At 37.9% G+C, this 123351-nt stretch overlaps 2 protein-coding genes across 2 annotated transcripts; both read left to right on the forward strand.

Moving 5' to 3' along the window:
• The first annotated feature begins 57233 nt into the window (after positions 1–57233).
• On the forward strand, positions 57234–65357 carry ehf (ets homologous factor). The gene is made up of 9 exons (XM_060887087.1): positions 57234–57356; positions 59494–59602; positions 60212–60469; positions 61303–61362; positions 61472–61528; positions 61601–61669; positions 63947–63991; positions 64154–64349; positions 64452–65357. The coding sequence occupies exons 2-9, from the start codon at positions 59503–59505 to the stop codon at positions 64549–64551; spliced, it is 885 nt and encodes a 294-aa protein (XP_060743070.1). The 5' UTR covers positions 57234–57356; positions 59494–59502; the 3' UTR covers positions 64552–65357.
• A 7227-nt stretch (positions 65358–72584) lies between these two features.
• pdhx (pyruvate dehydrogenase complex component X) lies at positions 72585–110235 on the forward strand. The gene is made up of 11 exons (XM_060886972.1): positions 72585–72778; positions 77759–77842; positions 82887–82987; positions 91651–91847; positions 94961–95059; positions 100389–100563; positions 101696–101843; positions 103215–103273; positions 105108–105266; positions 106714–106778; positions 109319–110235. The coding sequence occupies exons 1-11, from the start codon at positions 72652–72654 to the stop codon at positions 109566–109568; spliced, it is 1464 nt and encodes a 487-aa protein (XP_060742955.1). The 5' UTR covers positions 72585–72651; the 3' UTR covers positions 109569–110235.
• Positions 110236–123351: the final 13116 nt, after the last annotated feature.

The following is a 123351-nucleotide window of genomic DNA, read 5'->3' on the forward strand; positions in this document are numbered from 1 at the left end:
TACCCTGTTAGAGGCATGGGGTACAAGATGACTGTGCTTCATAGCACAGAAGCTTCAATCAGTCTTATATTTAGTGTTGAAGAATTTTATCTTCTAATTGTGTTTGTGTGTGTGTTTGTGTGTCTGTGACCTAACCTGTGTCCTTTCTTGTCTGTGTATTCACATTTATTTTATCTTCTGCCCATAATGTGGATCTTCTTATAATGCAGAGGTCCGTGAGTGGGGGAAAAAGAGCACCAGGGGAACATCATCTAAAAATTAAACTGCATGATGACTCCATTACAGTGTGAATTGAAGCAGCAATATGACACCTTTATATCTTATGAAAATCATACTGAACAGACACACAGCTTGCTATGCACTTTTCAATTTACGTCTCAACATCGTGCACAGGAGAGAAGTTTGCAGCTCTGTCAACTCCCACCAGTGACATTAGATTTCTGAAATGAACTCCACAGTGTTTACTTTCCATCAGTATTACTCTAGGAGAAGAAACTAGGCAATATTTCTAACCCATTCCTCATGCTGTGCAATTATGGATCTTTGCCAAAAAAAATTAAATATTCATCACCTGGTGTTAACTTTGAATTTGAGTGAAAATTAAAATAAACATTAATCATATGCAATGATATTATTAATACTGAAGGCCAGGGTTGAGTCATAGAGACTAAAATGTTGCTGAAACTTTCTTTCTCTGTTTGTGTTTATCCTTATATATTTATAATTCTAGGAAATTCTTTTTTCCCTTTTCCATTAACTTGACCACTAAACATTATCCTCCTGTCTGCATATAACCCTTTCTGGTTATGAGGGATTTTAGTATGATAATGAAACTATTCAACAGACAGTACTTGTACTCAGCTGCGCAGCAGGACCCACACTCCGCATATAGCATGAGAGATGAAGGGCCACCATCATTGATTACATCAAGGTTTTATAGACAGAACGCAAGTAAACAAGATATGTAAAAGCAAAACTTCAAAACATCATCAATTATTGGCTCAAAATCACTGCATGCTCGTCTCATGATCAAGCTAATTTGGACCTGTCAAGGTCTGGTAGAAGGCCTACTAGAAGGTTTACTGGAAGCTGTTTATGCCTAATTCCGGACAACCCGTCTCCAGTCCCTACTGCCCTTGTCATAAACTTAAGAAAACAAGCGATGACAATGTCAGCCTCTAGTTACTACAGATACAAGGTAAAAGCATAGAAGGACAAAGCCTTATAAACATCTTTAGATTTGAAATTTCCACCACAATATATATACTTCTACAGAAAAACTGTACATTTACTTTTTCCATTAAGAGATTAGTAAAACTTTAATAGATAATTATCTGACAGGAATGCAACTTTAATCTAATTCCATTTGTGTAAATTCTTAATGTGATAGAGTGTGTGAGAGTGTGTGTGTGTGTGTGTGTGTGTGTGTTTGTAGGTGAACATTTACTTTACCTAAGTTGGGCAGGAATTTTGAGTTGATTTTAAGTCAACATATGTAATTAACGCTGCAATTCTTTTTGCCATGCTAAAAGTTAAACAGCTATGTGGGTGTGCTGGTCTGATCTACGCTGATCTGTTGAACAGTAAAATACTGGATTGTTTGATCTATTCAGAGTTCCGTTCTATTCCAAGTGTGTGTCGATAAATAGTTTGACTTGGTGTGAATGCAATTAGCTTTAATATGGATGATAGATTCAGCAACTAATATGTTTTACTTCTGTCAGATTATACTGACACAAAACGCAAATTGAAAATGTGAAGACTGTGAGTAAATAAGGGGACAAAATGGAAAAGATGGAATAGATCATGCGAGACGATTGAATTCTGAGAAAGAACAGAATGGCCCGCAGTAATAACATAAAGCTAATTTACATGTCTGTCATAGGGCTAGCAGGTCTGTTATATTAAACCCGGCTCCCTCTCTGCAGGTTGCAGTGTATTGATTTCTGCACTTTTTTTGAATAATCCTCTGTGATTTCATCCTCTCTTGCTTGGATTCCCCAACAATCTGTTTTTCGCTACGCATTGCATGCCTCACTGGTCCAGCAAGACTCCAGGCTCTTGGCAAACAGCATGACCCAAGCGAATCAGTGTCTTGGTTATAAATTTGTCTTTGTCTTTGTTGTTGTTTTTGTCTGATTCTCTTGCACATTCTCCCTGCTTGCAGATATGGATTTGGATAAAATAGTGGAGGGACAGACTGCTGGGCCCTGAAGAGACCCAGTTAAGCTTTACTCTTAGAGTTGTGTCAAAAGCAATTACCTCGCAGAGCTTTTCCTGAGCCACTGTGGCACATGCCTCTAACAGAAAATATCAGGCTTTGCTGTGATACAGTGTTGGTACATACAGTACATGAATTCCTTCAGATTCAGATTTCAGATGTGAAAATATAAAGAAATGTGGTGCGTCACATCCCCGCTGACTCTGCCTTGATTTGGGCAGAATGACCTCCCTGAACAGAGGTAAAAATGATTTAATGTTTGCAGCCTTTTCCAATAATCAAAGACATTTAAATACAACCAACTGAGCTTTAGTCAACAGCCGTAGTCAGAAATGCAAGGACAAAAGTATGGGTTGATCTGAAGAAGACATTCCATGTCTTCATGTTGGTTGTAAATGTATAATTAAAAAAACACACTTTGTATTAGTACCTGTGTATTAGTAGCACTGTTGGCAGGTCTACCTATGAACGCAATCCGTCCTCTGCAAATGATCCAAAATGCAGCTGCACGGCTTGTTTTCAATCTGCCTAAGTTCTCGCATACCACCCGCTGCTGCGATCCCTCCACTGGCTTCCGGTTGCTGCATGCATCAGATTCAAAACACTGAGCCAAAAATGGACCAGCTCCCTCTTACCTCAAAGCCCTCATCACTCCTCGCACTGCACCCCGCACCCTCCGATCTACACTACCAGCACTGCTCGACAGGTTCCACCATCTCTCAGGGTAAGAGGCAAGTATACTACAAGACTCTTCTCTGTTCTGGCACCAAGGTGGTGGAATGAAGTTCCCCTAGAGGTCCAGACAGCTGAGTCACTGGCTATTTTCAAACAAAGTTTGAAAAAAAAAACTGTACTTATTCATGAAACACTTCAACTAGCACTTCTTTCACTATCTTTTGCATTTATATATATAAAAAAAACTTTTAAACTTTTTCATTGTAACTTTGAACAATGTTTTAAACTCATGGTATCTTAAGTATGTAACAGTGAACCAGCATTAATGTATCCAATGATAGAGAATTAAACACTTATGTACGTCGCTCTGGATAAGGGAGTCTGCCAAATGCTGTGAGGGTAAAAAAAACACACTTTGACTTCTGGCATCTCCATGGGAACCACAGATCAATATTCTCAAACCTGTGTATTAGTAGCACAGCTACATCCATCAGCTAGCTTCTGGGCATAACATTCACCAATAATTAATCCCCAAACCAAAATAATAGAAATAATTAATGTTTATTACAGAAATGACCCATTGAATTGATTGTACCCTCAAATTTGTTTAGGAGCACCACAGAGCACATTTAAAATGTGTTAAACTAATCATTTACACATGGCCAATCTCATGCATCTTGTATCTGCATCATATCCTGATAAGATTCTAGCCAAAATTACACATCTGCTGTCAAACTGAAATCTGGTCACTGTTTTGTGCATTAATATGCAAATTTTATCATTTCATTATACTCCACTGCTGTTTCTCTTTTTTAGAGGCTTTGTGAATAACATCAGCATCAACAGAACATGTGTGTCACATATTGGAAGGGATTTTCCTTATCAACCGTTGCATGGAGAAGCCTACAATGTGTTTGCGATCATGCATAACTTGTGGCTCGAATGCATTTTAGACCATCTCCGGAATATACTTGGAGCAATCGGATTTACATCTGCTTTAAATAAATTCTGGCTGTATACAAACTTTTATTTTTATGTGATTAATCACAAGACACATGATACATTCGAGTGTAAATAGAAACTTTGTGTGGGCTGTTAATTATCTCCGTTGGTGTCCAGTATATCCTCTAGAAATTGTTAAGCATTACTAAATAAAAATTGGGGAAGCTCCAGAATTTTTTAATTTATTTTAAAAGTAAATGCAGTTAGACTCCTGAGGCCCTGGATTTGGTTTAGCTATAATAAACATCTATGGATTTACAGCTTCAAATGTTTCAGATCTACAATTAAAGAAAGTTTGTAGAAGGTATTAGGGGAAAAAATATCCACTCTGTTCAGTCCGCTGTTTTTCATTTTGAAATGGGGAACAGAAATAGCTAAAACATAAAAATTATTCCTCTTTTTGTCTTATTAATTTAAAAAAATGAAGTAATGACTAGCTGTTTCTTGCTTCATATGGTCTGGAAATCAAATACCCATGAATTCATATTCATTTTCACCCTCAAATAGAGAGATGTTTTTTTTTTTTTGACAAAAACTGTCTTGTTTATAGTTTTTTATTATTTCATAATGAAAATTAATGAACATGATTGTGTTCCTTTCCAGTTCTAATTTCATTTCCATATAATCTCAATTATGGCTTCTGCAATATTTTTTCTATTTATTATCCAAGTTGCTTGCTTTGCTTGGTTACTCTCTCTCTCTCTCTCTCTCTCTCTCTCTCTTACACTTTCTGTCCTCTTGTCCCTGGAAGTAGCCCGATGCGTGAAGCATGAGGCAATAAGCCTGATATGATGAGTGAGCATGAACAGAACGTGAAGGGACTGATTACCATCCAACTCAATAACCTCTATCTTAGCAGCCAGCATTGTGAAACTGATGAGCTATGTCCATAATCACTCATATGATTGGCCTAAAGTGGGTTGAGCTTGGGCAGTCCAGTGAAAACAGTTGGTGCTCTAATGCCTGTTTTCTTAGGGGAGTGGGGGTAGGGGTTAGAATAGGATGCTAGTACTGCTTCAAAGCTCATTATAATGCTCATTTTCTCATTTGCATTTTACTTCACATCCAGAGACAAATTCATTTGTGTTTGTGTGTGTGTGTATTGTGTTGTTGCCTTCCTTATGCTCATGCTGTGATTTTACATGCAATAGCTTGCTTCCACTGATGATCATCTCTTCCACTGCAATGAAATCCATTTTTATTAGATATCTTTTACATCACCTCAGTCAAATATTCAGGTATTTTATTTTCATGTTTTTTTTTCATGTAATGCCTGCCACACATAAAACCATGACCTCAATCTACAATCACCTCACCAGATTGCAATCATTATTACTATATTATTATTTGCACCTGGGACTATATATAAGTTGATCCTCAGTCAATATATATATATATATATATATATATATATATATATATATATATATATATATATATATATATATATATATATAATATATATATATATATATATATATATATATATATATATATATATATATATATATATATATATATACGGTATATATATTGTGACGGCGTGAACCACTGCTCGACGAAGGCAAAATATGGCTCCTCACCCCATAAGGCTAAAGCTGGAGAGAAAAGCACGGACAGCGCCGCTGACAGTGTCCCAAAAAGCTTCAGCACCAGATTCAGCACCACTCGTTTGGAGTGCAAGGTGGGGCGGCTGTATCAGCAGCGCCAATGTGGCACTCACCCTCAGGCTAGGAGATACAGCAGAGAGCCAGGCTCAGCAGCTAGAGGGAGGTAAGACAGATTAGGATGGGATTACTAATGTGCTGTCTTTGCCTCCCTTTTTCCCACAGATTTACCAGAAGAGGAAACGCTGCCTGAATGAGCCACGTTCCTGGGTCAAAATCCTTCTCTCCATCTACGCTTTGGAGATGCCTGCATCCCCAATCCACTTTCTGCTGTTCAAGTGGACATTTTTTGGGCTTTACTGTCTCCTTCACTCCCCCTCTCACACCCTACACCACAAAGTTTTGCAAATAAACCCTAAACACTGAGTTTTTCACCTAACTCTACACTATATAGTCCTATGACTAATATATACTGTATATGTGTGTGTGTATATTCAATATATAATTTTGAACAGTCATTATTGTAAGAACCAATTGATTGCACCTTGCTTAACATTAGGCTTTGGTTATCATTTTTAAATAAAACTGATCAAGTTGTAAATGTTTTTGTGGGTCAAATCAAACTTAAATTTGGCTTTAGATTTACAGATTTCAACAGCGCTGAATTACTTCAGAGTCAGGTGGCATGTTGAAAAATGCTAAACACACATAAACACATTCATAGTGCATGTGATTTGCATATAGTATATGCTTACAACCCTGTAAAATGCAAAGCTCCCAGAGAAATGATGAAAAAGCTGTATTGTAACTGTGATAAATCTTCTAATCATGCAGCTCATCTATTGTAACACATTTCAGCTACTACCACGCACACTCATTCTTTCTACTGATATGAAATGCCAATATTTCACAAACATTTAATTAAATTCATGTGTACCGTTGAAACAGATTAAGGCAATCTGTATATAAATTTGCGGTAACTCATTGTCAATTATACAATATGAAGGCTATTGATCATGGTTTACATTAGTGAGTCTTTTTATACATACGTATCTACATAATTCAGCAGCTCTCATTGGTCATTTTCTTGAAAGAAATAGATTTTTAGTAATCCCACATTTCTTGTGTAAATGCTTCTCTGAACAATTTACACATGAATTTGTTCATATGCAGCTTGATAAATGAGACCTATTCTTTGCCTTGATATAAAGAAATATGGCTTTGGCAGCCCGTGAATTTACCTATGACTGTATCTCAAGGTCGAGTACAAAACTCATTTACAACTTAACATTTTGCAAGAGTAGGTCTGAATTATATCTTGAGATAATAAATAGATGTATTGACATAGCAAGCTCTTTCATATGTAGTAGATTTTTCTCACTGCCACAGGTAACATTCTGTAGAGCATTTCTTTGTATTTGTTTTTGTAAGTATGAATATATAACAGACAGACATGGTGTTATGTCTGTCTGTTTATTATTAAAAAATATTCTGTAAATATTAAAGAATTCTTCAAAAGTGAATATGATTCTGCAAGAGTCAAATGTTGACTTTAGTTAAAAAAAATTATACTCAATTGAAATCCAAATGAATGTTTAGACTTCAGGAACAAAAGAGTTGGCCCTGTCCAATGGTTTCAGAGTGGACTGTATATAATAACACTCTATATATCTCCGTAGCACTGTGTTATTGCATCACATACCAAGCCTTTGAATGAGTATTTTTTCCTGATCTGTATTTTTTTTTCTTTTTGCCTGTTTGTTAATTGCCTGATTTTGACCAAGTTTAGGCCGAGTTTCTGAGCTTTGCTTCTTCTTTGCCAACTTTAATAAAAGCTGTACACATAACTGCCACAACAGTCATCTTTACCACATATACTACTATTTTTTTTAGCTATAGAGAAAACAAAAGCAAACTATTGTATGATTAATTATGTTTGGTGTATATCAACTGTATGTATATTAACATAACGTCATATGACGTAACTTGACCTAAGGTTAGCAAGTGGTTACTACTGTTAAGAATCTACGATACCTTGGAGTGAATGTCTTGGCAGTGAGTTGATATAAAACTGTATGATAAAGAACCCTATAGTATAATATACAGTATATTTTTTTCTTTTGCAAAAGCTAAGTAAAAAATCTAGCACAATATAGTTTGTCTATTGCCAAATGTTCCAGCATATTGACCAAGAAACCGAAATGACCCGAAATGACCTATAAATTGATGATGCTACATCCATGGTTTAGTTAATTGCAACAATCTAATGCACATGTCATATAATTGAAAAAAGTTTAAAGTACACAACTAAACTGAAGCTTAAGAGTACTGAGTCTCTGTATTCATGAAAATAAATATGTTCCCAGCAGCACAAGGACTAACCTTTTCTCTGGAGAATGAATGTAAAAGGATAAAAGTAAAAAAGCTGCATTTATTTATGGAGTGGCCTCGACATTGCTGAGCTATTAAAGCAAGAGTAAATAGTTCGGTAAAGATGAATAGTAGGGATAAGCCATTTCTCCTTACAGATCTCTTGAGAAATGCATCTCAGAGCTTGGGAAAAATGCCAGAGCTGGGATTTAATTCTCTATTTTTCTTGGGTGCATTGTTTTGTTGTTGTTGGGTTGTTTTTTGTGTATTTAGAACATCCAGTTCATAATCAAGCATAGCAGAGCTCATAGAGGGAACACTGCAATCACCAGTTCTGCTTAACATCATAATATCATCTACCAGATCACTGACTTGCCTGACTTTTCGTTTTGACTGACACATTCAGTGGGGAGTTATTACCTTCATTGTATTATGAAACATACTGTAGCTACACAGTCTAGACATGTTATTTTTTCTCAGACAGATGGCAAGGTATGACCTGTGTGCTATGCCAGTGCAAAGACTGGGCTAATTATCATTCCACTAAAGAAGCTATTTGTAATAGAGAACATGGTCAGTACAAACGTCCACCATTTTGGCTCAGTCAGCATGGCCCCGTAATTCCTCAACTCATCTCGGTAGTCAGAATATCCATCATCTAGAATCATAGCCTCTGCACTGCAAAGTCTTTAATTAAGCCTTGATCATCCTGTCCTCCTGTCCTGACATTAGTGTGTTTAATTTCCTGCCTTCCTATCTGGAACACTCTCAGATATATTATTAATCAGGTTTTGTCTCACAGCTATGTTTAAAATAAGGCTGTGCTTTTCTTCTATCATTATGAAAGAAATGAATAGCAACAAAGTTTCAGCCACCGATCTGGTCATTTAGCACAGCTAAGAACACACAGGATCAAATAGTAATACCTAGATACGGTATTATGGCAGATTTATTTGGCTTTAGAGCCAAATATAGCACTAGTGATAAATGGGCCTACATAATCAGTGTGCTTGAGGGATTTCAATGGGAATAGTTCCCTTGAATATTGAATAGTCTGATGATTTATGCATTATAGTTAGCAATGATGGATCGTGATATTAGCCTTAGTGGGTCATATACTTTATAACTAATTAGCGCAACCCTCTGCTCAGGGATTTTGCATTTTCTCTAATTCTCATTAAGTTTTATTGACACTGTGGGGAAAATAGCCACCATTATTTCTGCAGCACAGAAAGAATTATTTAGGAGGATTCTATTTGTCAAGCAGAAGAAGAAGAAGAAGAAGAAGAAGAAGAAGAAGAAGAAGAAGAAGAAGAAGAAGTCAGGATGGTAAGGTGCTCTAAGTGAGATTATTTGCACTGAAGGTGTCACTGTACTTTGTATATTATGTTTTGAGTGGTAGCAAACCACTTGTCAAATCCTACACTCAGCCTTACACAGCTCTGGGTGAAACGGAACCAGGCAAAGCTTCATGCAAAACCTGAACAGATTGTATAAGGTGGTCTTTCAAACAAGTTTGTTGTCTGCCAATGGTGAAAAAACACCTTCTACTGATAACTGAATTCAGGACAGTGTGAACGATGGCAGCTCTCTGGTTAGTGTGTCATTCCAATTTCACAGCTGAGCTGTCCTCTGTGACATCCCTCCCGCTGCTACCTTGATTTGCTGACTTGCTGTTTGACTGACACTGAAAAGCTGTGGACCAGGCAGCAATTCCATGGATGCATATTCATTTGTTTATGTATTTTGTATGACATTTTGTGTCTTACAGCAAGTTGTGTGTCTCTGCAATTTTCATTTTCTCTGAGACAACCTCATCCATCTTTTCAAAGTGACAAGACATACTATATTATGCTATGTTGTAGTTGGATATTCTATACTACTACTACTACTACTACTACTACTACTACTACTACTACTACTACTAATAATAATAATAATAATAATAATAATAATAATAATAATAATAATAATAAATAGATTATTGATGCTATCTTCTTACTATGTACTCATTAGTGGTTTGTAAATATTAAATCTTTAGTGTGTGGTAGTCTTTAGTGTGTGGTAGTTGTATGATGTTTGGGTCAGATCACAGCAGTAAAATGATTCTTGTGTTTATTGTTTCATATTTTTCTGGTGTTGTTGTTTTTTTCCAGCCCTCAAAATAGTTAAAACCAAACAGATGAACTGTAAGCTGTTCTAGCATGTTGGTGATTAATTAAAATTAATCGCAATAATAAACACGTGTAGCAGATTTTTGTGATTATTGATAGTGATTATTGTGTTTAACAGCCTGTTATATTCATCATGTTGTATTGGCTATGACAAAACAAATGCCAGCTATAAATAACAAATAAAAACATATTTACCTAATTTATTATCACACAACAATAAAAAAGTTTAAATGTCTATGGCATAGCCGTGCTCCACAGGTAGGATTCTCTGATTTTGTACATAAGGCTCAGTTGTAGCACTGGAAAATGTTTTATGCCACATTTTGCTTATCCTAATATTGTTATAGTATATCAGATGATGATAGTTGAATGATACTGAAAGAATGATATTGAATTTTAGAAAATTATTTAGACAGGCGATATGATCCATGGTGGTTCAGCAGAAGGATCTGGCAGTGTCACTGCTGCAGCCTGGGTTCGACTCCCAGGAAAGGGACCAGCCCAGTGAATGAGTGGTTTACTCTGAGTGCTGGGACCAAGCATGGATAAAATAGGAGAGATGAATCAGAAAGGACATTCAGTGTAAAACCTGTGCCAAATCAAAATATGTGGATCAGATGATCGACTATGGCAACCCAGAACAGGGAGCAGCCGAAAGACAAACAACATTTACACAGGTGATACAGTTGTGTGTATGTACACGTTTAACTTAATATACACTGTTATAAGGTAAAAACATTAATTATTTATTTTGCCAATTATGCTGGTAACACCACTAATAATAATGCACAATTCAGACCTTTTCTAAATTATAAGTAAACTACATATAAATACTTTTTTACTAAACTGAAGTTTGTTCTTTATATACTTTATATACTTTATATAATTTTATAGTGTTTAAAATTCTTAAATTACTCTTGTAGCATGATATATATGGGGTTTTTTTTTTTTGGTTTATTACATTAGTATAAAAGGCTCCTGGTGGTCTGAAAGAACAACATTACAGTAGTATAAAACTTGATTTCATATCAATTTGAAATAGGACAATGGCTAAAATGCAAACAAGCATATATAATGAATGTGTGACAAAACAACCTGACAATAAGTTCGGATCCATATCATAGCTGAGGTATGGTTTAATAAAATTTGAGTTGTAACTGTTTCCTGGCTGCCAAATTCAGAGGAGATGATGGGCATTATTTCACCCCAGTGTGAGCCAAGTGAAAGTGTGCATCTGCACTGGGCAATCAATCACTTGCTATCTGACTGAATGCAGGTGTGCTTTTTCCCCACACTTGAGGATGCTCAGTCATCCAGGCCTGTATTGTTTTCCAGCTTTTCTTTTTTGGTTGATGTTTTTTGTCTTTATCTGATCATTCACAGGTCATCTACCTCTGTTGTTGCAATTCAAGCTGTTGAAGAGGTGTCAATGTTGCCGATTAAGCAATTGCTAACTGTTGTTTTAGCCAACAGCTTAAAGCTATTTGTCATTTTTTGTTATTTTATCTGTTACATTGCAATTGAACTGTAACTGTTCATGAGTTTATTCTTGGATATGGAATACAATGTGGGTTTTGAAAGCAACTGCAGAATAACATCAGATTTAACCTACTGTAACAACATACAGTAAGTAAAATACACACTTACTTATACACACAGGCTATATATTACCTGTACTTAACAACATTTGTTCATGAATGAATTTAATACAGAACTTAATTCAATAATTCTAATCATTTCTTTTTTTTGTGTGTGTAAAAAAACAACTTATTTTGTCATATTTTGCTGCACCACTGAATAATCAGCGTATATCCTCTAAAGTTTTGGCTTACATGCACACCAGATCATGCCAGAGTCCTCACAATGTTTCACAGAAACATACAAACCACCATCTGCATACTTTTTGCCACGTTTGCCTCTGATGTACTGGTGGGTTTTTAAACCAACAGTTAAAATTTTGTATTTATCTCTCCATAAAGAGAGGTTTCTGAGCTGCTGCACATGGCAAAAAGCCCATTTCTCATTAGACATCTTCTCACAGGTTCTGCATTTGAGCAAGTATTAGACAGGATTTCTGTCCCTAAAGGGGATGACTATCTGTATTTGTGTGGATAATCATATGCGGAAAATTTTTAGCTCTTCCACTGCATGTTCAATATAGCCTACAAAATCTGTGCCAATGTCTTTTCAACTTCACATCTTGAAAATCCAGTTTACTGAACTGGCAAAATACTTGTTTAAATCCTTAAATAAATAAATAAATATATATATATATATATATATATATATATATATATATATATATATATATATATATATATATATATAATTAGTTTAAAAGTGGTAAGTTCGAACCAGTGCAATACACCATTCGAAAGCAAAAGTCAAAACCCAGGCAAAGGTCAGGCAATCAACAAACAACATAAACTAGAGTAGGTAAGAGCAAAGAAGCAAGAAACTAGACCGTAAACCAGACAGACAATCTAGACAGACTATCAGACTTCTCTACTGACTAAGAACAAATTGATGCTTTAAATCTGGTAGTTTCATTATAGTATGTTGCAGATTGTTGGTTGTCTATCATGCATCATAAGTACTACATCACTAATTTAAGATCAGCGAATTGTTAAGACTATAGATTAGGTGATATAATTGATGTGGATTACATATTATTGAATTCGAGGCAGAACAATTCACTGCATTTTCTGATCATCTCCAGTTTATATGTGAATGACTAATTTCAACTATTTGGGCTTATTAAGACACCAGCCTCCTTAGAGGTAAATTAACACTGCACACTACACAGAATGTTCATAATTCTACAGTTCAGAATGTGTTTCATAATCTATGCAAGCAAAGTATGCCTGGATCTGAAGGATGTGATCTACAGCCTTTAAGAACCAAAAATTCAACTATGATGATGGATATCACCATCTTCTCATTGCACTTGTTTTTCCCTTTATTCATTCTATCATATCACAAAGACAGTGGCGTTTTTCTTTGCAATGGCCAGGTCTCCTCTATTACTCCACACCCCTGAGGTGTACTGAGCCTAGCCACAGTTTGCAGGTATTTTTTTTTTTTGCTGAACCTTTGGTACTACCCGGACTCTCTGCAATTCTTCATATAGCAGCTGCTTTGACACCCTCATATATATAGGCAATGCATCATGGGCAGGAAAGGGCTGAGTTAAAAGGGCTGGAGTAAAAGAGAATGTGGGTAATGAGTCAGAATAAGAGAAAGCTCTGTAGACATTAGGGCAGCTACAAACTGTGCAGCAGTGCATTGTAATGGGAAGAAATTATAAATCATTTAGACACATCTTTGTGTAGGAATAAGCTGAGGCAAAAGTAATTTTACGTCATTGATCTGTCCCCTGTAGCACAAACCCAATGCTCCACCTCCCAGTTTACTGACGCTTACACCACATGATCACCCACATTCAGCACTGTATAAATAACCTTCACACCTTCCTCACATTTTCAATTATATTCTGATCATGTTACACCTAATCTTGGCATTGTAACGGTCAGGAGATGCCACCTAAAGCAGGGATCGAACCCAGATTTCCACAGTGGTGTCGATTGCTTGTATTACAGAGAATCATATCCATACGTGAGATGAAACCCAGGCACTGCTTTATTAACCTAAAACAAAATCTAACATGTGAACATAAACATGAAACAAATTAAACATGGTTACTGAAAACATGACTATTGCATAGATACCTGGATTATATAACAGGGTCACACCATACCATTCATTCATTCATTCATTTTCTACCGCTTATCCAAACTACCTCGGGTCACAGGGAGCCTGTGCCTATCTCAGGCGTCATTGGGCATCAAGGCAGGATACACCCTGGACGGAGTGCCAACCCATCGCAGGGCACACACACTCTCATTCACTCACGCAATCACACACTACGGACAATTTTCCAGAGATGCCAATCAACCTACCATGCATGTCTTTGGACCGGGGGAGGAAACCGGAGTACCTGGAGGAAACCCCCAAGGCACGGGGAGAACATGCAAACTCCACACACACAAGGTGGAGGCGGGAATCGAACCCCGACCCTGGAGGTGTGAGGCAAACGTGCTAACCACTAAGCCACCGTGCCCCCCCCACACCATACCACACAAAGACAAAACAATGACTGACAAAAACAAGCATGAAAGAGGCTGATGTATAAAGCAGCACATTAGGGTTAATGGGGAACAGGAGACAAGGCGGGAAAGCTGAACAATTGGAAAGGCATAGCACAAGAAACATGGGGCAAACACAACAAAAAATAGGCTATAGTGAAAAACTTGCCAGAACCCCCTCTAGTGGTATTGCAGGGAACTGTCCCAGTAGGTTCTGACAGTCATGTACTGTACAGTAATGCCTTTTAAATATCGAATATGTTTGACTATGTTACTAGACATCTATGTTTTAGTCATAAACTTGAACTTTGCTATTCTTGTTCATGTCAATGCCTTATTTTAATATTTATCAAGTTTGAATGTCATATTAGATAAACTGCCTGGCCAAAACAAAATGCTCCCTGCATTTACAGTAGCTTTGATTTAGGCACACATTCATCATGGTATTGTTTTGACAAACCTTATGAATTAATATATTTCCAATCAGAATTGTGTTCATTTTTGCCTAAGCTCTTGTATTGACCTCATAAAGCCTTCTCCAGAACATCCCAAAGACTTTCAATGGAGTTAAGGTCAGGACACTGTGGTGGCCAATTCATGTGTGAAAATGAATCCTCATGCTCCCTGAACCACTCTTTCACAATTTGTGCCCGATGAATCCTGGCATTGTCATCTTGGAATATGCCTTGCTGTCAGCGAACAAAAAAAAATCGATTGATGGGGTAACCTGGTCATTCAGTACATTCAGGTACTCAGATGACTTCATTTTATTGCTGCATAATGTTGCTGAGCCTAGACAAGGCCAATTGAAGCAACCACGGATCATAACACTGCCTCCGAACGCTTGTACAATAGGCACAATGCATGACGGGTGCTTTGCTTCATGTGCTTCCCATCTCACCCTGATGCCCCCAAGCACTATGGAATACGGTAAATATGGGCTCATCCAACCACATAACCTTTTTCCATTTCTCCACAGTCCAGTCTTATCTGAGTATTAGCTAAGCATTAGTCCCGAATACTTTCAATATTGAACACAGTCATGAGCCTACTGTCGATTTTTTATGAAACAACTTCACCAATTGTTCAAAAGATCTCTGCTACCAATTATTCAAGATTCTTTTCCAAGCACAATTTTTAATAGTGCATTGTATGGTTCTGTTTTCTTTGCTTTGTGCATGTCAACAATTTGCCTCTTTTGAAATACTCTAATGTCAATATGTTAAAAAATGTTAATACCAAGAATGCAGTAAAGACAAAAAATAAAAAGTCATAAGGCGAGCACGGAAAAAAAGAAAGGAAAAAAAAACACAAAAAAGGTCATGTAAAAAAAAAATAAATAATGCACACAAATATCAGAATATGTAATAGTGTAGAAGCACATACACAAGCACAGTGTGTCCAAATAGACATCCAAAGCACAGGTCAATCAAGCAAAACAGCAATATCCAATGTTCACATGTTCAAAACTTAAAAAAACACATATAAATGACGGAAAACCAAACACACATAATATTGAACATGTGAGCTAAATTAAATGTCCTGTGATTGAGAAGGTACAGTAGGAGTGCTGTAGCTTGCTGGGAACTGGAGTCCATGACAGCCATGTTTGTCATTCATTCATCCATTTTTACCACTTATCCGAACTCCCTCGGGTCACGGGGAGCCTGTGCCTATCTCAGGCGTCATCGGGCATCAAGGCAGGATACACCCTGGATGGAGTGCCAACCCATCGCAGGGCACACACACACACACACTCTAATTCACTCACGCAATCACACACTACGGACAATCAACCTACGATGCATGTCTTTGGACCGGGGGAGGAAACCGGAGTACCCGGAGGAAACCCCCGAGGCACGGGGAGAACATGCAAACTCCACACTCACAAGGCGGAGGCAGGAATCGAACCCCCAATCCTGGAGGTGTGAGGCGAACGTCCTAACCACTAAGCCACCGTGCCTCCCCCATGTTTGTCAACTCATTGAAATTGATCGCTAACCTTCAGCACTGTGACAACTGCTGTTTTCCAAGACTTCTGACATAGTTGTTTAAGAAACAAGAAGCTACTGTACATCCTGCAGCAGATAGGATTAAAGGAATTGTTGCCATCTGAAACATACTGTATAAATCATTGCAATAATGATACAGTTGTAGGTTCTTAAGTATGTGCTTATTCAAATACAAATAATTTCTTTTTTACATGTTACATACAAGATATTTGTTGTTTATTAATTGAACTCACTATTTCTCTGCAAACAGAGACATTCCAGCACTGCCAGCATGGAACAGTGAGCCTTCTATATTTGCATTTTTAACTGTTTGTAACATATCAAACTTTTTTTAAAAACAATTTTTTTAATCTAAATAATGTCTTCATATTGCATTAGATTCCTATTGTACATTAAATTAGTTTTTTACTGTTAGATGTAATTGTCTTAACAGTATTAATTAATTAATATTAACTGTTAATGTAATCTATCCTAACCACCGAGGCACAACTTTGGGACTATTATCATATGGCTTGTCAACCACTTACCTCTCTCCAAAATTACTACCTGCATCCAAACTGCTGCAGCCACTTGTGGCGAACTTGGAAACGGCAGCACCATGGCGGATTGGTTTACACGCCACATTTGGTAATTTGCACACCCACCTGCACTTCAGAGCAGCACAATTACAGGATGTCTCAGGGGCCAGTAGCATCTTCACTCCTTACTGGCAGACTGACACGCTGTTCTTCAGCCCATCCAGTCTCGACAGCCAGGCCATGAAATGGATGTTAATTCTCACGACTATCAGTCTCATGCAGACTGTTCTAAAATCTCTCTCTCTCTCTCTCTCTCTCTCTCTCTCTCTCTCTCTCTCTCTCTCTCTCTCTCTCCCACACACACACACACTGATGTACATATACACACTTTGGCCAAAAAAGAGAAGAGAAGAAAAATAAGGGATACATAAAAACATCAAACAACCCTGTGAAATGCAAAGTAGCAAGAAAGATTTCAGGCTTCATCAATGTGACTTCATAAGAATTCCTCATTCCAGATTAAAGTGAAAAAATAGTGAAGTTGAGATCTCTATAATATATAAAACAGCATGCATTATGTATGTATGATGGACATTAACAGTTCTAAAAATCCAGAAATCATAAAAGGTGTATATCACTACTCTCAGTCCCACAGTACAGATGTAAACACCTAGCTGAGACTTGCGGTATGCATAAGAACTGAGTTCCCATAAAATTTAATGAAAAAGGGGGAAAAAAACATTCAGGCAGGAGCTTTTCAGCCATGTAAGTGCTCAGATATGAAGCAAACCTTAGGACAAACAAAGACAAACAAAAAAAAGTTTTGGCAAAAACTGAAAAATGAAATAAATAAATAAATAAATAAATATGGGGAGGGTACGGTGGCTTAGTGGTTAGCACGTTCGCCTCACACCTCCAGGGTCGGGGTTCGATTCCCACCTCCACCTTGTGTGTGTGTGGAGTTTGCATGTTCTCCTCGTGCCTCGGGGGTTTCCTCCGGGTGCTCCGGTTTCCTCCACCGGTCCAAAGACATGCATGGTAGGTTGATTGGCATCTCTCAAAAATTGTCCCTAGTGTGTGATTGCGTGAGTGAATGAGAGTGTGTGTGTGCCCTGCGATGTGTTGGCACTCCGTCCAGGGTGTATCCTACCTTGATGACCAATGACGCCTGAGATAGGCACAGGCTCCCCGTGACCCGAGTAGTCCGGATAAGCGGTATAAGATTAATGAATGAATGAATGAATATATATTTATATATAATGTCTCTTTTTGGAATCAAATTTGTACTCCACCTGAAAATGATATCCATATCATATTTTAAAGCTATTTTGGATTTTTTTGGATTATGAGGATCTATAAAAAATTCCACAAACACTAAGATTTTTTTATAAATTTGCACATTAAAGAACATTATTTGAACATTATTGCACAAGCTGACATCATATTCAGGTTCAATTCAACTGAGCTAATAATGATAACAGCTCAAAAATCGATATTTCATATAATTTGCAGTTCCTTTGGCTATGCCATATGGACTACACTTTGAGAACCATGGTGCTAGATGTATAGACCATTCGTATAAAAGTGACTACATTTTTGGAATATAAGCATGCAGTTTTTATTGAACAGTTCATTGTTCATTATAAATTCAATACTTAGAATTCAAAAATATTAATTAAATAAAACTTACCAGGAACGCTGCAAAGTCCAATAAACGTATCCATCTATTATGGCTCAGTTTGTACAAGTTCATTCACAGCAGAACTGATGTACAATTTAGTCAAACCATTTTTTTTTTGGTTTGAAAAGAATGTTCTTCTTCGTGAAAGTATGTGAAAAAAACTTTCACTAAAACATAGTATCATTGGCTTCAGATATTTTAACTGGGCACATTTGGTACATATTTATTCCAAAGGTGAAAATTATACCACAGGGTATTAGTACAGGTTATACTACCAAGGATTACTGTGCAAGAGACTGTTAGCACTTTCACGGATTACTTTATTACTATTTGGTTATTTTCTAGATTACAATTTATGTTATAAATATATGTTATAATATATGTTATAATTTATTCTGTGTGTCAGAAAATAATTGGATTATAAAGAGAGTTCTACTTTCTAAAGCTATTGCTCCTGAAAAATACGTACATACTCATTATTTAACACCAACACACACAAACTCCAACTGTACTAATGTCTATTATTATTTTCAATACACATTGCTAAGAATGAAATGAATGAAAGATGTTGTTTGGGTTTCCTTTGCAAAATTGCCACATTATATTTCATAGCTTGTTGTTTGTTCAAGTGGGTGGCTTGTGTGAAAGGCCAAGGAAATGACATATTAGTTCACAGCAGAACCGTGCATACAGTATAACCATGCTGATATGATGGCCATTGGCATCTGTTTTAACATGTTAGCCAACTCAAGATGGTGACCAGGCTCACTTCCAAGCAGGTCTTCAGGAGTATTTAAGTATAAAACAGCATGACAGTGCCTGGAAAGCTGATAAGAATTGTCTCTCTCCTACACATGCACCCACACACACACACACACACACACACCATTTCTGTTACTGCCAGATGGGACTCTCTTCCAGCTGCATGGCAGGCACATCAGCGTGTAATAGTTTGTAAGTACTCCCTTGTCACACAGAGCACTGGTGCATATTCAATGTAAATGTGCAAGAATGAGGTGTGCTGTGGCAGAGAAGGAAATGGCAAAGCCCTGCTGCTACTCAAGAAGGATGATACAGCACAGACTTTGACAGCAAGTCTGGGAATTATGATCTCATGGGTATGATTATATACAATTTCCTTTGTGAATCACATTGTCTCCTGTGATTCAAGAGATGAAAACGACTCCACTGACCTTCCTGTCCCCAACTAATCTAGTTTCATCTTTACATGCACCTCACCTACATATCTTAACAAACATATTCAAAAGCCAGACAGTAATAGAAAGAAGCCAGTTGACTGGGATGGGGTATTTGAATTGATTTTTTACATGTAAAGTGATGTTTTTCATCCAGTTCCACTGGTTCTTGAACAATTAAGGTCTGTTTCCTTGTTTATAAATATACAGTTTATAAATATACAAAGTAGGTATATTGTGACAAAGCCTTGGGGTAAATAAAAAAAATCATTCTTTCTTCAGTTGACTCATCATGCAATGTCTTATTGACTCACATTCACACATAAAGGCATGCACTTGGTAACAAAAGCATGACTATTTTAATGCACAACACACGCACACACACACACACACACACACACACACACACACACACACACACACACACACACACACACATTATAGCAGTTTGTTTAAGTTTGTGTTGTTAATGTATTAATTAATTTAATAGTGAGGCAAAATACCAAACTGGGAACAAGTGAGCCTGGTTTGGTGTTTTGGATAACTGCGCATTTAACATCGATTTCCAAAACCACAGACATTAATATTGAATTGTTTCACATTTTTGGTATATCAGCCTGCACTCTTCTAAGAAGGCTTTCACTAGATTTTGGAAAGTGAAATAATTTGTGCTCATTCGACCCCCAAAATGTGCAGTTATCCAAAACACCAAACCAGGCTCACTTGCTCGCAGTTGGGTATTTTGCCTCACTATTAAATTAATTAATAAATTAACAACACTTAAACAACTTAAACAAACAACTATAATGTGTGTGTGATGTTAAGCAAGAGTCTCATACTCACTGTCTCACAGCCATCATTCCAGTTCATTTCAATTCAAGTCAGGGGTCTGTGCAGATCACTCAAGTTTGTCCACACCCAACCTTGGCAAACCATGTCTTCATGGAGCTCGAGAAGAAGACATTTGAGACATTCGAGAAAATTGTGTCAATCCAACTTTGTGGTAGCAGTTTGGGGAAGAAGCACATATGGGTGCAAGTGTCAGGTGTTCACTAATTCAATAAGTGACTTCAACACTTTTCCAGTTGTTAAAAAATGAAAAACTACACCAAGACAGCATTCTCTTTATTCTCATCTCTCTACCACACTCTCTCTCTCTCTCTCTACCTGCCCAAAGAATGAGATATAACGACAGCTTTGAACATGTGTACTGTGCTCCAGAGTGCTAGTGCTACATATAATGTAATCTTAATTGATCAGCTGACAGAGACAGAAAGAGTACATAAAATAGGACCCCTCACAGAGCAGAGAGAGAACTGAGCATCACTCTTCCTCCCACTCCATGTCACAATAATTCTCTGGTGTTCCACCAACATATTATTTCTCCTGAGCTGTCTTCTAACATTGGTTAAAGAGCTACCATTAAACATGCCTGAACGTCTAATTGTACATGTTTGCACAAATCCCCCATTCCAATTGGCTGCTACTGCTTGCTTTGTGTTCTTTTTCCTTCTGCTTATATTGTTTGTGTTCACCTCTTTTAGTTTTTCCATTTTAACCCTACTGTCTCTGCATTTTATTTATGTCTAACCCATGCTTTTCTTAAATTCTTGCTTCTTATTTTCATGTTTCCTTCTTCGGTGTGTCACTTGATCTTTGGTTAATGAATATGTATTTTCCTAGATTGCTGCTTTCTGGTGTTTCTGCTTCGACTGGAACTAAAGTAAAACATATACTAAGTTTACATGATTGCATTCTCTCCTCAATCACCCCAGATCACTGTTTTAGACTAGAATGCTGTTTGTTTTTCCAGCAGACAGCTGATATGTCTGAGGGGGGACTTAAAGCTGTTTATGCAGGTTCAGTGAGAAATGTATATATGTGTGAACTTCTTAACCGTTGATTACTTTATGGACACCACTTTTAGCTCTGTGACTGGATCTATAACCCCGCTGGTGATTCCTGAACTGCATTCCTCTGTGAGGGCCTAAAAGGTCAGCCAGGTTGCCACCTTGTTCTTCCACACTCCAGTGCCAGTGAGAGCCCGGCTGCTAAAAGCTGTAACTCTGTCTCTGGCGTCATGTTACACCTTTTATTTTGACTACAACCATTTCTTCTATTCAATTTGCAAAGTTCACTAACATAACCCTTCTCCATCACTGAACACAGCTCAGTGTGAAAATAACACAGTAATGTCAGCAGTCACGATTGCGCTTGTGTTACTCTCTTAATGCAGCCCTTTAATTCATTTAATTAAAATCATTGGCTACTCCCAAAGACAGATGGAGGAAGAAAAATAATAGCAGAACAAATGCAGGGTTGTTTTTTTTTTTTTTTAGTATATTTATATTTCGTGTGTTAATAGGAAAGTAGAATTTATGCTTTAATCTCTTGAACTTTTTGGGTGGTACATTTTCAATGAAGATGTCAACAATACTTACAGCAACACCACTGAAGTTCTGTATTTCTTAAGAATAGGTGCTTGCTAGAGGTTAGATTGCTCTATGTAGACATTAATAAGATAATAGAGGGATGAAATGTAAACACAGACTAGCTTTCAAAGGGATTTGAAATGAAAGCTTCTCCTTTTTGCCACCCATTTAGTCTCTCTCATCTTCTGAAAAATCTGTTGTGCACTATTAATGATCAATGTTCCCATGCTTGTAAAAAAGAGTACAGTGGAGCAAGATAAGGAATAATCACCAGTATTTCCTCAAGATTGAAATGAATCTAAGATATTTTTTTAAATTATAATTTAAGATGTGGGGCTGTTTTTTTTTTTTTTTTTTTTTTTTAAATTATAATTTAAGATGTGGGGCTGGTGCAATGTGGATTGGGTGGCAGTCGAAGGTGGGGGCCTCGGCGACCCAATCCCCGGACACAGAATCTGGCTTTAGGGACATGGAATGTCACCTCGCTGAGGGGGAAGGAGCCTGAGCTGGTGCAGGAGGTTCAGAGATACCGACTACAGATAGTTGGGCTTGCCTCCACGCACAGCTTGGGCTCTGAAACCCAACTCCTTGAGAAAGGCTGGACTCTCTACTACTCTGGAGTTGCCCACAGTGAGAGGCGGCGGGCTGGTGTGGGCTTGCTCATAGCCCCCCAGCTCAGCAACCATGTGATGGAGTTCACCCCGGTCTCTCACTGTTATTTGTGCTTATGGGCCAAATGGCAGTGTAGAGTACCCGACCTTCTTGGCGTCTCTGGAAGGGGTGCTGGAAAGTGCTCCGACCGGGGACTCCATCGTTCTACTGGGGGACTTCAAAGCTCACGTGGGCCGCAACAGTGACACCTGGAGGGGCGTGATTGGGAGGAACGGCCCCCCTGACCTGAACCCGAGTGGTGTTCTGTTATTGGACTTCTGTGCTAGTCACAGTTTGTCCATAACGAACACCATGTTCAAGCATAAGGGTGTATATCAGTACACATGGCACCAGGACACCCTAGGTCGGAGGTCGATGATCGACTTTGTGGTTGTTTCATCTGACCTCCGGCCGTATGTCTTTGACACTCGGGTAAAGAGAGGGGCGGAGCTGTCAACTGATCACCACCTGGTGGTGAGTTGGATCCGAAGGCGGGGGAGGAAGTTGGACAGACTTGGCAGACCCAAATGTACTGTGAGGGTCTGCTGGGAAGGTTTGACAGCGTCTCTGGTCAGAGAGATCTTCAATTCCCACCTCCGGCAGAGCTTCAACCAGATCCCGAGGGAGGTTGAAGACATTGAGTCCGAGTGGACCATGTTCTCCACCTCCATGGCCGCTCGGAGCTGTGGCCGTAAGGTCTCCGGTGCCTGTCGTGGCGGCAATCCCCGAACCCGGTGGTGGACCCCGGAAGTAAGGGATTCCGTCAAGCTGAAGAAGGAGTCCTATAGAGCCTGGTTGGCTCAGGGGACTCCGGAGGCAGCTGATAGGTACCGGAGGGTCAAGCGAGCTTCAGCCCGGGTGGTTGCGGAGGCAAAAACTCGGGTCTGGGAGGAGTTCGGTGAGGCCATGGAGAAGGACTATCGGTTGGCCTCGAAGAAATTCTGGCAAACCGTCCGGCGCCTCAGGAGCGGGAAGCAGTGCCCTGCGCACACTGTTTACAGTGGGAGTGGGAATCTGTTGACTTCGACTGGGGACATCCTCGGACGGTGGAAGGAGTACTTCGAGGTTCTCCTCAACCCCACCGACATGTCTTCCATTGAGGAAGCAGAGGCCGAGGGCTCAGTTGTGGACTCGTCGATCCCCCAAGCTGAGGTCACTGAGGTAGTTGAGAAGCTCCTCAGTGGCAAGGCACCGGGGGTGGATGAGATCCGCCCTGAGTACCTCAAATCTCTGGATGTTGTGGGGCTGTCTTGGTTGACACGCCTCTGCAACGTCGCGTGGCGGCTGGGGACAGTGACTCTGGACTGGGAGTTTGCCCAACCAGTCCACATTTGCTTTGTGGATCTGGAGAAGGCATTTGACTGTGTCCCTCATGGTGACCTGTGGGGGGTGCTGTGGGAGTATGGGGTCCGGGGCTCTCTGCTAAGGGCTGTCCGGTCCCTATATGACCGGAGCAGGAGTTTGGTTCGCATTGCCAGCAGTAAGTCAGACTTGTTCCTGGTGCATGTTGGACTCTGGCAGGGCTGCCCTTTGTCACCGGTCCTGTTCATTATATATATGGACAGGATTTCTAAGCGCAGTCGGGGGCCGGAGGGAGTCTGGTTTGGGGACCACAGGATTTTGTCTCTGCTTTTTGCAGATGATGTTGTCCTGTTGGCTTCCTCAAATCAGGACCTTCAGCATGCACTGGGACAGTTTGCAGCCGAGTGTGAAGCGGCGGGGATGAGAATCAGAACCTCCATGTCCGAGGCCATGGTTCTCAACCGGAAAAGGGTGGCTTTCCCCCTTCAGGTTGGTGGAGAGCTCCTGCCTCAAGTGGAGGAGTTTAAGTATCTTGGGGTCTTGTTCACGAGTGAGGGAAGGATGGAGCGGGAGATTGACAGGCGGATCGGTGTATCTTCTGCAGTGATGCGGTCGATATACCGGTCTGTTGTGGTGAAGAAAGAGCTGAGCTGCAAGGCAAAGCTCTCTATTTACCAGTCGATCTACGTTCCTACCCTCACCTATGGTCATGAGCTTTGGGTCATGACCGAAAGTACAAGATCCAGGATACAGGCGGCCGAAATGAGTTTCCTCCGCAGGGTGGCTGGGCGCTCCCTTAGAGATAGGGTGAGGAGCTCGGTCACCCGGGAGGAACTCAGAGAAGATCCGCTGCTCCTCCACATCGAGAGAAGTCAGCTAAGGTGGCTCGGGCATCTGTTCCAGATGCCTCCTGGACGCCTCCCTGGGGAGGTGTTCCGGGCATGTCCAACCAGGAGGAGGCCCCGGGGAAGACCTAGGACACGCTGGAGGGACTATGTCTCTCGGCTGGCCTGGGAACGCCTCGGTATTCCCCCGGAAGAGCTGGAGGAAGTGTCTGGGGAGAGGGAAGTCTGGGTGTCCCTGCTTAGACTGCTGCCCCCACAACCCAGCCCCGGATAAGCGGTAGAAAATGGATGGATGGATGGAATTTAAGATGTCTTTAAAAGATGTCTTTAAAAATTAAGATAATTTAAGATAATTTAAGAATTTAAGTGTCAATACTGTAATAGCAAACTGACTGAGTTTATTGTCTGTAGCTAAGAATCAAGCCAATGCTTATTAATATTAAAAGAAGAGAATGGCAGTGTAATGCTAGTACAGTATAGTGTAAAAAGTGATGAAAGCTGTTAGGGCTGTGGAATGAAACAGAACTTGTCCCAGAATCACAATATAAAATCAGATAAGAAAAACAAATCCTGTAGAATTACAGGAGGCAGTGATGTGTTTCTTAAAGCCTCCAGAGTCAGTAACTCCATTATTAACTTTTTTACCCAGAGGCCAAAAGGAATTTGCACTTGTTTTGGTGGTACCGATGTTCAGCATTGAATGTCTTTGTCATGTCACACTCCACAGTAATGGTTAATGGCTCATATGAAAATAGATACCCATGGAATTAAGAGTTTATAGTTTTTCTTATAAGTATTTATCTTTTTACCTGGCCTACTAGGGGTAATATTTTCATAGAAAAGTTCCAAAAGAAAAAAAAAGCAAAATCAAGGTCAAAGTAAAAAGCAAACTGTGACATCAAACAGATTTTAGCTCACTGAGATACCCCAATTGTTCAGAATTGTTTTCCCAACACACGTAAAAACGTTTCATACTGAAAGCCAACAGTGCCCTGACTAATATTATATCAGACTTTCAGCACTCAAATAATTTTTTTGTTAATATTGAATGAAAATGTCTGATAAGTCAATTCTTATCCTTCCAGCTGGGGTTAAACAGTTAATTTGGAATTAGTTTAGTGGAAAGCAGACGTTCTCAAACTTTTCTATCCAGGCACCCAACCAGACAGCTGTAAAGTACTTCAAGACCCAAGTATTTGTAATGTAAAGCATTTTTTTCACATTATTTATTTTATTTCTCTTTCTAAGAATGAAATCTAAGATTAATTGCAATACCAATATATATGATGATAAAAAATTATTATTAAATGCCTAATCGTTATATTGAAATATTGAGAATAACCGAGTTCCCCCTGCTGCCTCAACTGATTAATACATACATGTCTTTTAAAATTTCAAGAAGAGGAGCCTCCTTGACTCAACAGCAAGGACACTTTTTCTTGCATTCGCTCCGAAAATGGCTAATTTCATCAGCCAAAAATCCCACACAGTTTTCCCACTGGAAGCTCTCAGCTGTTATGTATCCGTTGAAACAGCAACAAATACCTGCTTCTGTCATTCTATCTTTTAGTTCTTCACAAAACAAGACGTGAGTGGAGTCAACATACCTGACATAAGTCAATAACCCTGCACTCTGCACAACATCTGTGCTTTCATCAAGTATTATATTATGTATATATATATTATATATATTATGATTTGATATGCAGCAAAAAATAAGGATCGCTGTACATTTGATTTCATAAAAGAAATTGAAATCACCCTTTTGTGCAAGGAAAATGTTTAGATATGGGGGGGCTGCCATTTAAATTTCATGGTTTAATGCTAACACTGTCCACCTTGTAAGGGTCTTCTTTACTGTCTGCATTTCTGCTGAAAATAAAACCAAAGTCAGGGTAAGTCTGGGTACAACAGTGTGCATTATATAAATGATGCAGCCAGTGGATGAAAAACAGAGCATGCATTACAAACCAGCTTAAAATAGTACTTATTTAGTTGTATACTGTAGTAATAATTTTTATAATAACAAGAATGAGCAGGTGGAAACAATAGTATTGGAATTATTCTATTGTTTAATTTATTAGATTTATTTGAGTGTTAATTTGACATAAACAAAACATTTTTACAGGCAGAGATGCTTAGGTTCATCAGCCATTCTGAATTTACGTTTAAAGATTTAATTTGAAAGACATTAAAGTCTGTGTGAAGAATTTATGCTATATATGTGTGGCATCCTACTGTACACAGTATGAAAGGCTACAACAAGGTACTAAAAACACAGCATGAAAATCACCACGTACAAAGACTGTGGAAAGGATTAGCACTAGTTATGAGGGCAACAGCTGTGAGATCAATATGGCCAACCCAGCACCACCTAGTGAGCTGAAGAGATTATGTATTTGCTTTGATTCTCTTGGTATGAGCTCAGCTAACAAAACACAGTGTGAATGAGTGCTGAGGCTCCCAGAAAAGGAGGTTTACATGTTAATCAGCTAAATAAGTACAAATCCAAACAGGAACACCTCCCTCACCACCGCTGCCAAAAGTCACTTAGGTCATTATAATTCTCAAAGTATTGTATTCATAGGTTCAAGGATTTACTGTTAGAAAAAATGGTGTTTTGATACATTTAATAATCCTGCAGTTGCTTTGCATGGAAGCTTAACTGCTGAGATACCATGTTCTCCCATGTGCAACTCAAAACTAACAAGTAATTCAACCCTTTTTGAACTTTATAAGGGTAACTGTTGGAAGTGTGATGATTATCATCTATTTCTGCAGTTTATGTTTACCACCTTCGATGCTCTTCAACATCTATATAGAATGTAAATATTGAATCTATATAGTATATCATTTCCAATAGAAGTCTATTGATTATCTAGTGAAAAAAACAACAGGTATAAAGTGCTCTCGTCCTAGGAACAAGTGTATAGATTATCTCTTAAACATGACAATCATCCAACCTGGACGATCTACATACAATGGAAGAAAAAGTCATGATTCATAGACTCATATAGTGTGTTTTGATTATATGCTACACACCAACAACCATAAATAGTTTTGCTTAAAACAAATTGTTTAAATATGTTACGTATTACAGTATATGTTTAAAATTAGTTGATAAGCTGATAGTCTTGGCTGATAGGCTAATAGTCTTGCTCTTGCTTTTTATGAGCACTTTTTAGGATCTATTGTGTTATATTGAAGGGAAAGGTTTCAAAAGGAGGACAATATTCTCCCAAGTTGAGAAAAGTCACTGGCTTTTCACACAGCATAACCAGGTCATGTTGTTTACTGATTTTTTGAAAAAGAAATAATTCTGAAATAAAATTGAGGTGTAAATGATCTCACTTTCTCTAGCTTTCTCATCTTTTTTCTCACTTGGTATCTCTCACTTTGCCACTCCCCATTTATTCACAATGCAATGAAATATTAACTTGTCACATACGGAGCTCTGGTAAATTACATACAGCACGTGCACAAAAGGCAGGGTAACTGTCATTACCTCAACCGCGCCATTTCCTCTGCCGCTGCTCTGATCTCTCTTTGACGAAAGTGAGCCTCTTACTTATTCACAAAGAACCAAATCAGGGAACATCTGAAATGAAAATTTGTGGGGCACAGCGTAAGGATAACGACTAAAATTCTGAGCCTTTTATATTCACTATCATCAAACCTCCATTGATGAGGCCATCAGAAGCTTCTGGTTAAATGGACATCTAGCTGGTGAGCTGCATGAGAGAAATGCACATTTTGTACAGAGTTGGATTCCCAATTACTTGAGGTTTAATAGCAGGCTATACTTGCTTAACACCGCTTATATAAGAACATGTGGAACTGCAAACGGCTTCTTGATTGGGAACTTCTGATCAGTATGCAGACAATAGGCATGCTGTTCAGATAATGTTACTTCATAACACTCTACAATGACAAATGTAATGAAAGGATTTGCTGTTATTTATGTACGGCCCAATGCAGCAGTAGCTGAACCAAAATCTAAAACGAGACAAGGAAACAAATAGATGTCTAATTTTTGCATTGATTTTGATATTTGTTTGAATATGATAGTTTCCAGCTCTTAGATTTTATATAGCATCTCTAGCAAGGGTCTTCGATCTTTTCCACAAAAGACTGGTGTGGTAGCAGATAGTCTGTACTTTGCAGGATCCACACCTGATTCTACTTGTTTAATCAGTTCTTCTTAGTCTCTAATCAGCTGTCAAGTGTGCCCCTGATTTGCCAAGACTGAAAGATTGATCTACACTGCCTTTTTGTGGATAAGATTGAAAATGCTTTTTTGAACCCTTCCCTAGCTCTATTACAAGTTAGGATTCAGTTCATGTGGGGCTCCTGACTGGTGCAACAGAAAAGGATTTGCTTTAACATCAGGAGATCGCAGTTTGAATCCTGACCATGCCACAGGCATCCATGGCCAAAGAAACCAAAATCCGTCATGCTCTCTAGGATTTATTGCATTCTCTCTTTCCCCTGTGAATCACAGGAACACCAGACAATCATAGGCATCTGTGAGCTCATCATACTCTCCCCAAATGGTAGTTGTTAGATGATAGGAGACAGTTAGCTAGTGGAAAATAGCAAAGAATTCTTACATTGTAGAATCATAAGTTGTTCATAAGCTCATGAGTTTCTGTTACACAATTGCACTTTTTGACTATATAGTATACAGTTGTAGAAGGTAAATTATTTATAAATTGGACTGTTAGAAGTCACCCAGATTAGGATGTGTCACCTGTGTCTTGCATATTAGCGCTACACAAATACAGTTTAACTGGATTAAATTGCATCACAGTCTCTAATTTGTCAAGAACCAAAAGTCATATAACGTCTGTAGTTTGTCCACTTTGGAATCTTAAAATACACTTTTGAATAGAAAAATAGGCAGTTGAAATTTAGTTACAAACACGAATTCTTACATTTGACAAATTATGTTTGACTGGCTCTATTGTCCTTAACTAAAAAAAGTTTTAGTTTCACCTGGAATTTAAACCTAGAACTAAAAGTTACTTACATGAGAGTCTATACAAAGAAAAATTGCTGTGAAACAATTGTGCTGTGAACTGACCTGTGTTTAATTAAAGTATCACATGATATAAAATAAAAATACCTGTTCCTAGGAATGCCCCAAAGCACCATTAAATAAATAATTAGAAATTTTAGGAGCACAAGCATGACTGGCCAGAGGAGGCTAGCCACAAAATGTCAGTGATCCAGCAAGGAGGGCATGAGTTAGAGAAGCAATAGGATAACACTTAAAGGTCCACAGTTTTAATGGGAGAAACTGTTGAGAGGACAACCCTGGTCCAGACGATCAATTGATTCAGTCAGTTTGCAGTTTATAGAAAGCATGGAAGAGACATAAATATGTGCAAATATGATTGAAAATGTCTGCTGGTCTGATCAAAACAAATATAACCTGGTTTGGCACTACATTTGGTGGAAACCCAGTACTGATCAGCCTGAGAACACTATCCACACAGTGAAGCATGTTGGTGGTAGTGTCATGTTCAGCTACCATCAGTTTCTTGGTTTCTTCTCTTTCTAATACCCTATTTCATGCCATATAATATTAAGTCCATTTCAGGGAGCAGACTTGACACTACAAAATGCAGAAAGGTTTGAAGGTTATATACTCGTGCATTGTATATCCTGCATTAAGTATATGCATTCAATTGTCATATTAAAATAACTGTCCTTATTAGTTACTGGTACACTTCAGGTCTTTGATAGATAGATGTTGGGTGAAGTATTCTATTTATGTTTTCTTATTATAAGTCTGCACTTGAAGTCAGAAAAATATCTGTGTTAAGAGGGTTCCTGAGTGGCAGTAACATTAGCTTAAAGTGAACCTCCTTTCTCTAGCCCTCGCCTTTAATGCCACTATAATGCCAGCACCAGACAACTTCTTGGGTGACACCCCCTTCTACAAGGGTTTCCTACTGTGACACTCACTGCATTTCACCAGTTTCAAAAGGATGTCAGAGCTAGAAAGAAATTCTCACTTAAAGAATCCTCTTACCAGCAAAGTTCTATGGTTGTGTGGGAACAAAGGCATGTTGTCCATCCAGTATTTGATCATTTGCTTGAGGGCAAAGAGGCTAGTGCTCATATTCTGCTTTGTTTAGTAGAGTTTGCTCTTGAGTTCCTTACAATTGCCGAGATGATCAAATGATGCAACAAGCCAATGTTCTGCCAAGGTCTAAAATTTGGAGAGCCGAGCGACCAGGACCCATGGCTCACATGAAAAATCCAACTGCAGCATCCTCTCAGTATTCATGCCATAAACAGAGGGCCTGTTGGGGGAGGCACCATCACCTTCTACACTCAGTCCCCCCTCTTACATGAAGGACTGCTCCATCAATAGCAGATCTCACTCCTTTTCACAGCCACATCCAAGCACCCCATAATCCTGGGATTCTTGTGGTTACAGCAGCACAATCACCAAAAGCAAATAAACAAGTCAATTTCTGGTCTTCCTTCAGCTTACCATGTGCTCCATGTCTGTAGAAAGTCATGGAGCCCATGGTGTTTCTGTTTTCTCTAAATACTCTGATCTGAAAGAGGTCTTCATTAAGGCCAAAGTCAATCTTTTGAGCAACCGGATTTACCCCTTGTCTATGGTAGTACTGCAGGCCATTGAGGAATACCTCCAGGAGGACATCCTACAGGGGTACATATGAGTTGTTTCTTCTGGAACAGAACTGGGTGGCCTCCTACCATGCCTTAAATAAAGAAAAGTTAAATCAAGTCACTGTCACTTTCCCCCTTGTCCCAGCAGTCCTTGAACAATGCCTAGATATTTGACCTCCAGCATGCTTATATCTTGGTGCATTTAGATGGGGGATAAGGAAAAATAGCAGTAGATGAGTGTTGTGTGTATGTGTGTGTATTTTTGTGTGTGTCCAGTGGGTATAAAGCAGTGCAGTCTATGAGATCAGTAAAGATATCAGAGGATTCGTCAGAGATTTCTATGATAAAGGCACCATTGTGGATGACATTTGCAATTTCTCTTGTAGCAGTGAAATCTCTAGGCAGAAATGTGATTTATTGTACTGGTTCTTGCTCCGGGTGGATATCAGAGCATGAAGTGTGAAGAGTTTGAAGCAGAAGTGTGAAGCATGGCATGTGATGCTGAGTTTGAAAGTCGTTTTACATTTTACTGCTTCCTGGCCTTATCAAAGCTCTCAACAGTGTACAGCCACAAACCATCCTGAAATGCAGGGAAACATGCATCTCATAAATTCCATCTCAAAGCGAGGCAGAATGGGATGTGTTTGGATGTCAAAGAAAAGTGTGGCTTTGTGCTTTTTTCTTTGCTAGACAGTCTCTTGTGTTATTATGGTTGTTTCAAAATCTATTAAAGTGCATAAAGCCAGAGAGAAAGACAATGAGAAGGAATGGAGAAGACTGCATAGACATTAAGCATGGCAAACTGGTGCACTCTGTGTGTGTGTGTGTGTGTGTGTGTGTGTGTGTGTGTGTGTGTGTGTGTGTGTGTGTGAGACTGGAACAGGGAAGCTTTGGGACACATGCAGATGGCACATGGTGACTGCAGAGAGAGGATGAAAGTATGAGATTATGGATAGCTTCGGAGATCCTGCTGGGCGCTGGGAGGTCTCACTCCTACTCTTTCTCTTTCCTTCCTCTCTCTATTTCTGTCTCTCCTTCTTTCTATCTACCTCCCCTTCCCCAGCAAATGTTGCAGTGGGTGAAGCAAAAGGCTCTAGTTCCCATCTCTCAAGCTAATTTGCTGGCATTCTACACCTCATTTGGGTCCGAGCATACAGCACACCAGCACAAACTCTCAGCTTCCTCTGACCCACTTTGTGCAGCAGTGGCCCAGCACTGTTTGACCAGATATGCCAGCAGAACAAACACATTTTGGACTTCACTGCTGTTTGACATGATACCGTCCATTGGGCAAAAAAGTCATCAAGATGCAAGCACTATCTGTAATGCACACATTTGCTCCCACCGGTGCATAAAAAAGAATGTCCCAACTGGGTTGCCTTGTTATCCTGGCCTTACATGCTGTGTATCTGGATATTTTTACACAGAATAAGTGGTGCATTGCACAGCCAAGCGTAACCAAAACCAAATCATTCATCCTCACTCTCTCTCTCACTCTCTCTCTCTGTCCATCTCTTGATTTTTTTTTCTCCTCTCTTTCTCTCCCATTTGTGTCATGTTGTTCTGTCAGTGGGCCTCGCCATGCTGTTATTTTCCAAAACAGAGACAATATTTCTTTTGCATCTTCTCTTCTCTTCCTCTGCTACACAACACATGCCCTCAAGCCTCTGTTGCACTTCATAGTCTAACTGAAGGGGATTCTTAGTGATAGAAAAAATGAAATAATTTTCTGTCTCTGCTCCATTCTTTCCTTTTCTTATGGGTTCTCCTGCTGTTCTGTGAACCTGGATTTTCATTTAAATTTTCATTTAAATTTGTATTTCATTATTCTTTCTTTTTGTTGTTTTTGTTATTGGGCATATGATTTAGGAGCTGATTTTAAACTACATTAATTCTTCTTCTTCTTCTTCTTCTTCTTCTTCTTCTTCTTCTTCTTCTTCTTATTATTATTATTATTATTATTATTATTATTATTTTAAGCAGACACTGATAATCATGCAGAAATGCCATAAGCAAAGGTCCAAACCATTATTTGGTGCAACTAGGTCTTTTTCTACCGTCTTTGGAAAAATTAATTAATTAATGCCAAAAGGATTTTTTCTCTCCACACACTGCTTAGCAACTGTTGCTAGTAGATATTAGTCGAGATGTTGATGTTTCCTTGATATATTTTAAATTTGAAGCTCCAGATGTGGTTAAAAAACATGGTGGGCCAATTTGATATTCTAAAATTGGCTGTTTATCTCTATTTATTTCTAAACCCAAACAATTTATAGAAAATGTTATAGACTTTTGAATTTCACTGTCTTCGTTTGTTATATGAAGTTACAAATCTTATCACCAGTAAAGTATTGAAAATCAATTTACGAAAGCTTGTGTAATACCAGTGGTATGTGAGCAGTAACTTTATCAGGTAGATAAATGAAGTAGGTCAAAGCTTAGTGCTGATGGTCCGTGTATGAACAACACATCTTACTTAGTATCCCAGTGTGTACACAATAAGCCTCATTGATCAATCTTTCAATAACACTAAATATTGTTGATAATTATTAATCATTAGTTAATTGCATTTAGTGATGCCTACCAAAAAGGCAAAAACTGACATGGATTTGTTTTGGATTGCTGTATTTCAAGTCATTAATATGAAATAACAGAAATTGCTTAAAAGTGTCATTAAATTTGTGCATAAAATTAAAATATGTAATCCATATATAAAATTGCATGACTCATGCAAACACATGGCATTTATGTCATTTAAAGCTTATGAATCAAGATTTACATTACTGAGTCTCTTTAGAATTTCAAACTAAAATTTTCATGAACTTTATATTGCTTGTGTAAAGGCTCTTTCAAAAAATTCAAAAAATATGAATACTTGAATTTGTGTTCAGTTTGATAAACAAAGCCCAATATTAAAAGTACACAGTACAAAGTATAACATCTCTACTGAGTTCAGTTCATCCTTCATTTTTTTGAAACCGTGACCTATATTGTAATAGAACCTGTAAGCTTGGGATTGGTCAGCTATGGTCTTTATCTGTATGAAGCCTCTGTTTGGCTACGTTTTCATGCCAGATTTTCAGCAGGAATGGGAGGTGACTCAGTGTGAGGTTTAACATCTGTGTGTGCAAGGAACAGCAGGTGGTTGAAGCCGAGTGCAGGTCATTCGAAGTCCCAGCACGAAAGCTGTTACACAGTAGGATCTATTGCATCCTCATTATCACGCATGTACACACAGGTGCTATGCGACTTGATTTCACGGCACATGCACATACTGAAGCAAAATAACACAAGCAGCTGAGGATGAAATATCTAGATGAGAATTTATGGGGTGACATGCAATAGCATCCCCAATTACAGTTTCATTTCAATGACTCACTCCCTCATCATTCCATCCTGTTTGTAAATTTCTGACACCAGACTGCGAGTGAAACACACACACAAAAACACACACATACCTTCAAAATATGTCTCCTCTCAAATGAGCACAGACTGCTCTGGGAGGATGTTTTGTTTTTATTTCTTTTTTTAGACACACACACATGCACACACATGCACACACACACACAAACCCACACACACACACACACACACATCTGTAGTTAGCTCCTCTCATTATTCTTTGGCGAGGACATATTAAAAATTCATCCATACGGCTGGAGCTCAAAGCCGAGCTGCGACCCCAGCAAACACTGCTGAATTATGGAGGCTACTAATAAAGGTGGTCTTTGATCTGATTCTGAATCTGTTTCTCCTTCCACTCCTCCATAACACTGCATCTCATTCCTCATGTGCGTATGCATGTATTTAGCTCTGTTTCGGGACCAAATGTCCTTCTAAAGATATGCCCTTAGAAAAAAAAACATCATATTATTATTATTATTATTATTATTATTATTATTATTATTATTATTATTATTATTATTATTATTATTATTATTCAATAATTAAGGGCTGTATCTGGTTCCACCTACAGTATATTACACATTAGTGATCAGAATTTACAACCACATTTCTGTAACGCTGCTTTGTGACAATGTCTGCTGTTAAAAGCACTATACAAATAAAATTAGTGTGAATAGCTCTCTAAAGTGCGTCTATTTGGAATAGTCTTTGATATACAGAATCTGCTGACAGAGGGATTCCCATTAAGAATGGAAGGTTATATTTAGCGTTTAACGTTACAATGCTCAAGTAGTTTATATGTATTCAATAATATATTTAACAGACAGTAGAATAAAGCAGGTATTCGTCATAAATTCCAAATATATTAGGTGGCCTGTAATAAACATTTAAATTTGAATTTGATAACACAATGATGTCCATGCACCTGTGCTGACACACACACACACACACACATATAATGGTGTCTGCATTCTGGTAGCCTTTAAAAGCTGATTCATTCCAAGATAAAGAAATCAAGATTTGAGAGTTCATAGCTGCAGATCTGAGACAACAAGGAGGAAAAGCAGGATTCAGAAACACATCTAGGGCTACAGAGAGCAATGGGACTTTGACAGAATCACTAGTTAACAGCACAAGCAAAGTGGGAGGTGGTGGAGAAGATGTGTAGCTGTATTGAATTTTGTTTCAGGCTGCAAATATAATTGCAGTTGTTAATGTATGCTGTTTGAAGCAGACAGGCAACCAGCTAAAGATCGGATGAGGACGTCGCTCTGGCAGCCTTCTTTGCTATCACCCCTTTCACCCTACTCCCATCCCTCAACCCGGCCTTGCTGTGATCTGTGCTCAACCTAGAGTACCCAGATCAAGTGTTTGCTCAATTCTTACCTTACCCTAGCTATCAAACTCTTAATACCCAGGGATTGGACTGCCACACATATTCAACTATAAATCCTTGCACTCAATCACATTATAAACTGCTGCTGTTGTATGTCTACAGATGTTAATAAAAGAAAATATCCTTATTTTCTTTAAGAACCACACAGACTCTGTACAGGTTGGTGTTATTTTACATATCTGTCTTATATTGTGGTGTATTGTATTGCCTGTCTGTTTGCACAAGGTTGCACCTATGGACTTTATGTGGATTGGTTATTTTTTCACTATTTTCAGTTCTGTGTTGTCTTTACAGTATGTGGCACCAGCGTCCTGGAGGAATGTTGTCTCATTTCATTATGTAGTGTGTCAGATATATATGGTTGAAATGATAAGTTTCTTGATTATTCTTATTCTAGTATTATTTAAATTTGAGCAAATTTGTGATATTGACCACTAAAGGTCTTATTTGTGGTCTTTTTGTACTGCAGAAAGCATGTTAATGACATTAATTGTCTCGATCTAACATTGATCATCAGAATTTATGCAACATTGTGGAATCTCTTTCTTCTCCCTAAAACATACAAACCACTTCTAAAATTCAGTTTCGCAAATTGTAGCTGATATGACTTGTAAATTCTATGATAAATTAAAAAAGAATAAGAAGCCAAAGGTGTTTTCGGTAGTGTTTTCAGATTTTTCGGCCCCACTGTATTTTATTATTTAGTTTTGTAATTTATAAGACAAGCTTTTTTGTTGTGTGTTTTTTTTTCTCAGGCAAAGTATTAGTATATTAATCATATACAGTAAACCTAATTAAATGAGTAAAATGAAAACTTCACAAAGATTTCAGTACATGGTAATGCACAGACTTTATCCTCTGTGTGTGTTCAGATATTTAACACTGTCCTCTTTTGTTACCACTTTCTTTAAGCTATCCCAGAGCATGTCAAAAGGGAACAAGTGGCTAACCACATTTTTAGTGTGCAAGTTTTATGCTTGTGGTGTAAAAAATGTGTCACTGGAAAATAGTCCTAATTTGTCAGGCATTAATAATGGACTAGAGTTGTGTGGCATGTTTCTCCCAGTTGCCATTTCTCCACTCTTTTGCTCTCTTCTATTTTCTAGTCTTGTTCCTTTTTACCCAGCCTCTGTGGCCTCATTTGCCTTTCCATTATAAAGCCTTCCTGACTTAGCATAGAGGTGAGTTACAGCTTATTGAACCTAATCACTGGTACATCTTGTCCTTATTCTATTAGACATAACAAGATATTTTTAAAAGTAAAAAGCCTTTATACAGGTAGATGCTAGCAGAAGGTAATTTACCAGCATATGTCTGTTCAACCGTCTTGAACATTAAGAAGTATAAAACACAATTAAGTGATCTATTCTGAACAGTCCTATGGTGTGAGATTTTTGCTTCCACTGATCACTGGTCAATTATTTCTTTGTGTAGTTTTTTTGTACATGTGTCTGTGAGTGTCAAAGTATTATTGTAAAGAAGATCCCATGCAATGAAAAGAAGCATGTTCTACAATCAGGCATTTCAGGTCTCAGGGATAGAAAAAAAATATGCATACAAACAAAATTATATACGATCTTTCTGTCTAAGAAAACCACAATTGACCTCAGAACCTGTGCCTTTTTCTTAATTAATGCAGAAACTACAAAACATAAACTTGGTGAGTGGACAAGCAACATTTTATTATTTTTTTCAGTTCATTGTGCACACAATTTTACATGAGTATAACAAGGTACTAACTTAAGGTCATGAACTCCTAATGAATGCAAAGGATGTAGTTTCTTTATTCATACATTTAATTTAATATTTTTAGTTGTTGAATTAATTAAATATTTATTGGTAGCTCCATATATTCTGCTGTACTATGCTGTACTTTGCTCTGAAAGATACACTGATCAAGCACCAATCTGCAGTTACATTTACTCATTTTAATTTTGGATAATAATTTTAGTAACATAAGTAATTGGGATCCTGTCCCTTTTGAGCTCCTCTAAAAAGATTGTAGACATTTTTACAGGGACGATGTGGTTCATTACTTAATTAATAGCATTGTGTTTGTGAATTTAATATTGCACTCAAATCATATGCAATAGTTTTAAGGTGACTTGTGGTTACAATATGTTGTTAGACAGCTGTGCGGACTGAACTGACTTCAGTTCAAGGTCAAATTTGTGCGTTACTAAGTCATGCCTCAAAACTATGAACTTTGATATTGTGAAATGGCTCTTTACCTTGATGGCACCTGATAACATCAAGGTCGTAATTTTTCAGTAAATTCGTCATACTCGTATATTATAGCATATATAAAATATACAGTGATTAATATATGATGTATGCATTTAACATGATGTTTACTGGGCTGGCTAGCACTGATTATTTCTTCGATTGGCTATCAGTTTGCTTATGCATGTCATAAAGCGAGGAGTCTGAGTGAACAGACAGCACCTAATGTAATTGAAGTGAAGGCAGAAGTGCAGATAAATAGCTGACGGGAAAGGGTCTGCATGCTTTATGTTAGTAATAAATAAACACACCTCTCTTCTGTGCTTTATAAGAAATCATGGCTCTGTGGACTGACGGTGCTACATTTATTGTAGGGTATGGCAGCATGAGACATAATTATTATGGATGCCAGAATTCTTAATGCTAATTTTTATTGAAGGTCATTTCCGGGATTCACACATGAGATGCAAGAGAAAAAATTAATTTGGTGGATTGTGTATGATCAATTAAACAACTGCACACATCCACTTAACATGCTCTAGTGACTAGATCTGGTTAAACATGTGTGCATGTCTGTCTAAGGTCTAGAGGATTGATTGTGAGACCTGATCAGGTTGTATGGCTTGTTTGCCTTTGGCCATGATTCTATCTGTGCCACTCTCTCACTCTTGCTCTGTAACTATCCATTCATTTGAAGTCTAATCACTCTGAGCCACAAAGTGCATATTTTTCATTAGATTACTGGAGCCACTGAGAGATGGGTGCCTAAGATAGTGCCATCGCCAGGGCGATAGCATCATCCTCCACAACAATGGCACCATCTCCCCGCTAAACCCATGGATCTGCTCTAGTCAGGACTGGAGGGGAAGTTGAGAAAACTGCACGGCTGAAATGTCCGCCTCATGCACAAAAAAAGAAGCCAATATGTTCATGGAAACAGGACACTAAATATGTTAACATTCACATCTATATTCAGACTGAGGTCAGAGCACAGTCGGTGTGTACCAGCCCAAGGGCACTAGCTGCAGGCTGTTGAGACCCATGAGTCTTTCTGGATGGGTACTGGCCTGCAGTCTGGCTCGGATCACTGTGCTGCTGCCCCAGTTAGCACAGCTCAGACAAATCATGTTATAAATATGATTCTACTAGCAGTCTGACTTGGATGGAGTTGTATAATTCATGCCAAGCCCATGACATCTGCACCATTAACTGATGAGCCCATTTATCTGTTAAACACTGCAAACCCTATAACTTTGATAAGATGCTGGATAATTCTGCTCCTTAGGATATAATAAAAGGGTTGCAGCATTTAGGGGCCTACAGGGATACTCAGCTTTGCCCTTTAGCTGCTGCCTATTACACTAATAACACAGCTTTCCCCAATTATATTTATATTCCTCTCCCTAACGAGCTAACCTTTCCAGATAGCCACTAATAATATTACCTTTCCTCTTTCTGGGCCTCAAAAGCGGCTTCAGAGAGCCGGGAGGCTGAACTGCGACCGGCACTGGAACTCTTTATATGAGTTAGGATGACACACAGCACTACCCAGCTAACAGTATGAGGTTAACAAAATGTTTTTTTAAAGTAGTTTTGGTTTTCTTTGGGTTCACTACACCATTACTGCAGAATCTTTAGATATATTAAAGTTAAAGTAACTTGTACATATAAAATATTTGTTTGCATAATAATGGCTGGTAATAATTCAAAATTTTAGATGTGTAATACTTTATTTCAATTTACAGTAACTTCTTAGTATTTTATATAGCGATTACAAGTAATCTTACGGCATTGCATATTGTTCCAGTTTGTTATCATTTTTAAGTTTCATGTTGGTGTTGAAGGGGGGCATGGTGGCTTAGTGGTTAGCATGTTCGCCTCACACCTCCAGGGTTGGGGGTTTGATTCCCGCCTCTGCCTTGTGTGTGTGGAGTTTGCATGTTCTCCCCGTGCCTCGGGGGTTTCCTCCGGGTACTCTGGTTTCCTCCCCTGGTCCAAAGACATGCATGGTAGGTTGATTGGCATCTCTGGAAAATTGTCCGTAGTGTGTGAGTGTGTGAGTGAATGAGAGTATGTGTGTGTGTGCCCTGCGATGGGTTGGCACTCCGTCCAGGGTGTATCCTGCCTTGATGCCCGATGACGCCTGAGATAGCACAGGCTGCCCGTGACCCGAGATAGTTCGGATAAGCGGTAGATAATGAATGAATGAATTAATGAATGAATGAATGTTGGTGTTGACACTGGTACCATGGTGCACTTGGTCTCCTCTTATTCTGGAGCCTATTTTTCCTTGATCTTGTCTGGGTATTGAAAGGTGAAGCTATATGTCAATAATGATAATGATGCACCTCCTCTTTAAAAATGTTAAAACATTAAAAATACATTTTAATTCTTTTATTCATGATATCTTATTCATTTTGAAATGGAAATCAGCTCCTCTAGGTCTGCCTGCTGGGGCTTGTTCACTGTAGTCTGCTCAGCACAGCAATGTACTACAAATATTACATGTAAGTCATTTTTTCTGCATAAATTCTGAGCAGTTGTTCTTTTTTATTTTGCAGTATTGTTAAATGCGCCATTCTGATTAGTGTTGATTAATTTGCTATAAATGAAGCTCTAATGGCTTTTCTAGTCACAAGGTTTTTATTAGTGTGCTTCTTTAATATGTTATTGTTTTTAGAAGCAATTATAGGCACTTATATAAGCTCTACATTTCTAGAAGGAGTCTCCAGTGCCTGAGGTAAAGCCAAAGCAAACTCGTGTCTTCAGACTGGCTTTACAGTTTCTTAGTATCATAAGAATTTTTGTCTCATTAAGTTTGGAAGAGAGAGAGAAAGTGAGAGAGAAATGGAGGGTAGTTGTTGGCAAAGCCGTGGTATAGGAGAAGTAAAACCGTTGAACCGTTTTGACGTTGAAATCATTTCAGGGTGGAATTTTAGCCATTTAGTAATATTCTATAACAGAACACTTCGACTTGTTTCATTCATAAAATAGCAATATATATTCTGTTATTTTAAAACCCAGTATTCAATGTATGTACCAATAATGAGTTGTCATTATAGCATGTCTACCTCTTAATGGTCAGGGTATGATTTTTTTTTTTTAAATATTTCATCAATAATAAGTTTTTATTATGGATAAATTTGATATTCTATGTAATTCGTAAGTAACCTCTGGCTATCAGTGTTATTTTCATATATTTCTTGGTTGTTTGAGAAACAATAACACTACCCCAAACCTTTATTGAACAAGTCAAAATAGCTCATTGACAATGTGTGCGTGTGTGTATGTGTGAGTTTTAATAGGTTTAATAATATTTATTTTCTTACAACTTAATGGATTACTCAAAAATCTGTACAGTAATTGAGCCAAAAATTTCATCAGTTATAGTAACAGTCATGACAAAATTTTCAATTCACAGCAAGCACAGTTCTACACTTACAGTACATGATCTATGATGTGGCAGTCCTCAATGTCCTTAGTACTCAGAAGGTATGCACATGCACAACGGCTCTTCCTGGAAGACAAGTCAAGATCTTGTCATTCCACCGATCCATTTTCACCTTCAACATTCTAACCTTCATAGCCATGCCATTGAAAAAACATAAAGAAAAAACTGTACAATATCCCATTCCTCAATACAGAAAAGCTTCAAGTCTATGAGCTGCTTTCTTCAGGTCCTTCCTCATTTCTATTGAATTAAGCTCAGAACTTGTCCTGATATTTCTCTTTAAAATTTGTTGGTAAAATTTACAATTCATTGTTCCATCAATAATGGCAAGCATCCTTGGCCCAGATGCCGCATCCAGGCCTAAACCATACTTGGTTCCTATGGGATATGGTTCCTTTGCTGAAATCCAAAACGCTTCTTATTTAAACCAAAAAGTTTAAATAATGAATGAATGAATGAATGAATGAATGAGACAAAATTTTGCTCTCTTTCATCTATAAAACATGGTTTGTCCACATGATCTATAGCAAACTTCAGATAAGCAGCAATGTTTTTTTGGAGACAAGGGGCTTTCTCCTAGTGTTGTTTAGTGTTCTCGTGCTATCCTGTGTGTGTGTGTGTGTGTGTGTGTGTGTGTGTGTGTGTGTGTGTGTGTGTGTGTTTGTGTGTGTGTGTGTATGTGTGTTTGTGTGTATGTGTGTTTGTGTTTGTGCGTGTCCGTGTGCATGTGTTGAAAAGTGTAAGCAAACACTGCTACACAAAACACACCTTCACAAGTCGAGAAGCACAACGCATAAAACACACACCTCCACATAAAAGGAAGGGAATAAAACACACATATGCAATATTAAACATGAGCAAATTTACACACACATGCAAAGTGCAATGTAAACACATAAGAAATAAAACAAAAAACACACACACAACAATACACAAAGGAAAAACACAAAAAGAAACACAACACACATAGACACACAGTCACACACACTCTCACTAGCTGTTCTATTTGGATCAAAGGACCCTCACAGTAAAGCAAACGCACAGAAATAAATCCTTCCAAACATGGAGGCCAGATTAAGGGGGAAATGAAGGAATGGTGCACATTCATGAGAAATCTGCAACCTGCTATTTATGAATGCACACAGAGGAATTATTCATTTGTGTTGTGTTGTGCCAAGAAGTGTATAGCTCAGCGCAGCCTAGTTTGAGCTTTCTGTTTGTTGCTCTGCCTTACTTGTGCACATTTTATGACTGCTGCGCAATCGGAAAGGAAACGGCATAGAAAGCCTGCTGCCGACAGCGCTTTCATTTTTAATGTGTATAGCTCAATTTTCCTCTTCTACCTCTGGGAGATGCAGTGAATTAACACAAGCGAAACCTCAGCAATAAGCACAACCTAAATAATCTCCGGCTTAGGCGCAAGTACCTGGATCGTACATGCTGGGATGGTACGAGGCTGATAGCGCAGCTTTGCGTGAGCACAGCTCCTATGATACGCAGAGGCACAATGAGGAAGCTTTTATCGACATGCTTGAATAGACTCATAGCTGGCTTTCAAGGAGACAGATTAGCCAGGCAGCCAAGCTGAAAAGATACACTACAGATGAGCACTTCTTTATAAATCTGTGCTTGTGTGTGTACTCAGAATACACTGAGTACACACTCACACAAACACACAAGACTGTCACGAAACTGTTCATGACGCAATGCTGCATGGTCTTTTTTTACACAAGATGTCCCTTTCCAAAGGGTTTCATATGTTTTACTGTGTAGTTTTATCAAACATTTGCTGCTGTTTGTGTGGATGATTTGTGAAATAACAGCCCATAAAAGCTCTGGGTGAAGTTAATGGGCAGATGGAATTTGTACAAACAGCAGTGTATGACAAAAGTGAAGAAAAGTCATGCTGCTCTGAGACAAACTGCTACTTCTTTCAAATTTCCACTAAGCCACACTTCAAAGCTCATGGCCATATATCCAGTTTCCACATTCATCTGTCTTCTTCCTTGTTTCACTCTCTTTCTTCCTGGTCCATCTCCTTTTTTCCTCTCAGCTATAACCATTACCTAACCCTACGTTCAACCTTCCAAGCAAGTTGTCACTAACGTTGCTTATAGTTTGTCTTTTATAGGTGTGTAGCAACTGCTTCTTTATAGCTTATCAGATTCATGCTATGGTTTGTTCTAGTTATTAAGAAAGAAAGATAATTTCACTATTTACATACCTTTTTTGCATTGACACGGGTGTCATATCCGATGATGATCAATAATATTCCAGGTTGCCAAATTTGCACTTAGAGGAATCCTTCAAGCCAAACTTTTGGATTTGTACTGTATGTTAATTCACTTTCAAGAAAATGAAGAGACTCTCATTTTAGCTGAATGCAATATCTTGTTGCATTTGCTAAAATTGTGGCTCTGCTACTTGCACATCTAAAGAAAATGAATGGTTGCTTGTTGCTTTTTCGTTAATGTTAGTTACATACTGTATAGGCTATATGGCTATGGACAATACACTATATAGATATTTATGTGACATAGCACTTACAATTTGCTTGATATACAGATGACGTCCTTCAGTGTGTTATAATCTTATAATCGATTTCTGTCTTTTAAGAGGTTCATCATCACACGTAAACAGGAAATGGAAGCTTAAGTGTTTGAGTCTGAGAATAGATTCTCTGTGGATCAGAATTAAGGGAGGAGAGCTGTGAGCTTAGACACTCAGCAAGCCCCGTTTTCAATTAAACCCACCTGTTGCCGTGTCTGATTTTAAGTGCTTTGTGTGAGGATGGCGTCTCCCTGGGCACCACTCTCCAGCACGGCACTAATCTGATGGATGAAGTGGGTTTAAAGAAATATCGCTGTCTCTCTCTCGCACTTCTACTCTCTTAATCTTTCTCATTCTCTCTCTCTCTGTCTCGCTCTCTCTCTCTTTACTATTTTATGAACTAAACTCAGCAAATGATTAAGTAAACATCATTATCTCCACTTGTTCCTCTCCCTTCCTCTCATCTCCCAGCCCTTCTGTTCACCCCAGGCTGACTAAATCTACCCCCCTTCCCCCAATAGTTCAGAATAAATAGGCATTTGCTGAAGACTTATGAATATACCTCCCAAACTGGATTATAAACAGATTATTCTAGTTTACATCTTTCACACTCACACAAGGTCTGAAGATGACGCAACCCATCCTAAGGGTGATTCAAGCACCCACTGAGGTATGTGTTAATCTGAATATCACAGCAGGAACATCGTGTCCTTTAGGTTTGAGCAAAATGTTTAACACTTTTAGACCTTAATTAAAGCCTTGAGACTTATGTATAATATCCCATTTTCGTGTGCAAAAAATGACTAGCCAACTTTTCATCGAATTGCTGGTTATTATAATATATTAAAGTCATGCAACCCCTAACACATACTAACAAATTCAGGCCTGTCTGACAGATATAACATGGTTTCATAACCAGCCACCTTTGCCCACACTCATCCATATTCTCATACATTACAAATTCGTTCTATGGCACTGGCCATGCTGCCCTTTATTACTTAGCTCAGCCGTGCTGCTGTAACAAGCATGCATGAGAAGGTGAAGCAGGACGTATGCATGTGTTCTCAGCATGCTGCTTATTAGAGGTAATCCACTATGCATTGTCAAAGTCTGGAGCATACATAAGGGATCATTTATAATGGAAAACACAAGCAACAGACGAGAGTCAAAGGTCAGGTGAGGAAGAACAGGATATAAAATCTAGGACAGGAGGATGCAGGGCTCCATCCAGTAATGCATGTAAACATAGAACTAGTCTAACTTCAGTCTAACAGAAACACGTGGGATTAAACAAACAGATTAATCATTAACTAAACAGATAACAAGTGCCTACAATATGAATGACAAACCAAGACCAGAAAGTGAAATCAACCAATAATGTCAGTAAGAGTGTGGGCTGTGCACAGTTCAGATAAACACAGAGTGGATTCATGACAGTTGTCACTAGAACTGAACAGTGATATGGATAAGAGACAATAGCTGTGACTTCCAGGCCAAGAATTTGTGTGTGCTCTTGTCTAATGTGGTTTAAAATAAAAGGATAATGAACCATTTTAGCTTTCTACATTTTCAGCCTAGCAGCACTGTGTCACATCTAATGCACAATGACAGGAAGAGAAGTGATCTGCTAAAAGGAAAGATAGACATTGCCAGGCCATTGATCAGTGTTGAAACTGACAGATGTTAAAAAGGTCACATTGCTGTGTGGTTCTGTGTGTGTGATCCAGGAACTTATCACACATTTAGTGAAGATAAACATCCCTTTCTGAACAAATGATTATACTTAAGGTGCAACATGCTGTTGTCACATATTAATTTAACTAAAATCACCATCACAATGTTTCCTAATCAAGAGTTATGAGTGCGTTTCACTTTAGATTTTGTTCCACTGACAATGAATGTGCAAACTTACTTGGTATACTGAAGCTTGATGCATGTGTGTGTGTGTGTGTGTGTGTGTGTGTGTGTGTGTGTGTGTGTGTGTGTGTGTGTGCGTGTCCGTGTCCGTGTGACAGTGTGCGTTTCCGTGTCCGACACAGTGGTGTTTTTGTGTTGTTTTGTTATGCACTCACACCATGTGCTTTGGTTTATGTTATGCTATGTACATTTCTTTCTGTGCTTAACACTGCTTTGACACTGCTCTGGTTGATTATCATGCCTTAATTAGTTTACTCTTTCAAAAGTCTTATTACACATTTCTAGCGTTTCTTAGTACCTTGTTTCCTGCTTCTGACCCTTCTCTCTTTCACAGATTTTGCTGCTTGGACGATTATACTTACTAAAAATTACACAAACTAAATTTTCACATTTTATCCTGTTTTTATACATCACTGCTATACTTAAACTTAGCTATCAGAAGGTTTCCTTAATAAAGATGGCTCAAATATCCAAATAACTCTTAAGGACTCTCTTTTTATGAAAGGGAAAAAGTAAGTAAGTTCAAGGATCTTGGAATTTATGCCACATTGTGACATCTCCAGATTTTTGCATCTCATTGCGGTCTTTACAGAACCAAGACAGTCATAAACTAAAAATATTTGTATCATTTAATATATTCCTTAATAATTTTATTTTTTTTCTGCATAATTATACATTTTTAGGAAAATACATGTGAACTCATTGACATTAATGAATAAATCACAAAAAAATCCATTAATGAATTCAGTTCATTCAAAATAAAAATAATAAATCAACTGAAAAATGATGTCTAATACTTTTGCATAGCACACCAGCTCTTTGGGTACTTGTGATCTTGTGAAAAATTTCAACTCATGTTTAGGTACAGTATAGATTATATTCTTTGGAATTCTGATAGAGCAGTCAGTCGCAGAGCACTTTATCTTCTGGCAGGGTCAATATTCCAATTTTGATTAATAATATAGATTTTAATCATATTGATTTTTTTAAACAAACTTTATTTATCAATAAATAAATAAATAAATAAATAAAATAGTAGCTTAATTCAACAACTAGACCCTTCCTAGTCTGTGCTACATGTATCATTTAAGCTTCATATCCGACCATCCTTTTGGTTCCATGGGATCCTAGTCCTAATATACACCTGTATTCATAAACCAAACAGACTAACAATCTTTTAAGGGAACACAAAATAAACACAAAACAAATAAATAGTACACCAATTATGCATACTTGTATTTCCCTCTGCTTTGAACACATTCTATTTATTCTGCATATTGGGTTACAGCCCTAGTTTGCAGGTATGGCAAATTTACCTGTTCTTTCTAAAGGAAAAGAACACAGAAACTCATTTTTTGTTTAGGCACAATATAGACATATATTCTTTGGAATTGTGATAGAGCAGTCAGCCGCAGAGCACTTTATGTTCTGGCAGGGTTAAAAGCATGTTTTACTAAGTGCTGTCCTCTGCTTCACATTGTTGACAGCTTGGCAGGTCCAAATTGCCCATACCAAATAGCCAAATACAGCATGGCACATATCCAGGGAACAATAATAAAAAAAAGTGGCACAACCAACCTTCTGATCACAGCCTTCGAAAACTGAAGTGTACACCAGAGAGAGAGAGAGAGAGAGAGAGAGAGAGAGAGAGAGAGAGAGAGAGAGAGGGAGAGAGAGAGAGAGTGAGAGAGAGAGAGAGAGAGAAGCTTGAGATGGAGGTGAGTGACTCCAATCCTTTATCCTCAAAGCCTCAGCTTTTAATCCTCATGGGCTGGATTCCAGCAGGACCAGTATATAACGAGCCCCTTGTGGTCAGTCACTAGTGCTGAGTGCTGAGGCTTCTGTCCCTGTAGGTTCCCCATGCTGCCTATAATCAAGACTAATAAGGGCTTTAATCAAAGAATAAGAGAAATTAAATCAACCAAATGCAATGTTTCCATTCAGCTTTTACCGTGAAAAGGTTCTCAGGATCAAAGTCCAGTATTTTTTTAGGTAAATGTTTTGAAATTCAAGTCTTTTTTTTTGGTATTTGCTGCTCTCTCTCTCTCTCTCTCTCTCTCTCTCTCTCTCTCTCTCATACACACAAACACAAGCACACATGCACAAGTGCACACATCGCCTCAATTTTTCCTGTGAAAGGGTTACATGGCTTCCAGCTCCTCCACCACATTGTCTGATGATGGCCGAATGCAGAGGGAGGAGGAGGGATTGGAGGTGGTCTTTTCTCTCGTCTCACCTCACTGCTTTTGATCTGATTAGCTTAAAAAATGCAGAGTACTTACTCATCTCCACCACTAATGGAGAAAAACACTGAACAGAGGAGATAAAGAGATGTAGGGTGGGTGGCACAATGAATGAAGGAAAGGTGGCACAATGACCTGTGACCCTTTATTCCAAATTTCAAAATGCTCATCGTTCCTACAGTATTTGCATAACGTGTAGAATGCGTATGTGTGTGTGTGTGTGTGTGTGTGTGCAAAGATGTTTTCTGTTTCATGTGGCTGTAGCTTACTGATGTGCCATTTGTTTGGGTCCCAGCTATCTGAAGAAAAAAAAACATTACGTCAATATTCCAATTTTGATTAATAATATAGATTTTAATCATATGGATTTTTTTAAATCAAAAAAGATAAAAATAAAAAAATAGCAGCTAAATTCAACAACTAGACCCTTCTGGTTGCAGACTAGATCCCTAGTCTGCGCTACATGTATCATTTAAGCTTCATATCCGACCATCCTTTTGGTTCCATGGGATCCTAGTCCCAATATACACCTGTATTCATAAACCAAACAGATTAACAATCTTTTAAGGGAACACAAAATAAACACAAAACAATAAACAGTACACCAATTATGCATACTTGTATTTCCCTCTGTTTGTAACACATTCTATTAATTCTGCATAATGTATTCATATTGGGTTACCTTATATTGGAAAATACATATATATTATACATATTGGAAAATGTACCTTTTCTTTCAAAAGGAAAAGAACGCAGAAACTCATTTTTTTCAGTCATTTATGTCCTGCTGTGTTGATCAATATTGATTCATAGGTAATGTGACATAGAATCATCATTAATTCAAATTTATTTGTATAGTGCTTTTAAGAATTTTAACATTGTCTTCCCTTTGAACAAAAACTCCCTTAGATGTCATGAGGAAGAAACCTTGAAAGGATCCGAAATTTAAAACATTACAATCATAACCTAAATCGTCACTGAACCATTACAATCAAACAGCTCTTGATATGATGGAGTGGATAAGTAGTGACCAATAAAAAAATAAAAAAATAAATAAAAGAGAGCCTTTAGTAATTTTTCAGAAGATTTGTGACCTGGCCTTTGCTGATCTGTCTAACATCATCATCTGCCTACACGCTTGTCAGCTGTTCGGTCAGAATCAGAACTTGTTTTCAAGCTTTGCCCAAACTGACATGCAAAACGTTTTAGTCTTACGCTACTGCAAAAAGCTATTGTTAGTGATTTGTGGATGACCTTAATGTTGTAAAGCATTGAGAGTCGTGGTTGTGCTATTAGTCTGTCATGACCAGCCTTCCACAGCACATTCTTAATTGATGCAGCCTGACATTTTCTCAAGCTACTGGACCTGAAAGAGAACTTCTGGCAGCTTGAGAGTGTCCTTGTCAGAAGAGCACATCACCGTCAAATGGAGCTGAAGTTCTGAACTGTGACAGAGAACATTAGGCATGTGCCTGTGTGTGTTTTTAAAAACAACATAAACTTTCAGCAGGTTGTAACACCAGGCCTGGAGAATTCCTGCTCCGAGGCACGCTGTGGAGAAAAGCATCAGAAACAGAAGCATCTTGTGACAGGAAGGAAGTAATTATAATAATTCATCATTACTATAAACACATATCATAAGTGATGAACTGTATGAGCAGATGGCCTAGGGGAATATTACAGAATGTCCATAAAATGAAAAATCCTTCGAAAATTCGTTCTACGCACCGCAGGAGTGCAGAATGTGTGAGATTTTCCATTTATCACTCAGATTTCTAAATACACAATACTCTCAGGATCATTCACTCGTATTCTGCATAGGAAAAAGGAATGCTAATGGGCAAAGACTTTTATTATTATCATAACATTAAATTGAATATAGCGTTCATTTATTTCAGCGTGTCCTATGCAATTATGATGAAATGCTTTCAAAATGAAAATCCTTCAAGGTGACAAGCATTAAGATCACAGACCTGCTGAATCCTCCAGACTGACTGTTGCTTATAACATCTCATCTCTGATAGCAGTGCTGGCTGAAATTCTAATTAGAGAATTATATTAATGAGCTTGTTCTAATAAAATTTGATCACTTCCATAGGAACAACTAATTCATTGGGAATTTGATGGAAGGTGCTCTACAACTTTGGCTAATAATGATTGGATCAAACAAAAGAGTCCTCTTATATGGCAAAATAAAATGTGTATATATTTATGCCGTGTTGTCTAGATCACTGAATTTATTGGGAACATGACAAGCTGCAATTTTAATATCAGATAAAGTGAGGCTGTTGAGGGACCAACTATTTATATAATAACTATATAAGGACTAAAAGGAATGAAACATTTTGCCATGTGCTTTACAGAAAAAAATCTGTAATGATAATTTATGTCATGGTGGTATCAGTAACAGTATTATATTTTAGCCTGTACTTGATAATATAACATTAAATGCACACCATGTTTGATTCCTTACTCATGTTGACCTTTGTGGTCATATAATGTAATGACATTTTCAGAATTCTGAATGCAGACAAAGAGAAGAGAAAGATTAGCATTTACCTTATACAGTAGCTGCTCTACTAAAAAGTCTTACAAAAGATTAAATATTTCATGCATGTACTTTCTCAAAGAGCAATTCACTTTATAAATAGCTTATGGGGGCCAATCAAAGTGACGTCCACAGTTGATGCACATTTCCTTATTCAGGACACACAAATCCACCCACCACACACACATGCTCAGTCACGCACATGCTCAACTGGCAGTCTGGTGGTCATCACAAAAGACTGTGACATGTTCATTAAGCAGCAGGGATCCCATTACAGCACTCACCAGCCTCTCTGTCATATCCCTCACACATAATTAGTCAACAGAAAGCTAATTGCCCTCCTACTCATGCTCTCTAGCCATTTCTCTCAATACACACGTACACACAGATGCAGACATCCCATGATTTAAATTTTGCTTGCGGTTGTCCTCATGTACAGGGCTCAATGTCCTTGTGTATAATGTAGTTAGAGTATTATGTTCCGTGTGTGTGTGAAGGAGACTCACTGTGTCACTGAATGAACTTCTGAACCACCAATGATGCCACATGTGTCTGTACTCAGCAGCTTCAAAAGTAGTGCTGCATTACAATGACACAAACACATGCGCCTCGCGAGCTCCCTGCAGGTCTGTGCAGAAAGCCCTCCTGAGGCGAGGTAAGAATGGAAGGATTTTGAAAGACTTCAGAGGTAACGCATGAATAAAGATACTGAGAGTGGCCTTCAGGACACACTACTGTACTGCAGCCTCACAGATCTCATACAGTTTATGATAAAGAAAAAAATAACAAAATGGCCTAAAGGGATATAGAAATTTTCACTGGCTAATTCTCATTTTTTCCAGAGACACTGAGATTGTGGAGTGCATGCAGTCAGAATTTCTACAAAATGTATACTTTTCTCAGCACGATTGGCGGATTTAGCTCATTTGTTTGCCTGTTTAAATTTGTCTTTGTTTCCCCGTCATTTCCTCAGCCTTCCGGACAAAGTATATGCCGGGAGCACATTTTCTAACGGAACAGTGTTGCATACTTTACCACTGAGGCGTTCAGAATTATTCCATCCCACGCCCCTAAACAGTGTCACACCGGGAGGAGGAAGACAGACCCATATGCAGGATAGCTTCAAATAAACTGGGTTTAATAAATAATAATACACAGAACAGGAACAATGACGACAACTACACAGGACAAAGGACGAGGGTACACTGACGATGATCCCGTGCTGCCATCGGCAACACGGCATGGTTATATAGACATGACGATTAACAATAGGGAACAGGTGTGCAGAGGCGGGGAGGAGAAGATGAGGGCGGGGCCGACACGTGACATAAACATAAACAGAGGCACATGAAGTCAAAAGTCTGGGCTGAACCATAACAGTACCCCCTCGAGGCGCGGCTCCCGAAGCGCTAATCCTGTCTTAACAATCCCGATGAGGTAGATGGGGGGAGCGAGGCAGATGGGGGGAGCGAATCACACGGCAAGGCAGATGGGGGGAGCGAGGCACACGGCAGCACAGCCAGAAAGGGCTGAGCGACGTCCACAGCTGAGCAGAAGGGCCGAGCGACGTCCACAGCCGAGCAGAAGGGCAGAGCGAATGGGCCTGCAACACCCTCCGCGGAACAGAAGTGAGGCGATGTCCTCCTCGGGGAACCGGAAGTGGAGCGACATCCCCCACCAGAACAGGTACGGGGCGATGTCGCAGGGCACCAAAAAATAAAGGGGCAAAACCGGGATGGTGACATCTTCCGTGGAACAGAACTGAGGCGACGTCCTCCTCGGGGAAGAAGTGCAGCCGCGTCCTTCACTAAATAAAATGCGGTGCGATGTCACTGAAAGAAGAAAAAAGTCCAGGGGAAAACAGGAAGACTGGAAGAACAGCCCAGGAGGAGGACGAAAAAAATATGCTCCCAATAAGCCAGTCCAGGCTGGAAGCTATCCTGCTGGGTCTGAGTTTGGGCAGAATCATTCTGTCTCACTGGGAGGAGGAAGACAGACCCATACACAGGATAGCTTCAAATAAATAGGTTTTAATAACTTAAATACATCAAACAGGAACAAAGACGAAAACTAAACAGGACAAAGGACGAGGGTACACTGACGAGGATTCCGCACGGTTAAATAGACATGACAATTAACACATGAGGAACAGGTGTGTAGACACAGGGAGGAGTAAACAAGGGAGGGGCAGACACGTGACACGGAACATACACAGAAGCACATGGCCAAAAGTCCGGGCTGAACTGTAACAGACAGGAATGTGAGTGAGAATTATTTGAATATCCTGTCCACATATTTTCTTTTAAAATAAAGTCTATAAATTCTCTTTCTATCTACATTTTAAGCCTGTAATACTCACAGTAAGATTTACAGCCAGGTTAAAACCGAAAAAGGAAAAAATGACCATTATTATATTTCTCTTCCACACCAGTGAGGCTGTCTGTTTGTGGTACACATGCAGCGCAATGTGCTGGTGCTACTGGAAGTCACTGGGGCTCGGGAGATTGGTTTGAAATGGTGCCTGAGGGCTGCTGGACTACTAGCAGTGAAAGACTTATTGCTCTACAGAGAGCTGTGTTCATTTAAACACATGGGGATGAAGAGCCCGACCTCATAAAACTGCATTCACAGTCCATTGAGGCTGTGGCCTCGCTTTAATTAGGAGTCTTTAGCTCCTGTCTAGTGCCTCTTACACTCCTTACTTCTTTCTTTCTTTTGCTTATTTCTCTGGTTCTGTCTTTCCATCTTTGTACTTTCTGGTATCTCAGTGTTCGCTTATCTCTGTTTTCTTTCTCTCCACCCACACCTGTTCCCCCTTTGTCCCCTTATTTAACATCATTTTTTGGTCATCATTATCCTGATTAATTTATCAGCTAATTCACACTTCTCATTCACACTTACTCCAACATTCACATATATGAACCGTGAAAAAACACATGACTCTCTCTAAAGCAGCTGCGTAGTTGTGGGTTCGAAGCTTCCTTGTAAGTTTAGTGGGACAACAGTGCCACCAAGAGACCTTAAGCAGATTGCAATGTTGAGTGTGTGTGTGTGTGTGTGTGTGTTTGTGTGTGTGTGTGTGTGTGTGTGTGTGAGTGTTTGTGTGCGTGTGGGTGTGTGTGTGGGTGTGTGTGTAAGTGTGTGTGTGTGTGTGTGAGTGTTTGTGTGTGTGTGGGTGTGTGTGTGTGAGTGTGTGTGTGTGTGAGTGTTTGTGTGTGTGGATGGGTGTGTGTGGCAGTAGTAGTAGACGTGACTGGACGAGACAAAGCAGGAAATCAGGCACAGAGTCATAACACACTGTAGCATATGACCTCCCAGTTCGACGCTTGTAATTAGAGATTATCATGTAATTACACAGAACTGTCGCATGCAATATTCAACAAGTGGACAGTCATAGCACACACACTCACTCACACATGTACACACACACACATAATTTTTCACTTGGCATAAATAATTCCTACACTACTGTGCTCATTAGAGTAATTACATATCCTTTGTTCCTTTTGAAAACAAATGTAAAATTGTAATTTAGCCAAAGAAATTGTCATTTGTATCTGTGTGTCATGCTAATAAAGTTGCACTCCCACCTTCTGATTCTCTCCTGCTCATCCTCACATCTTCTTTACAACTCTTTATGCCTCCCTCCCAATGAGTGTGTAAAATAGCTAGATAGCTATCTAGTAATAGCTAGTCTAATTAAACTGTGTGTGGTGATGTTACACATAAGGTATTGCATAATTCGAATGTAGATAAACTGCAATTAGACTAGTTATATGGCATACTTAGAGCACCTGAGGGGTATAGGGGCCGGATTTAATGGCTCAGAAGGAGAAATCCTGGGACAGTCAACACAAACATCTGCTTAATTTTCTTTTTATCCGAATAGTGTTGATCGTTTATCCCAGATGTTTACTATCTGATGTTTAATACTTTTACTGGAAATGCAAGGTCACACACGTAGTAAAATAAATGCATCTTTATTTTAATGATATAATGTTTTGTGTTTAAAATATTATATTTGATTCATCAGTGTAGAGCTAAAGAAGCAAACGTTGGGAACATAATAATGTCGCGGTAAAACCATGAACATTTAGTTTTTAGTTAAACCGTCTCTTTTATCATCCTGTAAAATAATTACAAATAAAAAAGAATCATAATGTTGTGATTACATAGCTATCCCCCTGAACCCCTCTACACACACACACACACACACACACACACACACACAAAACTCCTAAATTCATTCTCAAATCCTCTAAATACTGAATCAATTAAGGAAATAAAATAAACATAAAATTGAATCCCCTGGTGTTATGAAACAAGCAACTATTAACATCCTAGTCTAATCATGGGCTGATTTGTATAGCTGCATGAAATCTATTCCTCATTAAGTCCACTTCACTTCCTGGTTGTAACACTTCAAAATGTGGAAAAGGTGTGTGTGTGTGTGGGGGGGGGGGTGATACTTATGCAAGATGGTGTAATTCTTGGCTAGATATAAAAACATGATCAAACCAGAAGAGAGATCTTATAGTTGTGAGGTGTTATCAGTTACCATTTGAATTTGCGCTGAAACATCATAGGCGTGTCAGATTTGCATTAAAGTTAAAGACGGAGAGGAAAGAAAGGCAAGAACAGTTCATAAAAGTAATGAAGTCGGGGCAGTGTTTCATAAGAGACACTGGCAGCAGTGTCATTTAGCAGTATATAATTTCTTTAAGTGTTTAAATTATATTCCTCATGATATTAGGAGTGTGTAGCTCACTGTCACTCATTAACTACTTGGAATTGACCCATGTCTTTTAGATAAGTGACACTGTAGGTCTCTTCACTGATCCAGCAAAGAGGAAAAGAAGAAAGACCTGAGTGTTGTAATTATACATTACAAGTGATGTAAATGATGAGGGATTTTACTGGAGTGACCCCAACTCTCCTCCTTTTTTGCCTGTGCTCCTCTTTTTTTCTAATTAGATAACTACTTAATAGAGGCACTTCAGTCAACAACATAACACCATTACCAGCTCTCTGAAGCACCACTGAACTCCCACAGTCTCGCTGTGAAGAGAAAGAAGATACACTACATTAAGCAAGTCATGTATTTGTCATCAGGTTAATAGGACAAGGCTAAAGCAGGTATGACAATTTTTGTTATTTTTATTATTTAGAAGGATTTGTTGTGTGTAGAGAGCTTGCTGGTGGCCTGCTGATCACCATAATCCCTTTCATTTTGGATCACTGTAGCATGATTTTACATACAAATATTTTCCAAGACGTTTAGAATGTTCAATACAACTAAAATGTATGACCATTAAATTGTCTATAAAAAAGTTGCATTATTTTTAATGCCATTTGGCAGACACCCTTAACCAGAGCGACTTACATTTTATTTCATTTTTATACAACTGAGAAATTGAGTTAACGGCCTTGCTTAGGAGCCCACAAGTGGACCGGTGGACCTGGGATTCACACTCACCACCATACATTCAGTAGGCCAACGACGATATGCAATAAGTTACTACATCCCACAGCATTTGGCAGACATCTTCATCCAGAGTGACTTAAAAAATTAGAACAAGAGCTAGTATAACTAGTATAACTTACTACCACTGAGTAGAATTTACTGTATATTACATTTACATTTCCAGCATTTGGCAGACGCACTTATCCAGAGCTACTTGCGTTATTTCTCTCTTTTTTTTATATATACAACTGAGCAATTCAGGGGCTCAACAGTGGCAGCTTGGTGGACCTGGGATTGAACTCACAACCTTCCGATTGGTAGGATCACAAATGTTACATATAAACCATGCACTTCATTAAATGATTGTTTTAAAAATGTCCTGCTGCATAGTATTTGATCACAGTCTGACAAGATCAACAGAGAGAGAGAGAGTGTGAGAGAGAGAGAGAGAGTACAGTCACAGGTATACTTTCTCTTCCTCCTTTCCTTGTTATTATGCAAATTCTTACCTGTCACAAAAATAGACCAATCCAAGAAACAGGAAGGAGTCAGGCTAAAATTCTCATTGGTGAACAAGAACTCCCATACTCCATTATAGTGTGAGCCAAAGTCATAGCTAAACAGTGACAAGGACACCTTACAAGTCTGCACTGTGCAGTGGACATTATTCAACATTTCTGGTGAGCAATAACTTCCTGATTTCCTTCAAGACACTCTCAAATATGTGTATGAAATACTGTTGCATTCCACTTTATTTTCTAACACAACTATTTCAGAAGTCAGTTTTATTTTCTGAACCCCTTTCAGTTTGTGTGTGTGTGTGTGTGTGTGTGTACGTGTGTGTTTGTGTGTGTGGGTGCGGGGGTTGGGGGGTGGAGGGGGTGTGGAGAGCAGGTTGGTGTCTGTCCCAAAGCTTTCCCTGTTTTGGAACACACAGTGTTTATACGGATCTGCTGTTAGATCTAAAACAACCGATAACAAAAAAGAAAATACAATACATTAATATTTTTAAAAGAGTTATTATTTATATAATTATTTATATTTATTATTTATATAACAGGAAACTTTTCAAAGATAATATTCTGCACCTATTATTATTGAATAATGTTAAAGAACTTGTTATTACTCTGGGTTGGATCCTCATTTCACCCTCCAAACGGTTGTCTGTGTGATGTGAAAATTATGTTAGCAGAAATGTACAGTGCAATCACAATACTTCAGGGGCATCGAGACACCCAGCTGAGATCTGCTACTCAGTTCTAATAATTATTATTATTATACATTTTAAACACTTGCCTTGAATGTGATATGGATATGTTCATAATGAACTCACAATGAAATAAGAACCTGTTTTAACAGTATACACACTCAACTAAACATGGGTTAGAAAATGCATTTAATTATTCCTGATAAAAACTTCAGAATGTTGGACGCAGGCAGTGCTAGTCAAAGTAAATAGACAAATACGAATATATGATTATTAGTTATAATTATTAATATATTAATATTCTAGTTATGTTTTTATTTTAAAGTTTTAACTATTTAAAACTATTTTTATCTAAGTCTTCTTGTTTTATTAGTGGTTTGTTAAATTGATTTTAAGCATTATTTTCTAGCAAGAAGTGAAATTTTCTGCCAATAGAATAAGCAAGTATAAAAATAAAACAACAGTAAAATATGCCTAGAAATAGGCTCAATAATCTTATATTTGGTTTACTGAAATCCTCTAATAAAAATAATAGATATATATGTCTGCAGGTAAGATATTTTCACATTTTATTTTTGCAGAGTAACAGTAATTTAGAAAAAAAACAGCTCCAATCCATAGAGACTTTCATTATACGCTTTTGCTCAGATGACCAGACATTACCAAAACACAAGGAATAGCAGAGATGCAATGACAACAATACAAACATTTGATACAAATTATTAGACAAATTAAAATTTCACGTTAGAAATGATAATCATGTGGCAGATTATTAGCGAGCAATTACAAGAAGGGCACAATAACTTTTCCAAAAGTGTTTGGAAAAACTGCAAGGATTCAGAATTTAAAGACTAGAACTTAGTGATGGTTTGTAACTGTGGCCTAATATAGGTGAGGGCCTAAATTAGTGCAAGATCATAATAAAAAGTCATTTTAAGGAAATAACATCAAGAAAGAGTAGAAAAAACAAGATGATATCTTAGAGATTGTTTGAAGAAGTTATCTCCTTGCACAAGGGATGGATCAATGCACGCTGATGCTAAAAGATTGTGGCTCATAAGTGTAGCTATTTAATATATTTATAGCAAGTCCACAACACATAATTCTACAGAAATCTATGAAACATTTTTTGACCATGTTGTTGATATATTTTGATAGAATAGGTGAATTCCTTCAGATTCCACGATCTTTGTATAGCTTCTCTTGTTACTCAACCCCTAAAAATAAAACACTGACAGAGAGAGTGTCAGCTAGAAACATACATGTTCACTGCCAAAAAAAAAAAAAAACATGACTAAGGCATTGATTGTACTGTTAACTGAAGAAGAACAGGTGAACCTTTATTTATGCAAAGCAGACAGTATCATTCCTGTGTAAATGCAGTTTGGTTTGTGTGGTTAAGCAAAGCATGAAACACACCCATGCATCTGATGATATGCTTTCTGGATAGGTTACAGGTAATTTTATCTCTAATCATCTTTAGCTGCTAGGAAATGAATATTTGATCAGTATTTTAAACCATATAGCTGTTCGACTCTGTATGATACATGTCCTACAGTATCTTTCTAAATGCATTCACATTTTTATTACTTTATTTTCCATGCCTGTAGTTCTGGACCATGGTCCTTTATAGTGGCTGCAGTATGAGCATCCCTGCTAGTGTGAGTGTTGAGAGCCAGCTGCCCACCTCCTGGAGCCCCCACTACAACAACCCAGATGGTACTGAGCACCTTCATTACATTAAACCGCCCTCATGCTCATTGCAGCATACTTCCACATACAGCTTTAATAATCAACAACACAAATGAAGATTTTATAAAGGTCTCGAATGATAAAGTGAAATCATTCTCGTTTTCTAAGCTTTTAATATACCAAGACATGTAAAGTTATTATTATTATTATTATTATTATTATTATTATTATTATTATTATTATTATTATTATAAGAATATATCATACTTAAGAAAACATATATCTCAAAATTAAATGTTAAAATTCCATTAACTTCTCACATCTAAATACACACACAACTGACCAGAACTTATGAAACCTTAGGTGTTAATTCAACAGTATATCCAATCATTTCAAAATTTAGTGGAAATGAAATGAAATGAAATTACATTTTTATGCCAACCCAGATTTGGCTTAAGTTTATGATGATGCTGAACTACCTAGGTTTCATTTTGTTTCTATGAAATATTTACACTAGTGACTAGTAATATGTGATTACTAAATGTACACTAATACAATCAGTATGCTTTTTTCTAAACCTGCATTATGACCCAAGCAAACCATCAAAACTCAACCCTGTTACCTTTTATTTTAAAGTGTCCATGGTGTCGTCGGGTTATGCTAGTCGTCTGTGGTCCCAGGACCTCCACCCACAGTATTGGTCCAAATATCAGGTGTGGGAGTGGCTTCAGCAGACCCTGGATGTGCACCAGATTGATGCCATGTCCATCCCATTTAATAACTTTGACCTGGATGGAAGGCAACTATGTAGCATGAGCTATCAGGACTTCACTCATTTGGCTGGATCTGTTGGTCCGGTCCTCTACCAGAGTCTGACTGATCTCAAGTGTTGCAGTAAGTTTTAGCTCGGGCTGAAATTTCCACATCCGGAACAAGTTTCAAGTCTTACTTTATATTTAATAATGAAATAAACTTAGCAGTGCCAGATGGCATCATGCAAATGAATAAATAATGACTGATTCATACTAACTCACATAGCTTTACAGTTTTAGGAAATTTTAGACAGAACTAATACTTTAATATAAAAGTGCATCCATTACAAATACAGTATGTGTTTAGTTTAGTCACATAAACTGTATGTGGAAGATACCTGGATGTTTAAAAAGTTCCCTCTATGTGAAATGTGTTAGAGTTATTTGTAGTGCATATGATGTGTAACCAGAACAAGACAACAAAAGTGATTTTAAAATAACACAGTGTTGTAGAACATGTCGAGCATGTAGAACATCATCTCACAGCCCCAGGATCCTCCAATTGATCCTGGGCTCAGGTTACTCACATATTCTCTCAGTGTTTGCTGAGTTCTCTTGTGTTCCCCAACATCCCAACATGACTAGCTTTCATGAAGGTGTGAATGGGTATGTGAATGTGTGACTAACCCTGATATGAACAAATGAATGAATGAATGAATGAATGAATGAATGAATGAATGAATGCTATTTCTTTCAGTGTGAACTTTAGTGATCTTTTTTAATGATCTTCAGTTGAAGTGTGAGAACATGAAAAACATGAATTACAGGTTTGCAATAGGGAAATAAACAAAATCAACACTTGCTGAAATATACAGCCTTCAGTGTACTGCACAATAACTGCTTTGTACTCTCGTTAGAGAAACAGAAAGAACAACTTTTCTACATCTAAAGTTATTTGTAATGTCCTCTGTACAGATCAGTATGGCCCCTCAGTGGATATGTTTTCACAAGGGTATATTAAAACAGAATTAGATGGTAAGTATGCTTTGACAAAATCATATAACCCTTAACTTATTTTGTCAATTGTTTTAATTATTTAATGATTTATTATGATGACTGTAAAACCAGCATGTATGTTTAACAGATCTTCCATGTTCAATGTTACCTTACAAAGAGGACCCCAGCTTCTATGCCACCTCAGGTAGAGCACCTCATTCAGTTTGATTGCAGATATACAAAATATCATGCACTAATCAACACAATCTTTTAACAGAGCATTTTGACACTAAAACCCAGTTTCAGCCAACAACAGTGATGACTTCACCAGCTCCCTGCAGTCCAGGTATGAAGCATAAATCTGTCCAAATCAATCAAAATACACCTACATAACGTTAATAATGGTAAATATGAGCTAATCATGTACTACACGAGAGATGTTCCTACAACCATGTGGATAAGTGATAGCAACACTTTTGAATTGTAGCGCTATTTCCTTTTACTCACAGACTTGTTATTTAATGCAGTGTTAATGAAAGAGGAATGATGAGAAGTGCTGACACTAGCCCACATTATGTTCATTTACAAACCAATTCCCTGCCTACGGCCATTAAATTTAACCTTTGAAGTACAGCGTGCCGTTCAATTACAGGCCATGTCAAAACCCCTTTGAGTCATTTAGTTATACTTAAGGATTTTCCTTGTGCTACATTTTTTCCTATTAACCTATCTTGTGCACTTGATTCTACAAGTCAACTGGACATGTAACACTTTACATTAAGGTTCCGTGTACTGACATTTTTCTACACATTAGTTAACACACTATGTAAATCAGTGTTAATGCTCCATCAATAATTATAACAAAATACTTATGTTAATTGACACTTAACTTTAACCGACACATACCTTAACCAATGTTCATACCATGACAAATGACTTAATTTAAGCCCTCAATGAGTAATATGTGCTGACATCTTAATTAACACGTTTGTGGTTGTTAGCTGACAAAATTCAAAAAGGAGGCTGAAGTAAATTCTAATATTTACACATGAAGGCCAACGTTCAGTAAGAAAGAAAGTGCTGTGATTTTTCTTTTAATCAAGGTAGATGCATTTAAACAAATGTCAGTTAATATGTGCTAACTTTTCATATAGTAATGACACTTTTTTCTATGGTTTTTTGAGGGGCGTAATGTTAGTAAAGGAAACCATATTGTAAAGCATTATAATGAAATAAAAATGCTGGACATTTACTGTTACCCATTTCAGTCCCTATGGGATTTCATGATATTGAGATCACAGAAATAAACACAAAATAAAGCAAACTCTGTGATATTAAGTGGAGCTTACAATTGTTACAAATGTCTACATATGTTCTTCGGATTTGCTCAAAGCCACGTCATGTATTCAGCCAAAACTCTCTTTTGGTTCACATGATTCAAACATCATAGAGTACAGCTATCAAAGAAAGGGATTAAATATGTGTCCTTACTGCTTGTAGATTAAAAGAAAAATCCTGCACTTGCAATTTCACAAATTCAAGTTGTTGTAATCCTAATTGCTCATCTGGCTGGAAAAGGTTACAAATCTAAAGAATTTGGACTTCACAAATCTATAGTGCGACAGATTCTGCACAAATGGAGGAAATGTAAGACGTGGTCCTTAGAAGTGGTCAACCAACAAAGATCACACCAAAAGCAAGACATATAATAGTCTGCTGGGACAGAAATGAACCCAGAGTAACATCTAATCAAATAAAGGCCTCGCTTACTTTAGCAAATGTTTGTTAGTCCGCCATTAGGTGAACATTGAACAACATTGGTGTACATGGAAGAGTTGCAAGGAGAAAGTCACTACTCTCCAAAAAAAAAAACAAACATTGCTGCCCAAGAAGTTTGCTAAAGTTCATGTGGACAAGCCAGAGGACAAGAGGAAAATAATTTGTGGATGAATGAGACCAAAATAAAAACCTTTTGGTTTAAATAATGTGTTATTTTTGGAGTAAGGAAAATACTGAATTCATGCATAAGAACTTTATACCTTCTGTAAAACATGGTGGTGGAAGTATCATACTTTGTGCCTGCATTGCTGCATCTGGGCCAGCTTGCCATCACTGATGGAACACTGAATTCAGAATTATACTAGTGATCTCTAAATGAAAATGGCAGGACATCTGTGCATGAATTGAATCTCAAGAAAAAACGTGTCATACACCAAGACAATGAAGACAAGCACCCAATTCAGTCTACTAATGAATGCTTAAAGAGGAACAAAGATAAAGTTTTAGATTGGCCAAGTCAAAGTCTTGACCTTAATCCAAAAGAAATGGTGTGGAAGGATCTGAAGCAAGCAGTTCATGTGAGGACACCCACCAAAATCCCAGTGTTGAAGCTGTTTTGTACTGAGGAATGGGATAACATTCTTCCAAAGCCACTGATCAACAGTTTCTGGAAACTTTACTTGCAGTTATTGTTGCACAATAGGGTCACAATAGATACTGAAAGCAAAGGTTCATATACTTTTGCAGTCACAGATATGTAATGCTAGTATAGTATTTTTTTTTTTCATTTTATTCATGTATTTTTATTTTCATTTTTAACAATTACTTGTTTTTGACTGCACAGACCCTAAAAGACCCCACAGTCGCTCACACCAAGTGAAAAAACACAGTGAGTAATTTCTAAACTCTTACACTTTCTGTACTTCAACTATTGTGTATATTTCCCTCATTTTATATCTAAACACTCAGAGCAAAGTTTTTACACCCTAGCTTGATAGACTTTTGCCCCATTGAAGTTCTTCTCAGCACACCTGTGTTTTGGCTTGTTTAGACCCTCGTGGAACCCATCTGTGGGAGTTCATACGGGATATTTTGCTGAACCCAGAGAGGAACCCAGGCCTGATTAAATGGGAGAACAGATCAGAGGGTGTATTTCGCTTCTTGAAGTCTGAGGCTGTAGCACAGCTGTGGGGCAAGAAGAAGAACAACAGCAGCATGACCTATGAGAAACTCAGTCGAGCAATGAGGTAACTGATCCTATTTACCTACACATCAATCTATCCCACATAAATAAAAAAAAGGTTAACCAGTTTTTTCACTGCTTCTTTTCTGGTTGTTTCTTAATAAAGGTATTACTACAAACGAGAGATTTTAGAACGTGTGGATGGACGCAGGCTGGTCTACAAGTTTGGAAGGAATGCGCGTGGATGGAGAGAAACAGAGAAATGAAGGAGTTGGACACCTGTTTACTTTCCCCTTATACTTTTAACAGGAAATGTGAAGTCTCTTATTTATAACCTTATGACTTTTACATTATGTTGTTTTCCTATAAGAAGGAGTGTGATGTCTTTTTTTATATTGCTTTTATTTATACCTGTTTTTTTTTGCTAGTTTAAAACTGAAAAATAAATGCTTTGATGCAGCAATCTGTGAAAAGTGCTTAGTTGAACACAGACAAACTTTTCATTGTACTATTTACAGACTTTTTTTTATAAACGCTTTTTATATATATATTTATGAACTCCATACTCAGATACTTTTCCATCATTGCCTGTCAGTTCACATGCAGTGTGTTTCAGTGAATGATGTGCAGCCAGTTGAATGTGGCTGTTAGGCTGTGCATGATTGGTCTTGGAGACACTGTTTACACTGCATTACACCCACACTATATTACTCCCACGCTAATAATTCCACATAACCTGAAAATCTACAGTGTTTGAGAAGTTGATGAAAGGCAATGCTATGTTTGCTATCTGTTTTCGAACTGTTTTTGACCAGTTTCAATGTTTATCTGACTACGGCTACAGCTATTTTAAAGTCTCACTGACTAAAATAAGCTTAGATCTTATACTTCATTTCTCTTTAGCACTTATTGGTCAGATTTTTTAAACATTTTATTGTGAACCACAAAGGCTGGATATTATACTGTATAGCAAATACAGTGTTTCAACTGTCTTTGAGGAGCAAACAATGTAAAATGTACAGTACATTTGTAATCTGTGTGCTTCAATTAAAAAAATATTTTATCTTTTAAACTTTTAAGTTTTTTTTAACACTTTACATTAAATATGAAGAAGGAGAAGCACTAGTAAACCCTTACTGAGTCACTAATCAGCAGCTAAATATAAGGGCAAATCCATCAGCACTGACTTGCCACTAAATCTTTATCAGGGCAATCACAGTCAACTAATCTCTCATAAAACCAAATGCCAGGGTGTTAACTGTTCTGTGATGTGTGCCATGGCCAGCACGTCTGTACCTCCAGGCAATAGGCAGCTGCTGGCCCTCAGATGCTCTCTGAGATTAGCCTCTCATCACTTTATGTTCCCATCTCTCAGTTCATGTCTAATACTGCACAGGCAAATCCAGCATGTGTGATTTTTTTTTTTCCAGCCTCTATCAATCTCTAGACTATTAATGCTTTATCACCATTCCATAACAGTCATAATGACATACTGGAATTTATTTAACAATCACTAAAGCCCATAAAATCTCCTAAGAATGGCAATGTTACTGTTGCTAGAGAAAATGTCACATATGTTTGTATTACAATAACGCAAAATATAAAATTGTAAGATGTTTTTTTTTTTTGTTTGTTTTTCTAGATTTTTTTTTAGAATGTTCAACATAATAAAACTTAAGGTTAGTTTCAAATGTGTTATGTGATAATGTCATAATGAGAAACATTCTGTGTATGTTAAATATATTTTAATATTTCTAACACTGTAGGGTCAAGCAGATCAGAAAGACAGAATGAATGAAAAAAAGATTTTAAGACATATGACACTACAAGAATGTAACAATGTTGTGGAAAACGTTGGCATTATAACACAAGGAGATTAGGTTACTCATTATGTTCAAAAGGTTTCCAAAAATGAAAACGGTACTTAAAAAGTGAAGGGAAACTGTAAAGAAAAAAGTATACTTGATGCCTGTTTCTGTAAAATTAAATATACAGTATACATATACATATATATATATATATATATATATATATATATATATATATATATATATATATATATATATATTTCATATATATATATAATTCTTTCAGTGCAGAGTTCTATAATTATTCATTAAACTGTATAAAAGAATATATTGTATATTTTACTAACGGGGCATTTTTGGGCACCTTTGTCCAATGATGCGATCGCACCCAGATGAGGCTGAATGAATGTTTTGTTGTAGTGTTTTGATGAAAATTGTGTAGACATTTCTCTCCTCCCCAGCATCCAAGGGAATATCTTTTAGATGAATGGTGTTTCTCACTCCAGATACTGTGCCAAGGCAAAAAACTGTTTTATTGTCTTGTGGTTGTATGGCATTTTCCGCTACCAGCCTCTTTGTTATGCTGCTACACCTGCTCATTCATGGAATTATCCTGTCACAGCACAATGCATACAATCGTGAACATACAAAATTCTCTAGCTTTGGGGAAATGGTACAAAAAAAAAATCTAGTGAGCAGGCAGAAATGGCTTGTTGATAAGAGAGGTCAGAAGAGAATAGTCAAACTAGTTCAAGCTGATAGGAAGGTCACAATGACTTAAATGACTTAAGTCCTTAGCCCAGTCTTTGTTTTATATAGCACCACAATCCTGGAGAAACGTTGTCTCATTTCACTCTGTACCGCAACAGCTATATATGGTTGAAATGTCAATAAAAGCTTCTTGACTTGACTTGAAATGACTTATTTTTAATGTTACTTTTTACTTTTATTAGGGCCTGAGCACCGAATGGTGCGAAGCCCTATTGTTTTTCCTCGGGAGTATTATTATTTATTTATTTTTTTTCCCCCACACATTGGCCAATTGGGGTCCCTTAACATGCTTGAAAACTCTTGAAATTTTGAACACATGTCAGAGTCGCGCGACACTAGGATTGGACAAAGGTTGGAATACGGGCGTGGCAGGGGGGCTCTGTAGCGCCCCCTGTAATGCAAAAACAAACATTGGTGCACAGATCGGGCAATTATGTACGCACATGTACGAGAGTTGGTACACATATAGATCTCATCGACCCAAACACTTGCTAAATTGCGAAGGGATTTTTGATATCTCAAACAGTGCTGCCATGGCGAGGCGACAAAGTTATGGCGAATTCAGAGAAACAGAAAGTGTCTAATATCTAAAGCAAAAAATGTCTTATTGTGATGAGACGTGGTGTGTATGTTCGGCCAAGGATTCCGATCGCATCGATGTGCTTATTGTGAGTCCCGGGTATAGCGCCACCAACAGGCCCCAGGAAGTGTGTCAGTCACAAAGGTGGATTTTTTGTCAGCTGCATGCGGTAAACTTTTAAATACTCCTCCTAGGGGATTCATGCAATTGAGACCAGACTTGGCCACCATGACGCAGAGATATTGCAGATGCGAAATTGCGAACGGATTTTTGATATCTCAAACACTGTTGCCATGGCATCGTGTCAAATTTTACTTTTATTTCAGGCATATTTAAGGCTTTTGGCGTGCTTAGATTAACTTGAAATTTGACACATACATCACATTTGTCGGCTGTTAAGTGTGGACAAAAAGGTCAGACAAAGGTGTGTCTCTTAAGTGGCTCACTAGCGCCCCCATTTGTCTAAAATGTGGGGTTTCATTTACCTACAGTCCCCAAATGGGTCAGTAACAACATAAAATAGTCCACTGATATTTACCCACTTGATGCACTTGCCCACCGTGCATTGTTTTCTGGAAGGCACCGTATAGCGATGAAAAAACGTGCGAAGGCCCGTCATCGCTGCTTGCAGCTATATTTCTGTTCTTGTTATTCTATGCATATTCTATTTTTTAATTCTATTTGACTCTATTTTATAACACAGACAGTCATAAAAAGTATTTTACTGCATGTTATACTGTATAGGATTGTGTATGTGACTAATAAAATGTGAATTTGAATTTTGAACCTGTTCTTTACAACAGTTTTGAAATGCACAACATGCCAAACTCTAAGGCAGATGAGCTTCAACAGCAGAAGACCACACTGAGTTTATAAATTGATAAAGAACCATGGCTGATCCGAGAGCAAAAAGAGGGTTCACCCAGTGATAATAGGGTGTTCCTAGTAAGGTAGTCAGTGAGTCTTTATTATAAACATTTTCCTATTATTTTATATTACAATCATAAAGTAGTAATATAATTATTATTTTATTAGAATATATTCTTATCCATCAACCTAGATAGATAGATAGATAGATAGATAGATAGATAGATAGATAGATAGATAGATAGATAGATAGATAGATAGATAGATTACTGCAAGTTTACTAGTTTAATGTGTTTAATATGGTTAAAATGTGTAACTGGATTATAGAGCTTACTTGTTTATGCTTAATTCACCCCATGCTGTAATATAATAAAACTCTGTGTCTAACATTACCAGTTAGGCAAATAGGTACAACAATGATACAACAGACTTAGAATTTTTTTTTTTCACAAGCATCCATCTAATTTACCTAACGCACCACTGCAGCAAGAACATGCAAAGAAGAGGCGTCCGGTCTGATAGCACTGCAAAGGTTACGCTCTGATGAGGCTGTGCAGCTCATAAGCAGAGATTTCTTAACACAGTCATTCCTTGACCAGCTCAGTACTGGTGCTCAGTACTCAATACTCAGCTCAGTACTGAAAACAAACTAATTCCTAGTGGGAATGAGGGTGTAGTGGGCAAAAAATGTTTATCAGATTCGGATGTAACAAAACCGGTTGTAATTTAGCCTCACTCCCCCTCTCTGAAGAGAAACTCAAAACTATTAACTAACCAGCCATTCCTGTTACATGCCAACACAGGTGGATCATCTGAGGTCTGGCATTTCCACCTTATAAAAGAATTTGCTTTGTTTTGCATGTTTGGACCAACTGGTCCAAATATATATGTTCTTTTTGGAACTTATCAGCAAAAGAAAGATTGGGAGCTTTATTATTCTGTATAATTTGAATATATACAGCCATAAACACACACACATATGCACCGAGCATGTCATCTTAGCATGACATCTCAACTGATGTCTCCCTTCGGACATCTCAAAGGGTTTTTTGAATGTGGGGTTCATTGATAAGAGCCTGTGATTCAGTATCTGCAGAAAGAACACAATGGCACCTGTGAACTCCTCAGAGCTGCTAACAGCAGTGCCATCTGCACTGTTGTCTTTCCCCTTATCTGCCATCACTTCCCTGTTCTTGCCACAGCATCTGATTGCCCACACTCATAAAAGATCATGTTACAAGAACTACAACGTGGTAGGTTGTATATTCAAACTGAAGCACAATGTGGCCCAATTAAGCCTCAATTAAGTGTAACATTATATAATACAAAGCACAGGCAGGTCTGGAACCAGGATCAACATGCGTAATAAGGTGCACACTTCATATTTAAATTCGTATTTCTATTATATTATACTGTATGTAGTTCTGCATCCAGCATTCCATAAATTGATCTCCTTTCAGACTTTTTTTAGTTTTCAGTTCCAGTTAGACTTAGTTTTTTGAGTTAAATGTTTTTTTATTTAGAATTGACTGTCTCTTTTCTGTGTGTGTGTGTGTGCGTGTGAGAGAGGGAGAGAGAGAGAGAGAGTGTGTGGGTGTGTGGGTGTGTGTGTGTGCGTGTGAGAGAGGGAGAGAGAGAGAGAGAGTGTGGGTGTGTGTTCGCTTGGCACGGGTGGAGTTAAAGTCAGGGGAGATTGGTTCCTCAGCGGCATTGGCAATAAGTGCCTATGTTTCTCAAATAAATGTTCTGTACAAAAATTAGTCCGTTTCTAACTGCTACCATGTTTCTAAAATATAAAAAAAAAAAGGTTAATATGTCTGGATTTGGCATCTGTCTCCAATGCTATCCCTAGCTAATCTAGATTATTAGTTTATGTGTCTCTACGTCCATGTGTTATTTAACAAGGTATTCTTAGATACTTTATCTTGGTAGGTTGTTGTATGGTTTTATGACACTTTATATTGTCACTTTATATTCTCTTCTGTTTCTATGATATACACTATAGTCACTAAACAGTAAAAGCTGCTCTAGATCAGGGAAAGTCAGTATTGCTGCATCAAAAACATTACATGAACTGCATACAGGCTATGTGGGCCATGAAGACAGGATTAGAAAGAAAGGTAAAGTAAAAAAGAGAAAAATGAAGTTGATTCCTTTTTCTTAGAGGAAAATAAATAAATAAATAAATAAATAAATAAATGATAAAAAAAGAATTCTTTATTAACTCACTATTGTTCATAACTATTTACTAATTCTAGATGTGATCTATTACGTGTCGATTAACGTATCTTCCAATCTGTCTATAATTTCTAAAGACATATAAGGAACTTGGTGTTGCTTTAAAATTCCCTCATTAAAATTCCCTCCCTGTGTCTTACACATCCATCACCTTTTTACTTCCTGTTATGGACACATCTCTCTTTGGGGTTTCCCCAGGTGGGCTACCTCTCTATGCAAAAATCTTAAAACTCACTTACTTCCTGGAGCATACTGTCTGGGTTGCTAAATAATCTGCATATTTAAAATGACATGATACAGGTTGGCATATACAGAGGCAGAGTACTGATTTGTTGTTCAGTCTCTCTCTCTCTCTCTCTCTCTCTCTCTCTCTCTCTCTCTCTCTCTCTCTCTCTCTGTGATAGATAGATAGATAGATAGATAGATAGATAGATAGATAGATAGATAGATAGATAGATGTACTTAATCTTAAAAATATATATTAAAAGCATGCATTTAGTAAGTAATCATCCTCCTGAAGGACATAGTGATTGTGTCTCTGGCTCGGTTTAACCAGAAATACCATTGACATGCCACTGAGTCACTTTGGGGAAATGCTGGCATGCATCCATTGCAGATAATAGCTCTAGAGATAAAAAGACATTTAGGTGTTAAGTATTAAGTAGATGCATAACTCATGACAGAATCATGGAAGGACACAGCATTACTTCATTAACACAACACACTTCATTCCGATCATCTAGTTGTTGATATGGGCTGAAAATGGTAATACTTGAAATAGAAAATGCTTTCAATAGATCAGATTTATTTCTCTCTAATTACCAAAATCTATAGGACATTATGTGATAAAAAAAAAAAGGATTTATGCCTCTTATGTCAGACATACCACCAGGCTGAAACTATTATAGCCTACATGCAAGGCAATTAATAAACAAGCTTCAAGACAAGAAAAAGTAAGGAGGAAAAGATCTCACAAGTTTGTCAGCATATTCAATGGAATTCATTCTTATCTAAAGTTAACTTTGCCATGGAATTCTCTGTTTCATAGTGATCCTCCCAAGAAAAACAGTGTATCTGGAAGTTGCTTTAGAGTTAAAAGGGATTGTTTACTGTAAAAATGTTTTCAAAGCCCTGCTTTATATATCTTATATATACCTGCTTTGTATTACACAGTCACCTTGATATGATTGTCCAGTTGGATGTTATATTGATAATAATGATTATTAAGACTCTATGACACTAACATTGTTCAAAAGGTTAAAAAATACTGTTGAAAGAAATGGTTTAATTTAGCTACGATCCAATCACTGGCCTCCAGTAGCTACCTGCTTGAAATTTAAAAATCTGAAGTTGTCTAAAAGTTAAAAATGGACCAGAACGCACCTACTTGAAGTCACTTATCACGAATTTGATGTCACTTATTACCTCATGTTCTGTATCACATGTACATGTACGACTGGAATTGACCAACCATCTCTTAGCGTACAAGGAAGACATCAACTATTCACTTTACTCGCACTGAGGAAGTCACGGCGGCATAAAACGATGACAGTCAAGGACCACCAAACCTTTTAATTTTTTTAATCAAACAAATACTTTGATCTAATGGGTTCTCTGCAACAGAGTATTAGTTTGATTGTATTTTTACACCCAGCCCTATTAGCACGAAGATGTGTTTTATGGAGACAAAATGTGAACACAGGGATAGAAAGAAAAAAATGTGCTTTAGTTTAGGGTCAAAAGCTCATGTCCCTGCCACTAGGAATCAACCTCGTTAAAAATGAGCAACTTTTGAATGTTCCTCTGTTCCTCCCTACGCCATGCTAGGGCTACTACACTAGAAAGCGCAGTTCACTAAAGTTACACTAGATGGCACTGTTGAAATTTTAACTCGCTCTATCCCCAAGGACACTAAAAAAAGGATATTTCAAAACCCTGCGTACGTCAGAGAGCGTACGTCAATCAAAATTGTATTTTTTATAATTTATTTGGTTATATTTAACATCATTTATATTTACATTTAGTGTTGGTCGGGATTTTTTTTAAAAAAATTGTTGACATTTCTGAACAGGCTTGTTTTGGGCAGGCTGACAGGCGCAAACATGGCGGCCTCCTTACGGCTAGGACATCGAGCCGTTTTAACAGGTTTTAGGTTTATTCCGTTTCAAAAATGCACTCACGTAAGTCAGAGTTTGTCCAGACAACTGTTTCAGTCTGCATATTTATCAGGTAAGCTTGTTTCTCCTGTTCCGGACGTCTATATGCTAGCTTGTTAGCTAAATGCTAAGTTTGTTTGCTAGCAGGTTCTTACCTGTAAATATAGTTGGCTAAGATGTCTGTTCAGCTATGGAGTGTTGTTCTGGGTACATTTTGGACATTGTGTGTGTGTGTGTGTGTGTGTGTGTGTGTGTGTGTGTGTGTGTGTGTGTGTGTGTGTGTGAGAGAGAGAGTGAGTGTAAGTGTAAGAGTGTGTTTTTTAGTGCCAAGGGCAGACGGTTGGGTAGTAATTTCTGTACTGTACTTTTATTGTATTGTATTGTATTGTATTGTATTGTATTAGCAGATACAGATTCACTTAATCTCATGCACTGATTTGTAACTGTAGACCGATGTCTAAATCCATCTCTACAGCACTGCTACTGTTTCTCTCAACACCTGTTTCACCTAAAACATTCATTTCAGGACCCTGTCATTGTTGACAGAAGGAAAGACTGTGTCTCTATGAAGTGTTTCAGACTGAATATGATCAACAAGTCAAGTCAAGAAGCTTTTATTGTCATTTCAACCATATATAGCTGTTGCAGTACACAGTTTCTCCAGGATTGTGGTGCTACATAGAACATAGACAGAGCTATAAGGACATAGTAAGTTAGTCCTAGATACCTAAAGTGCAACTGTGCAATCTGGTGCAGGACACGACAGACAGGACAGTGCAGGACAAACAATTACAAGAAAATAAACAGAAACCGCGCCGAACAGTGTAAAAACTGTTCAAACAATATTGCGTGTGCAGTAATACTAGAACAACTTCTGATGCTGGTTAAAATGTTTGTAAATTAGTGGTAGGTAAAGAGCTAATGTGTTAAGTCTAACCAAGACACTAGCAGCAGATCCTGTAAGTTGTGATTTTGAGCCATCATGGATTAGACTTGTTTGTCTAACACATTTCACAAATGCTCAATGAGACTGTGATCTAGGTATTCAAACACATTTAATTCTTTGTCATGTTGCTCAGACTATTACTGAACAATTTTTGTAATATTGCAGGTTGCATTATCTTGAAATTGCAGGTTGCATTACGTATAAGTTTATAATGATGCCCCAGCTATAAGTCTGTAATGATGACTCTGTCACTGCTCATCATCATTAATAGCTTATTTTAATGCTGCTGCTCATTTGTTTAGATATCGGTGTGACGGATCTTAACCGCTGCTGGATGATGTTATACACCGTTATACATTAAAAACAATCCACCTTCAGTGATGGAATATTTATATTAATCCATCCTTACTGAATATAAATATAACATCCAACCTTTAATCTTTAAATTGACTTTTAGTTCATTTTTACTGACATGTTACTATATATACAGTGGTGTGAAAAAGTGTTGGCCCCTTCCCGAGTTTTTATTTTTTTGCACGTTTGTCACACTTTATTGTTTAAGATCATCAAACAAATTTTAATATTAGTCAAAGATAACACAAGTAAACACAACAAGCAGTTTTTAAATGAAGGTTTTTATTTTTAAGGGGAAATAAAATCTAAACCTACATATTAAATACTTCATTTAACCTACATACCTTCATTTAAACACTGCATGTTTTTAAACTTTAAACATCTCATAGAAGTAACAGCAACACCAATCAACAAAATATAACCAGATATGCTCTTCCTAACAGCTTCATGAAATGTTTCAGTTTCTAGTTGATTTCTTGTATTTCTGGTTAGTGCGGACTGAAATGATTTTTAACCTGTCAGTCTCTCAAAATGAATGACTGATATGACGCTAAATTCGACTTAGTTAAATGCTATTATTATTATTATTATTATTATTATTATTATTAAATAGTAAAACATTTTTAATCTTTAAAGTCTTGCCAATTATTTAGTTATTCATCTTAATGCATATGACTTGGTAACTACTCAGTAACTAAAGAGACCGTAATAAGAGAAGGATTGTAGTTATAGTATGGAGGGTTCTATGTGTAGACTTTATGGGGTGTATCAATTCAGTAAAAGGTCATATGCAAATGATCATTATCACAGAGCAGCATATAATATGGGACTGACAAGTGATTCACGGATGTACCGTTAAATCATATCTGAAAATTTGTTTGGGTGAAAATGTACAGATGTCTTGGCTTGACCTGCTGACTTCAGAGAATTTGAATGGAATTTAAATAGCAGAAAACTGAGCTCTCTCTAAACTTAACGGTCTGCCTTACACCTGGTCCCAGAGTCGGTTTAGTTCTCTCTCTCCCTCTCTCTCTCTCCCCCCTCCCTCTCTGTGTGTCTCTGTGTGTGTCTCTGTGTGTGTCTCTGTGTGTGTCTCTGTGTGTGTCTCTGTGTGTGTCTCTGTGTGTGTCTCTGTGTGTGTCTCTGTGTGTGTCTCTGTGTGTGTCTCTGTGTGTGTCTCTGTGTGTGTCTCTGTGTGTGTCTCTGTGTGTGTCTCTGTGTGTGTCTCTGTGTGTGTCTCTGTGTGTGTCTCTGTGAGTGTCTCTGTGTGTGTCTCTGTGTGTGTGTCTCTGTGTCTGTGTGTGTGTGTGTGTGTGTGTGTGTGTGTGTGCCAATATCAGATGGCCTATATCAGATACCAGTGTGAACTGTATACTGTTTCTAAATGTTTGTGTAATGGCAGCACAGAGACGCAGTGTTTTGAAAATTTTCGAATGTCAAGGGCAACTTTTGATTATTTGATCCATTTTGTAGGCGTAGTCACGTTTGTGTGCGTACTCGCCGGCGCATAATTGTGACGAATGTCGATGTAGATTGACGTAAAAGTCGCATCAAATCCGCCTTGGTTGTTCACACTGCGGCCGCATTGGAAAAAATCAGATTTGGGTATGATTCAGGACCACATATGGAAGTGGTCTGAATCTGATTTGAAAAAAATCAGATCTGGGCTAGATTTGAGTGTTCACACTACTCCTGAAGAAGTCTGACCTGGTCACTTGACCCCAAAATAATCAGATTTTTTTCTGCAGGTAAAAGTGGCCCAAATCTAGCCCAGATCTGATTTTTTTTTCTTCAAATCAGATTCAGACCACTTCCATATGTGGTCCTGAATCAGACCCAAATCTGATCTACAATCTACATCGACATTCGTCACAATTATGCGCCGGGCGAGTACGCACACAAACGTGACTATGCCTGCAAAATGGATCAAATAATCAAAAGTTGCCCTTGACATTCGAAAATTTTCAAAACACTGCGTCTCTGTTACTCCATTACACGACACCATTACACAAACATTTAGAAAGAAAAGCGAAAATGTTCGTTTGCGCATGCGGGTCAGTTCGAAACAGCAAACAGTTCACACTGGTATCTGATTATAGGCCACATTTTAAAAGGTAATGTGAACAGCCAAACAAAAAAATCTGATCGGAGCAAAATATCCGAATTGAGCATTAAGACTTGCAGTGTGAACGCAGCTTTAGTCTGCACTAAAGCACTAAACTAGCTCAACGATCATTAGCCACCAGAAACACCATGTAGAAACCCAAAACAGCCTGGGCAGCACATGGGAACTTACACATCACATATTTACTTCAGTAATAGCCACTGGGTGTTTAGGTGTGTGTCCAGGAAAAGTAATAATAATCAACAATAATAAGTCAATAATCTTATAAGTCCAATAATATAACAATAAGTCCAATAATCATTTAAACACTATAGATTTTTAAAAGTTTAAAGAAACTGCATATTTACAGACTATATTAGTTTGTCCACTAGATGGCAGCAGAAGACTCAGACATGCAGTGCTAGAGGGACTGTTGACCGAAAGCCTCCTAAACTTTAGTGTGTTTTTAGCTGCCTGGAAACTGCTCTCTTTCTATCATCACTGAGGTGCTTTTAAACATATCACCTCTGATTACTATATATCCTTTAATATGTAGTGTTTTCCTCTTTAAAACCAATCAGACTGGTTCTTAGAGACTATTAGGCAGTCATCCAGGCATCTCTTTCTTGGTTAAGAAATGTGCAAGATAATCTCCAACTCAAGTTTCCTCTCTTCACAATGAATCCATTTAATGAAGGGAAAGAAGAAGCATTTATGTCTAGACAATAAGCTGTGTCAGGCATATTGTTATGCTTGAGTCGTGTGTGTGTGCATGCTTGTGCGTGCATGTGTGTGTGAGTTTTTGACAGAACAGAGAGTAATATGAAAGGTATATGAAATCTGCAGTGCTTAGGAGTGATATTGTAGAGCTAAAAATTCTGATTACCAATCGCAAATACCAGTAAATAAAAAAAAATTTTCTGGAATTTAATGTAGTCATGAGTAGATCTTACTGTATGTACGTCCACTGATGCATCTGTTTAAAATGGTTGACATTGCTGTTCAAGTTGTCATAGGAAAATAAAATTTGTTGCTGTATATCACTGACAGGGCTTCATAATATTCAGTGTGTGTATATGTGTGTGTGTGTGTGTGTGTGTGTGTGTGTGTGTTCAGCACCTGGCATTAATTGCACCCAGATATCCTCCTTGTCTCTCAAGCTCAATAGTAGTGTGTCTACAATGCAAGGATTGTTTTGAGATTTTCCAGCAGCTTGGTGTCACTGCTGTTCAGGCATTACCACCCACTCGTCTACACACACTGTCTAAAGCAGTCTGCTGGCCTTGGTTTTAGAGTGTGTGTGTGTGTGTGCGCTGCTTTTTCTCTGACCTGCAGCGTGACATTGATGTGCTCAGGTTCCCTTGTCGTGAGTGTATGTGTGTGAGAGTGAGTGTATTTGCTGCACATTTCACTGCCTGTAGTCACTGAACTGTTCCTTCATGCTGTTATAGTATAATGATATTTATAAAAATGTTGCAACTCGCTAACCAAGTTAATCTTACAAATAATAAATGTGTTGTTGTTTTTCCCCAGTAGGAGAATTTATTCCCAGCAAAATCTGTCTTCCTGGCATGATGTAAAAATTAATTTAACTTCATTCACATGTAGTCAATCTCTGCTTATGGTGCATTTCTGTGTGTGTCCTACAGGGGTCGCCCCACTCAAAGTGCAAATGCCTGCCCTTTCACCCACCATGGAAGAGGGTAACATTGTGAAATGGCTGAAGAAGGAAGGTGAGCAGGATTCAGCGCACTGTAATAATATCATGACAGTTTTCTCTCAGAGGCATTCTAGCTTGTGGTCACAATGATGTAGCACTGATGTAGCACAGCACACGTCTCTTAAACCTTCTTCCATTTACATGTACTACAGGCAGGGAATAGGTTTAATTATGTCACAATATGCTTCTCTGAGATATTGTGCATATCTTTATCTTTAAATATTATACTATTTTAATGTTAATTAAAGAAACAACATTTAATATCAAATTCACTTGAATCAGCCGACGCAGTGTTTGGTGCTTAGTCTTTTTGTTTTATCTTCTATTTATTTTCTACGTTAAAAAAAGTATCATTTAACTTTTTTTAAGAAATATATTAACGCAGCACCACTTGATTGTAAGCAGTTGATCAAAGCTCTTTTTACACATTGAGCATAAAATAGTACAAATGTAAAATTTTTGGAGTATTTAGCAGTGTGTCTGTCTGTATGTGTTACATCAGAAGGCTTTGTTCTGGACTGAAGCTTGTGTAGTGGCAGTGAGTGTACACTTTGTAAGACCTGACGTCTTTCTTCAGTAAATGATTAATATGTGAAAAATGCGGAGTCATTGCCTTATGAAAGGTGAGAAAAACAGGTTTTTTTTTTTTTTTTTTTTTTTGTTTACTGGATTAATAAAGGATATATATGTCCGTGAAAGCACCTTTTTCCGTGTTTCATTTATTTGAGAGACTGAGACAATTCCAGAATGAAAGAAGAGGAGATGAAGGACATTGTAATCCATTGTAATACAGACAGGTCATAACTGTGCAGCGTTCTGAACTCATAGCCTTGTGATCGGTTGTGAAGCTGTAGTTTTAACCACTGAGTTAATGGTAAATGCCTTTAAACCTCATCAACATTTCATAAATCCACAAAGATCCTGTGCTAGTTTTCTAGTTTTAATTTACATTTTAATTCACATTCCCTTATCAGAATATTCCTTATTCGCATATTAATGATTATTTTTTATGTTTTTATGATTTTTATTCGGAGTTAATGGGCTGATATCCAACACACGCTTTCATATGATTTGTATTCCACTGCTGTTCCTTTAAAAAAAATATTATTTTTTGTAAAATTTTTTAAAATTTTGAAATTTTTTTTGTAGAATATTTGAATAATTTAGAGTTTTGGCAGAATATCTGAGGAATAGATGAGAGATGTGGTAACCTGGTGGTTAAAGTGTCTGACTACTGATTAGAAGGTTGTGAGTTCCAATCCCAGGTCCACTAAGCTAACAGTGTTGGGCCCCTGAGCAAGGCCCTTAAACCTCAGTTACTCAGTTGTATAAAATGAGAAGGGCGAATTCCAACTATTTTATACCCCCAATGTTAAGCAGACACCAAGATCTGGAGATGAGCTAGAAAAAAAAAGCAGTCAAAGTAAACAGGTGGCTCCCAAGTGATTCAGCTTTCTAATTTTGCCAAGAGAATATATACTCCAATAAATGCAAATTGCTTTCTTGTTGTCATTTTCTGTTTATTTGTATTTGATTAGGTTCCAGTATAGAAATGTCAATCATGTTTCTTCATCCTTCACTCCTCTTTCCCAAACAAATCCACATGGGATCGGAAAGCACAGAGAAATATGACTGTTTTCCATCTTTTAGGAGTGACAGAAAGAAGGACTGGACAATATGGACCCAATTACATATGACCGCAGGGACAATTTCATATCTTGAAACGATATACGTTATGATCTATAATGTTTTCTCTAAAAGTGATATAAAAAAAAACAATCTATAAAAAATAACTGCATGCATTCATGACTGTGTTTCAATCATCCTGTACGGGAACAACAGGAGCATAAAATATGAAATATTTAAGCAGTATTTGACTTCAGGTTTCAGGAATCCAGTGACAGAAGTACATTTCTTTAGGCACATGCACTTCATCTTTTAGACGTGCTGATGGATGTTCTGTTACGGAGTGCTGAGGCGAGATTTGCTCTTTGTCACGATCTTCCATGCTTGCTTTTGTTTTGTTACTCACACTGCGAGTCGCACTTAGTGGAACCGTAGTCATGTGAATCAGCTGCTGAGAACTGGGTCGTGCAACAATGCTAATAGACGAAGATATCAATCAAAAAACATCAGCTTATGATATCTATGACTTATCACACAGGGCTAACAGATTAAATAAAGCAAAGTAACTGGGCATTCACTGATGCAGACCTCCAGTAGAACATTATAAAAAAATTATAAAAAAAATCAGTGTTGTCATTGAGTAATGTTTTTTCCACCTTGTTGTTGCTGTTCTTGGTATTGAAACAGAAATATGAAATGTATTTCAAAGGTTCATGACAGAACTTGACAAATTTAAAGCTACTTCAGATTAATTCAAATTCTTGACTTTTTTTTCCCCCTTGTGCAATACTCACAGAACATGTTGTGTAACAGTCGACATATTTATCATTGTCGTGGTTATTTATACCAGACTTGGTTAGATACTCCGATTTATCTTGTATTACTTTCCTGAGAACTTGGCTTTATTACTTTAACAGGAACAGAAGAGCACATTTACAATAGGGCTGTCTTTTTTCCCCCCTGAATTCTGGTGACGTTTTCTGGTCTGACTGCAATCATCATTACCTTCTTTTTCATGTTGTTCACTACAGGAATTAATGTTCGTCGTTTTCATTGTGCTTGCTATAATTTGATATAAAGCACGAGTTCATAATTAGCTAGAACCATCTGAGCTTATGGGAGTAGGTCATGAAAATACATGAGCGTGCCCATTTTGCTCTAGTGTACTAGTGATGGCTGTGAACTGTGGGGGAAAATATAACAAGCGGTGATTTAAATTTGTGGAATTTGGTTACACATTTATCCAGACCGACGTACGTCAAACAAAAGTGCTTTAAAGCCTCAAAGAATATCAATGTATCAATGAATACAGACAGATTACAGATTTAGGAGAGCATCAACCCCAAACACTTTTCCTTTAAATACACACAAAACAAAGAGGGAAATTAAGTGCTGATACTAGGACAAGAGGAAGAGTGAATGTGAAGACTGGCATTAATAATGGTGCAAGACTAAACTACAGTAACTGTGTGTGTTTTATATATAAATATATGTGTGTGTGTGTGTGTGTGTGTGTGTGTGTGTGTGTGTGGATTACATTAATGCCTTTAACGCCAATCTTCACATTCACTTTTCCTCTTGTCCTAGTATTAGCACTTATTTTTTCTGTTTGATTCATGTGTATTTAAAAACACACACACACACACACACACTCATGAAACATTGAACATAAACATTAACAAACATAAAAACAAGGCCCTAATGCACACTCGTTATAAACTGTCTTTGTCTTTTACTGATTTTTGTTTTTTTTTGTTTGTGCTTTAAGTAATGGATTCTTCCTATTTCTTTTTCTAAAGATTCTCCACAAGAGGGAGATATAAACACTAAAGTACCTTTTAAATCCCTCACTGTTGAAACAGACATGAACTCTGCTTGGCTTTTGTCATTTGCATATGAGCTTTATATACATTTGCATATAGGCTTCACAAAGAGGCCTTCTTCATTTATACAGGTTACCAATCATAGCACAATGCATAAAATCATGTTGAAACATTCATTTAATGTTCCTGTCAAACATCAGAATGAAAATAAATTTGACTTTGACTGTGCCAAGGTTGGTGGTGCAGATTTGCTGGTTTGAGTATTTAAGAAACTGCTGATCTCCTGGGATTTTCACACACATCACCATCTACAGTTTACACAGATTGATTTGAGGAATGGAATAAAGCTGTATGTGAGTGACAGTTCTGTGTGTGGGACATAAGATAAGAGACATCAGAGGAAAATGGCTAAATTGGTTCGAGCTGATTAGAGTATTCACTCCTTACAACTGTGTTGAGCAGAAAAGCATCTTGGCACACACAAAACATTATACAGTGAATGGATGTGTGCTACAACAGCAGAAAAGGTTTTATTTCATTTCAATCTAGAACACAAATCATGGGCACAGGCTCTCTGAAACTGCTCAGTTGAATAAACCTATATACAATGATCCGCTATAACACAAAAACTTCTAACATGCAACATGAATCAACATGGATTAACTCATTACAGTGGCATCTGTTAAACAGGAGTCAGTCCAAGGGCCAGCCAATGTTCCCAGTATGTAGTGGTTAGTGTCGTAACTTCTAGGAAGGATTATTATTATTATTATTATTATTATTATTATGTACTCTGATTATTAACCAAATATACCATTTTCCTGTCCCTCACCCTAAGCTTTATAATTAACTATCGTGGTTTGCTCATATGATCCATGTCTGACAGAGCCTGGCAGTAATGGCAGTTTTCTGGATGAATGACATCTGAAGTGATTACACTGTTGGGGAATATTAATGTTAGTGCCTCTGGGCCATGGGTTTCAGGATCCTCTTCAATTCATATACTTTGATTTCTCCTTTTTTATCCATAGTATACTTTCCACATATAGGTTTCAATTCATACAGCTCTGTGTGTGTGTGTGTGTGTGTGAGTGAGTAAGTGAGAACCATTTGTTCTCTAATTGCAGTAATTTTTCATGGAAAATAATTGAATGGAAATGTATTCCTGAGTCCAAGTGAAGATAACGGTACATTAAAATGTGCTGCTGTGTTCGATATCCTGCTGTGCAGCACAGATGAGCTAAGATCATGGAACATACAGGAAAAAATCGTTGTTTCTCTTTTAGTTTGTTGTTGACTATTTAGCAGTGGATTTCTTAAACGTTCTATATTATTAATATGCACTAATGTTAAAGCGCACAAATTACAATATACCTTATTTATTTATTTTATTTATTTATTATTTTTTAAACCAATTTTCATTTCACCTGACAAACATCAGATAGCAGAATGACCTAAAACTGGATCATTTAGCATTTAGACATTTATTTATTGTGTAAGTAAGAAGTGTCCTGCATGTGTCGATTGAGAAAAATCTATTTAAAATGCCAGAGAGAAATTGCTTGTTATTTATTAATCGTTTGTCTGTGTCTGTGTGTATGCGAGCAGGTGAGGCGGTGGCAGCTGGTGATGCTCTCTGCGAAATTGAGACAGACAAGGCTGTGGTTACCATGGATTCCAATGATGACGGAGTACTGGCTAAAATCCTGGTGAGTGTGTGTGTTTGTGTGTGTGGGATGATTGCAGAAATGAAATGGGTATCGAGTGAAAATGAAACTGATTGACTACATTAACTTCAGTCCCTAAGGTCCTCTCATCACAAACTTTCTACCTAATCTCATTTAGAAGGTGTCTGTGGTAGGGAGCACATTGTTTCCTTCAGTCAGAGCTCTTCATTAAGCTTTCTATGCACTGGAAGAGCAGAACCGGTTCCTAATAAGCCTTTTCCTGGTTCCCCTTCTGTATTTAGTGCATTTGCAGGACAGCCTCAATTGCTATCACATTTAATGTGTTGAGCAGAGTATTAGGATTTATTTAACAGGAGATGTGAGTAGAATACCTCACTTCGCCTCATTGTAGTAAAAAAGCCTTCCCATCAGCAGATAAAGGGATTGTCAGTCACGGACTGATTTCCCTAATCCAGCGATCTCTTTATAGCTTAAGCAGCTTCCCACGGTTAAACCGTCTTAGTGTCTATGTTGACATGGTTTTTTTGTCAGTCGTAATGAATGTGTATGTACGTTCCAAATAATCCAAACCAAACCTAAGCATCTCAGGATGTTCTCATAGCAACATTTTAATAACTACTACAAGCACATGACACCTGCCAGTACATTTAGTAGCTATGTTCATTTCAGTCAAACTGTCTTTCTATAGCCAAATATCTAGTATAGTGCAGGATTCAAACCAGATACAGCATGTAAGCGTATCCTGACCATCCAGCCATTCCACATCATGCTTGTTCCATCTGCACCAGAGAAACAACAATGCACTTAATTAATACACAGGTCAAACATCCTCATGTTTCACATCTGAAACAGGGACAGACAACATTTGGCCAGCTGTATTTACAATACAGTTCACTTACAATGTGCTGTATGGCAGTGGATCTGTGACTAATCTGCATATTTGTAGTAATTATGATTAGCCTTAAAGTGCCTTTATTATATACACTGTGCACTCAGAGCATTATTGTATATGCTGATAAGTTCATGGTGTGGGACGTGTACACTTCAGTGCATCTAGGGACTTAAATAGTGTAAAATTAAATCGAACTAATTTAACGTGCAGTATGGACTTTTCATGTCTTGTGCATCTTTTGTGGATTGAAACACTGGTCAACACGGATATATATCTCTCTGTTACATATAATGTGATTGACTTCGAATTGCATCACACATGTAAAGCCTGATGTGTGTAGCCTATTAATAAATAGAGTTCTTGTCGTTAGATTCATGACTATAATAAGCTTAGAGTATAGATGGCCAAGCTAGAAATTGAGTTACTTTAACAAGCATTAATTATTTGTTCCACATTAGTTCAGGATTCAGACAGACAGACAGACAAAAAAATATTTGTTTCCTTTTTAGATATTAATTTGACCCATTTCTTCTGTCACATCTGGTTTGCCTGTTATTTAAATGTTTACATGTAAACATTATTTAAATGTTTTCTTCACTAGATGACGATTTTTGAACATGGCATTTAGGTTGTGTTGTGTTCCATACACACACTCTCCTGGATGTGTGCAAAGAATTCCATTGTGAACATAATCAAATAAAACTTTTCTATTTTGCATTGATGAATTTTTTTTCTATTAAAGATTATTATACAGATTATCAGACTTGCAGTTGTTTGATTAGAGAGTAAGTGAATTACAATTTACTAAGTTTGCTGTATGCTGTGGGACTATTATGTTTTAGCTCAGACTGCATACTAATCAGAGTAAAAAGGTTATTAGTGAATTATCAGATCGTTAGGCTGCGTGTAAACATTGCTAATGAAGGTTTTGTTATTTCCACATTTTCTCATTTTCTGTCTGGAATCCAGCTGTGTGTGATACTGGGAAGTGGGGGTGGTGTGTCTGATGGGTTGGATCTCATACTGATGTGTTTTAGCTGCTTGGTGGGCCTGGTCTAAAATACAGAAAATAAAAAAGCCTTACTAGAGATGCAAAGTAATATTGATTTATTATTATTATTATTATTATTATTATTATTATTATTATTATTATATATTTTTTTCAATCTCAGCCTTTGTCTGTTACAGACTCAACTAGATTGAGGTTTTTGGAATAATGTCACATTACAGTCTATAGATGTGTGTACAAACCGACTAGTCTGTAATAGTCACATTTAAAATATCGCAGTAAAAAGCTGACCTTTTAGACATACACATAGAGATACACACCTCAGCTTCCTTTGCAAGAGAGTTTCCATGGAAACAGGCCATGGAAATGGGGGTTGGGGGTTTAAAGTAGAAGCAGAAGGAAAATGGCCTGAATTAGTTAACCAGCTCCATCCTGCAAAGCACCCTGAATACACGGCTTCAGGTTTTATGCTATGTAATGGTAAATAAAATAAATGCTTTCGGCCCATTTCTCTAAGTCTCTCTCTCTCTCTCTCTCTCTCTCTCTCTCTCTCTCTCTCTCTCTCTCTCTCTCTCTCTCTCTCTCTCTCTCTCTCTCTCTCTCTCTCTCTCTCTCTCTCTCTCTCTCTCTCTCTCTCTCTCTCTCTCTCTCTCTCTCTCTCTCTCTCTCTCTCTCTCTCTCGCTCGCTGTATTGTTTATGCAGGTGTGCGGTGGTAAATACCCATAAATAGCTATTCTCAGCACTTATATGTTTAGAAATGTCCTGTGAAGCTGCAATATGGACTTGCCTTCACTGATTATCTCTCACATGAAACACACCCCAGTGTCACTGCCTCAAATCCATCATTTGAAATCACTATAGTAATATTGATATGGAAAGATATGCTGTAGGTCCTGCATTAAACAGAGAGGTGGGATGAGTGTGAGAGTGTGTGTGTGTGTGTGTGAGTGAGAGTGTGTGTGTGTGTGTGAGTGAGAGTGTGTGTGTGTGAGTGAGAGTGTGTGTGTGTGAGTGAGAGTGTGTGTGTGAGTGAGAGTGTGTGTGTGTGTGTGTGTGAGTGAGAGTGTGTGTGTGTGAGTGAGAGTGTGTGAGTGAGAGTGTGTGTGTGAGTGAGAGTGTGTGTGTGAGTGAGAGTGTGTGTGTGAGTGAGAGAGATGTGCTGGAGACTCTAGAGATCAGTTTAAGATTCACATGTACTGGTGTTGTTTTCTGTGTTATAGGATGCTCCTATGGATGCTCCTCTTATTTCAAGCATTTGCTTCATGTCCACGAAAGGAAAGACTGAATGATGTTACTGATTTTTCAGTAATTGTCTCCATTGTTTGTCTGTTTGTCTTTAACATATTAATGTGTCCTGATGAGAAAGCTTTGAATGCTGTGCATAAATAAGGTGCTATGGTGGCCTTACATCAATCCAACCTTTTTATCTTGTTAGTTCATGTCTCTGGTCGTATTATGCACAATTCATTAATACTGATCGCTCTCTACCTATTTAAAAAAAACAAACAAGGGATCTGTCTGTCTATCTCTCTCTCTCTCTCTCATATATATATATATATATATATATATATATATATATATATATATATATATATATATATATATATATATATATGAGAGATAGCTACAGTACAAAGACCAATATTTCAAAATTACTCTGTTTGGGTCAGTGAACCCTTGCTGCTGCACATTGCTGCTCTTTTGTTTTATGTGCTCAGCACGACTCAGCTCCCTTCCACTACACCCGGTTTGGTGCTTCCTGTCTTCACTACAAGTGCCACCTGCATATCCTGTGCCCCCATACTATCTACCATCTGCAGCTTTATTTAAGTTCAATGTCACCTTAGCTATTTTAACCACATTTTTTTTATCCAACAGGATACTAGAGAACTATAATTGTTCATTTTCTAATAAATCACTCCATTTGTACATACATTTGAGTTAATAATGGGATGCTGATCATTGGGTGAATGTAGGGGCTTTCTCTCAGACTGCACATCTACAGAGTTGGGTGTCACAGCTAGCCTGTTAACTCTAGCTAGCGAAAATATAGTGTGGATGCAATACTATACCTGATATTTTATTTTTTTTATTTTATTGTATCTGGTAAGCAGATGTCTCAGATTTGAGATGAAATGACAGCATTAGACTAATGACAGCAGGTTAGTAACATAACGCTTATATACAGCCTTGGTTTTTATTTAAGTTTTGACAAAAACAATCCTACACTGTAGAAAAGGGAAAAAATCTCTTTACTCAAGTCTCTTGCGATTAGCTAATGCTTTATAGAGGAACTGCTATTATGAGCTGTGTGTCAAGTCTATTCTACACTGTTTTTAAAAATCTGTATCTATTTAAACAAATCTGCTCTGCCCTAAAGTAACAAAAAGGCTCTTGAATCTCATAAAATCTGAAGAATATTGAAGAATACATATTTTCTTAATGACAAGCCCTGAGGTGCATGGTGCTTCTCTCACACATTATTTGTTTTTGAATTATTCACAAAAATCAAATCCAGTGTTGTAAAGCTCTTAGATGACTAACTCACTGCTACTCTGCCTAGTAACAAGCGCCGGGGACTTGGGTTCGATCAGGGAAGTCCTAGACACCCCTTTGACCTGATCAATGTGCCTGGTGTATTTTTTATGAAGTAAGCAAGTCAACCCACCTCCCCCATAGTCTCATATGTGAGCTCAGTGTGTAGATGGTGGTCATGGGCTATGAATAAACATCTCATGGATCTTGGTTTATTGTAGCAGCCTTTCTCTTAGTTTTACAATACTTTTAGCTGGTGCTACTGAGAGAATACGTTTTTCTTTAATGCCTTAAAGCATGTCAGTCTAACAAACAATCTAAAGGAAATTAAACAAAAGCAGAAAGTGCTGGTGCGCAACTTTCCAGTTTATCCAAGCGATGGCAGTATTGAGCTCTTCATTTCAGCCAGGCCTAGCCATCTGTGATGAGAGGAGGAATGGAGGAATGTGAGAATGGTGGACAATTTTACACAATTGGACATAATTTTAATCATTAGAAATAATCTATGTAGAATTATAAATCGTTTCATGTTATTTGTAATGCCTGAGAAACTACAAAAATGCTTTAGGACCATCTTGGCATATTTATTCTCATGATTTATGAATATACAGATTTGCACAATGTATGTTGCAGAAAGATGTTTTAAAATAGGGGTTGGATGGTTTATTGTTCTGGCTAAAAAGTGTTCTTGTTCTGAAAGGGAAACCCTCTGTTGGATTTTTTTTATAGGACCTTTAAAGGTTCTTGAACATGGACTAAGATCGCTTCAGGAATGTTGATGTAAACAATACATACAGAATATAGTCAGTAAGCATGTCACATTTTCAGTATCAGAGACTCAATTTATTTTTCAATACTGAAACCTTTTACTATTAGCAGTTAATAATTTTCATTAATTCTTTAATTATTTTAATGGAAGCACTTCACGCTTTGTTGTGTTTACACACAAATCTGTAACTTAAAAATGTAATTTGAGCATAAACTATAAATACAGTAATCAGTAAAATCAATCAAAGAAAAGAAAGTGTTTTTCCAGGATCAGTAATACTCTTTTCCAAATCCTGGTTTGTTACAGGATGTGATATACTATATATTTTCTCCAATATTCAGTCCTTTATTTATATTTTTGCTAATATAGTCCAGTACCAATACCGAGTAATGGTTTTAACCCATCTCTAATTAAAACAATTTTTTTTTTAAGTTTTAATCTATTTAACAGCCACTGGTTTATCACCAAGATTTTAGATCACTAGCTGACTAGTTAATTCATTTACTGTATCAAAAATATATCTTTTCACGATGGCACAAAGGATCACGTTCCTCATCCATGCAGTGTATAATGTGCCCTCATGTTCATTTGACATTCACATGTGGGACAAAATCACCAGCCTGCCCACTGTGTTTCAAGTGTAGTATTCTGTAACCTATTCTAAGCAGCTGTTCAGTGGCACTAAGAAAGGGACACTACCGGAAAGTCATTATAAAAGCCATCAGCACACAAGTCACACTGCCATCTCATCCCATCACGAGCACGATCACCTTCATCAGAGTTTGTGAGCGATATTGTCACTCAGTGAAAACATCTGCAGGAATTCTGAGCTCTGCAAGTGTCTGTCTGGGAGCTATTGGTAGACCTCAAGCAGCAGCTGAAGTTTCTTGTTTGCAAACAATGTCCTTGTGTTCAAGTCAACCAGTTGTCTTGCTGAAGCTTGCAGTCTCTTGGGAAGACCGGTTAGAAAAGTTATTTGGCAGGAACCTGGCCAAGTGTGAGAGTATGCTCAGCAAATGCCAGCAGGACAGCTGGAGGGATGTGTGTTTGCCAATAAAGGTTGGAAGCCAGTGTTTTGCCACTAGGTCTTTGTCCAAAGCCTATGGTTGTGTGGTTTTGTGGGATTGGAGAAACAAAGAGCAATTCATATCTGCAAATGAAATGGCAGAAAGAACCACATGATGGCTGTGGCTCAAGACATAAGAGCGACTAGTGATCTAACCATCTGGATGCAAGCTCTGCTTCGGCTGCTTATCTGGAAGAGGGTGATGTTGAAAGAGCTGAAACACCAGAAGATTGAAGGAACATCACTCATGATGTGTCAGGAGATAAATAGACGTACACTATATGGCCAAACGTTTGTGAACACCTCACAAATCACAGCCATATGTGCTTCCACTCTTCTGTGAAGGCTTTCCATTAGATTTTGGAGCATGGTTATGGACACGTGCCCAATTAGCCACAAGGGCATTACTGAGGTCAGCCAGGCATATCAGATGAGAGATGGTTCCAGTTAAGTTTTTGCACACTAACCTTGGGAAATTGTGTCTTTTGCCCCTTGCTTTGTGCACAGTGGCATTGTTTTTCTTACTATATGCATGTGCCCATTGGCAGCGGTCTGGAGAAGGTTCACATCTGGATGTGATGGTCAGGGGTGCACATATTGTAAGTAGTGACTCAAAACTCAATAATTACTTATGTGCTACCAAATTTGACCAATACATAAATCTATATATTAAAATCGGCTATCCAGTGTATCCATGCAAATGCCACATTTCCAAGTTCATGTACTTACCAGTACTAAGTGCTGCAGATGAAAAGACTCTGTTAATGCTTTCAGGTAATTGTTGTTTATTGATGGTGATTTAATGTGGGTGGTATATATTTGTGTTATTACGAACCTCCCAGAAGCCTGTGGATTTTCTACTTATTATGTGAATTTTTCCCCCCGTTTGCACAGTTTCCTACTTGCTTATTGTAACTGCTTGTATGGCTCCTAGAGCACATGGCTAGAAATGAACAAAAGAGAATCATGGCAAAATGGGGCTTTTATTAGGCTTTTTCATTGTCAGGTTCTAAGCAAATCCTCAGCACTTTTAACTAACAATAGAATCTCTCCAAAATCAGACATGAAGTCTGTTAAGTATTGTCTGAGCTCTCATGTCCCATCCTCCATGTCTTCAAAGCATGTGCATAATCTTGGGCCTATAACTGACATGTATTCATGTTCTGTAGTACAGTAGCGACAGCATAACAAGTGCCTATATGCTCCAGACGAATGTTTGAGCACATGTCGATTTGAGTAAAAGACTTTTCCAAGAGAATTTCCATAGTGTTTTGCATGATTTGCAGCATCCAATGAATGTGAATTTGAGTTTTCTTTCATAGGTGGTTGGAGTACAAGGAAATATGCAATAAGCGCATAGATGACTGTGTTTAGGTTTCGATCCTTTGTGTGTTCTTTAAGCATCTTTATGTTTAATAAAGTAACCTATTTTTTATTTAACTGTTTATGCTTCTGAGCTATGGAATGTGTGATGATTTAGACTCACAGTTTACATGATACTAAACTGTTTACTAGCTAGTTAGCTCCAGTACCAAAATTAATGAAGCAACAACAAAGTCTTTGCTGAACTTGGGTTAGATAAAAATGTCTGTATTATTTTTAGCTAAACTGCACTTTACCATTGTAATTTAATCAGGAATTATGCCCATCTGTTCTTAGTCATGACTTGTTTTCACTTTGGTAGAACTGCACCCTGTGGAGGAATGATGACTCAGTTGCCATTCAGCCCTTCTTACATTGATCTCGCTCATGATTTCTTTTTTTTTTAACTTTCTTGTTTTTCATTGGATTCATCACACACACGTGAAAAGACAGCACAGGGTCCTAAAGCATCACTGAAATATATTTGTTCACATTTATATATAGGGTGAAATACTGAAATATTTAAATACTTCAATAAATTGTGACCTCAAGGTATGCGCAGAATGAAAAATATACACCACATTAATGGCAAGTTGTTAATGCATCTTCTGTCTTGGAGTGTGTACTGAGATAATTGTAAAGCATATGCATTTATATTTGTATAGTTGTACTGGAAGAGTTGGGTTCCAACTGAAACTATTGCCTTAAACGATCTCATAACTTTTGACAACCAGCTTCCTGTGCAGTTCTCATTTCCAGATGTTCTATGCAAAAGATTTCAATATTGAAAATCTCAGTTTTGCATAGCTTAATTTACCTAAACTCAAAGTCTGTCCACAGATCAGTTTGAGCATAGTTTGCTACTTCTTTACACCAGCTACAATTTCCCCCATGATGACTGCATGGTGGGAAATTACTCCTTAACGTTTTGGTCATCAAGTGTGTGTCACATTGTGTCATGTGAGAGATGTAGCTACACTTGTTTAAATATTTAAATCTCTCTCTGTCTCTGTCTCTCTCTCTCTCTCTCTCTGTCTGTCTTTCTATCAGATGGAGGAAGGCAGTAAGAATGTTCGTTTAGGGACTCTCATTGCCTTGATGGTTGAAGAAGGGCAAGACTGGAAAGAAGTGGAGATCCCTCCGCTTGTCTCCTCCCAGCCTGCTCCAGCTCCGCCCCCACCTGCAGCTGCACCGCCTTCCCCGACACCTGTTGCCCCACCCTCCAGAAGTGCACCTGCCATTGGACCGTATGTAAAAATGATAATGCTGCTCTTAATGCCTGGATCAAACTTAGACATGACCACAGTCCTAACAAATGTTGGATCATTACTTGCAAAACTGTTCCATGCCGCATGATATGTACTGAAAGAAATACTCCACATTTTTCTCATGAATCAATACAATTTAGCTCTGTTCATATTGGCTGGTGTTCTGCCACTCATTACACCTAGACTGAGATTTCACACAGACTGTCAATATTCCCCCAGTATGAGTCATAATATTGAACAAGTTGAACAGTTTCTGTTTAAAGCTGGGACATCCATGACTGGACTGTGACTAGATCAGCGGGGTTGAGACAGGATTCTGAACACCCCATAATCACATTAATATTTACTACTGTCAAGATACTTTTTTAAAACATGTCTAAAAATATCAAAATAAAAATATCATTTGAAGTAGTCAGGGAAAGGACATCAGCCTTATAATTGGCTTGAATATCCTCTAGTGGCATTCACTAAATTCCAGGGGTTTCGTTACCACAACGTAAATTGGGCGTGTTCACGGAGGTCTTGGAAAAACGCTCTCTTTCAAAAGAACCAGCATACTACGGACAAAACAGTCATACAGGTAGATTTATTTTAGAAAACAAATAAACAACCAAAAACTACGGGTATGGTTAAGGTTAGGATTAAGGTGAGGGTTAGATTATCAAATAGGCCTCGCCTACCCGATGACGCAATATCTGTTACGATGTGCAGAAATCCCTGGAAATAAGTGCATCCCTTCCTCTTGTGTGGCCTAGACATAAAAATCCTTTGTATCCAACCTTATATAATGAGTAGAGTGCAGTAACTGGGCTGCAGAATAATATTGTATAATGGAGTGCAAAAAAGCTTTTTCACCATTTTCACCAAAGCTTTTTCAACATTTAAGGCTGTTTTGCACGTTCAAAATTGCAGTTCGTTTTTCTATAGTGATTTTGTCCTGTAAAAAGGTAAGGCATAGCAAATCTGTTGACTATGGGATTCTCGCTAATAGTTCCAGCTGAAGCCTTGCTTCACCATAGTGTTAATTTCGACCTTTTTTTTCATGACTAAAACGAGACGATGACAAGACTTCACCACTTTCCAAAAACGCTAAAACTAAATTAACATGCATTATTGTTGACGAAAAAAGACGAGACGAAAATGTTTTGTATAAAATAAAAACTAAGATAAAATCTCTCTTCATTTTCGTCTACAATTGTCTCTGCTTTTTCATCAGCTGTTACGCCTTTTAAATATTCACAACGAGTTCGCGGCTTCGCGCTGTTGCTCAAGTTACAGGTCCGCGAAGCGGATCCCGCTTATTATATTGCTACCTACCAAATAAATCGATAATTTGACTCAAAATGAAGAAGTTTATTGATTTAAAAAGAATTTTATTGTTTCCGCTAAAGAAAATAGTGCGCTCCGTCTCTACGGTTAGAATCCTGTGTGTCCATGGCAACGCTCTGTTTTTCATGGCAACGGTGTGTTATAGTTCGCAGCGGTCTGTTATCAAGAAATAAAATAATGTGTGTGTAGAAAGAATTCGTCCACATGCCGCTCAAATAAACAAACAAATAAATAAATAAAACTCCTGAGCGCAAGTCCACCCTAAGTCTAGTCAGGCTTTTTGTGTTAAATTATATTTCCTGTCGCTGCGCAGGCTCTTTTATTGTACATGACAGCTTATGTCCCGATGACCGGTCTTTGCATTACAATTAAAAGCACTATCGATAAAGTAAAGAATATGATGTGCAATCAAGTTCGAGTGTATGCACTGTTTAAACGAGTGTTCTCAACTTCTCACTGATACTTTTGTGATTCGCGGAGTTTTGACAGTTTTATAGCCTTGATATTGTTTCTTATTCAAAAGTTGTGTGTGTGTGTATATATATAATTATTATATTATATATATATATATATATATATATATATATATATATATATATATATATATATATATATATATATATATATATGTGTATATATATATATGTGTATATATACACACCTACAGTTTTGATCTTAGGCTTTTCATTAAGTTATTTATTTCCACTATAACACTTGTGTTCCTGATATTATTGCATTTAATGAGGCCTTGTTGTATTTATTCTTACAATAGATTAAAGATGTGGTCAAGCTACAATTTTTTGACTAAAACTAGACTAAAATTAAAAGACTTTTAGTCGACTAAAACTTGACTAAGATACCTTGAGTTTTCTTTTGACTAAAACTAGACTAAAATGACGAGACTTTTAGTCGACTAAAACTAAGACTAACAAAAAAGATATGTGAATGACTAAATATGACTAAAACTAACAAGGACATTTGGCACAAGACTAAGACTAAATTAAAAATAAGAGACGAAATTAACACTACTTCACCGCTAACAGTTGTATCATTAATGAAACGGTTTCTGACACGTGGAGTGACTGAGCTGTGTGTTACTGAGGATGGTAATGAGAAGAGAATGGCAGCTTCACTGGGGATAAAGGAGTATCATTTCTCACACAGACAACATGCACTCTGTGGTTTTTGTGGCAGGTGTTCAGTGGGTTTGTTGTTTTGGGGCTGGAACCAGAAACAAGGAGACTTTCTCAGTATGTTCTGTTTTTTAGGTGCTTGCTAATGCAATATTATTATTACTAGTATTTTAATAATAATAACAATAATAATAATAATAATAACAATAATGCATATAGAGTAAGTATATTTTTAGTGTGAACTTTATACCAAAAGATGAAAATGACCTTACTGTTTAATAAATGCTTTGACTTTATAATGCCAGAGAGAACTGACTCACATAATTCCTAAATAATGTCCGCTAAGAGAAAAACTACTATCACACTCAACTAAACAGATAATTCTTTCCAGGATGTATAATGTCTCTCATAATTGAAAATCTAATACATGCATATAACATTATAGCATGATTCAATTCCATTTTGTTGAATTTGATAAAAAGAAATTAAATGTTTAAGTGAGTAATCCACTATAGCACCGGTTATGGCTCATACTTTTATTATCTTAATCCAGATCAATATGCATTTCCCTTCTCCCACCAGTGTTGATTGATTTTGTGTGTGGAAATGTCTGTTTGTTTTTCTTCTCAGGTTGAGGCTGAGTCCTGCTGCCAGACACATTTTAGACACACATGGTTTGGATCCTCACTTGGCTACTGCCACGGGGCCACGAGGGCTAATCACTAAAGAGTGAGTGTGAAAACACACAAGCACACGCACCACACTCACATTCATGCTCTCACTTGCACGCGTACACACAGATAGTGGTGGGGTTTATGTGGTAATCCTTGGGTCTGCTTTAATCCTGTTGTAATGGGCTTTGTCTCAAAGGAGTTTGTTTCAGAACGTCTGAAAAAGATAAAAGGAGGGAGGGAGAAAGAAAGAGAGAGAGAGACTCACAGATATGTGTGCTTTGGGACCTCTGCATGTGTTTCTAATGCACTCTCTCTGCCACTGGAGGCAAAAAAGAATGCTTGCTGCATTGACCAGCCTCCTCATTAGCAACATGGGTTACCATGGCAACCATTCTTCCTCGCTTTTTCACAGAAACCATGACCATGGGGTTTGTGCTTATGTGTTCAAGTGCAAAAGAGGCTAGGCAACCTTGTACACACTGTATAACAGGAAGTCTGTTTTGAGGAAGTAGCTAATGGCTGACAGACGTCTAAAAGCACACAATGATGGGGTTCCCTTTGGTGAATTTTTATTTTTATAATTGTTTTGTTGTGCTTGTTGTCATTAAGCAACTGCTATTGCATAAGCTGTAATTTAAAGCAGCTTAATCGCTTTATTTTTGTTCTAATATTTAATGTGCACTGAGAACATAACTGGGCTTGGTATGCCAGCTATGCTCTATGGTATTATTGTTTCTAAGATATTGGTGAAATTGTGTTTTTGCATTGTTCACAAGAGATTGGAGGATTTTTTTTACATAAAAAGACCCGTGTTATCTTATATGTTCTATTCCTATTATGAATTTGAAAGGTCCAATCAATAGATCAGTTTCTTTCTTTTTTTTACCTCTTCCTGTCAATAATATAAAAAAATACACTCCTGCTACTTATCATTTTAAAAAGAGATCATATCTGCACATGATCTCCATGAAAGCCATAAAAATGATTATTTGCACACACATACTATTTTCCTTCCTTTTCCTTTATGACCCACCATTTAAGGCTAAATAGGTTCTACCCCTTCATTGTGCACGTTTATTTGATAATATTCCCTGGAGTAAAGCCTCCCTGACGCTCTCTTGTGGCATGAAAACATGGTACAGTGCATTTGGATGAGGTCACCCACGATTATGTAAACCTGTAAAAGAAAGGAAAGGGGAAGGGCACTGAGTGGATTCATCTTTTTGACCATATTGCATTTCAATATGTTTGATTTGCCAGCTTGTGTCAGTTTGATTTGCTTGCATGGAAAATATTGCAATTTTATAAATATTTGTAATTGTACCAGTTCATGTAAAAGCTGATGGTACTGTTTATCAGTTTAACAAGTTAAAGCCTGCATAATACACTTGTCCACAGGAGCTCACTGGGATTTCCCAGAAACCGTGAGACACTAATATAAAATAACAAGTCCTTCACAGAATCCTCCAGAAGTGTGGGCAGGATATGACACCCAAATGAGTATGTCTCTTAAATGTCTAATGAAAGGCCTGTTGCATGGAAATAATACACACACTGACACAACATTTAAGGTATTTTTAAGTTGTTCTAATCCTTTACTGTAGATTTGTGGTTAAGCATTAGACAACTGCATCCTCATTCACAATCCAGTGGTCAGCCTGGATGAAAATGAGGAAGGAAGAGGGAAGAGAAAGGATGATTTCACCATAACTACACAGTTCATTTTTGAAAATGTTTTAGTAGCAGTACTAGACTACAGACTGAAGACAAAATGTTTATGCAGATAAAAGAACATGTGAAACTCCACACAGACAGTAACACAAACTTCTTATCATTCCTTTATTATTAATATTAAAAAGCTTCTGAGTGAGCTGTGTGGGTGCATCAGAGCTTTGTCATACGGTTCAGGTCACTTCTGATCATGCTAGAGCATGTCTGTGTGGGTGCACCCATGGTTTGTGTCCTGAAAGAGCCATGAGGCGTGGTGCACAGGAACTCACGTTACGTGATCATCCCCTCTTTAGATTTAAACATTAAGAAAAAGAATGGCTCATTTTCAAACTTTTTGGTCACTTACTTATTGTGAGATTTTTATCCATTTGGATTCTATTTCTATCACTATGTATTGTAAAAGCTAGTAGAGAGTTGTGTACACTCTGATTGCTCTGTCGGTGAGCTGGGGGATTCCCAGCATCTCCAAACATAGATGGACAATTATATCAACAAAGAACAAGCAAGGAGAGGGAACAAAAGTGTGTGTGTGTGCATTGAGAATATGAGGCCAGCTGGCTGACACTGAAAGGCCTAATGTTTGTAGAAAGAGCAAAGTTTGCAGTGCGCTGAACTATAACAAGCACTAAGAGGTAGCCACACACCTGATTCCTGTCCATCATGGCCCTCTAAAGCCATGTGCTCACTGATCCATGAGCCACCACACTCCCACTGCATTTCCTTCTCACACCTTCTCATCTGAAGTGACTCGCATGCTACTCTGCCTTTCACTGCAGACATGCCAATAAGTACAGGATTATATTAATTAAGGAATTAATATAAAAAACAATGCTATTTTTCTGTATGCTGTGAAAATCTCATAGATACCATGTTATACTTCAGAAGTAATATCTTCTGGAAATCTTCTCTTAGGTGAAAAACAAACCCTGTTTAATTAACTTTGTAGAGATTTATCAAATGTTGGCCTGAGGAGTTAACTGTACAGCTTGGGTATTAAGTGTTTGTCAGATGGATGACAGAAGCAATGGTCTAGTAAGAATAATTGATGAATCCTTGCAGTAGAATACTTAAGACCAATAGAATACAGCAGGAGAAATGATCGGTTACTTTCGTATTTGTGTCAGTTGTTCTTCAACAGCCATAATCAGGCTTTTCCGTTGGTTTATGCATAATGTTTTACTGAACAATATTAAATGTTTCCAATTGGGGAATCTGGGAATTTGTTTAGTTATGATGTATAATGAATAATATTATGTGGTCATACTGAAAAAGCCCATAATGCAGGCTAGAGAAGTTAAAGGTGAAGTTTACCAATTCTGTCATCTTGACACAAAGTCTAATCTAATTATTTGGTCAGATTTGTCCATATACTTTGTTTATACATCATACAGACAGAAGAATGTTGGAAAAGAAACATGACTTGAAATGTGAGCATGTTCTTAGCTTTTAAACCCCATTATAATTAATAACCACCACTTTATTCACCATTATATACCATTATTCATCACTATCTTTTAATAAAGTTGGAGAAATCCTGCCCGAAGGTGAAAATGAAAAATAAACCCTGTTTGTTCATCCAGCCCTTTCGTATTATGTAATCCAGCACTTTCGTATTATCGTTCTCACGCTAGGAAACCTGTGTTTGAGGTGGTGAAGCCAGTGTGTTTGTGTGCAGTCATGTGTTTTACATGTTAGTCGCTCATTTGCTCTCAGTGCAGGTTCACATGTTTGTTTAATATGATTCTGTATGATTAGTATGTTTTTAAGCAGTCACCTTTCAGAATGATTGAAGGTGACAGCTGCCTCGTTGAGCAGTTTTTATGCAGATCTCTCACGCAGACGTTCAGGCACGCAACTCCTGTTACAGCCCAGACATTTGCATTCGTTGCAATTTGTTATATATTAATTAATGATGGCTCAAATATTTTTGCAGTTCGTAGTTTCTCGTAATGTTCTGGAACATCCGCAAATAAACGAGTTCCCGTTATCACTTGCGTTATAACAACAGTAAACAGTCCTTCCCTCATCAGCTTCTCTTTTTTTCTTTCTCTTGTAGTTAACAAGAACAATATAATAGAACACAGCTCATATTATTGCCTAGAAAAGAGGTAAAATCCTCTGTACTGAAGACTCCTTTGCTGGAAAGCATATTGACTGGTGAAAAGTGCTGACAGTGGGAACTTGGTTATATATCTCATTTGTTAAATATTATTTGTTTAATAATAGATTTTTTTTTTTTTTAATCAAATTTAGATTCTCTCTTTGATGATCTATTAGAACAACGATGTATTTAGAACCAGAACATTAACATAAACCTGTGAATTAGACTATAGCTGGAAGTATTGGTCAGAGCTGCTTGTAAGCATTGAGGATTGAGAACCGAACAGCTCTGTGGTATAGAAGTATTTTCATTCGGGTACAAAGTTTAATCAATGCTTGACAGGATGCTGATATTAATCAACATGTTTGTTCTAGCACAAATTGTGTGTGGGGTGTGTCTGTGTGTGTGTGTGTGTGGGGGGAAACCACTGAAAGTGTTTCTTGGTTAGGTAACAGCTAAGATTTCACATACCTAACAGGCTTATGTTTATAAGAATAATAAAAAAAAGGCACTTCCTTTAATCTTAGATTAACATACAAGCCAAGGCTTTGTTTAAGACATTCATTCTTTCTAAATGCTCATCTTATATTTATTATACATTTCAGTATTAATAGTTCCCTGATTATCAGTAATGATATTATCAGTGAGTGTCACAGTTAACAGCTGGAATAATATAACTGCAGATTTTCAGAGCATTATTTAAATGTTCTTTTTCTTGATCAGAGTGTATTGACTTCTGTTGATTTAAGTGCTTGCACAGTGTTGTATTATGGTTTGAACTTGTTTTTAGGGTTATTTCACAGCTATCCTTTTATGGAAGGTCTGTAAATAACTGTATTATTAGTGTATTACATTACAAGTGTTTACCAGCATCATTTGTTCAGCATCATCCGTTGGTCTCATTGGTTGATGGTTTGGCTGTAGATACAGTACCATCAATATAATATATAGGGGAGGTCGTGGCCTAATGGTTAGAGAGTTTGACTCTTAACCCTAAGGTTGTGAGTTCGAGTCTCGGGCTGGCAATACCACGACTGAGGTGCCCTTGAGCAAGGCACCGAACCACCCCCCCACCCCTGTGCTGTGTGTGCACTTTGGATGGGTTAAATGCAGAGAACAAATTCGGAGTATGGGTCACCATACTTAGCTGTATGTCACTTTTAATATAAGCATGCAAGCATTAACAAAGATACAGGGATATAGAAACAGGGAAGTGTGGTTTATGTTGTTCACCAAGTTTACTGCTCCTAAGTAACCAGTAATCATAGATGATACTTTTTATCATTATAAGCAGTAATACAATCATCTATAATATATATATAATCAAACTATGCTCTACTTTGCTCTCTCCAATTCAGAAAATTATAATCAGAGTATTGTGAATCAGGTACTGTTTTGCATTGTTGCAGTGTTTTTACTATTAATGAGTCATTATTAAACCTGATTTCCTGTTAAGAAAGAAACTGCAAGCATAAAACTTGTGTTGTATTCAGAAGTGCCATGTGTCATTCTTTTCAAACTCCTTGTCATGCTCCTCTGCTTCTGTCTGCAGAGATGCTTTAAACCTTCTGAAAAAAGGAGATGCAGGCCTCCAAGCAGCTCCACTGTCTGTGTCTTCTCCTGCTTCTCCACCTCCTCCTTCCTCCGCTCATGTTCCTCCATCAGCTCCAGGCTTAGGAAGGCCTCATCACCCAGCCATCTCTGTCCCTGGAAAACCTGGTGCTCCAGTGAGTGCCTTGATCTGAATGGTTAAACCTAAAATGAAGTATTTTTATTTTTAGTTGTGTGTGTGTTGTGTGTCAGTGTGTGGTGGGTGGGTGTGGTGTGTGGGTGTGGTGGGTGTGTGTGAGTTTGTGTGTGTTAATTTGTTCAAGAAATGAACTTCTTTAACCTGGGGAAAATCTGAACTTTCACAAAACATTTTATCTGAAATGAGGTATTATCAAGTTATAATCTTTTGACTAATTTTTAACACATGACTCCAGAGGAAAAAAAAAAAAAAAAAGATTTTGGATGAGTACCAGTGACAGGCCATAATTATTGGATGAGTACTACAGTAGTGACAGGCCATAACTATTGGATGAGTATTAGTGACAGGCCATAACTATTGGATGAGTACTAGTGACAGGCCATAACTATTGGATGAGTACTAGTGACAGGCCATAACTATTGGATGAGTACTAGTGACAGGCCATAACTATTGGATGAGTACTAGTGACAGGCCATAACTATTGGATGAGTACTGGTGACAGGCCATAACTATTGGATGAGTACCAGTGACAGGCCATAATTATTGGATGAGTATTAGTGACAGGCCATAACTATTGGATGAGTACTACAGTAGTGACAGGCCATAACTATTGGATGAGTATTAGTGACAGGCCATAACTATTGGATGAGTACTACAGTAGTGACAGGCCATAACTATTGGATGAGTATTAGTGACAGGCCATAACTATTGGATGAGTATTAGTGACAGGCCAGTGTAGCATTACATTCTTTGCAATGAAAATTTGCACTTGTGCTGATAACCTTTCACTAGTACGATTACTGGAAAGAAAATAGGATACAATAATATTGTATCCTATTTTCATTCCACTAATCGTACTCTCTTAATTTGATTCAGTCTTAATAATACAGCATGCACACCAAATGATGCAGCAGTGAAGTGATGAAGGCTTTTTAAATCAGTGGCAATTGAAAGGAGTTCATCCAAAAAATGACATCACCAAACTATTTTATTTCATTTCCAATAGGCCAGAAATTGTAACAAGGCAGTCATGGACTCAATATTTAAGGTCTCACTGGAATGGCTCTTTTGTTTTAATGGCTCAATTGACCTAGGTTTGTGATTTTTAGGGCACCTTCACAGAGATCCCAGCCTCTAATGTGCGGAGAGTGATTGCACAGAGACTGACACAGTCCAAAACCACCATACCTCATGCGTATGCCTCAGTGGACTGTGATCTGGGAGCCGTGATGCAGCTTCGCAAAGAGTTAGCCCAAGGTAAGAGCCAGAACACAGTCTGAAGGAAAAGATCATTCACTTTGCTAAATGCTGTTTCAAGGGAAAATGAGTAAAACCGAGAAGGCAACACAATACCTCTTTTTTTTAACCTCTCATTTACATCTAAAATCTTCCTTGATGTTTGCAATGAATGTTTTGCTTTAATGCGGTAGCTACCAGTACTCCAAGTCACTCTGAGTTGGTTTATTTTCTTCTTGAAGGTTTAAAACAGTTCCAGAGTGCCATGAATTTCTAGTTTGTTGTGACTAATCACAGTGTTTTTGTGTTTAAGTGGAAATCATTCTGAAAATTTAGTTTCACTAGAACAGATACTGAGAAGGATACTCAGGATACTCGGGTACTCTTTCTGTTCACTCTCAGACACATTTACACAAAAAAACTATGTTAAATTAATGCAGCGAAACAAAATGGCGCTATATGTATCGCTTTAGTTCTACAAATATCCATATTTTTATCTGTATTTGGATTTTAAATCAGATGTGTACATAGGCTAAACTGTGTCCTCACACACACCTGAAAACACTTGGGGAACTACAAAGAAAGGAATGCCAACTCTGCTAGCTGGATCAGTGAATTCTGCTCTGTATATCACTTGAGTGAACTTCTGATTCCTTCGTGCATCTTCAGTAGTAGCGCTGTGTCCTGCTCAGGCTTGTGGTGGTCCCACATCTGATCTCAGAAACACTCAGCACAAGGGGGGAGAATCAACTCAGATAGAGAATTCAATCCTAATCCATTTTGAAATGCCATTCACACACTTTCATACACTTATTCAGACCTAGGGGTAGTTTGGGAGGCGTCAGAATCTAGAGAACAAAGAGGAAACATGCATGAACATGGTGAGAACATGCACTCAAACTTTACACTGAAAATAATGTGAGCTCAGATCAAACCCAGGACCTGGAGCTGTAAGGGAGAAATATAATTGGAGATGCTTCCTAAACAAACTATTTAAACCACCATGACCCTGAGTTCATCTTTCAGGTTCATCTTTCTGCTTGTTAATCCTGCATGAATGTAAAAACTTTCCATGCCCTGAGTTCTGTTAGGTGCCAGCAAAAACCCATTCCGTATGCACTCTAGTCTTGACCCATGGTCCTTTCTGGCAAGCTTTATGTATTCATATTCATGTTATACATTCATATTATGTATTCATCCATATATAGACATATATATGTTTGTATGTCCTCAGAAAGTGTACAAATGTGCACCTAACGCAATGAGGATGATTATTCATGTCAACTGAGTTATGAGTTATTCTAACCTGATAAAAGGCATAGAGACTGTTAATCTCACCAAAGTCATTTTTCATTTCTCTCTCTCTCTCTCTCTCTCTCTCTCTCTCTCTAGAGGAGATCAAGGTGTCTGTCAATGATTTCATTATCAAGGCTGCTGCTGTTACACTCAAAGTAAGTTTATATTTTCACAGCTTTTTCACATCTGAAATCACTTGGCATCTATAATGACTGCTTAAATGTCAGAGGCTGATGTATAGTGTATATACAGTGGAAGTTGCTGATTTATTGCAGTGGAGTAACCCTGCAAAGGGAAGCCAGTCAAAAACAAACTTCCCAGTTTGCAGCTTCCTTTTGGTTTTACTCTTAAAGCTTAAGAGTTTACTCTTGTAGATCCATTAGACCTCTTCTATAGTATGACGACAAGCCTTAAAATAGAACCTGTTAAGGTCGCTTCCGCTTTTTCACCATCTGTTACTGGGAGTAAAAAGGAAATTAGCCAGATGTATGCAACTATTAACCGACAGGCTTTTGAAAATGGAAAGAAAGAAGGGAAAGACGGGGGAAAATTCACTATTAACGTCTGATTGTCACACCATTGTTTGGAGCTCCCTCTCGTCCTGCCTCTGCCAGCACACTTGCTGATATCTGTCACAACACCAAACGTGCAGCGATATTTTCTCCTGCACAATAGCTTGTAGCTTGTTGGCTGCTTCCTTTGAGATGGCAGACATCTCCGGGTTAGTGGTGTAGCCCTTTCAATTTAATACACAACGTCATTGGGTAATAATATTTTGTATCCTGACCTGTGGTTTAGGAACATACCATCGAAATCAAAGTATGCTTAGACACTGACAAAATCCACTGGATGTTGATGGGAGATTATTGATTGTGGCAAACAGCGATTAATGACTCAGAGACTGACTGTTTATGAACTTGGTTTTATACAGAGAAATGTTCACAGACATGGACACATGCAGGAAAGTATCAGCTAAATGCATTTTAGAATTTCTGTCTTGCGTTAAACCTAAATGTCTTATATAGTGTTGTAAAGTGTTGAAAAGCAATCAGTGAATCAATCAATCAGCCAGATAATTTACAAGGTAAAAAAAATGTGTGTTTTAAATTTCTTTAAGATGTGTGGAAAAAAATAGGTTTCTAACTGGTGACAGTGGAGCTGAATAAGATTTGGAGGCAGATTAAATTTCCCTTACAACACAGTAGTTTGACAGCAGCTGTGTTTTGTTAATAAATAATAAATTCTACTTTATAGTTATATTTAATTTTGTGAAACCTCCAAGACAAATTGTGTCCTGTTATTGTTTTATAGCAGGTATAATATCAGTGGTTCCCCTAGTAGCTTTTTTTTTCCTCTCTTAAAGTTAAATACACACACACACACACACACACAGGGGAAAAAAGGCTTGTCATGTTTTTTTAAGGAACTAGAAAGCATAACGCACTCTGCTCTGAAGACTTTTTCCATAGCAGAAAACTGACTGAGACTCAAGGCAACTTTCAGGACTATAAAATACCTATAATCTTACAGAAAGCTTCACTGTGAACTTTAGTATCACTGAATGATCTCCTTTGCTATTTTTTCTAGTTTATTTTTAGCATTAGGTTGTTGTGGTATGTCCAGCCATACATGCTCCTGTGAATTTGTTGTCGCTAAATGATAACATATTAAACTAACACATTGATGAAAACCTGGGACCTGGCTTACAAACAGCACGGCTTTCTGAGTCATACTGTTTATATTCAAATTAATCCCCACTTTGTGGCCACTCCAAAATCAGCAGTGTTGTAGTATAATACTATTTATTTGTTAGCCTTAAGAAATTAATTCAAAACTAAAACAGGGGAACAGCTGAGCTTTACAGTTTGCTCAGCAATGTTTCAGAAATGCTCTGTTTCATCCACCATCATATCAGATCTTCTCTTCACAGTGTCTTTGAACTTTCTCTGCTTTAGTGCTTTATTCCTGACCATTGACCCTTTCAAACAGGAAATGCCAGAAGTCAATGTGACCTGGTCCGGTGAGGGACCACAAGCACTGGACTCCATCCATATTTCCATTGCCGTGGCGACCGAGCGTGGCCTCATCACGCCTATCATCAAAGATGCGGCAGACAAAGGCGTGCAGGAGATCTCCGCCAACGCCAAGGTACCAGTCACCATGGCAGCAGTGCAGTTTCTAACATTAATGAGACAAAGTGAAAGGGCAGGTCTGACTGCACACTGATGTTTAAAACACCTGAGAGAAAACCTTGCGGCTGCTGGGGCAAATGACCTGCTGTGTTCGCTGACTAATGTGACTCATTTAGCTTTGATAAAGCTTCAGGGTCCTTGACGCTCTTATTTTATGTGGTGCCAAAGGGTCATTATGTACTTACTGCACATGTTCTTAGAGATCTTCGAGTGACATTTTGAGTTATTGTTGATTTTCTATATTTAAATGCAAAGAATGTAGAATCGAAATTGTATAAGCTAAGCTTAGCTAATAGTGAGACTGTGTGTAAGTGTTCAACAGCTTCAGAACGAGGCAAATGACCGCTAAATACTAGCTGTAACAATATTAGCCTCACCTCACCTTATCCTCATGTTCATATGGCATGTGGCATTTAACATGGTTGTGGTTGTATCGATCATTTCTGATCTGAGCGATCTGCATGTTGCAGCTCTCTTTTGTTTTGATGAATACAAATGAAATAACCATTATTTTTGCACCCTGATTGGCTGTCTCATTGGTTGACTAAACTGGCAAATGAGGATGAATAGTTCTTTTGAGTATTGATCTTGAACGATCAAGTCTTTTCAGGTCAAAAGGATCAAGATCAAGTAATGTCATAATTCATTAAAGTCATTCACGATAGAAAAAAAAAAAAAAAACATTTTCACCTTCTGTGGTTTGTGTTCCAGATGTATAGTGAAGCTCTGTGGATGATGTTTGTTCTGTATGGCTATGTAAAAGTGTACGCTAGTTAATATTTGAATTCATTTGATTGTTAAACCTTTATAGTAATTGCCATGTCAAACGTAGCAGTAAAGGGATTTGACAGCTCTAGCACACACTCATGTAATCAGTGGAGTCAGATTGATTTGCAAGTCACTTTCTATGCTTGAATTTGCTGCCATGGTAACAAAAGGGCACGAGTTTGCTGTGCTTCATACTGAGTCTACATGTGTTTGTTGGCTGACCTGTCAGACTTATTATTTAGAAGCACTCCACTGAAGCACTGTGGTGTTTTCATGCTCATTATGAGTTATGTAGTTCTCTTAAATGCTAGACGTCGCTGTATTACTAAGGGACAAAAGGATGTGAGCCCTGGTGATGTGCTTTTCCCCTTTGTCTGAGTTTGCTCTGGATAACGGGCGATTTCTTTTCTGATTTCAATGAAAAGCAAATTGTTGTGTGTTAAGAAAGGAGCACAAAAGCTAGTGAGAGAAGTGAGACAGGGTTGAGTGTGAAGTGTGGCGGATGGATCAGCAGGGGTTTGCGGCCAGTAGGTTATTAGAATAAGGCATACGTCTCTTGTGTAATGTTACTTTTCATATACAGTGTTTATCACAGTTCCCTTCATCTCTTCCTCTTTTGTTTTTTCCTCTACCAGGCACTGGCTCAGAAAGCAAGAGCAGGGAAACTGTTACCAGAAGAATATCAGGGAGGATCCTTCAGGTAAACAGCTTTAAAAGAATTTATTAGAATTAAATTGCCCAATGCTTGTAATTTAATCTTTCTTTGTTTTGCTTTTTAAGAATAATGAGAACCGCATTTATTTGCCACAAATCATGTCCAACATTTCATCCATCCTCTTTTACTTCCTGTCTAAAACCTCCCTTACGAAAAGCCATTAAACACACCGTTAAGCTCATAAAGTCGAAGCACTGCCCTTGCTGTGAAGATCTCTAAAAAAAGCCTAAGCACCTGCATATTTTATTCCTCCCCTTTTATGACTGTGAATGCTGTGTGTAAAATCAACCAGGATAATAAATTATGGTCATCAATTTACTCATATCCACCCAAGGCTCAGACTGCCACTTTTTTTTTTTTTTTTTTTTTTTTTTTTTATCATTTAGAGACTTAATGGGGTCGATTAGAAATAAATGGGCTCTCTATGGTAAAGATAGAACAGAAATCCCAGTAGTAAGACATCACTCATAGTCTTATTACTCACATTTTGCATCTCATGCATTGTTCTGAAGCTCCTACTGAGCCATGTTACCTAAGCAGTGTAGGGTCTTTATTTTTTTCCTTTTTTTCTACCCTCTTCTGGCTACTGACTCCTCGGTCAGTCAGATAATATAAATGCACTCTATAGGGCTCATCACACTTGAAATAGATCATCCCGGGTCACTGGAAGCCCTGGGGTAAACAGAGCCCTGGGTTATCTTGTATAACGTTTCACACTGCTCATATTTAATCCAGGGTTAACAATAATCTTTGAGTATTCATAGTTCCATGTTTTACATTGTACATTTTTAAACCCTGGGTCAATGTTTTTATTTATTTATTTCCGGTGTCACCTTCCATCATTGGATACGTACAGCACCCAACCGCTTTATAAAAAAAAAAAAAAAACAGCTTGTCTTCCACTTTCACAGATCTGCATTCTGCTCTTGAGAAGGTATTTGATTCTAGCTTTCACAGCTTTGTGTTGCTATGTCCTAGTTTAACATGATATGATGCATACGCCCTTCAATGTCTGATTGGGTGTCTATTACTAAGCATCTAATTGTAATGTTTTATTAAATTAAGTTCAATTCAATTCAAGTTTATTTGTATAGCGCTTTTTACAATTGACATTGTCTCAAAGCAGCTTTACAGAACATAAACATAGAACAAAAGGTTAATAAAAGAATAATATAAAGATTAATAGAATATAAAATTCAAGATTAATATTAGATGGATTTAGTTCACAATGTGTATGTTTTTATCCCCTATGAGCAAGCTGACTCATAGCAGCAGCGGCAAGGAAAAACTCCCTTAGACGGTAAAGGAAGAAACCTTGAGAGGAACCAGACTCAAAAGGGGAACCCATCCTCATATGGGTGACACTGGAGGGTGTGATTATAAATGTACAGTCAAGCAAATGTTGTATTGTTGCAAAAGATCATATGGAGTTCACATCTCCTCTTTAGTAGTGCATACGTTTATACTATAAAACATTGTGAAACAATGCACACACACACACACACACACACTGATTACACTGCATCAGACCAGGGCTTCATAACCTCCGGTCAAAATTCCTGCTTCAAATTCACAAGTGTGAAATGTTTTTTAACCTAGAGTTAAATGCCAGTTTAGAAGTGCCACATATGCTGGAGTTAAGCACAGTTTAAAACTTAGGACTTAATTTCAATCTGTGGCATTACTACAAGGATATAGTTAGCGAGAGCTTTAAGTGACATTTTAGCTGGAGCTCTCTCCATTCTCGTATGAGTAATCACATGACTTATAGAGTCACAGATTTTGTGTTTGTGGAAGCATCGTCTCTGTGACAAACACATTACTGGTGGAAAAAATAAGATGTTGTTTGTGTGGTGGCCTGGGCAAAGCCTTCACATGGCCAAATATGGACATTTTCTTCTGTATGTAGTCATTGTTCATGGAATATTTGATCTGAAATGTTTTTCTTTTGCATGATGTTTCCATTAGCATCTCAATCACAAGTCGTTTTATAGCCTGGTTACCCTCATAATTAAAACTATTACCAGTTCCACAGAAATACACTCTGCCTGGTCTGGTTGTGGAAAAACAATTTTGTTATATTTGAAAGAATTCTAAGTTTTCAGCAGAATCATTTTGATTATCACCATCATTCACATTAGTCTCTGTCTCAGCACTTGTACTGGAAGTCACTCGCAGGTGATCTCCCTTCAAACTATGTTTAACACTATGTTTAATATTTAAAATGTGCAGAATGTACTATCTGTTTACAAATTGAATTCATTAGGCATTTGTTCATTGTGAAGAACTTTTGCACTGTTGAAAAAAAAGTTGTATTCATACATAGGTTCACACTTTCTTAAAAAAAATTGGCTGAAAAAACATTTTGGCTGAAATTTTATTAGCTTTGTTTGTTTTCCAGAATTAAGCTAAAGCGAAAATCTGACCAATTTTCACAGACTGCCACCTTTCAAATCATTTTTTCCATATGTCACAGGACTGTATCTGCTGCCCTGCTTTATATTGCTTCTTCTCTTCCCTCTCAGTATCTCTAACCTGGGGATGTTTGGCATCAACGGCTTCAGTGCAGTAATTAATCCTCCTCAGGCCTGTATCCTGGCAGTGGGGCGATCGAGGGCTGAGCTGGCGCCGGAAGCAGAGGGCTTCTGCACACAACACCTGATGACCGTCACCCTGTCCAGCGATGGACGTCTAGTAGACGATGAACTTGCCTCACGCTTCCTTGAAAAGTTTCGCAACAATTTGGAGAAGCCCCAGCGCATGGCCCTTGCCTAGACAAGAGGAAAGAAGAAGAGAGTCGGAGAGCGACATGTTTTAGTACACTGAATGTTACTATGATCTACAGTAGTGTAGCAGGATTAGTACCTTTATTAAAGAGAGCTATTTAAAAAGATATACACACAATTAAAATGAACTTTGTTACCCAAGACCCCTCTTTAACTTGTATTTGCTGTTAATGAAAGGCAAGATTTTGTTGTGGTACGTTTGGACTTATTTGGGTATTTAAATATTTCACTATTGTAATATTTCACAAACGGGTCAATATAAAAATATGGCACTTTAATTTATTTGGTCTTCAGTTATGACCACCATTTTTCAAGCATGTATTCTTTTTATATTTCTTCTGAAATCTCAGAGGAAATATGGTGAAATCTCAGATTGCTGCCCTCCTAAATGGAACGACTGGCTCCAAGCTCACGGTCACTGAAATGGGCAGTCACACAGCCCTCTCCATATGCTTTCAGCTGTCCTATGACATTACATGAGCAGCAGTAGAAAAACAAACAAAAAAATTGCTGCCTTCCACATATCTTGCTGGAAGAATATTCTTACCCTTTATTGCATGGTGCTATATGACCATGAGGCAAGAGGTTAATTAGCAACACTTTACTCTGTGGTGTCATACACCAAACAGTAACACAAAATAAAATGATCAACTGAACCAAGATTTTTGTGTGTAATATGTTTCTGTCTTTTAATGGAAACATTTTGATGCTAAAGAAGTCTCGGTACATAATTGCTGGTGTAAGCTTTGGCAGCCATTTACACAAGGAGCAAGAACGTACACAGAACAGTCTGTGCTGCTTTTCAACTCTGTACCATTGCATCGCTTTCAGAGAAAGGGGTGTGTGTGTGTGTGTTTTCTGAGATGAGGGGTGTACAAAATAGGCATGGGAGTGTGAGAGAAACACTGAAGAGAAGGTGTGTGTGTGTGTGTGTGTGTGTGTGTGCACTCCTCGCAGCTGTCTGCTTCAGTGTACCAGTGTACCCACTGTTCCTCTATTTCCCCAAGCACCCCTTCACTGTCTCCTAGTAACCACAGGGATGGAAGGTGCACAGCAGAAGAAAAGCAAAGCACAAATCCCTGTCTTGACAAAAGGACTGGTTTTATAATCACAGATTGACAATGGACAGCATTGATGGTGTTGTCATTGTTGTCACTCACCTTCTCATGCCCAGCATTCACCCATTTTTTCCTTTAGAATACAGCCAAGCTATAAAAACACCAGCACAGTGATGCCTTTAAGTCTCCTCTTACCTAGTTTGAAAGCTCTAATTTGAAACAATTAAATGTGTTACAATTTCGCAAGTAAAACTGTGCCCCATTATCCTGACTAGACTCAGTGACTTGGCTATGCTGTTAAAGAGAGAGCTGAAAATTTCTCTTATGAAACCCATATTGCTGAGTCTGATATCATGGGATCTCATCATATGCATAAAACTATCACACAAACACCTAAACACGAAGACAGTTGGGTCATTCTTGATTACTGTTTTTTTGTTTAGTCAAGATTTTCAAGTCTGTAATCATGCTGTGTCTTTTCGGAATAGCAAGCATGTTAAAAAAAGAAAAGCTGTACAACCAGCTCTGTTGTTCCAACCATACAGAATGTGCCCTTCATGTAATTTGTACTCTGACTGGATAATGTTGGCTTAGACTCTTTGAAAAGACTTTACACCCAATATTATAGCTATATCACATTCCCTTTCCAGCTCACTGTTGATAATGTGTTATTGGATGTGTCTATGATGCAGGCTAAAATAAACTGGCCCAGTGCACGCTTAATCTAGGGTGCGTTTTACTATGCAATGACATGACCGTCAACAATATTCTGTGTAAAACTTGTGTGGTTTAAGTGGTTTAGCAGAAAAATGGCCTGTAGCCTGTGCTCTGTGAGTTCATGTGTGTGTGTGTATGTATGAAGAAGATGTTTGCCTTTGTTGCACTGCTCTGTGTTGCATCAAGAGCAGCAGGTCGAAAAGATGACATTGTCTGGCTTCACATACCTCTTCATTAGTAGTTGTTATGTGATCAGGGTGAGCTGGCTAGTGGATAGGATTTGGATAGTGAGCAACTTCAGTGGACAGTGGGTGGAATCCTAGAGTCGTTTTTTTCTTCTACCTTCCGCTTTTCCCATTAGGGGTCACCACGGCGAATCATCAGTTACCACCAAACTCTATTCTCAGCATTCTCTACTCTCACACCAATTAACTTCATGTCTTCTTTCAACACATCCATATATCTCCTCTTTGACCTTTTCTTGACCTCTTACCCTGCAGCTCCATCTCCAACATCCTTCTACCAATTGAACCAACTCCCTTCTCTGTCCATACCATCTCAATTTATCCTCTCTGACCTTGTTCTCAAAACAGCCAACCTGAGCTGTCCCTCTGATGTGCTCATTCCTAATCCTGTCCATCCTCGTCACTCCTGAAGAGAACCTCAGCATCTGCTGCCTCCATTTCTGCCTCATGTCTTTTCCTCACTGCTACAGTCTCTAACCCAAACAGCATAGCTGCTCTCACTACTGTCTTGTACACGGGTGGAATCCTAGAGTGTAGGCTAGAAAGAAATCACACAAGGAATTCGGTACCAGCTGTTGGTGACCCTCAAATGTACAGGCATTAAATAACATCAGTATACATTTATATAGTGTACATTTAAAGTCTGGCTGTTTTAGGACTATTAGTGGTGCTTCAAGCAGTGTGTCACTTAAAGTCAGCAAGTAAGATAATGTGGATTCCTTGGCTTTATTTCACTGTCTTTCTTCCTTCAAAGAGGTTGAAGTCCCTGTCATCTGATTTATATCGCCTGGCCCTGACCACAATCATGCTCTTCTTAGAGGTGTGTTCATAGTCTATGTTCTTTGTTTCTGTTTCAAGACTCATTTGTATGTAGATGAGGTAGCAGCATGGTGGTGGATGATGAGACAAACTCAGTCAGATTAAGATCTATAGCACCAAAATGTCTACTGAGCAGATGTTTGAGGAACCTCCATGGCAGCTGGGGATGGATAGATAGATACAGTGGTGTGAAAACGTGTTGGCCCGCTTCCTGATTCTTTTATTTATTTATTTTTTCCATGTTTGTCACACCTTAATGTTTCAGATCATCAAACAAATTTAAATAATAGTCAAAGAACACAAGTAAGCTCAACATGCAGTAAATGAAGGTTTTTATTATTAAGGGAAAACAAAATCCAAACCCACATGGCCCTGTGTGAAAAAGTGTTTGCCCCTTGGGGCTGTCTTGCTGCTTCAGGGCCTGGAAGACTTGCTGTGATAAATGGAACCATGAATTCTGCTGTCTACCAAAAAATCCTGAAGGACAATGTGCAGTCATCTGTTTGTGACCTCGAGCTGAAGTGAGCTTGGGTTCTGCAGCAGGACAATGATCCAAAACACACCAGGAAGTCCACCTCTGAATGAGGTGGGAGTGGGAGTGGCCTGAATCCTATTAAGATGCTGTGGAAAACATGCTTGAAACCCCTCCAATGTGGCTGAATTACTACAATTCTGTAAAGATGAGTGGACCAAATTTCCTCCACAGCGCTGTAACAGACTCATTGCAAGTTATCACAAATGCTTGATTGCAGTTCTTGCTGCTAAGGGTGGACCAACCAGTTATTAGGTTTAGGGGCAAGCACTTTTTCACACAGAGCCATGTAGGTTTGGATTTTGTTTTCCCTTAATAATAAAAACCTTCATTTAATAACTGCATGTTGTGTTAACTTGTGTTATCTTTGACAAATTTTTAAATTTGTTTGGTGATCTGAAACATTAAAGTGTGACAAATGTGAAAAGAAAAACAGGAAGGGGGCCAACACTTTTTCACACCACTGTAGGATAGATAGATGGATGGATGGATAGATAGGTGGGGTGGATGGGTGTACTGAAGCCAGTCATGGAAATACAGTGTTAGGCTATGAAAATCTTCAGCACCAAACCAGTTTGCTTTTAATTTCATGCATATTGCCTGTGGTTAAAAACAACCAAATTAATGAGTATGTTAATTACTAGAGGAGGAGTGGTTAATGGAATTTGAGTGTTATGCTTAAGAGCTTTGTCAAGTCAGAGAAGAAGGAGACTCATTAAAGATCTTCCCTGTAGTGGAGTCTCTAAAATGAGACTAACTTGAGTTTTGCAAGCACCTTCAAGTCAGCGCTAAGTCCGATCAAATGAAGTTGGGAAATCTTGTGGAAAGCTTCCAGGCATAAAAGCCACATTAGCACAGCAAAGCAAAATTTGACATTTTACCTGCCCCTAGCCACAGTTTGACATTCTTTGCTTTTGGTAGAAAAGCATAGTGGGATATGGATATCTCATTAAATAAACCAGTTGGAGGTAAGGCTGGTGGAAAATCAAATTTGCCACTGAGAGTCTCGGTTAGTCTCTTGTAAGTCTCTAGGATAAAATCCCTCCTTGCCTGGTCATGCATTGTTTTGTGGACTTTAAGCATTGCATGAATTTAGTGACCCAAATGCTCATATTACTCAGTACAGAGCCATAGTGTCACTTTCTGAACCTTTCCCATAGTCCAAGGAAGCAGGCTCTGGCTGCATTCGTCATTTAAGATTCAAGCAGAGTAACGCTGAACTGGACCACTGTTTCCAGCTTGGATCCTCACCAGTATCACATGAGTAAAGCTAACAGGTCATGCTGAGATTAAAAAGAAAATAAACTTCCCCTGTCAGCGCAGGGCCTGTTTCCTTTGTGGATGAGCTCACTTCAAGAAGGTTAGAAAGAGGAACTAAAGCTCAAGTTGCATCTGAAAAAGGCTCTAGAGAGATGTCCCAGCCTGTCTGTACCTTCAAAAAACATTTGCTGTAACCCTTGTTAAAATGCCACACCCCAGACCCCACACTTTTTTTTATCGAAAACAAATGTGATTTATTTATTAGTGGTATGTAATTAAAATAAGGATGAAGTTTACCAATTTTAAAGCAACAAAGATAAAAAAAAAAGTCCACTGTTCTTTTTGGCGAGCATATTTAAAAGCCTTTGTTGTTGTTGTTGTTTTTTCCAGGAAATTGAAAGAGGATAGCCTCCGCAGCTGGGCTAGTTGTCCGTAGTAACCTGGTACTGGGCCGTATTCATTTTATTATACTGTACCTGTCTGGATATGCCTTTATGTTTAACATCCTGCAACCTGCCTGGAGAAGCCCCACCAATTAAATCAGATCTGAAATGGCAGCAATTTAATCACATATAATTAAAAAGATATCATGAACCAATGACGTCATTTAGTTATGGCAAAGGAGTGGCACTTTCCACACCTTGGCATATGGATGAGAATGAATCATGAATTCTAAGGCTAGAGATGTCTCAGTGTTTGACATCTTGATATCAAAGAATGTTGTGCGAACATTGAGGGAACTGGCCATAGGTTCAGTTTTCTAATTCGTAGAGACTTGGCTACTATAACACCACAATTTTCCATGCTCACATAAATGCAAGGGTTTGTTAACTGTTTTTTTTTTTTTTTTTTGGAAATTAATGTGCCTGTAATGTTATCATGCCCTTTGTCTGCTGTTTATGCTGTTTGGGGAGACCTCCATCTAATACAGTATCGATTCATAAGGCAAGCAATTCAATATTTGAAAAACCAATGGATTTTATAAGTAACCTCCAGTTGCTGTGTCCACTTTAAGAATCTAAGGTAGGCCTATTGTTTATTCATGAATAATGATGATGACATCGGTGTTACTGGTAAATCACATTTCTAGCCTATTATATGATTTTATATTATTTTAAAAATGTGATTTTTTTAAAATTTGCATAGCAGATATAATTCCTTTTTGCTAATAATTAATTTATTATTGTGAAATTAATTGATTTTAATTTGGGTCATTGCTGCACTTTATGCTCGCTTTAAATGGCTTTAAATGGCTAAAACATTCGTATTCATGTAAAACAGCACGGCTTGCATTCATGTTAGTTGACAGTAAAACCAGCCCTGCAATAATCTGGTGTACAAGCTGCATTTCCACCTCACACTCATTATTCCAGGGATAGACGTCTGATCTACGCTGACCAGGATAAAGCAGTTGCTGATGATGAATGAATTATTAATGACACCAGCCTCTGCAATTCTGCTGTTTGTAAAGAAAGAGATCTGAAAGTGTCTTGTTCATGTTTAGATTTGATATGTTACTATTTGTATAAACTCCAGTGTTCTCTTTTTGAGTCATCGCCATTGTCACAACTCACTTGCTAAATCTGCATCTGGATTTCTGTAAAGCTGCTTTGTGGTTTGTATATTGTGAAAAAAAACGTATAAAGTAAACTGAAGTGAAGGTGTCAGAGAGCTGCGTGTGTGATCACTGTACTAAATTGATACCAAAGTGATCTTAAAGTATTGTGGATGTAGTTTCGTGACTAACAGAGAGAGCTGACATGACCCTCTGCTGACTGCAACCTGCCATGCCTAGGCTTGGGGAATTGGTGACAGGATTTCCTCTCTACAACTTCTTTTTGCCGCAGTCTGTTTTTGCTATTTTCTGTTTCTTTGAAGTAAGCATATAAGCAGGTTTCACAACTCATCCATGACCTTGACTTCTTTCTCATGAAGCAAGACGTGTTTAAGGAGACCTATTGTGTTGCATGTTGTTGTAACTGCTCGCACATTCGTGCATTTCCCTCACCTTGAGTCTCTATCTGGGTCTGTGCTGTGAGTTTCCATTAGTCAGGCATATGACACGCAGGAATCCAGCTGACTGTACAGACGGTGACGCCTGGGATTTGAATCCAAATAGGACGTCTTCCTTTCCAGTGCATCCAGACACAAGCTGGGCTCTCTCTGTGTTTGTACAGCACAAAGCCCTGGTCTTTTAACCAGACGTAGACATGGCCCTGTGATCCAGGCTGTCCTTCAGTCCACTCAGCTATGTTAATCAGCCATGGAGTGAATAGGTGAATAGGTCCCAGTCTGTGTTCGGTGACCGGGTCTCAGTGGGTAATGAATATTGAATGACTATTTTCCTATTTTACACGCCTCCACTTGAGTTTGACTTGAAGCACTTGTGAGTCATATATTGAGTAAGAGTAATTTGGTCCTATCCCGAATCTCAGTCTAAAAAACTTTATTGTTCTATGCTAATTATTAGAAATATAATTCTGAAATAAGGATATTTTGGAAATCAAGCATCCCCATTAAGAATACTGCTGCTGTAATAAATCCGATTTTACCCTGTTTTACACTTCACCACAGTCTTCTTTTTTCTTCTCTGTTTACCTTCAAATTACTACATTAGCCACATTGGTACATTTGGGTTTCAGTAGAAAGGTTCCAAAGTGATGGCTTGACTTTCCTGAGGTTATGCTTGGTACCACAGGAAACCTTCTCGTTTCTACCACCAGCCACTTCCTGTCACCACACTTGAAACTTCTGCTATTCAAAACATAAATTTTTTGCACCTTACATAGATGGTTCTTAAATGCTTCAAAAGCTAAGTGCTAAACATCTATCAAAAGGTGCGATGTCTCATGATCTCACCAGGAAGCCAGGCTAGCCGCTTTGAGCTAAAAAGGAAAAAGCACGTTGCTTTGAAGGAATGCAGAGGAAGTTCCAGTAGTCTGCGAGAGCGTTACCACAGAACGAACCAACCACCAGATGATATTAAGAGCTCAGATGGTCTGAGTCATGCCAAAGACTGCACTGATGGAAAGTCCTACCGAATGACTTACTGATGAGTGAAAAAGCCTAAGATGTAATTTCTGGATAAAACCTTTGGCAACACTGATAAACCTTCTGTGTGCTATTATAACTCATTCAGGACTGTCTGCGTTCTCTTTTTCCATTATGTAATGGCTAATTCTGACATTACTGGGCAGCATTATTACATCCTTGTTAGGCTTTTTCTAATTTGACTTGAATCTAAAGTGTGCTGAACCTCCATGATTTTAACCTTTCTGGGCATATGGTGTCTGTGGATTAAAATAAAATAAATAAAATTCAGTTTTATATTTGGGGGCACGGTGGCTTAGTTGTTAGCACGTTCGCCTCACACCTCCAGGGTTGGGGGTTTGATTTCCGCCGCCACCTTTTGTGTGTGGAGTTTGCATGTTCTCCCCGTGCCTCGGGGGTTTCCTCCGGGTACTCCGGTTTCCTCCCCCGGTCCAAAGACATGCATGGTAGGTTGATTGGCATCTCTGGAAAATTGTCCGTAGTGTGTGATTGTGTGAGTTAATGAGAGTGTGTGTGTGCCCTGCGATGGGTTGGCACTTCGTCCAGGGTGTATCCTGCCTTGATGCCCGATGACGCCTGAGATAGGCACAGGCTCCCCGTGACCCGAGGTAGTTTGGATAAGCGGTAGAAAATGAGTGAGTGAGTGAGAGAGTTTTATATTTGAAGGTTTTGTTTGATAAACTTATTATTTTGCATAGTCTGTTATAGCACGCTCAGTTCTACAACGGTAAATATGATGGAGTAACTTTGTCCTCAAAAATTCAGGATTCTCCTCAATAGAAAAAAGAGATTTCTGTCTTATAGCAATATTGATTTAAAATGACGTATTGACCTTGACTCCAGTGGGCAATGACCTTTTTGCTCAAAATTTCTCCTGCAGGTCTGTAAGATTCAATGATTTTTCATGGCTTCAGCAATGAGCCTTTCAGTCAGTCAAAAATGTTACTGTTGAATTTGGTAAAAACGATTACATCTTGTTATTTGTGTTGCAAATGTTAGCAAGATACAGGACTGGAAAATGTATCTAATGAAATGTATGTGAGTCAGAAAGCAGTTCTTTATCGCCTACCTGTGTATTTTCCACTCTTGATATGACAGCGGTGTAGCGTCTAATCAGCATTCTGTTTAAAACATGTGGGACATTATTACCACCCGTGGGGTTATTTTATCCCTTTAAACTCAACTGTTTACTGCTTGACAATGCCAAACATGAGTGTGACCCATCTCTTAATGTTGTGAGTCATTCATTTCGAGGGTTTTCAACTTGCCATACCTTACAAATACTTAATTCTCTCAAGTTAACAAGGTGTGAAAAAGATTTTTTTTTGTTTATGTGAGTTAAATAAATTCATAAATAGATGCAGTTTGCTGAATTGTATTAATACAGTTTAAAGTTTAAATAATAAATCTTGAATAAACCTGTATACTCTAAAGTTGCATATATGCAGAAAAGTTTTCTCTTGTCATTATGAATTCATATACAAACTGAACTCTTATTATAAGTCATTAAAAAGGAAATCAGCAAACATTTCACAGCTCCAGTGCACTTACAGTACAGTTTGGCAATGTTGTAGGAGACATTATTATTTCCGCTAGAGAGAGAAAGTAGGACAGCTCTCATTCACAGAGGTGCTATGGAAATAGGCTTCTCCTTTATTCACTGCTGTGTCTGAGAGAAAAAGTGAAAGGTCTGTGTTCTTACCACAATACAAAAATAAAAAAAAGGCATATTATATTCTTCTTGCATTTCGAAGGGAAAATCTCCAAATATTTCATTTTATTTGTGTTGATCTTTCGAGACAAAACAGGTTAAACATATACATAGACCTAGAGAGATGGCAAGTTTTAATTCATGTGACATAGGTGAGAAATGCCATACACAGTATCTTCTCACACGTGTCAACAGTTTTAAACAAACAGACGTTGCTATGGTAAGAAACAGGAAGTGAGCAGAGGAGGTGTTAGATCAGTTAATGGAGGCAGCAGAGTTACTCATTACCCCATGTTCCTCTGCTTACACACTCCAATAAACAAACCTTACAACACTACACATCATCTTTAGAACTATGACTCAAGTTGGGTCAAATTCAAGTGTAAGATTAATCAGAGCCTGTGAGCTCCAACATGTTTCTTTGTTCCCCTTGTTCTTAAGTGCCAAGTGCTGCTAGTAGAGCATCTAGAATCTAATCAGTAACATCTTTACATATAGAGTAAATCTGACTACAAAAAACCCTGAAAAACCCTCCAGGAACACTGATATTGCCTACATAAATGTTTATTAAAGCTTATTTTGAAAGGTTTAAGATGACTAATGACTGATGTATCATCAGAGTAAAGCGACAGAATGTTTTATAACACTTTCCATGAAGACTTCTATATTAAGGATTAGATTATTATTATATCATGCATGCCAGAGTCCCATTATGCAAAGAATACAACATACCTGTGTTCAAACTGTATTACAGTTTAATACCTGAGTTAAATAGGAAACTCTCAACAAAACTAAGGATTTCCAATAGATTCTAGTCTTGTTGACTTGGCACCTGTTTATTTCTATACTAGCATCTAATTTTTCCAACGACTGAGAAAAATGACATAGGAGTTACATTTGACGAGCTTTAAATTTTTATCCTTAAAACCGATAGAGAATCAAATCGTCAAGAAGCTTTTATTGCCATTTCAATCATATATAGCTGATGCAGTACATACAGAAATGAAACGTTCCTCCAGGACCTTGGTGCTAACATAAAGACAAAGAGCTACATAAAACAACACAGAACTAAAGACTGAGTAAAAGTGTACATATTTCACATAAAATGCATGTGTGCAAACTTTGACAAACATTACAAGACAGTACAAAATAGACAGTACAATACACTAGAGTTGTGTACACAGAATAGCACTGACCAGTATACAGTATGTAGAGTGCAAGTATGGATGGTTTGGTTGTAGAGATATGACAGCATCAGTTTGTAGCAGCATTGAAAAGGGGGTACTGTATGCAAAAACTGTAGTGAAAGTGCTAAAGACTGACAGTTGAATATATATTGTTTGTGTGTGTGTGTATATTATTGTTAGCCCAGTCTCTGGGAATTCAGGAGGCTGATCTCTTGGGGGAAGAAACTGCCTGAATGCTTCAGTACCTTTTGAAAAATAGATGATGGGAAGATTGTTTATAGCTGATACAATGTAAGTGATATCAAGAACACAACATTACGACAACATTAAACATAACTGGATGTGAAAAAAATATTAACGCTGGGATAAATCACAAAATATTGTCACTGGAAAATAATCAACTTTATGTTGGTCTGATGATTTGTATTTATCTGATAAGACAGAGTGAGTTTGATTTTAATGTTTGATACATTCATTCATTCATTCATTCATCTTCTACCGCTTATCCGAACTACCTCGGGTCACGGGGAGCCTGTGCCTATCTCAGGCGTCATTGGGCATCAAGGCAGGATACACCCTGGACGGAGTGCCAACCCATCACAGGGCACACACACACTCTCATTCACTCACGCAATCACACACTAGGGACAATTTTCCAGAGATGCCAATCAACCTACCATGCATGTCTTTGGACTGGGGGAGGAAACCGGAGTACCCGGAGGAAACCCCCGAGGCACGGGGAGAACATGCAAACTCCACACACACAAGGTGGAGGCAGGAATCGAACCCCGACCCTGGAGGTGTGAGGCGAACGTGCTAACCACTAAGCCACCGTGCCCCCCTGTTTGATACATAACATACCAAAAATAAACTGTACTACTAAATCAGGGATCCAGTCATCCCAGCAGAGTGTTAGTTTTGCTGCAGGTTTTCATTTCATGCCAAGTGGAAGCCACACCTGATACCTAGGATCCATTTGAATACTGAATCAAATTGATTGAAAGTGGAATTAGGTGTGGCTCCCTCTTGACTGGAATGGAAAATTACAACTACATGGGAGCTTCGTGGATGAGATTGGACATGATTGCTTTAATGTCAGACAGTATGAAAAATGGCATCATTATATCAGCAACAACAAACTTAACAACAACTCAGCTGTCACATCAGCTTGACACCAAAATTGACAGCTGACACATATTTGTAATCTTTGTTTATGTTTGTGTAGGTTTATATTTGTTGTCATGACAGGCTTTTGTAGGTGTCATGTAGCCTTGTGGACACTTATGTAAACCATTCCCTCTTCACATGGACCAGCCTCACTGTAGATAGTATTGGTCAATGGCCAAACCAGAACTAAGTTTTTAGATTAACTGTCATTAATGTACTAGAATAGATTTACACCAGTACAGTCAATCCTGTGAGTGTGTCAGTGGAAATGCTTCAACACAAACAGTCAAACAGAATTCAATCTATAATGCTCTTATTGATCTGTCTCTTCAAAAGCAACATTTTCTTGGCTGTTGAAGTTAATAAGTGTCACAATGCATCATATGGATCTCCTGCAAGCTTTGAAACACTGCTTTCCCAAGCGTCTCTGTATGGAGGAAACAGCAGATTATACTGTGTGAAATTTTGTGCCTTGCAACAACTGTGAAGAGATTATTACCATTTTTATTTGTCTAACATTTCTTTACTGCATAGATAACCCTCACAGAGGTGGCAACGTTCATAATCTATGCTACTCCTATCACCTGTCCATGAAATATCAAAGCATTTACAATATGTAAACATTACTTATCTACAGATTTGGCTTGTCAAATGGTCCATCGTGTTCACCAAACACAATGAAGGAGCGATTTTTTCCCCCACACATTACAATGATTTTGCTCATACTGAAGAATGAGTAACACCTGGAATGATTCATTGTGCTACTGCCCATCTTGTTGGTTTAGCTGTTTTGATTTTTCTAAACCATGTTTATGGGCGTTGGCTGTTGAAGATGTTAAAACACTTCTTCTCATTCCTGGAATTGTTTGACATGATTTTCAAGTTACAGGAACGTGGTCACTTGATTCACAAACAGGGTTGCGAAAGAAACTCACAGTCTCCTTTTTTGTGTTATTCATCATTTTATTTGATTGAATATTTGAAATATTCAATAAACAAGCCACATTTAAATAACAAGTGTACAGGGTCATTTAGTCTTTTCACTATCCTGACATTCTACACTAGCAAAGGAGTTCAGCAATAAAATGAACAAATTAGACCTGTGTCTCAAATCACATGCTTATTTACGCGTCAAGGCCATTATTAACTACGTACATTCCAGACTCTAGACTTTCCTTAGATAGTGTTCATCTTAAAAAGTGGTCAATTTTGCCCTTTCGCCTTCTTTGTTTTTTAGATTTGTATCTTATAATACTTTTAAATGTAAAGACAGATTTTTCATTTTGAGACAAAGCTCATGACAACAGTCATGAATATGGCAGAAAGAAAGACCTTGTCACTCTGTTTAAATGCTAAAATTCATGAAATGAAATAACTAAAGATTTTATAGTTTGATTTGGAAACCAGACAGATCTAGTAAGTTTCATTTTAAATGTAAAATCGATGTAACATGCAGGTAGGTATGTGAACAGCGCCGCTTATATTAATGCTGCTTATGCAAGCGCATGCAAAGTCAATTATATGCATCTAGAATAAACCAGATGCAAAAGTCCTGCATCAAGTATAAACCAAACCCCTCTGCTTCATGCACAACCTCAATATGGATTGTTTCCTATAACAACAAGACCCACTGTGTTTTATTCCTTACATATTGTTCAAAGCTTGATGTAACGATGGAAAGAGACACATCTTTCAAACACACCTGCTTACTTTTTGATAAGACATAAAGCATAAGCTCAGCCTTCCCACTAGACTGGTAATCAGGATAAAGAATAATTTTAGTCACTTTATACACACGTTACTGACATGACTGCTTAACTGCTCAAATGTTACACCAGTCTTTATTATAAATCTGGAATGGAATTAAATATATATATACTGTACAGAAATACTTCAGGATAGTCTGAAGGTCTGTATCTTCTCTCAATTCATACAAAAATTTGCCAAAATTCACCCACATTGCTCTTGCTTGTTTAACTTTTTATGTCTTTTGCATGAGGTTCAGTTTAAACAATGCTTTGATTT

Source organism: Tachysurus vachellii, chromosome 14, assembly GCF_030014155.1.
Source record: "Tachysurus vachellii isolate PV-2020 chromosome 14, HZAU_Pvac_v1, whole genome shotgun sequence".
Classification (NCBI taxonomy): domain Eukaryota; kingdom Metazoa; phylum Chordata; class Actinopteri; order Siluriformes; family Bagridae; genus Tachysurus; species Tachysurus vachellii.

Coding starts and splice junctions, on each gene's coding strand:
- ehf (XM_060887087.1), top strand. CDS start 59,503: ATGGTCCTTTATAGTGGCTGCAGTATGAGCATCCCTGCTAGTGTGAGT. Junction 59,603..60,211: donor CCACTACAACAACCCAGATG/GTACTGAGCACC, acceptor TTTATTTTAAAG/TGTCCATGGTGTCGTCGGGT. Junction 63,992..64,153: donor ACACCAAGTGAAAAAACACA/GTGAGTAATTTC, acceptor TGGCTTGTTTAG/ACCCTCGTGGAACCCATCTG.
- pdhx (XM_060886972.1), top strand. CDS start 72,652: ATGGCGGCCTCCTTACGGCTAGGACATCGAGCCGTTTTAACAGGTTTT. Junction 72,779..77,758: donor TCAGTCTGCATATTTATCAG/GTAAGCTTGTTT, acceptor TGTGTCCTACAG/GGGTCGCCCCACTCAAAGTG. Junction 101,844..103,214: donor TCGCAAAGAGTTAGCCCAAG/GTAAGAGCCAGA, acceptor CTCTCTCTCTAG/AGGAGATCAAGGTGTCTGTC.